Raw genomic sequence first — 139,132 nt, 5'->3', positions numbered from 1 at the left:
GAGGAGAGGCCAAGTCAGGAGATGGGGAGGGGGTCTGGACCTACATCAGGCCTTCTGTGCTATCCCCACCAGCCCCACAGTGAGAGGGACACAGAGAGAGAGGCAGAGAATCAGAACAGAAATGGAGGGAAAGAGACAGACAGAGATGAAAAAAGGACAAGGAGACAGTCAAGACAAAGAAAGAGATAAAGATAAGGAGGACTTCCCTGGTGGCGCAGTGGTTAAGAATCCGCCTGCCAATGCAGGAGACATGGGTTCGAGCCCTAGTCTGGGAAGATCCCACATACCGAGGAGCAACTAAGCCCGTGAGCCACAACTACTAAGCCTGCGTTCTAGAGCCTGTGAGCCACAATTACTAAGCCTGTGAGCCACAACTACTAAGCCCGCGTGCCACAACGACTGAAGCCCGCGCACCTAGAGCCTGTGCTCTGCAATGAGAAGCCACCACAATGAGAAGCCCGCGCACCGCAACGAAGAGTAGACCCCGCTCGCTGCAACTAGAGAAAGTCCGCGTGCAGCAACAAAGACCCAACGCAGCCAAAAAAAAATAAATTATTAAAAAAAAAAAGATAAGGCGAGAGAGACAGAGCAGGACAGAGAAGAGACATTGGGATAGAGATGGAAATGTGGAAAGAGAAAGAATGAGAGAGACAGATATAAAGGGAGAGACAAAGAGGAAAAGGCAGGGGTTGGGGAGAGACAGAAAAGAGTGGAGAGAGAAGTGGAGGGAGAAAAGGCACCTTGCTTGGGGAGCAGGATAAGAAGCTCCCTCCATCACTCCTGGTCCCAGAGGTCCCCTGACTCTGGACCAGGGCTCACCTGTCTGCAATTGGTCAGGGCAGAGCTGAGACCCCCCCCATGGACCTGCCGGGCACTGAACAAACCTCTCCTCCCAGGCTCAGGCCTCCAGTGCTCTCCAAGCCTAAGCCCTCACAGGTCTCCACTCTCATCTCCCAGCCTTTCTGTGGGCCCTGAGTTCATTACTCACCCGCCTCAGCCCAGCCCAGTCCCTTTGTATGTACATGTGTGTGTAGTGAGGGACTGTCTCATAGCCTTTGCATATACTGTTCCTTCCTCTCCTGTCTCACTCCTCTTATTCTCCTGGTCTCAGCTCCAAAGTGCCCTCCTCCAGGAAGTCCTCCCTGAACCCCCCCAGCCAGGGCCCAATGTCCCCTCTGGGTTCTTCCAGTTCCTGGGTTCCCTCCTCCCAGCCCTGCCCACTGTAGGTCATTACTGTCTGGGGACAGATCTGTCTCCCCCACTGGATTGTGAGTCTCATGGGCACAGGGCTGGGCTGTCATGGTCACTGCTGTGTCCCCATCACCACCCAGCACAGGGCTGGGCACACAGTTGCTCAGGGAATGTGTATGGAATGAATGAATGAATAGATGCCAAACCAAGGAGTTTGGACCTCATCCAATGGGCACTAGGGAGCCACAAAAGGGTTTTAATCCAAGGAGAGTCAAGATCTGATCTGTGCTTTAGAAACTCCAGGCAGCCTCTCAACCCTGGGCGTTTGCACATGCTGTTCCCTCTGCTTTTCTAAGCTGAGTGAACCTGCACAAGTGAACTCTTCTCTCCGAGCCTCAGTTTTCTTATCTGTAAAATGAAAATAATAATAGCTTCTCTCTTTTGGGGTTATTGTAAAGACTGAGAAGATACTCTAGACTTAAGACCTGGGAGAGTAAAAGAATGCACCCTGCTACCTTGCCCCCAACCTTCTGCCCAGTGGTCTCCTATTCATCCTTCAATGCCCTACCCAGAAGCCACTTCTTCTACAAAGTCTTCCCTGATATCTCAGAGATAGCTGATGATAGCTGTGCTTTATTGTTTGAACTGTTGGACTAGATTGCCATTGGTTTCTGATGTCCACTTCCTCATGAGCCCAGAATCTTCTCAAGAGCTGGACCCTACCTGAGGCATGTCAATATATGTTTGGAAATGTATGTAATATGTGGATGGGTGGATGAATGGGTGGGTAGGTAGGTGGGTGAATGCATGGGTAAGTTGACAAGTGGGTGGACATGTGGGTGGGTGGATCAATGTGGAGGTGGGTGAATGAGTGGGTAGATGTATCTTCTGATGGATGAAGGGTGGTGGATACACACATGGATGGATCCATGGGTAGGCAGGTAGGTAGGTAGGTAGGTGGATGAATGCATGAATAAGTGGGTGGATGTGTGGGTGGGTGGATCAGTTTAGAGGTGGGCGGATGAGTGGCTAGGTGGGTGGATGGATGAATGAATGAGTGGGTGAATGTATGTTTGGATGGATGGTGGGTTGGTGGATGACTGATGGATGGATAAATGTATGTATGGGTGAATTGATGGATGGATGGATGAATTGGAGAACCCTCAGTTCAGGGACGCAGGTTGACCCTGCTCTGTGTGGGCTCACTGTTGGGAGTCTGGAGGTCTTACGAAGGGTTGAGAATAGCACAATCTCCAACCCAGTGCCCCTAGACCTAGGACACTCACATTTCTTCTGACTCCAGCCTCTATAAATAATGCCACTCTCCATCTAAGTTCAAACTCATCCCCATTGATCCTGGAAGACAAAAGAGGAGTGTTAGTGGTCTTCACCAGACACCCCCATATGCCCCACTTCCCCTTCCTTCCCCAGGGGACTCCTCTATCAGGACAAACTGAGTCATCCTTTAAGAGGGTGTTGGTCCTTTAAGGAAAAGTGGAGCTTTCCAATGGGTGGTTGAAGCCTGGAAGAAGCAAACTATGGGAGGAAAGGTGGGGACCAGGAAATCTGCATTTGCATCTTCGACTCTCCTCTCAAGCAAATGAAGCAAGGTATTTTTCAAGAACTTAATCCCAGAAGGTGGGGCACATTGTTTGGAGGAGGGGCCTGGAGTGCTGGGGGTGTGGCTTAGTTAGGGGGCGGGGCTTACCTGGGGGCCTGACAGTCACTTGCGGCTGAGTCTCCGTGTAGCCCGCCATGGGCTGGCCCTCTGGGCTGAAGGCTGCACCCTGCCCTGCTAGGGGAGTTGACGGGTGCAGGCTGAGCCCCAGGATGCCTGGTTCAGGCTTTGATATTCCCCCAGGAACTATAGGCCCTCTCTTCCCACCTTCTCCCTGTACCTGTGCGGTTGGATTGATCGATCATTGGTTGCACGATGCGTCTCCGGGCGTTAATGAACCTGGGAGGGGGTCATGGAAACGGAGGAGGGTGCAAAGAGGGAGCAGAAGAGAGGCAGAAATGGATACACAGGAACAGAGAGAGAGCAGGCAAGAGAGGACGGGTACAGGGGCGGCAAAGCAGAGGCAGGAAGAACAGAGGCTCCGAGGGGCTTTGGGGCCTCCTTCAGCACCGCGGACAGCGCCCGGCCTCCCACCCCGGGCTGGCGCACGGACCGCCCCGGCCTCCCGCGTCTCTCACCAGTTGTTGACTTGCAGGATGGTGAGCCCCGTGTCCTGCGACAGCTGCTTCTTCTGCTCTTCTGAGGGGTACGGGTGCTGTGGCCACCAGCAAGAGTCACCCTGCTTGCCTGGCTGCCCTCTGATCCCCAAGGCCTGGCCTGCCCAGCTCCCAGGGAGTTGGTGAGCCCAGGCTGAGGCAAGGCCGGGAGAGACGGCGGCGTGTCTGAGCTTCTCCGTGCTCCCCGGGGCCCAATGGAGGGAGGCAGAGCCAAGCTTCGGGCAATTACACCGGTGGGTGTCCCCCCACCTCTTCCAGCAATTAGAGGCTAGTTGGCCAGTTCTCATCAGGGAGGTGGAGCTGGGGGAGGGGGGTACTGGGGGAACTCCACCGCCCTGGAGAAACGAGGCAAAGCCCAGCACCAGCCCTCGCTGAGTCTGTTAGGTCCTTGTGCATGTCTCTCCCCATCCCAATCTCTGTCTTTCTCTGTGTCTATCTGTCTGTCTGTCTCTCCCCCAGTGTGACTCAGTCTCCCCCTGTGTCTCTCTTGCTCTGACTCAATGCTCTCCATAACTCCCCATCTCTATCTTTGTTTCGGCCTCTCCTTGTCTGTCCTCCTGTCTCCTTGAGGCAGAGTGGTTTGGTGATTAAGGCCAAACTGCCTGCATTTGAACCCACTTCTGGCTGTGAGACCTCTGGGCCTCAGTCTCCTCATCTGCGAAATGGAGCTAATAACATCCCTGTCCTCACGGGGTATGTTTGGCTGGATGGTGGATGACTGATGGGTGGGTGACTGGATGGGAGGGTCGGGGGTGGGGGAGAGGACTGAATGAGTCAAGAGCCCTTAGTGGCACCTGGCACACAGGTAGTGCTCATGGACGTGTGCGCTTGTCAATCCCCATCTGCTTGAGATTCTCCCTCAATATTTCCCTGCTGCCTCAGTCTCCCACCTCTGGGTCTCTCTCCGGGCCTCAGTTTCTGTGAAGCCATCCTTCCCCATCTCTCTCTCTGCCCACCCCGCACCAGGGCCCCAGGGCTCTCACCGAGAGGTGCTGGAACAACCAGGCTCTCATGATGTTGGTGGCCACCTTGGGGAAGATGCCTCTCTTCTTGTTCTGCCGCGGCTCCTGGTCCAGCTCCTCGTCCTCTCCCCCAGAACTGGGAGAGGCCACGTTTGTGTCTAGCCCATCTCCTGAGCAGGGAGAGGCACGCTGTGCTGTGGACGGGAAAGGTGGGGGGACCAGAGGGACCCAGAACCCTCCCCCAAGGCACCACTCCACACCCCAGTCATCCTTGCCCCTCTGGAAGTCCTACCTGCTGTCTAACTTCAATCCTCAGACTGACTCCCACCTTTCCCCTCCACCTCTCAAGCTTCTCACCTTGGTCACTGGAGTTGTCACCACTCTGGGAGGCCAGGCCCCCGCTGGATGGACCCGGGGTCCCCAAATGTACAGACCCGCTGTCTTCATGGTCTCTAATCCACGTAGTATTCTGGAAAATAGGAGTTGGAAGTCAGTGCCAAGGCTTGGGGTATAATATACTACGGCGACTAAGACCACGGGCTCTGGAGCTAGGAGTCCTGAGTGTGAAGACTGTGTCTGCCTCTTTCCTGGCTCTGTGTGACCTTGGGCAAGTCACTTCACCTCTCTGTGCCTCAGTTTCCTCAACTGGAAAAATGGAGGACAATAGCCATCCCCACCGCCCTCACAGAGTGTGGTAAGGCTTCAGTGAGTTAACTTACGTAAAGGCACACAGCAATCACTCAGGAAAGATGAGCTTGTACAGATCTCTGGCACCTTATCAGAAATCCCTGGAAGCCAGCGCTCTTTCAAAATTCAAAACTTTTCACATCTTTAGGCAGTAAATCAGTGCACACGCCATGTATTCCCTAACACCTCCACAGGGTCCGGGGCATAACCTCGTCATCAAACTCATTAACATTTCTGCAGCAGAATGGATGAATATTTAACTAAGTGGAATAAATAAAGGCTATAAATAGCCTCTCATTAGTTCAGGTCAGATTTTGCTGCCCAATGAGTTTGCACTAAACTTACAGGGAAAAAAACACCAACTTCTAGTTTTCAGAGATTTGGGGGTCTCCAAACTGCAGATCAGGGAGTCGGGGGTTGTATTTTCTTTATCCAAACTCCTACACACGTTGAGGAACTTGACAATGTGTTGAATTCACCCCCCCACCCCAGTTCTGTGTCCCAGGAGGCCCACCCACCTGTATAGATGCATCATTTCTTTGTCATTTGGTTTAAGGTTCTTCAGTTGTTGGGAGGCAGATTGGGTGGAAGTGGGGATGGCAACAGCCGCCTGCTGTTGCTGAGCCCTGGGGTACACCCCTGCCCCTGTTGAATGTCCTAGACCCTGCCCTCTGCTTTGTAATTAGTCCCCCACCCCTGCAAATGACCCAGTGTGGATGCATCAATTGTGTCCTGCCAGGGCTCAGCCTGGGACCCGGCACCTTAGAGAAGTTTTCTCCGGGCTCAGAATATCTGTGTGGAATTTAGAGTTTGAGGGCATTGGGGATGGGTTGTGTGCAAACGACAGAATCATTAGGTCTGAAGGCTTTTGAGCATCGTTGGAATTGTCACCCCGCCCTTCTGGCACTGGATCCGATCGGATAAGCGTCCATGTCAGTGTACCTGAAGCTGTCCTGAGACTGTCATGCAGCATGTAAGTGTGAATGTGCCTACGTCCGTGCCCGACAAGGCAAGGTTGTCCCTGGAGAGGAGGTGTCACATGGGCAGAGCTAAGACACGCAGCCGTATTTGAGCATGATTATGTCACTCTCTCAACTGGCCAGGTGGCTGTATCTGACGAATGCAAGGCTACATTTATTTTTCTAAGCTTGTGGCTGTAGTTCTAGGGGTTGGTGTCCTATTTGGGAGACAGTGTGTGGTTATCCTGAGTCCTGCATGAGTGGGCAGGCAGCTCCGTGATTCTCTGGTGGGGGGTGATGGCCATAGGCATGTGTTGGCAGCTGTGTGAAGATATAGAATATGGCTCTGCCTCCAAGGGGGTTGTAACTGATCAGCACACGCACATGGTGTGCCACTGAGCAGGTGCATAATATGGGTCGTGGGGCAGAGGGTCCTTGAGGCTCACCTGTGACTGCTGTGTGCGCATGCTCGCGTCTGCGTAGTTGTGGTACGGCCACGTGTCTGTATTTGGGTGTGGGTGTCATGCTGTATAACTGCTGTGTTGATAGTGTGACCGCCTTGTGGGTATGGGCCTCACTGGGATCCACACGGCTGTTATGTGATTGTTGCCTGGGTGCCTAAGTCTATGAAACTATAGTCTGATTGTGTCTGAGACTGAATGAATCTGGGGCCACGTGGCCACTGAGTGGCAAGGTGTGTGCCCACACCTACAGTAGTCCAATTGTTAAGAGGTTAGGGTAGGACTTCCCTGGTGGCGCAGTGGTTAAGAATCTGCCTGCCAATGCAGGGGACACGGGTTCGAGCCCTGGGCTGGGAAGATCCCACCTACCATGGAGCAACTAAGCCCGTGTGCCACAACTACTGAGCCTGAGTTCTAGAGCCCGTGAGCCACAACTACTGAGCCCGTGTGCCACAACTACTGAAGCCCACGCACCTAGATCCTGTGCTCCGCAACAAGAGAAGCCACTGCAATGAGAAGCCCGTGCACTGCAAGGAAGAGTAGCCCCCACTCGCCACAACTAGAGAAAGCCTGCGTGCGGCAACGAAGACCCAATGTAGCCAAAAATAAAGAAATAAATTTATAAAAAAGAAAAAGAGGTTAGGGTAGCGTGTGTGTGTGTGTGTGTGTGTGTGTGTGTGTGTGTGTGCAGGCACTGTGGTTGCTCTGGGTCTAAGTGTGGGTGTAGCTGAGTTTATGTCACAGGATCTGGGGCCATTTGGCTCCATCTCCAGCTGGGTGGCTGTTATGTTGTTGAGGTGTGTGTACTGCACACACACACACACACACACACACGCTAGAACGGCAGTGTCTAAATCAGGCTGTGTGATCTATGACGCTATTATGCCGCTGGGCTGTGAGTGCTTAAGTATGTGGCGTATGATGTCACCTGACTGTGAGTGTAATGGGTTTTGTGGCTGTTTGTGAACCTATGTGGGTGTAGCCAAGTCTATGTGTGGTATCTGCAGCTGTTGGGGTGTATATGTGTGCTGTCATCCAGCTGTATTGCAGTCTGTGTAGCTGTTGCATAGTTGGTGCATGTCCCGTGGTCAGGCCATGTCTGACGGTGGCTGTCTGACGTTGTGTGGTGTGTTGTGTGCGCCCTGATGCTGGAACCCAGCTCTCTGGGCATGCCTTTGGTTTCAGGGCAATGCCTGTTGCCCCATCCTGGGGCCCACCTGATCTGGGAGGCTCGGGCAGGAGGCCGGGTAGTCGTCGAGATCCTCCCTGCAGCCGCCGTCCCGATCCTCGATGACCAGGTCGATGGGCATCTTTCCCTTGAGGCAGGTGATGTAGCGGTGACAGAAGTTGTCGCACAGGTCGTGGACCTGAGGGGGCACCGGGGTACTGGGGGGGCCACCCGGGGGCCAGGGCTGGGGTGTATAGGGATGGGGGTGGCCTTCTGCTGCAACTCTGGTGGGGAGAGAGCCTGAAGGAGGGGTTGAGGGGGCAAGAAGGCAAGGGATGGGGGGCAAGTGAGGGCATGAGGGGAAGTGACAAGCACTCACCTTCTCCAGCTCCAGCAGGTGGAAGCGGAGCACTTGAATGGCCTGTATCATCTGAAAACAGAGACACAAGAGGGGAGGGAGAGAGGGAGCGAGGGAGCGAGACAGAGAAGAAGGAAGAGGAGGAGGTGTAAAAAGAGAAGAAGGAGGAGGAGGAGGAGAAGAAGAGGAAGAAGAAGAAGGAGAAGGAGAAGGAGAAGGAGAAGGAGAAGAAAGAAGAGGAGGAAGAGGAGGAAGAGGAGGAAGAGGAGGAAGAGGAAGAAGAGGAAGAAGAAGAAGAGGAAGAGGAAGAGGAAGAGGAAGAGGAAGAGGAAGAGGAAGAGGAAGAGGAAGAAGAAGAAGAAGAAGAAGAAGAAGAAGAAGAAGAAGAAGAAGAAGAAGAAGAAGAAGAAGAAGAAGAAGAAGAAGAAGAAGAAGAAGAAGAAGAAGGGAGGAGGAGGAAGAAGAAGAGAGAGAAACAAAAAGTGCATTGGATGACAAAGAGAAAAAGAGTGCAAAGAGAGACAAAGACAAAATGACAGGGGCAGAGAGAAATAGAGAACAGAGATGGAGACCCAGAATTAAGGAACAAGGGAGTGTGAGATTGAGATCAGAGACAAAGAAAGAGAAGCAAGAGGTGCAAGAGACAGAAGAGGACCCATCACAAGAGGAGTGAGCTAAGGTATGCTCTAATAATAACACCACATCCTTTGCCGGCTTGCCCTTGGATCCGTTTCCCACCCTTCACCTGAAAACTACATTTCCCAGAGTCCTTTGCCAAAAGGGTTCAGCCAATAGGAAGCTCTGGTGGGAGCTGGACCGCAAAAGGAAGGGACAAGCCGTGGTATTTCTCCCTCTCTCTCCCTCTCTCTCCCTCTCCTCCTTCTCTTCCCTTTCCCTCTCTTCTCTCTCCTCTCCTCTCTCCTTTACAGCTAATTGCTTTTATTCATTTTGGTGTGAGCCCTGTTCTGACTGATAGAACAGCGAACACTTAATGAGTCCCCATTCAGTGCCAGGCATTGTGCTACATGCTTGACTCTCTTTAACTCATTATACACTCACAACAGCCCTACAAGATAGAAATTATTACTAGCTACACTTCACAGATGAGGAAAACGGGGCCCAGGGAGATGGAACTACTTGCCCTGGTTCTTAGAACTAGTAAGTGTAGAGCTGGGATTCGAACTCAGGCCATTGGGTCCCTGTTCTCAAACTCTAGGCTACACTGCATTGCAAATGGGCAACAGTTATCACTATTTGAGGACGTGGGCCAGGCAGTCTCCTCTTTGCTCCCACAACCAATCCCAGGGCTATGTAGGGTGGAACAGGAGACCCCCTTGGAGGAGGAGGAGTTGGGGAGGGCCCAGGTCTCACCAGATTGTCCAGCTCCGGGTTGGAGGAGAAGAGAGGCCTCTCGGAGCGGACCTGAGAGAAAGAGAGAGGCCAGGGAGGGCACATCCTGTCTCCTGCCCACCCCACTTCACTGGTTCTGCTGGCACACAGTGGATGGTGGGTGCCCACCTGCTTGGCAAAGGCTGCAATGTCCTCGTTGAAGGAATCGGAGGAGCAAACGTCACTGCCTGGGGGTGTGCCCAGCCCAGTCCCAGCCCCATCACGGGGAGAACACGTGGCCAGTTCACATTTCTCAAAGACCAGGGCCAGCAGCGGGAAGAGTGGGTGTCTGGGGGAAGCAGGAGAGGTGAGAGTTCATGAGGGGAGGGCAGGGGGGCTGGGAAGTATGGCGCAACCAGGAGGTGGAGAGGAGACCCAGAGGGAAGAGGTGGAGAGACAGAAACAGAGTGAGACAGAGTCAGAGAAGAGAAACATATCCAGAGAGACAAAGAAACAGGGCGGGGGCGCATCCCGAGACCCCATGGAGCCCTCAGCCTTGTCCCCACTCACCCGTAGATCTCATCCTTCTCCCTCCTCAGGCCATCACTATCCAAGCCCAGGGGCGGGGGCTGGGGAGGCCGGTGGGGGCCGTAGGGCCCGGGGGCTCTCGGTGCCGAGGGCACTGCCTCCAAGAAGCCAGCCAGGGCTGCAGTGCTGTCCACGATGCCGGGGTAGTGGGGCAGCTCATCGTACTGGGTGGGGGGAGGTGAGAGGGGAAGAGCCCCAGGGAGGTGTCAGCACCAACAAGAAACCTCCCTACCCTCGCACCCAGGAAATGCCCCCTCCTTGCCCCAGTCACCTGCCCTACTGTCCCCAAGTGTCCCAGCCGTGCTCCCTTAGGCCCCCAATGTCCCATGGAGCTGTCTGGGTGGGACTGAAGGCCCTGTCCTCAAGCCTTCCCTTGGACCCGTGGACTGTGAAAAATGTCCCGTCAGAGATTCCCAGCGTGTGGGCAGGAGGGTCCAGGGGAGAGAGACTGACCCAGGTCTTGGATCTGAGGGTCAGGGTTGGGGGGTCAGGGATTGGCTGGCCGGTAACTGCCAGCTTCTCACAGAGAGTTGGGGGGAGAGAGATTCAGAGAGAGGGAGAGAGATGTGAGAGAAGAGAGAGACTGGGAGGGAGATGCAAGAGAAAGACAGAGGGAAGGAGAGATTAGAGGGAGAGAGAGAGAGGGAGGGAGAGAAATGGTGGGAGAGACAAAAAAGGTGGAGAAAGAAACAAGAGATAAAGAGAGATGTAGAGTCAGAGGGAAGAGCAGAAAGGGAGAGGGACACACACAGAGAGAAGATACAGGAGAAACAGGCAAAGGGAGACAGGGGGCAGAGAGAGAGAGACAGAGACAGAGACAGAGAGACAGAGAAGGGGAGAGAGAGGAGGGGAGAGAGAGGAGCCGGGAGAGAAATTGATTCTCGCTCGTGGGCACTGCCCATCAAAGCAGTGCATTGTTTGTACACAAATGTACACATACAGTCTCCCCCGCTCAATTTCATTTCACAGATGAATATGCACGTCTGAGTGCATCTTAACTTGTCACACTCCACTCCCCATGTGAACCCACCACACACGCACACACATACACACACACACAGCCAAAAGCCAGGCGCAGGAATGAATGAGTGAGTGAATGAATCAATGCATGAGACATTTAGCACAGTGCCTGGCGCACATTCAATAAACACTTGTTGAACCAAAGTATAACCCGGCTCAACCACACAAACGCACTTGTGCCAATAGCCCCAAAGAGAAATCACGCGTGAGATTTCTGTGTCCTGTCATCACAGAAGCACACGCACCGGGGAAGCCAGGGGACCTTTAAGTCACCCACGTCCAATCCTTTCCTCAGAGATGAAGAAACTGAGGTTCAAAGAGGCAAAGGGACTGGGGAGGGGGGAGCACCAGTGTTCCTGCCATGCGGGTGTGTGCGCGGAGGGCTCTGAGTGTGTGTGTGTGTGTCTTTCCTTTTCTCCTAACTTCTCCTGAGCACTGAAGTTGAATCCATCTGCCCCCCACTGTTCATCGCACATCTTAGGATGTCCTCGAATCCTGTGGTATTCCTGCCCCCCTCCACCCCCAAAGGTGCCTACTCACCTCTTTGCCTGTCTCTCCATCCCCAGGACAGCGAAAGAGAATCCCTTGGCCCTGCCTGGTGAGACCCACCTCTCCCAGCACTGTCCCCACGCCTAACCCTCTGGAGGACTTGGAACAAAAGTAGACCAGGGAGAAGGATGGGGGAGGGATGAAAAAGAAGAGGGGTGGGGGTAGGATAAAGGGCCTGAGGTGGAGGGGAGACCAGGGGCAGAGAGGGGAGACTGAGGGGCAGGCAGAGGGGAGACCCGGGGTTAGGAAGAGGGGAGGCAGAGAAAGAGATGGTGGAGAGAGCGGGATGGGCTGATGGGGGCCAGAGCTCCCCAGGGAGGAGATAGAAGGATGGGGGATGCGACCACCGGCCGGGGCACAGGATCGTCCGCCCTCAGACCTACCCTCCGGGCCATGGGCTGATGCCGGCGGCAGCTCCCGGGTCCCTCCAGGGCCTGGCCGGCGGGGAGGGCGCAGCCAGGGGCAGCGGCCCCAGATGGCCCGCGGTGCCGACGCCAGGGGGTGGGGCAGGAGGCTGGGTGCCCGGCCCCCCCACCCCCACCGCCGTCAGCGGCAGGCGCCGGGCCGAGCGGAGGCTCCGAGCATGGACCCCCAGCCTCCTGCCCCCGCGGGGGTCACAGCTAGGGGCTCCTGCCAGCGAGGGCAGGGGCGAGAAGGCGGGGGAGGGCCGCCCGAGGCCCCCTCCCCGGGGCCCCCTGTCCCTCCCCCGGGTCCTGGGAGGATGGAACCAGCCTGCGATCCACAGACCGAGAGGCGGGGGAGAGGGGGGCGCGAGGGGGCCCGGCCCGGGGGGCGGGCGGCGGGCGGCGGCTCCCCGCGCGGTGCGGGGCCCCGGCGTTGGCGGGCCGGAGGGATGCTGGCGGCTCCGTCTCTCCCTCTCTCCCCTTCTCCCCCTCTCCCGGTCTCTCCCTCTCTCTGTGGTCACATCCGGAAGTTCCACAGCGGAGATGCTTAACCCACTGTCCGCCGGCGGCTCGGCCGCTGGCGGGGCGGGGCGGGGCGGGAGCGTCCGGAGCCCCCTCCCCTCCCCTCGCCCTCCCCCCTCCCGGGGGCTGCGGCCGCTCTCGGGGGCGGGTTTTTGTATCGGAGTCTCGCAGCGTCTGGTCTGCCTCGATCCCCACCCCGCCTGCCTTCCTCTCTCCACGTCGCGCGCTCTCCTCCCACCGCGCTCGGGTCTTCTCCGCCTCTCCCCCTCCCGGCCGCCCCAGGTCCCTGTCTCTCTCTCTCTCCCCCCTTTCCTCCTCCTTTCCACCCGTCTCCGTCTCTCTCTCTCTCCATCTCCCTGCTTCCCACTTTTCTCTAGGTCTTCAAGTCTCTCTCTCTCCATTTCTTTCTCTCTTTTTTTCTCTGTCTCTGTGTCTGTGTCTCTCTCCCGTCTCTGCTCTCCACATCTCTGCCTCTCCTGGCCGCCCAGGCTCCCACTCAGGCCCTCTGATCAGTCCCTCTCCCCCTCCCCCTTTCCCTGTTCTCTCTCTCTCTGACTGGGAGACAGCTCAGAGGAGAACCAGAGGCTGGAAGTAACCAAACCCTATGTTGTACTTTCTCTTCTTGCTCCAGCCCCCCCTAACTTCCCACCTCGGGAGACAAGGACACTTGTGCGCTTGCCTGAAGCCATCTGTGTGTGTGTGTGTGTGTCCCCAGCTGTGTCTGTGTGTGTCTGGTTGTTGGATCATGCCTGGTGTGGGTGTGTTGTTTCTGTTTCTGAATATAGTGGGTGTGTAAGTGGTGTGTGTGCGCGCGCATGCGTGCACATGCCTGGAACTATCACTCTGCCCCTCTGCCAGTTTTTCACTGATCTGATTCCTGGAGGAGCCTGGGACCCAGGCAGCCTTTGAAACTGGTGTTCTAATGAAAGAAAGATTTCTGCAACAAAAGTTTATTGAGCGCCTACTGTGTGTTGGGTGACATTCTGGAGATGTAGCAGGGAACAAAAGACAACCGTTCCTGGTCTCCTGGTGCTCACATGCTACTGGGGATGGTGTGGGGGAGAGAGATTAGTCCGGTAAATAAATGTGTAAGTATAAAATCATGCCTGGAGGTGGTAAGTGCTCTGAGACAAAGCAGAATAAGGACAGGGGGGTGACAAAAGCTGGACAGAGCAAGTTCTCAGAGGAGGTGACATCTGAGCAGAGACCTGAAGAAGGGGAAGGAGGGAGCCATACGGATGTCTGGGGAAGATCATTCCAGGCAGAGGAATGGCAGGTGCAAAGGTTCTGGGGCAGGAATGTTTTGGAGGCCAGCGAGGGCAGGAGAGGGCATGGGGTTGGGGGGAGGGAGGTTGAGACCCCTGGGATTCATTCTCTCACTGGCTTTTCTACAGTAGTGTCTTTATCTTCTGGTGGCCTCAGATTCCCGAGGGGATGTATAAGTGGGTATCAGGAGGCCTGTGAACTCCCTCAGGTTGCCTGGCAAATTATGGTCTTGGTGCTTATGTGTTTTTTTTAGGGTGATGGCCCATAGTTTTCATCCTATGATCAAAAAGGATACTTGACCCCCCCAAAAGTTACAAACCGTCACCCCAGAGTAAGAGCTCCAGAGAGAAATGAAACAGAGATCCAGAGAGAAAGGGACAGAAATTGGAGGAGGGAACAAAGACCCAGAGAAAGGAGGGCAGAGATGGGAGGGGGAGACAGAGTCCCAGAGAGGGAGAAGGGGGCTGAGAGGGCAGGCTGCAAGCCCTACGCCCACCCCTGCTGGGCTCTCTAAGGATATTTTTATGACCCTCATAAACAGCTCCACCTCTGCCACATCCTGCTGCTCTTACCTCCTCCCAGCTTGTGGAAATTAAACCAAACCACCCGGGCCAGGGAAGGGGGTGAGAGAGCTGGAGCTACAGCATGAAGGATTGAGGTTAGGACAGCAGCAGCACTTCCCAGAGGGAGAAGGCAAGTTGGAGGGCTCTGGCTGAGGGCGAGGATGATGGCCCTGGTCCCCCTCAGGCCCGGGGAAGGCCGTTCCTCGTCCACCCAGGATTCAGCCTCACCTCCAGCCCACCCCCCCATCTCCGTCTCTCCCTGGATCTCTTTCTCGCCGACCCTCACTCTCTCTGTCTCACCCAGGATCTCCATTCCTGTCTTTCTCTGTGTCCCTGACTCTTGTCCTCTGACCCCCCCCTCGGCACACCACCAACCTTCCTTCCTGGCTATCCCTGGGTCTCCTCCAGGAATCGGGGGTCCAGACCCACCTCAGACCAATTCTTCCTTCTCTAAGCCTCAATCTCCCCATCAGCTGGATGAGCCTTGGGCTTGAGGAGTGAGGAGTGATGGCGAAATGGTTAAACTGGTAGGTGCCAGGACTCTGGGCACCTTGTCTGAGTCCGGGGTCCTCAAGCCAGTGAGTGCTCCCGCTGAAACTTTCCCACGCACTGTCCCTCGGGTGACGCTGGCCCTTTAAGGCAGGCGGAGGGTCAGGGGAGAGCCTTTAATCACTGCCACACACACCCCGCCCCCCAGATAGGGGTTTTGGAGCAGAAAATTTATTTAAATCACTTTTTAATTAAAGACGCAAAGCTTTTCTGGGTGCACCCCCTCCCCTCCCCCTACTGCTCTCAGCCGAGGCTTAGGGTGCGGGAGCCAGGGGTCTGGGCCCCCAGCCTCGCTTTGGGTCTTGGGGGGTGTGTTGAGGTCCCGTCGTCGCCCAAGCTGATTCTGCAAACAAGGAGGGTGGCCTGATCTGATGGGGGGGGCGGGGGGCGGTAAGTGGATGGAGGGAAGGAGCCAGCTGTGTCTTAAGTGGGTGGTGGTCTTGGTGAAGCCAATGGGGGCAGGGCGGCTGGGGAAAGGCAGAAACAGAGTGGCGCAAAGAGGGAAAGAAGGAAAGGGGGCAGACTGAGGCCCAGAGTGAGCCGGACAGAGGAGGGGGTTGGGGGGAGAGGGAGGAGGGAGAGGGAGGGAGAGCCGGAGACAGAGAAGACAGGAGACAGAGACCAGAGTTATTCCTTGCATCGCTCAGCCCCCAAACAGGGAGGAGGGGCTTGGACTCTTGGGCATAAATCTTTTTAATTAAAGAGAAGAGCAAGGGGAGAGTAGGAGTGTCTGGGAGAGAACCTGCTGGGGAAGGCAAGAGCCTGGAGGGAAGAGGAAGCAGGAGGCTGGTTTTCTCACTCCTGCTGCCCCCATTCTGTCTGTCTGACACACACTCAGACACACCCTGGCCCATCTCTTTCAGACCTCAGGCCTCCTCTGCAGAGCTGTCTCCCTTAATTGGTCCTTGGTTAGACATTTGTACCCTTCGTCTCAGGCAGGGGAGGGTGCAGATGGGTCCAGGCCCAGCCCCTTTGTTGGCAGGTGCCCCGTACTTGCTGGTCCCACCTTGGTTGCATCTGTGAGGTGATGTTTGGGCCCCTATGTGCAGGAATCTGGAAGCATCCCGACTGCCCGTGTGCATTTCTCTCTGGGTGCGTGTATCTGGGTGCGTCTCTTGGTGTGTGTGTGTGTGTGTGTGTCTGTGTGTGTCTGTGTGTGTCTCTGTGTGTGTGTCTCTGTGTGTGTGTCTGTGAGTGTGTGTCTGTGCGTGTGTGTGTGTCTGTGCGTGTCTGTGTGTGTCTCTGTGTGTGTGTCTGTGAGTGTGTGTCTGTGCGTGTGTCTGTGTGCGTGTCTGTGTGCGTGTCTGTGTGTGTCTCTGTGTGTGTCTGTGTGTGTGTGTGCATCTCAGCGGGGGCACAGACTCGCACATGAACACCAGACCCAGGATGGGGTCTCGCCCCCTCGCCCCACCCTGCCCCCATTTTATAGATGGGAAAGCCCCAAGCCTAGCCCACCCCGTTGAGATCTGCATGAATAGATCTGGGGGACCTCACAGGTCTCCCCAACACCAGTTTCTCCCAGCGCGCCACCAACCTCTCAGTGGCTGGGCGGGAACTTCTTGCTCTCTTCGGTCCCCCCACTGGAGCACGGGCCACTGGGGCTGTGCCCACCAGGCAGCGGCGACCCCCAGGGAACCCCAGTGGTCCCCAGGGTCTGTGCTCCGAGGCTGTGGGAGCCGAGGGAGTGAGGCAGGACCAGCTCAGGGACCCCCATCTTCTCTCGTGGGCCTGCGAGCTCTCCGCCTCAGTTTCCTCTCTTTCTCATCAGCTGTGTTTGCCTCGCCCTCCTCCCCCACTCCTAGTCTCTCTCCAAGGGTCTGTATCTCGGGGGTGGGGAAAAGGGGATCCTATATGAGGGGGGCCTCTGTGTCTCTGTTTCGGTTTTGGGTGTCTGTCTTTCCAGCTGTTTGCCTCATGTGTCTCTCCCTCTATTTTTTTCTCTCTATCTCTGTGTCTCTCTTTCTCTGGGCTATCTCTCTGTGTCTCTGTCTCCATCTCTCTCTCTCTCTCTCACTCTCACTCCCGGTCTCTCCCCTTCACTTTCTCTCAGGCCTCCTTCCCTCCCCCACCCCCAGTCCGTCTCTGGGGACCTGTGTCTCTGGGCCTTTGTCTCTCCACCTCTCTGCACCCCCATCCCTGTCCCCGGATTTCTGCCTTCCTCCACCCCGCTGCCCAGGCCTTTCATAGATGCATCGCACCGAATCCCCAGTTCCTCCCCCTGTGCCTGGCCCGGCTCCAGGAGAAGGAAACATTTATCTTGGTGGGCCCCCTCTCCTCCGCTCCGGGGCCTGCCCCTCCGCCTGCCGCCCAGGCCCATCCATCACCAGAGCTGGTGACTCCGGAGGCTCATTTGTCACCCGCTGCCTGCCGCCCCACCAAGCAATCATACCATTAGCCATGGCCGGCCAGAGGCCACCGGGAGGACCGGGCCCGACGCGGGCGGGGGAGGGGCACAGGGCCGCCGCTCCCCCACCCACTTCCCGTCTCTCCGGCCTCTCTCTCCCTTTTCTCCGCATCTGCCTCCCTGTCTCCTTTCTGGGTCTCCCCTCTTCACTCTTCCTGCCCACCCCCTCCCCCCCCACCCCCGTTCCTCTTTTACTGTGTCCCTCCCTGTCTTGGGGGGGTGTGTGTGTGTGTCTGTCCATCCGTCTGTCTCATGTGTCTCTCCCTCCATCTTTTTCTCTCTGTCTCCATCTCTCTCTCTCTCATTCTCACTCTCACTCTCAATCTCTCCTTTCCTTTCTCTGTCTCTCCCCGCTCCCCCTCCCCATCTCTCTCTAGCTCTGGGGACCTCTTTCTCTCCTGTCTGTCTCTGTTGCCCTCCCCCCACCCGATGTTTTGTTCTGGCCCCCCTCCCTCCCCCGCTCCCTCCCTCCTGCCTCTTGTCTGTTCCTCTTCCCCTCTGTCCTTCGGTCCCTCCTCTCCTGACCCCAGCTGCCCCTTTTCAATCCATCATCCTAGACATTTCCTTCCCTCCACCCCAGGGAGAGAAAATTGCAGGGAGAGGGCAGGGGGAGGAAGAAGCAAGAGGGCGAGCGCCCTGGGAGGCACTGAGGACTGGGTCCCTGGAGGCCTGGGAGGCCCATCCCTTCTGCCCCCCACCGCCAGCCCTGAGTGCCTGGAAGTCCTCCCTAGAGTCTGACTTCAGTCCTCAGGGAGACAGCAGGATGCAGAGGAGGTGCCAGGAGCAAGCCCTCCCTGTTCCCTGGAGGGACCAGAAGCTCTGTGCTCCCAGGTGCGAGGGGCGGAGAAGGGGGCTGGGGGATGTGGGGCAAGGGGAGGGGGAGACCTGGGCACAGGTGTGCCTCCCCTCATTCCTTGGTGCCCACAGATTTCCCCACGGGAACAGGGATGCGCCGTTCACACCCCTCTGACCCAATAGCAGTCCCCACGCTGCCACCTGTGACGCCCCCCACTGAATGAAGCTGCCTTCCCCCTCAGCAGTTGGGAGTTAGTAAATAAACACCCCAATTTCTTCACCCCGGGTTGGGCCCCCAAAGAGGGTTCTACAGAGTCCCCAGCGGACCTCACTGTCCACGGGGGGTGACCTGTTTGTCAACACGCCCCTTAATGGTTTCCTTCCCTGTCTCCCCTCCAGTGTTTCCTGGAATCGCCTTCCAAACAAGCCACTTGCCTTGGGCTGACTTCTCTGCAGCCCAGCCTGAGACAGCGGCCAGCCAGGCACATGGTGGATGGGCAGAAAGGGGGGCAAGGCGAGAAGAGACCCCCCCCGTGATGGTTAATTGTATATGTCCACTTGGCTAGGCTATGGTACCCAGTTGTTTGGTCAGACACCAGCCTAGATGTTGCTGTGAAGGTATCTTGCAGGTGAGATTCACACTGAAACCAGCTGACTTGGAGTAAAGCAGGTTACCCTCCATAATGTGCGTGGGCCTCACCCAATCAGTTGAAGGTCTTAAAAGGAAAAGACTGAGGTTCTTTGAGAAAGAGGGAATTCTGCTTCCAGATTATCTTCAGATTTGAGCTGCAACCTCAGTGCTTCCCTGGGTTCCCAGTTTTGGACTTGCCAGACCCCACAATCACATAAGCCAATTCTTTAAAATAAATCCTTTACTATCTGTCTATCTACCTATCTATCTATACATCCTATTGGTTTCATTTCTCTGGGGAACCCTTACTAATATACTTCCAAAATCTAAATTGCTATGAGCATGTGAGGCATGACAAAGAAATAAAAAGAACATGAGGGTTCAAGATGTAGCATCCTTCGGGACTTCCCTGGTGGCGCAGTGGTTAAGAATCCATCTGCCAATACAGGGGGCACGGGTTCGAGCCCTGGTCTGGGAAGATCCCACATGCCGCGGAGCAACTAAGCCCGTGCGCCACAACTACTGAGCCTGCGCTCTAGAGCCCGTGAGCCACAACTACTGAGCCCACGTGCCACAACTACTGAAGCCCACACACCTAGAGCCTGTGCTCCGCAACAAGAAAAGCCACCGCAATAAGAAGCCCGTGCACCACAACGAAGAGTAGCCCCCACTCGCCACAAATAAAGCCCGCATGCAGCAACGAAGACCCAACACAGCCAAAAAAAAAAAAAAAAAAAAAGTAGCATCCTTCAACAGATGAATGGATAAGCAAAATGTGGTATTTTCCTCCAGTGGAATATTATTCCTCCATAAAAAGGAATGAAGTTCTGCTCCATGCTACCGCATGGATGGACCTTGAAAACATTACTCATGCTGAGTGAAAGAAGCCAGTCAAAAAATACCACACATTGTAGGATGCCATTTATGTGAAATGTCCAGAATAGGCAAAACCATAGAGACAGGAAGTAGATTAGTAGCTGCCTGGGGGTGGGGTGGGGTGGGGGGCGAATGGGGCATAACTCCTAATTGCTATGGGGTTTCCTTTGGGGGAGATGAAAAAGGTCTGGAACTAGATAGTGATGATGGTTGCACCACATCGTGGTGGTACTAAACACCACTGAATTGTGCCCTTGAAAATGGTTAAAATGGTACATTTTATGTTATGTGTATTTTACCACAATTAAAAAAAAGAGTTCAAGATGTAGAGATCCATAGAAACTCAGAGACAAGAGGCAGTGGTGAATTAGCTCTAGAGATGGTGTGTTAATTTCCTGCTGCTGTTGTAACAAATTAGTGCAGTCTCAGTGACTTAAAACAACACAAATTTATTCTCTCACAGTTCTGGAAGCTGAAAGTCCAAAATCAGTCCCAGTTGGCCAAAATCCAGGTGTCAGCAGGGCTGCAATCCCTCCAGAGGCTCTAGGGGAGAATCAGTTCCTTGCCTCGTCCAGCTTCTGGGGGCTGTGGCATTCCTTGGCTTGTAGCCACATTGCTGCAATCTTCAAGGCCAGCATCTTCAAATCTCTGCCCCGTCTTCACACGGCCTCCTCCTCTGTGTGTAGTATAATCTCCTCTTTGCCTCCCTCTCCTAAGGATCCATGTGATCCAGGATCATCTCCTCATCTCAAGATCCTTAATGTGATCACGCCTGCAAAATCCTGTTCTGTCATAGAAGGGAACACATTCACAGTTTCTGGGAATTAGGATGTGGATATCTTTTGGGGGCTATTATTCAGCCTACCATGAATGGCCACCAACAATTCCTCCCCTCCTTCTAGGGTGCCCTCTCCACCCACCAAGGGGTGGTGTCTATTACCCTGCCTCTTGAATCTTGTGACTTGCTTTGACCCACCGAATATGGCAGACGTGGCCTTACAGCTTCCACGGTGGCTCTCTTGGAACCCAGTCACCATGCTGCAAAGAAGTTGGTCTAGACAACTAGGAGAGGAAGGGGGGCTCCAGGGAGAAGTGAGGTGGCCCAGCCCACAGACAGCACCCACTGCCAGCCATGAATGAGGGCACCTCGCGCATTCGAGCCCCAGCCAAGCTCCAAGATGAATGCAGCCACACGATGACGTCAGCCAACACCACCACCAACACACAGAATCGTTAAAATCATTTTTTTAAGCCACCAAGTTTCAGGGTGGTTTGTTACTCAGAAATAGATAACTGATACACACACAGAGACACAGACACAGGGGCGGTGGGCAGGGGACACTGACATTTGGAAACAGAGAGATAAGGTGGGGGGGGCAGAAGATACAGATCGAGGAAGCAAAGCAGAGAAACAGGTGAAAGGGTCAAAAAGCAACAGAGACCTCTGGAAAGAGACGGGTCGGTGGGGGGGGGCTGTGGGGAGACAGCAGTGCACAGACAAGATACAAAAAAAGAGAGAAACAGAAATTGTCAAGAAAGACACGGGCTAAAATAAAAGAAAAAAGAAAGACACGGGTTCCTGTCAACAGCCCCAGCTAAGCTTTCAGCTGACAGCCAGCGTCAACTGTCAGCCATGTGAGTGAGTTATCTTAGGAGTTTGAGTTGCCTCCAGATAACTGCAGGCTCATCTGACAGCTGATTGCAATCGTGAGAGACCCCAAGTCAGCCCGCAGAGCCTAAGTCAACTGGAGCCAACCACATAACCATGAGAGACAATATCTTGTCATTTTAAGCCACTAAGTTTTGGACGGTTGTTATGTAGCAACAGATACCCAGAACAGGATGCATGGAGTGTCACAGAAAAGGCGAGTGAGGAAATTGGGGGAGTAGGGGGAGGTTTTAAGCTGAAGATTTAGTTGGAGGAAATAGATTAAGAACTTGGGAAACTGTTAGAAAGATGAAGCAGAGGAAATGTGCATTTGAGAATTTGGGGAAGGTTAGAGGGTCAGGACTGGATACAGATGAGGACCTGGGTTCGCAGAACAGACGACGCAGAGGATCTAGGGTCCTTTGGCATTCATTTCAGTGCTGATTTCATCCAGTACCCACAATCTGATTGGTTTTTGGAGCATCAGCTCTGTGAGTTCCCTCAAACCTTTCTGCAGAAGAGACTGTTCATTGCCCCTCAACCTCCAATTTCCCACTTTTCCTTAAACATTCTCTATGAGTTTTAGCATAATGACTCAGAATTAAAACTACTTTCTCCCCAGCTCCTCTTGCAGCTCAGTGTGGCCAGATGATTCGGGTCTGGACACTGAGATGTCGCAGGAATCGTTAAGTGGAACTCCTGGGTCAAAGCCTTGCAGGGGACGGTGGATCCGGGACCTCTCCTTCCCTCTCCGTCCTTCTGGTTGGAAGATGAATACATGGAGGTGCACCATCCCAGACTAAACAGGTGAGGGTCATATTCTAGCTATGTCAGAGCAACAAGGTAGAAACAGGTTCTGTATTGCCCCCCTGAAATAGAGGTGCCATACCAGACGTGAACTGTTACATAAGAAAGAAAGAAACTCTTATCGTATTTAAACCACTATTATTTTGGATCCTTGTTATTCACATCTAAACCCGTATCTAACTGCTATTAATAAAAATCTGATTAGGAAGCTCTTACGAGGACTTACATACAGCCATCCTCTTCAGGTTCTGGAAATCACCCCCTTCTATTGCCCAGCAGGCTAGGGGTAGTAATAGCTCCCACCTCTGCTAGCCCCAGGGTGCCCCACCATCCCTTGTCTGTTTCCCTGCACTCTGCACAGCCTCGTTAATATCCCCTTTCACACTTGCCTAAGTCACCCAGTTCAGGGCCATCAGTGTCCTGCTGTGCCTTGCTACAGAGTTCTTGCCGTCACAAGTCCCACTGTGACCACCACCTCTGGCACCCTGTTTGGCGTATGTCCCGCCACTACCGTGTAAGCCTCGGGAGAACAGGGCCCAGAGACATTGTGGTCACTGCAGTGTCCCCAGCACAGCGCCAGACACAGGGCAGGCACCCAATGGAAAAGTGAATTAAAGAAACCCAGGGTCTGGAGGGAGGGGAAGGAATACTCCCCCTTGTCTAGTTCTTGCCCCCTGGGTTTGGTGACTTAGCATCTGGGACTCAGGTGGCAAAGCAGTTCATGGGGAATCTGCATTTCTCTGTCCTTCTGAGGCTGTCGGTTCCAGGACGGCAATGGTGGGGCGTGTGTGTGTGTGTGTAAGTGAGCAAGTAAGGGGGAAACACCTGGAAAATATAACTATTCCCATCTGTTAAGTTCTTACTATGTGCCAGGTGTTATTCTAAAAATATATATGTATATATTTAATACAACAATCCTGTGAAACAGGTACTATTAGTTCCTATTATTATTATTATCCCCATTTTCCAGATGAGGGAACCGAAGCACCCAGAAAGTAAATCATTATGTTATGTTGCATCCCATGACAAATAATTCAAATCACTCCCAAGCTGCCCCTTGGATCGCCTTGCATCCCGGTGAGGATCATGGCATTTGGGGTGGGATGAAGGGGCATTTGTAATGTTCCTCGTCTCGTCCACATCCCAAGCTCTGGAGACGCCCCTCTTTGAAGCTGAGCCCTCACTCCTCTCCCCAGACTCACACCTTTCCCTAGTCACGTCTGGTGAAATAGAGGCGTCCTGGTCCCGTTCTGCACCCTGGATGTCATCCTCTCCCGTCTCTGTCCTTCCTCGCTGTGAGACTTGGGGCGAGTTGCTTCGCCTCTCTGAGCCTCAGTTTCCTCACTGGCGGAGGGGCACTGCGGGGACTGGCAGGGGACCGGACGAGGCTGTGCCCTGGGAAGCCCAGCGCAGTGCCGGCATCGTCGGTGCTCCCTAACTGCCCGCTGCTGTTGGCACTGTTCTCAAGAGCTTCAGCCCCCTTGCATTCAGTGCCCTCCCGCTCCACACGTCTCCCCACCTCGAGGAAAAGCCCTCTCAGGCCCGTAGCTTCCTCCCTTTCTCTCAAGATTCTCCAAAGCGTGGTCTATATGCTCTGACTCAGTTTCCCCAACTTCCACCCCCTCCTCACTCTGTATCTGCCTGACTTCTGCCCCCACACCCTCCCCCTAACTGCTCACATCAAAACCTAAACCCAAGGGTAGCCTCTAAGTTCTCATCTTCCTCCACCTCTCCATGGCCTTGGGTCCTGTTGACCACACCTTCATTCTGCAAACTTCTCTCGGCTTCAGGTGCCCCAGTCTCCTGGCTTCCCACCTACTTCTCTGGCTTCTTCTCCATCCACAGGTCTCCCACCTTCCATGTGCCCCTTAGATACTGGGGCTCCTCAAGGCACTGCTTTCTTCTCCCACTATCCACGCCCTGGGCAGCCCACCCCCTCCTGCGGCTCGGTGACACCTCATTGCCCACAAATCCCAAATCTCTCTCAAGTGCGGCCTCCTCTACTGAGCTCCAGGTGTCCCCTGGCTCCCTCCCCACCCTGACATCTCCTCTGGATGTCCCACAGGCATCTCACGTTCGGCATGTACTCACCTGAATCCAGCATATCCTTCAAACCTGTTCTTTCTACTTACCCCCCACTTGGCTCCCCAAGCCCAGGGGGGACCTCACTCTCTGGGCTGGAAACTGTCCACATTGCCCACCCCCTCCCAGGTCCACTCCCCACTCCCCACGTGCCCACACTCCATTCTTGCTTGCAGGATTCAACCACTTGCAAGACTATGAAAAAGTCATTAACTCACAAGGCTGCACACCTTTACATAGGCTGTGCCCTTTAACCGGACACACACACACACACCCCTCCTCTGAGACAGTTAGTCACCTGCTTTCTTTAGGAAACCCGCATCAACCCCGGCTCTCCTGCTCAGGCGACTCAGGGTCCTTCTCTTCTGCGTTCCCAGGATACCCTATGACGCGGAATAGTTTGTGGCTGAGGGAGTGGGGGCGTGGCTAGGGAAGCTACTGGGTAATGAGTGGGGGCGTGGCTAGTGCAGCTCCTGGGTAATGAGTGGGGGCGTGGCTAGGGGGAGCTTAGGGCTGATCTTCAGAGTGGCTGGTGCCTGCCGGTGTGTCCTGGCAGAGGATGAGGGGAGCATGGAAAAACCCAGATTATTTGGTGTATTTCACAGTTGCCCAAATCTCCATCAAAGACTTCATTAGCCCTCCCCTCGTGAATCCCAACTTCCCACGGGGAGGCTGTTTTTCCAGGCAGAATTTCAAAGTTTTATGGCAACTTTTACAGAAATCACAAAGAAAAGAGACAGCGACTGGTGCTGATGAGCTAGGAGTAGAGAAGGCAAGTGGGCAACAGGTCTGGGACGCTGGGGCTGATGCACAGCAGGACGATAGGACGCTAAAAACCTGTGGGAAGAAGAGTGCTACGGGGGTTGCGGGGTCATCCTCAGGGTCCCAAGAAGTGGGCAGCACTCCTCGCACCCCAAGTGTGTCCTTTGGGCAGGAAACATCAACAGTAAGAAAATGCACATGGCCTACCAACAGATAGGTGGCCTCCAAAGTTAAAAATGCCCACCCAGACCCCCTGGCCCCAGTCCCACCCTCCCACCCACCCCTGCTCCCCATCAGGCAGAGATGTGGCAGCATTTGCTGGCTTGTAGCATTGGTCCTCTGGGACCCTCGGTCTCCTCTTCGAGGGTCCTGCCCGGATTGGCTGGCACTGAGGGCAAAATGAGCCTTCTAGATAGTCAGGGGAGATCGGCTGTACTCCCTTGGATTCCTGGCCTCCTCCCCAAAGCCAATTCTCACGGCTGAGGGAGTCTGCTGCCCTCTCAGTAGAAAAGTCTGTCACCCTTTCCCCCCAAGTCATGCACCCTCCCGCGTCCCCCCGCCCCCAAACACACTATGTACACACATAGCCCCCCTCCCACCTCCAAGGCGTGGCTGGGCTCTCAGAGGTAGTGGAGGCAAGTGAGGGCGCTGCAAGGTGAGAAGTTACAGGTCCAAAATGTGCCTCCTCCAGCTCTGGAAGCCCAAACTTTCCCCTCCCTTCTCCAAGCCTCGAGAATTAGTGTCCTCCCAAGGGCCTGAGTGGAGAAATCAGGGAAGGTGTGCCCCCCTGTGCGCGTACCCATCTGTTCCTCCCCCATCCCCCGAGGCCCACAGAGCTCCCTGAGGGTTGGGGGAAAGGGCTGAGATCTGTGACCTCCTGGGATGGACCAGCCTCCTTCAAGGGCCCCCCAGGCAGGGCTGAGTTCTGAGGCCCTGGGGCACAGGTCCGTGGAAGTGGTGAGGGGGTCCTCTAGAGGAAGGGGGACTTATGGCATGGAGGAAGCCTGGGTGCCTAGGGAGACAGATGGGAGACTCTGTAGAGGATTCCGGATGAGGGAGGGTTCTCTGGGGAGGGGCCTCGAGGTGGAAATTGCTCCAGTAACAAAGCCGGTAACGAACACGGACGGACGGGCTGGACTTGCAGGTAACCGACGGGGCTGTTCGCAGGAGGACCTGGGGAGGCTCCCGAGGGGAAGGGAGGAGGCTGGAAGTGGGGACCGAGGACAGGGGGAGATGGCTTCCCAGGAGGAAGGGAGGCCGAGGCCCAGGAGAGGAGGCTGGAGGACAAATCTCTGGAGGACAAAGGAGAGCCAGTCCAGCGCGGAGGCGGTGGTCTCGAGGGGCAGGCCGAGTCCCTGGGGAGGACCCTAGAAGCCCCGGATGTGGCAGTAAGCCTCCAGGCTGGCGAAGAGGATGTAGAGGAACCAGAGGCCCAGGAAGAGCGCGGTGGTGGCGAGCTTGGGGCCGCGCGGGCCGCCCAGCTCGCCGCCGATGTGCGGCCGGCGCCGGTACAGCAGCACGGCGATCCCCACGAAGGCGAAGACGGTGAAGAGCGTGACGGAGAAAGCCAGCGTGCCGGTGCGCACCTCGAAGGGGCGGCCCTGCACCGCCCAGTACACGGCGGCCACCGACCAGGCCACGCCCAGGCCCAGGAACACGTTCACGGCGTTGGAGCCCGTCACGTTGCCGATGGATGCGTCGGCGCACTGGTCCTGCAGCGCCGCCACCTTGCTGGCGAACGTGTCTGCAGGGGCAGAGACGCCGCGGGTCAGGGGGGCTCCGCGGGCCCCCCCACGAGCATCCGCCTGGCTTCGTCAGTCACCTGCTCCCCAGAGACCCACCAGCACCCCGCTGGCCCAAGGATCCAGACTCCTCACCCCAGTGTCGCGCGGGCCTCGCCTCCCACTCCTGGAGTTCTGTGCCCTTGACCCCACCCAGGGGGCAAAGTCGATCGCCATCTCTGTGCCTGCTCGCTACAGGCCCCGCTGCCTGCTTTCTATGGAACGTGTCTGCAACCAATGGGATCTACTACCTACTCCCTGGAACTCACCGCCTCTCTCAATGGGACCTGCTGCCTGCTTTCAATGGGACCCACTACATGGTTTCTATCAAGTCCTCACCTTATTTCTATGAGACCCCCCCCCCCCCCATCACCTGTCTCTTCAATGCCCTGGCACCTTCTTTCTATGGAATCCATCGTCTGGTATCTACCATTTCCCACCACCTTAGTTCTACGGAACATCCCATTTGTTGCTTTGGGGGAGGATTCAGTTGACATACTGAATCTTTGGGCCCCCCTGCCTAGTTTCTATTATTCCCCACCATTGCCTATGTCCTATGGGGTCTGCTGCTTGCTCTCTACGAGACTTGCTGCCCGCTTTCTGTGGGACTCAATCTACTTTCTGTGGGACACACACACTACCTGATTTTTGTGGAATCCACTCTATTCTATGGGGCTTGCTGCCTACTTTCTCTGGGACTTGCTGCCTGCTTTCGCTGGGAATCACTAGCTGTTTCCCATGAACCCACTGCCTGTGTTTCTACAGGCCCAATTATCCCATTGCCACCTGGCTGGACAAGATAAATGTTAGGCCCCAGCCACATGGCACCCCTTGCCCATCAATTCCCCACTTGGCTTCTGTCAAGCTTCGCTTCTCTAGCCTCCACCCATTCCTGAACATCTCGCTAAGACTGCAAGTCTCTGGTGTGGAGGGCAGGCTTCACAGACCCATTCACCAATGGTTGCTTTCTACAGGACCCATCACCTGCTGTCTGGGCCTACAGCGCCACCACCTGGCTGGTGAACACATTGATGTGGAAAAGAAAGGTATCTGCCTCCTCGCGTGGTCTCCTCCCTCCTACAGGAATTTCAGTCTCCTCCACCTGGTTTCTAAGGGACTCTCCCTCAGATTTTAGGGGAAGAGGGGATCACGTACACTGTAGTCTCTGAGGCCTCACTATCTTATTTCTATGGCACCTTCTCCAACATGTGGTTTCTACTCTGACTCTCATCTTAGTTAAAGCTTTGAGATTCATTGGCCTGGTTCCTATCATGCCCAGCAACAAAGGTCTATGGAATCTTTCATCTGGTTGCTCGGCAGGGGGAGGAAACGGAAAATGAACATCTTGTTTCTGTGGAACTCACTGCACGGTTTCTATGAAGTTCCCACCTTATTTCTATGGGACCCTCCTTCCAACACCTGTCTCTTCAATGTCCTGCCACTTTCTTTCCCTGGCATCCATCGTCTGGTTTCTACCATTTCCCCCCACCTTAGTTCTATGGGACATTCCACCTGCTTGCTTTTGGGGAGGATTCAATTCACATATTGAATCCATGGGTTCCCTCCGCCTAGTTTCTATTATACCCACCTGCCTATTTCCAAGGGACCCACCATATGGGTTCTGTAGGATTCCACCACCTTATTTCTGCAGGGCCTTTCTCTTAGGGTCCACCTGCCTGGCTTCTCTGAGACACTCCCCCAACAAGTGGTCTCCTGAGGGGTTACCGGGGATGGAGGTGCCCAGGGCCACGAAGACGACAGCGTTGACAGAGTCCTTGAGGCCAACGGTGCAGCCGAAGTGGGAGGCGAGGTCCCCAATGAGGGCGGTGAGCAGCCCGATGACCAGGATGCAGACACCGAAGCAGGCCCAGCCGTGGCAGTACTCGGTGGGGGGCACGCAGGCGAACAGAACCTTCCAGAACACCGTCAGGAAGTGCATGACGTAGTCAAAGCACGACGGCAGTCGCTCCTCCCGGGACCCGTCCTCCTCCTCCTCCTCGTCCCCTGTGGGCACACGACCCAGCTGGGGCACACGCCCATGCCTCCTTCCTCGCTTACAGAGCCCCCCTTTCGTTCAACTTCTAGGCAGCAAGTCCCCAACGAATTGCTTTCCCAGAATCCCTTGCAGCTAAGAGAATGTATGGGCCCAGGTAAAAATATTCATTTTCTCAGAATCATTTGAAGCTAGAGGAGGCCATGTGCCCAGATAAAAAATATGCAGTTTCCCAGGATCCCTTCTGCTAGGGGTGGCCATGTCCCTAGCTAAAGATATGCCTTTCCCAGAAGCCTTTACAGCTACTGACAGCCAGGTGTGCAGCTAGAAATATTCACTTCCTCTGATTCATTGCAGCTGACAGTAGCCACATGCTCAGCTAAAGGTGCTCACTTTCCCAGAGTCTCCTGAGGCTAGAGAGAACCATGTGCCCAGCTAACATTAGTCACTTTCCCAGAATCCCTTGAGGCTAGCAACAGCACTGTCCTCAGATAAAAATATTCACTTTCCCAGAATTCCATGCAGCCAACAGCAGTCAGGTCCTCAGCTAAATACTTGGTTTCCCAGAATACCTTGCAGCAGTGGTCGGGTGATCCAGTCTGGCCATGAGACATAAACAGAGGGTTTCTGGAAAGCTCTAGCTTTCCTGATAGGGGTCCTGTTGTTACAGATGTGTTTTCTGAGATTTGTAAAGGATGCATCATCCTTAGAGCTGTTTGTGTCACCTATTGTGACCGAATTTGGCCCACTTTTGACCTGCAGTGACTTGTGTAATGGGAAAGTGCAAATGAAATGTCTTCCTACCTCACCTGAAACTGATAAGCAGAAAGCAATGAATGAGAAGCAATGAACACACTTGAGTGTGCCACGAATTACATCTGGAAGGATGCTGATAAGAAACAATGTAACCCCTGGCCAGTTGCTCACAGCAAGTCAGGAAATAAAAGCCAGACCAGCCACCAAATCATGAAGCCACTTTCCATGGTCCCACCCAATGGTTCCTTGGAATGTCAGGGAGCATAGGACAGCTGGTGGCAGTGGAGGCAGCGAGAGACTGATGGATTTGGGGATTCAGGTCATATATCCCTTTCCCACTTTTCTAGCTCACTTAGCCACTTGGCTTGTTAAAGAAATAAATGGTTGAATTTGTAAATGCTTAACTAAGTGGTTTGTGAGGTTTCTCGGTTCTGCATGTTGCATCACAAAGAAAATGTTTTTGCTGCGACCCCAAGTAAAATGCAATTGGAAACTAGAACTGGAAACTCAAACGCAACAGGCACTCTGCCCCTTCCTGCTTCCCTGCTTCCTTTCTTCCTGCCTGGAGTATGGACTTGACACCTGGAGGTACAGCAGCCATCTTGCAACCATGAGGACAACAGCTGAGAATGGGAAAGAGAAATAAAGATGGGGCCTGGGCCTTTAATGACATTACTGAGCTGCTGCTAACTCTTGATTGCCTCCTACAGATTTTTTTTGTTCCGTGAGAAAAAATAAAGTCTAGTGTGCTTAAGCCACTTTTCTGTTGTTTGCCACTGAACGCATCCCTAACTGACCATACTGAGACATGGCGGAGGTCAGAGCAGGGAGGACAAACTCTTGGGAGGGAGGCGGCTGCTATCACTCCGTCTCTTGGGGCTTCTCCCTGCCCTGCTCCAAATCCTGCCTTGGCTCCCCATTGCCCTCAGATCCAGGCCCACACTCCTGAGCTTGGCATTCCAGTACCCACAGGCTCTGGCCTCTGCTTACTTCTCCAGCCTCTCCCATCTAGAGGGAGCCTCACGGGTATGCCTGTGGTTCTGGAGCCGACTCTTTGGTGTCAAACCCTGTGTGATCTTGAATCAGTGCCCTAACCTGTCTGAGCCTCTGAATGTCTATTTGAGAAATGGGAATAATAATCAGACCTGCCTCGAGAGGGCTGGGATGACTACATGAGTCAGGCCATATAATATGCTCTCTGTGGGGCCGGGCACATCTCCACTGTGCCTGTCATTGTTGCAGCCATTGTTGAAGGCCCATGCCGGTGCCTGGGGGGCGATTCAAAGATGCCTGAAACCAAGTCCAGCCTGCAAAGAACTTTCCATCGGGAGGTAAAGGAAATACAAAATCACCTCTAAGTGCAAGATGGGACATGATTCATCCGCTAAGGAAGCGAGAACCACCCTTCTTCAGCACCTCAAAAAGCTTTGTGCTCACGTGAGGAACCAAAAGGAACAAAGTACAAAATGATCAAGCCCCAACCCAGATACTCGGGATACATTCATTAAATGAGTTCATACAGGAAATGGACTTCAAAGCTGCCTTACACTCAATCTGTCTTCATCGTCGTCATCGTTGTGATTATTATTACTGTTATTATTACCATAATGGTTTTATTCTTCCTCTACTACTTCCTCTGATCTAATCACTTGCTTTCTATAGGCCCATGGCCTCCATGACCACCATCTCACACCCACAGTTTCAGTTTCATGCAACCCTTCTTACCTTCACTAAGCCCCTAGAGGGAACTCTCTGGCTCCCCAATGTTCTTGAAGCTCAAATTCCTCACCACATCCTCTCAGACCCTGCATGACCCATCTCCTGCCAGTTTTGACAGCCTCAACTCACACCCCATCCCACCCTCTCACTCTTCCTTCCACAGGTTCTCTCCACTTCCAGGAGTTCCCCTCATTCAAAAAACACTCCATGGGGAAAGAAAAGAAAAAAGCTCCATGGCTCCCCACTGCACCTAAAATGACACCCAAGCCCTCTCCTGTGGCCTCTAAGGCCTTTGGGGTCTGGACCCTGCTCACCTCTCATGCCTCATCCCCTGCCTTTTCTTCAGGCCCAAAACCAATCACCCTCCCTAAATGTGCCATAATCTTGCACATTTCCAGACTCTGGATTTCCCTCTGCCTGGCTCCCTCCTCCTGGCTAACTCTTATTCCTATTTGAAGACTCAGATCAGAAGGCTCCTCCTCCAGGAAGCCCTCCCTGACCTTCAAGTTGGGTCAGACACCCGATGTGGTTCCCCCATAGCTCCCTGGGGACCCCGTCCCAGTCCTGCCCAATCTGGGTCGTCACTCTCTTGTGACAGGTTGTTTCTCCCACTGGACAGTGAGCTCTGTCAGGACAGGTCCCGAGCTGTCATGATCATTTCTTTGTCCCCAGCAATGGCCCTGTATAGGACCGGGTCCAGAGGATCCTTCAGAAGTAGATGTTGAAAGAATGTGGCTTCAGCGGGAGATGCCACTCCATTTCTATTAGGCCTACAATCTGGTGTCTCTAGGCCCGCTACCGGCTACTTTTCCATCCCTGGTGCCTGGTTTCTTTTGATCCCACCGACAAGTTTCTTTCCAACCACAATTCCTCGTGTGTTTTCAGTTCCCACCAGCTTGGCCTCCCTGAAGGAAACCTGATGTTATTCAAGGGACAGAAGTCCTGAGTTCCACCCTGGTCCTTTCTGGATTCCCTGAGGGACTTCAGGCCAGTCCCTCTTATGTCTCTTGGCCTCAGTTTCCCCAATTCCTATCACAGATGGCCAGTGTTGGTCTCCAAGATTGTGTCTGTGAATCCATGTCATCATATATCTGGCCACAGGGGGGCAGTGTGAGCCTGTCTGAGGCCTAAGGGGGCGAGAACCCGCTCAGGTGGGAGAGCTGGGTGCCCTGGAGACTGTCTCCATAGCAACAGAGGAACTCAGGCTGTGTGGAGAGGCCATGCCATTTAACCTGTTTCCACCTTCCAATTACCTGACACCAGGAGAAAGCCCGGGCTGGGATCCCACCGCTTCACAGCTCTCCACCTCTGCCCCTGTCTCCACCAACTTTCTGTGTCTCTGGGTCTACCTGCCTCTCTCTCTCTCTCTGGCCCTCTGCGTCTTCATTTTCTACACCTTTCATGCTTTCTCCGCATCTCTGTCCTTCTCTGGGATTCTGTGTGCCTCTCTGTGTGTCTATCTCTCCTATTTGTATACTTTCCCTATCTTTTCCTTTGTCTTTCTGTATCTGTTTCTTAGTCTTTTTCTTTGAGTATCCTTGTGTCTTTCCTGTCTTCTTTCTCTTCTCTATCGCTCTCTGTCCTTCTCTCCATGTCCCTCTTTCCCTCTCCCTTTCATTTCTCTTCCTCTGTCTCTCCATCCCTCTCTTCTTTCTCTCTTCCTCTCTCCTCCCTTCCCACTTACCTGCGCTCACCGTAATTGCCTCTAAAAACTGCTCTCTCCACGAATGGGTCCCAATCACCAAAGCCAAGTTCGTTTTCTTGATGAGTTTATCCACCGTGTTCTGGGGATGAGAGGGTGGGGAGAGACCATGGCCCATGATCACCCCAGGGCAGCTCCATGAGGGGTACTGGGGATGCGGGCTCACACCCCATGCTCAGGGGTCCTCAACCTTCCATATCCCAGTTCTAGCAAGAAGGGACAAGGGAAGCGTGTGCTGTCCATGGTGCTAACGGAGGGACACAGACGGTGGCCTCGGACCTTGGTTGCCCTTCCCTTGTGACCCTCATGGTCGATCCCCTCCTGGACTCTCCCCAAGGAAATGACCCAGGCAAGACTCCAGGAAGGTGAGGTCCCAGAAAATCACCTTAAAATCATAGGACTCCTCAATGATGACCTCCAGTCGACAGTTTTCCCCAAGAACCGGCTTGCCCATTTCTGCTATCCTCCGAGCCTCTTCCTCCTCAGCTGTCAGTTTCCTGTCCCCGTCCCCTGCAGCATGAGGGATGGGAGTTAGACTCCAAGGAGACTTACCTACCTGGGCCTGCGATGCCTTTACTACCTGTTCCCACTGATAAAGAAATCCCTGTCTGCTCTTCTCTGGGACGCCTCCTTGGTGATGCTTCCCCCCCCGCCCCTGCCTCCCATCTGACCACCACCTTCCCCAACCTGAGACCCAGCTCCCATGGGCTGGTCCACGAAGTTCAGTTGGTGGGCTCTGAGGTTCATGTGGTGGGGGCTGTGTGACCTTGGACAATACCTTAGTCTCTCTGTGCCTCAGAGTTCATATCTGTAAAATGGGCACAATAACAGTACCTACCTCATAGGGTGGTTTCCTATTAACTCCTAGTTAAAGGAGTTAATTCATGTGAAGTGCTTAGAAGAGTGCCTGGCACACAATAACTAAAAAGGTTACTTTATTATTATCACCACTATCGTCATTACCATCACCACCCTGTGGAAGAGGCCTGGTCTTCATATCCAAGCTCTGAAAACATCCTAGAGTGTGTTTGAGGTGGTGAGGAGAGAGGGGGATTCCTGATTTTGGTACAAATCTTGGACCCAGAACCATCTACAGTTGGCTCTGGGCTCATTGACCTCCCCAAAGTATGTTGATCCTTTGCTCCAAGCCCAGCACCAACCCAATCCTAACTCTCGTAAGAAAGCCACCCGCCAACCAGGAACAGTCTCAGAAAACTATGCCTGAGTGAGAAATGACTTTTATTGTGTTAAGCTACTGGGATTTAGGGGCCTATTTGTTCTAGTAGCTTGTATTACTTACCTTGACTAATATAATCTTCAGTCTATCCTTAATCTTAACCCCAAACCCCAATTCTGATCTCAGCTCCAAAACTACTCTGTCACTATCTCCAAGCCCCTGACCCTAGTCCCAACTCTCACCCCCATCTCTGACCTTGGCTCCAACTCTACCCTCAAATTCCTCAAACTCACCTCAAATTCCAACCTTAGCTTTGACCTCAATCTGACCCCAGTTCTAATCAGATTCCACCACAAACCCAGAAGCCAATCTCCATCTTAATTCTAGCTTTGACCCAGTTCCTAATACTGATCCCAAATCCCAACCTCAACCCAGCCCTAATCAACCTCAAACCTGATTCCCTCTGACCCCACCACAAACCCAAATTGGATTCTACGACTTACTCCCCCCCACCATCTTAACTACAACCAAAACATGATCTTGGCCTTTAAACTTCTGTCACCCCAAATTCACACTGGTTCCACCAAATTTATCACACCTGCAACCTGCCTCAAACCTGACCTTGAGGGGAACTTGAGGCACTGACCCACCCCCAAGACCCTCCCTCCGGTGCCCCCCCCCCAAGGTCTGGAAGTAAGTCCACTCACCTTGATTGAGTAGCAGAGCTGGGGAGAGACAGAGACAGGGAGAAGGTGAGATCTTCCCTGGGAAGCTCAGATCCACAAGCTTGAAGGACTGCCCACAACTGAGCCTCCAAGGGTCCCCCCACCCTGGACCCCTTACCTCTCCCACAGCCCACCCATCACCCCTTACCTGAAATCCCTCGCTTAAGCCACTGTGGCTGGCCCAGCTCAATGAAGAAATTATCCTTTTTCTCATATTCCTCATCATCAACTATCTTCACCTGAAGAGTTTTCCTGAGCAGAGAGGGAGAGCATGCAGCCTAAGACTCCCTCCCCCTGAATCACCAATAACTCGCCCATTAGCCACCCAGTTTCTTGAGCACTCACTCCATCTCAGGCTCTGGTACCTCATTCAATGTTCACAACAACCCTTGGGGGGAAGGCTCTCTTATTATCCCCATTTGACAGAAACAAGCTCAGAAGCATCTGACGAAGCTGAGTTTGTATGAAGCATCAAGCTGAGGGATCCCGATAAAACCTAGGTTAGACTGGGTGCTTCCTTCCTCTGCTCAGAACATTCACCTGGCTCCCATCTCACCCAGAAGAAGAGCCAAAGACCCAAGAATGGCCCACAAGAACCCCTGTCATCTAGGCCCTTGTTCCCTTTCTGGCCTCCCAGCCCTCTCGCCCTCGCTCACTCCATCCAGCAACGCTGGCCTCCTCGCTGTTCCTTGAACCTACCAGGCCTGCTTGTGCCTCAGGGCCTTTGCACCGGCTGTTCCCTCCACCTAGAACACGGTTTCCCCATGCTCACTCCCTCAGCTCCTCCAGTTCTCTGTTCAAACTTTACTTTCTTTCTCAATGAGACCCACTCCCACTGCATTCTTTAATATTGAAATCCATCCCTACCCCTACCCCAGCACGCTTGGCCCCCTTCCCCTGCTCTATGTCTTCCTTGTTCCAGATCATCTTCTAACACACCGTCTAATGTGTTTATTTTGTTTATTGTTTGCCATTTGCCTCTTCACATTAAAATGTAAGTTCCACCAGGGCAGTGATCTTTGTTCATTTATGTTCTTTGCTGTATCCCCAACGCCTAGAACAGTGCCTGGCATATAGTGTGCCCTCCATAAGCAGTTGTTCACTCAAAGTTTTCAGTCCGGGAGACCCTTGGCTTCCTGTTTCCTGTCCTGACCACATTCGCAGGTGTAACAGAGGGCTAATTGATTTTCTCTGCATCCCCGCTGCCATGGTAACCAGGAGGGTGGGCGGGGAGAAACAGCCAAAAGTTATCCATCCCCTTCAGGCATACAACCGACCCCCCCTCTATTACGAAGACCCACAACCCCCCAAAGCCCACAGCTCTGCCACTAGCAGCTCTTTCAGCTGTAGGAACCACAAGGCCTGGCCCCAGAACCCAGAAACACAAACACCCAGCCCACGCAGTCACCCAGCAGAGGAAGCACAGCCAATCACACTGCCCACACCCACACACCATCATACCCCACAGCCATCCCCTATGCAGTGGCAAAATCACACGGACCAGATGCCAACTAGCATGACACCCTCTCCGCAGCCTGGGCGACATCACCAACGTGTAAGACCCCTGCTGTGGTTCCATGTAGATTCTCCTTCCTTACACCTCACTCTTTATGCCTCTTGGTGTCTGTTTATTCCCTTCAACATCTCTCTCTACATCACAGTCTCTCAATCTTCCTTTGTCTCTCTGCCCATCTATCAGCCTCTCTGTGTCTCTCTCTCCATCTCTCTGACCTTCTCTGTCTCAGTCTCTCCCCAGCTCTCTGCCTTTCTTTCTGTGTCCTCCTCTCCCCATCTCCGTCTGTCAGTGTTGGAGAGACTGAATGCAACAGAATGGAATAGCCAAAGTCAACACAATCTAAGCAAAGGGGTCTCAATCAACAGACCTATCTCAACACACGAACGCACAGGACACAGTGACACCCATGCGAAGACAGACGCACACAAGATGGTCACGTGGAGACATACGCCTACTTCCGCCTTCACCCACTCCCAGTCTCAAGATATTTAAAATTTTCTGTGGGTGGAAAAAATGGGTGCCCCCCACCTCAGGAGTGGGCTGGGAGCTGTCCGCGGTGCTGAAACACCGCAGCAAGGAGGGGGTCTCCTGACACACGCAGACGGCTACTGACACGTTGACACACTGACAGGGTGATACACACACACCTCCGACGCTCACTCTCTCTCAGACACGCCGTGATCCACTGACACACAGTGACTGACACGCAGTGACACACGCGCCAACTGGCGCCCAGACAAGTGTGCCCTCACGGGACCCAAAAGGAGGAGAAACCCAACTAGCAAGGGACAGCAAGAGGGACTCGAGCTAGACAAGGGCAGGACTTCCTGAGATCAAAGGAAGCAGCCTTAGGAGTATGGGATTAACAGATACACACCATTATATATAACATAGATAAACAACAAGGATTTACTGTATAGCACAAGGAACTATATTCAATATCCTGTAATAATCTGTAATGAAAAAGAATCTGAGAAAGAATATATATACATATATATACATATACATATACCTGAATCACTGAGCTGTACACCTGAAACTAACACAATATCATGAATCAACTATAGTTCAAATAAAAACTGATTAATTAATTATTTTTTAAAAAGGAAACAGCCTTCCTCCCCAGCCTGACATTTTGTCATCCTCACGCCTGCCCTCCTTGTTTCCTGGGAACTCCACTCTGATTTCAGACCCAGTCTCTTTCTTATCCTGTCTCCCATCCTCTCTTGCTGACCCAAACTCTTTTCTCTCTGTAGCATCAAGAGGGCCTTTCCTTCCCTGAGTCCCATTGAGCTGCTCTCAGTGAGAAGAACGTCTCTCTTGATCTCCCCTGCATCTCTCTTCCTTTCAGTTTTCCTCCATCTCAGTCTCCCAATCCCGTTTCCCCTCTCTTGATGGGCCTCTCTCTGTCACTCAGTTTCTGGCTTCCTCGGTATCCATCTCTCAGTTTGTGTCTTTCTGTCTCTCTCGTGCTCTCTCTCTCTTCTCTGTTTCTCTCTCTGACTCTCCCTTACTCTGGCTCCGTCTCTCTTTCGCTAGGTCTCTTCTGTCTCTGGGTGCCTCTCTGTCTGTCTCTCTCTCTTGCATATCTCCCCGCCGCCCCATCTCTGGGTGTCTCTCTTCCATCTCTGTGTTGATCCTGCCTGGGGCCAACCCTCCAGACCAGCTGCTTCGAAGCATCTCTAATTAGCGCCTGCCCGTCAGAGGAAGGATGTGTCTCCCTAAACGCTAATTAGCCTCCTGTTCTCCGTCTCCTGAAGCCACAGCTGGAAGCTTGGGCGGGGTTGGGGGACAGAGGGTGTCCCAGCCTGGGGAAGCCATGTGCGGGAGGAGAGGGCCTGTGGGTTTGTAGCGGCGGGAAGTTGGTTGGAAGCGACAGACTACAAGAAGGACTGGAACAAGTAGAAAGATAACGCCCTCCATCCCCTCGGCCTCTTGGGTGGGAGACATGGGGCCTGGAACGGTGCCCTCAGCCCCCAACCTAAGTTCTCAACCCAAGTCAGACAGAGAGAGAGATGGAAAGGTATGGAGAGTTCGTGACTGAAATATAACCCGAGTCAGAGAGCTAGCTAGATACTGGGGACAGAGATCTAGAGATTAACAGAAACCCAGAGGGGGAATGCCAGGAGCGAGAGACGCAGAGACGCAAACGGAGAGATGGAGAGATAGAGCAGTGAGAAGCTGAGCGGGAGGCCAAGCCACAGAAGCTGGGAGGGGGAGAGGGAAGGGGAGCGCGGTAGGGCCTCTGCTAGGTGGGGGGAGCGTGGGCGGCAGGAGGAGAGAGACAGACTGGCGTGCGGGGGCGGAAGGGAGCGGGCAAAGGAGGGGAGGAACCTTCTGCATCCCAGGCAGGCGGGGGGGGGGGGGGGGGGGGGGGGGGGGGAAGGGGGAGGGGGATGTGAGGCTGCAGGCACACATGGGGGGGACTCGGGCATCTGTGTAAGGGGTGGCCGGGTGTCTCGGCGTGAGAACAGCCCTGACTCTGTGTCTTTGACTTTGTGTGTCCGTATGTGCCGGTGTGCGTGTTGGTTGTGTCTGTGTGTCTACATACGTATTCCTGTGTATCCAGCTCACCTCCCGAGATTCCACCCCACCCTCCCAAATCCCAGCCCTCCAGCTTCCCGTGTCTCTTCCTAGGCCCCCATATTCCTACTCGGCCTCTTCCCAAAGCCTCTCCCACATTCCTCTTAGGTCTCCTGCTATTTCCCCAGGTTCTTCCGCCTACCCAATAGCTTCACCCCTTCCCCCATCCACCTCCTCAGTCTCTGCCCCATCTCCTTAGACCCCGCCCTCTTTCGCTGTCCTTGTCCTTTTCCCTGAGTCCCTACCCAGACCCCACTCGCCCTCCATTTCCACAGACACCTTCCCACCTCGAAAGGAACCTCAGGCCACACTCCTCCATTCTACCAATTAAGCCTTCCACATTCCTCTCCCCAGGCCCCACCCTATTTCCTCTCCTCTCTCCTCACTTGGCCTTTCTTCCTGGTGTCCCACTCCCCTCTCCCCAAACCAGCCCAGTTCTCCCAAGCCCCGCCCACATCCCGTCCCAACATCTTGGCCACGCCCCGTCACTCCAGTCTCCTCCCTCCTCTCCTCTGTCTCACCTCTTCCCTGGGCCCTGCCCCACTTCCCCTGACCTCTCCGTTTCAGGAGCAAGGCTCCATCAAGGCCCCACCCCTTTCCCAGACCACGCCTCTCCGAGGTCCACCCGCTTCTCGACCTCGCCCATCCAGGCCCCGCCCCGCCCGGGCACCGTCCCGTCCTGGTCCCGCCCCTCTCGCCGGCCGCGCTCGGTCTGCCCCGGCCCGCGGGCTGCCCGACCGGCGCGCTCACATGGTCTCGTCGTCGCCGAACTCGAGCTCGCCGCACGCGTCCTCGTAGTGCACGCCGCCGCCGCGCGCCGTCCCGTCCACTGTGCGGTAGGGGAGGCGCACGGTGCCGCGCGCGCCCGAGCTGCGCACGACGCGCACGTCCACGGTGCCCATGCACTCGCTCACGTGCAGCAGGCGGTCCTGGAAGGAGAAGATGCCCGCGTGGTCGTCGTCCAGGATGGTGACGGTGGCCAGCAGCGGCGCCACCAGCCGCCCCTTGGGGCGCCCGCCGCCGTCGGGCTCGAACATGCCCTGCGCGTCGCCCACGCGTAGGTTCAGCAGCCGCACGAAGAAGTGCTCGTCCTCCTCGAAGATGTCGTCGTCGATGATGCCGATACGCAGCTCCTTCTGTGTCTCGCCCGGCTTGAACACCAGCGTGCCCTCGCTGCGGTGGAGGAGAGGGGAAAGAAAGGGGTGAAGGTCGCTCAAAGGCTGTGGGGGAGGTGGGAGGAGTCAGGGTGGGCCTCCTAGAGGAGGGGGCCGCACCGCGGAAGAACTTACAAATATAATGGTGGACAGGCATTAAACAAGTAATACTGAGGGTGAATGAGGGTGGGCTTCTCCGGGGCAGGAGATGCAGAGGGAGAACAAGACAGAGTTGGTCCCTCCCAACATCATCATCTGATGATGAAGGTCCGATCAGGGCAGGCTTCATGGGAGAAGATTTAGTGGGCAGGAGAGCTCCAGGCAGAGGGAACAGCACATGCAAAGTCCCAGGGTGTAGAGGGAGCCTGGAGTGGTCCACAGCCATGCTTCTCCAACCTCCATGTGCACACGAATTCCCTGGGGCATCTTGTTAAAATGCAGATTCTGGTTCAGTAGCGCCTGGGTTTCAAGACTCTGCAGTTTTAGTTAGCGCCCAAGGGATGTGAATGGTTCTGGTACATGGACCACACTTTCAGTAGCAGGGACATAGGGCCCAGAATTGACCTTGCCATGCTTCTCATAAAAACCATTCTGTGCTCCCAGATATCCCCAAGAGAAAGTCCACACTCCTTAACTTGGCATCATTCAGTCATTCAACATACACTCCCAGAGTAACTGCTGGGCAATGCTGGGAACACGGGAACAGCCCCATGGCAGAGCCATATCACAGTGACAATTACACATCTAGGGATTTAATTACAGTTCATTCATCCAACAAACATGTATTGTGCATCTGCTGTGTGCCAGGCACTGTTCTTAGTGTTGGGGAAACAGCAGCAAACCAGATCAGAGAAAAATCCTTGCCCTGGTGGAGCTTCTGTTCCAGTGCAGGAGACGAATAATAAAACATATAATGTCAGGTGGTGATGATGGTCTGGAGAAAACAGAGGAAGGAGGGTAGAGAGTGAGGAGAAGGAGCTGTGTTAGAGTGGCCACAGAAAGCTTTTCTGAGGAGGTGACATCTGAGCAGAGGCCTGAGGGGAGGGAGCCACGTGGAGGATATCTGGGGAAGAGTATTCCTGTAAAGGGAACAGCCAGTGCAAATGTCCTGAGGCAGGAGTGGGCCTGGAGTGTTTGAGGAACACCAGGGAGGCTGCATCTGAGGGAGCATGGGAACAGGGGCAGATGTCATGGGGTCTTGGTGGGCCACGGTGAGGACTTTGGCCTTTACTCCAAGTGAGATGGGAACCATGGGAGGCCTCCGAGCAGAGGAGGGACGTGAACTGGCTTAGGTTTAAAAGAGCGTCAGTTGTGTAACTTTCTAAAGCACATGCAAGATGTTCTATTATGGGGTGGGGGAGGGAATGAGGCAGGGCCTGAGTCAGGGTGAAAGTTTGAGGGAACAGGGAATGAGTGGGCTCCTCCTGGCAGGGCTGCAGACATCAAAATGACTCTGGGATGTTAACAGATGTCAAAAATCTATAATATCCCCCCTATCCCTCTGTGGGAGGGGCAGAGGGACCCCAAGATTCTGGCAGAGGTAGAACTGGATGACAAGATCTGGATGGAGGGAACAAGGGCTCCCTGTTGGGGCAGCCGTCAGCCTAGGGGCGCTATCCATGGTGGCTAAGGCACCCAGCTGGGTGGGCCGACCTGTGCCAGCTGTGTGATCTCCAGGCAGTTAGGATTCTGCAGCCCTCTGAGCCTCGGTTTCCTCATCTGTAAAATGGAGGCAATAACCCTGTCTACCTCATGGTAGTGTTATAAGGATTGAGTTAATACAGGGGAAACACTCAACAAAAGTTAGCTCGTGATATTTGCACTAGCTAACTAGTGAATCCTAAAGTAATGGCATGTTAGAAGTGGAAACTTAAGGGATAGTAGAATGTTGGGCTTTTAGCACCATCTTTACGAAATGGTTAACCTGGACATCACCAGTAATGGGACACGTGGGCGTCATGTGCCTCCCGGCACCATGCACCAAGGAGGGCACCATGCACCGAGGAGGGCACAGCGTCACCTCCATGGAGTCCTGCCAAAGTGCATCACCTGAATCTAATCATGAGGAAATATTAGATGAACCCAAATTGAGGCTTGTTGTAGTAAGTGGTCTAACGTCTTCAAAAGTGTCGGGGTCATGAAAGTCATGAAAAGGCTGAGGGATCGATCCAGACTGAAGAAGGTGAAAGAGACATGACGACCAAATGCACCATGTGGTTCCAGATTGGATGGGAAGAGAGGGGGTGAAGACACAGCCATGAAGGGTGAGATAGGGACAACCGGGGAAATGCAAACATAGACTGTAGATTGGATCATAATATTGATTCAGTATCAAATGTCCTAAGTGTGATCATCGTATTGTGATGATGGAGGAGAATATCATTATTCGTAGCAGATGCACACTTATGTTTATGGGTGAATGGCCCTGCTGTCTGCAACTCACTCTAATAAAGTGCCACGGTTATTAATATTATTATATATTTTTCTAAAACAAACTTATGGTTACCAAAGGGGAAAGGTGGGGGGGAAGGATAAATTAGGAGTTTGGGATTAATATACACTACTATATATGAAATAGGTAATCAACAAGGACCTACTGTATAGCACAGGGAACTCAATATTCTGTCATCACCTATATAGGAAAAGAATCTGAAAAAGAATGGATATATGTATATGTATAACTGAATCACTCTGCTGTACACCCAAAACTAACACAACATTGTAAATCAACTATACTCCAATATAAAATAAAAATTAAAAAAGAGTAGCATCTCAAAAAGCATATTATTATATATTAAAGAGAGAGAGTGAATGCACACAGGACAAAATAGGAACAATTGGTGAATCTGGGTGGAGGTTACGTGAGGGCTCGCCAGACTATATTTGCAGCCCTTCTGTAGGTGTGAAATTTTTCAAAATAAAAAGTTGGGGAGAATCCACCTGCCAATGCAGGGGACACGGGTTCAAGCCCTGGTCCACGAAGATTCCACATGCCGCGAAGCAACTAAGCCCGTGCTCCACAACAAGAGAAGCCACCGCAATGAGAAGCCTGCACACTGCAACGAAGAGTAGCCCCGCTCGCCGCAACTAGAGAAAGCCGCGCACAGCAGTGAAGACCCAATGCAGCCAATAAATAAATAAATGAAGAAAAAAGAAAGTTGGGGAGAAAAAGAACATGGGGATTTTAGAAACCAGATATCAGAATCATAGAAGGCTAGGTTCACAGGACTCATATTCCCATACTGGGTGCACAAAATCTGAGAAAATGAAAATCTTAGAACCATCAGATCAGAGACTGGTTGGGGTACAGATTAGAATATCAAAATGTGGGAAACCTGGAATCTTAGAATTTTAGACCCTTAGCATGTTAGGATTATAGGGGCTTAAATCTCAGAGTCTTGGAAGAGCTGTGCAGTTTGGGGGCCTCAGAGATCATTATTAATTTGGAGAAACTAAGACCCCAGAGGACCACCATAGCCTAGTGATACCTGTGGGCAAATTAGAAAACGGCTCCCCTTCTTCAAGACACTATTTCCACGAATCTGGAAATTGTCATAATAGACATAGAAATCTACAATGTCCACTATATGAATAGCGCTTTCTTAGATGTGCTGCTCTTGTGCAGTGCACAACCTCAACAACTGTACGTGACAGCCCTGTCTACCCAGACTGAGGCAGGAACTTACACAGGGAACAGGGGGCAGGGCTAAGCTTGGGCTGGAGCCCAGGTGTCCTCCCTCCCAGTCCTGGACCTAAGCTGCCTTGATAAGTGATTCCAGGCCTGTGAATATCAACTGCGTTGGGAGAACAGGGATGGATAGGAAGGTGTCAACTCCTCCTGGCTCTTTGGTTCCACCACTGAACAGCATTTACTCCTTCACTTCAAACATCTCCTTCATGACGTCATTGGCAGGTGAGAAGGCAGCCTCTGATCCCAGCAGGTGACACGTGTACTCGCTTCCTTCTGCAAAGGCTTGGGGCTTTGATGGGGGCAATGCAGACCCAGAGGTGTGGGTAGGAGGGGAGTGGTGGATAGACTGAGTCACAGCAAGCCCCCAAACAGTGAATACCTTTTCTTCAGTCGAAGGAGGCTGGAGATGTAGGATGGGCAGAGAGGATGGAGGGAGGAGGTCATGGGTGGCCAAAGGGATCCCATGCTACAGGATGATGGAACAAAGATCCGTGAACAGCTGTGCTCCACTCAGGGAAGGCTGCGGAGGGGCAGGGTGGGAGAGGTGGATGAGGATGGGCAGACTAAAGGATCCTGGACTGACTGGACTACAAATGTCCAAAGCAGTGGAAAGATGTGTAGATATGATGGGGCAGAGGGGAGCCTGGGCTACCAAAGGTCTTTGCTGAGGCACAGTGGTGGAAGTAAAAATCTGTGAAACAGGGACCTTAGTCTCAGAAAGAGAAGAGTTCGCGGATGAGGGGCTGGCTGCTGCATGATGGCAGAACCAAAGATCTGTGAACAGTTCAGCTTCCACTCAGCAGGTGGAACCCATGAAAAGCTCAGCCATCAACACTCTCTCCCGTATTCTGCTTTATTTTTCTTCACTGTTCTTACCACTCCCTGATATTTTAATGTATTGAATGTATACTTTCTAATGGCCTGTCTTTCCCATGAGAATGTCAGCTGCATTGGGGCAGGGACTTTTACGTCTTTCGTTTACTGCTGGTCTCCATTGCCCAGATTCGTTTCTGGCACATAGAAGACACACAATAAATGCTATTATTATAGGAAACCATGGGAGACTTGCACATCAGTTAACATAACAAAACATACTGTAAACCTATAATTCTTGAAAGAGTGTGGTATGGACAGAACTACAAATACATAAAGAATTTTGTGGTCCCATGAGGACACAGAAGTTATCTATCTTCTTTACTGTTCTCTGTTGAGCCCCTTAAAAAAGTGTCTGTCAGATGGATAAACAACAAGGTCTTACTATATTCAATATCCTGTGATAAGCCATAATGGAAAAGAATATGAAAAAGAATGTATATATATATAACTGAGTCACTTTGCTGTACAGCAGAAATTAACACAACATTGCAAATCAGCTATATTTCAATAAAAATTTTTAAAAAAGCATCTGGCACCTAGTAGGCGTGCAGTAGGAGTTGCTGAACAAGATCACAGTTCTGCTCAAAGAGGGGTGAGGAGAGATACTGGGGCAGTGAGACACAGGAGGGTGCAAAGAGTGGGTAGCTTTATGGTGGAACCAAAGACCCAGAGACAATTTGGACACTGTCTGTCCTTTTATCCCACTTCATTTCCCCCCATCACCTGATGTTTTTATATGTTTCATAGTTTATAACCTTATTGCAACTTGAGGGTAGGGACCTTAGCTGTCTTGTTCACTGGGGTATACACGTGGCATATAGTAGGTGCTCAATAAACATTTTTACTTTACTAATGGTGTGTGGGAGGGTGCTTGTTCTACCGGGTATGATACATATAATGGAGCTATAATAATGAACACAGTGGAGTGTCAAGCACAAGAATGCACAGGTAGAGCATGGTCATGGGAGGAGCAACCCGTGGTAGGTGGACAGCCACTGCTGTCTGTCTTGTCCAGCAGCGTTTGCCAAATGCCTAGAACAGTGCCTGGTACAAAGTAGACTCTCAAGAGTGAATGAATGAATGAATGAATGAATACTGCAGGTCTGCCCATAGCAAAGTAAGGATGGGCGCCAGAGGTAGCCAGGAGACTGAGGAGCCTGGAGGCCGCTGGATGGCGGAACCTATGACCTTCGAACAGCCGGCCCTCCCTGCCCACCCACCCCAGGCGGGCCGGGGAGCACTGCCCGGGACCCACCTGTACTCATAGTCGGAGCCGGCCTTGGCGGAGCCGTCCTCCGTGCGGTAGTCCACGTAGAAGGTGCTGTTGCCCTCGCCGCCTTGGCAGGTGACGGACAGCAGCACGGAGCCGCAGTTCTCCAGGCAGTGGTAGAGGCTGGGCTCAAAGAAGATGCGGCTGGCGCCGTCGTCCTCGTCCTCGCCGGGGCCCTCGGCCAGGGTGGCCCTGCGCGAAGCGTCCACCGCGTGTCGCCGCAGCACGTTGCCCGCGCCCGTCATTAGCCGCGTGGCCTGGATGCGGTAGAAGGCGCGGCTCTTCTGCTGGTGCAGCAGCGCGTAGTAGTTGGCGATGCCCACCAGCTGCTCCAGGTCCTTGTCCGGGTGCTTCTGCTTGAGGTCCTTGAGGATCTGGATGACCTCGCGGCGGCTGGCGTCCAGCTCGCGGGCCTCGGCGGGCCCCGGGCCCAGGCCGCCCACCTCGCCCGGCGCCTCGGCGCCCAAGAACGTGCCGTCCAGCTCGATGCTCTTGGGGGGGTCGCCCTCGGCGCCGATGATGATGCCGCTGCGCGGGTCGGTGCGGTAGCGCTTGTACACGTACTTGTAGAAGAGCAGCCGCTTGTCGGCCATCCAGGCGAACACCACGCACACCGGGAAGAAGACGAGGGTCAGCAGCGCCTCCCACACCTGCGGGCGGCCCCGCGGGTCAGGACCGCCGCGCCGGGAGGGGGCGCGCTCGCAGCCGGTCCGCCGCCTCCCGGCGCCTCTCTTCCCAGAGCCCGGTCCCGGCCGCCACCCGGCGCTCCCCGCGCCCCTCTCCTGCATCTGTCCCCATCTGGCCTTCTGGCTCTGCCTCTCTCCTGTCTCTCTTCATCTCTGCCTCTCCCCCTTCCTCTTCGTGTCTCTGTCTCTCCCCTTTTCCCTTATCTCCCTCCATCTCTGTCTCTGTCTCTCTGGCTCTTGTCTCTGCTCCTCCCTGCCTCGCCCCATATCTCGCTCTCTCTGTTTCTCTAGGTCGTTGTCTCTTTCTGCCTCTGTCTCATCCTCTATGTCAGTTGGTTTTTTATCTTTCTCCCTCTGTGTCTTCCTTTCTTGTTGCCGCTGTCTCCTTGTCTCTCTTTCATATCTTTTGTAGATACCTACCTCTCTCCCGCATGAAATTCTTCAGTTTCCCACCCCACCCTTCTTCTCTCTTTATGTCCCCCCCCCTTCCCCCGCCCTTCCTGTCTCTCTCCTGGTCTCATCCATCCATCCATCCATCCATCCATCCATCCATCCATCCATCCAACCAACCACGTTTTGTCACACTGAGAACCACAGTTAGCTGCCCCAGTGCCGGGAACCCAGACATCCTATCCCCAGACATCCTAAGCCACCACCAAGCCAGAGACACGTCCCCACCGTGTGGTCCCAGCCCCTGTCCAGGGGCAGAGCTGGTGTCTCTTCTTGCCTCTCTCTCCCTCTGTCTTTTCTCTCCCTGCTCCATTTCCCCTCTGCCCCTCCTCACCCGGGATGCCTCCACTTCTCCAAAGCCTACCCATCACCCAGGGTCTGTCCTCTGCTCACCTCCCCAAACTGTCGTGTTCCCTCCCCCCCCGCCCCCCACCAGTGAGTACAGCCCTTGCCAGATTCTCCTTCCTTAGGATTTGTTTGGCCCTTAGGGACCAAAAAGACTCTAAAAGAAGCCCAAGTTTGGCTCGTTGTCTGACAGCCTCATAAAGCGAGTTCCCATATTTACATGCTACCGCCCCAGAGAGACAAGGCAATGCTGAGTTTAGATCCTGGTTCTAGAAGAGGAATGCCTGGCCCAGCCTCTTGTCTGTAAAATGGGGACATCCCCAAGATTGAATGAGCTTATGTACCCCTAGCACTTAGCCTTGTTGGTTATTGACACATGGAAAATACACAAAACATGAAATTACCATTACCATTATTATTATTACTAGCGCTATTATCTTGGGCTCATTGAGGTCTGGGACTCAAGTCTGCCTGTGGTCTGGCACAGGCCCAGGCATGTACAGGAAACATCCACCAACACGTGACAGCTCGCCTTGAAATATTCACGTAAAGACTCATATGCTACCTTTCTCATTAAAGATAAGGAAGAAAAGATGAAAGAGTATTTACAAATCAGATGGCCCCAGAGGTGTATTTAAAATGAGCCTGGTAAGGAACGATCTTTAAGCTCCGACTGCCACAGGCCCTTGTCGCTGTGTTTACTGATGGTTCAGAGGAAAGGCAGGACTTGGAAATAGTACCACACAAAGCCACCAAGCAGGTTTGTGAAAAGAAACTGAATTTTCCACGCAAGCTGTAAAATGAACTCTTGCCTTGTGCTCATTGAACTGGCCACTGTATATGCTGTGGGCGATTCTCTCTTAATCAGAAGAGAGATCTCAAACACCTGAGATCGGCTTTCTTCCCTGCAGGTAAACAAAAGGTGATTCTGATAGATTCACATCTGCTTTCTAGCGCATCCCCTACAAATGGGCTCACGGGCTTGCCCACCCTGAGAGGGGAGCGAGACACACCTTCAGGTCTCAGCGGACAGAACGCCCCCAAGAGGGGGTGTCACAGATCTAGGGATATTTATGGGTTGCCACCATAACTGGGGAGGGGGATACGGTCCCAGCCTGGTGACATCCAGCGACTCATGGGACAGTCCCACACAATGCAGAATTGTACCACGTCCTGCCTGACTTCAGAACCTCCCACTGGACGTTCACGTCAGCGAAAACCCTGCTTATGATAATTGGAGTCTACCCTCCATTCTGTTTTATATCCGTATGAAGTATTTTCCTGTATGGTTTAATGTACGCTGAATATGCCTGATTTCAATCTCATGGCTACCCGCTCCTCTGCTGGTCTCCGTGCATGGGAATGGTTTCTGATTTTTTTTTCTCTTAAACACCAACTTGTTCATTATATGTAAGGAGATGCCACCATCTGGCTCTTCGTCATGCCTTTGAAGGTAGTCATGCCCAAGCATTTACATGTAGAAATGCAGATGGTTCTATTAGATATTACTTTCCTTTATATCATGGTCTGGGCATTATACTGACTTCTGGGAAGCCAACAGTGTAGGGAAGTTTGTTAACGGGAAGAGGAGCTCAGGAGCCTGTCCCAGGCTCGCTGTTCTAAGCCCTTCCACATGTAGCAATTCAACTGATCCTCATGCAGCCCTCTGAAGCTGGTACTAGGATGACTGCCTGATTACAAGTGGGGAAACTGAGGCACAGAGCAGGTAAGGAAACTGCCCAAGGTCATACAGCTAGGAAACAACAGAGATGGGATTTGAACCCAGGCCTCGGGTTCCAGAGTCCAGGCACCAAACTCCGAGGCTAGAAAACCTCTCTCCTATTAGCTAAGAATTTCACACCAGCAGAATAAAGGGGATATAACAAAATTTGTTATAAAGAGGGAGGATTGGCTATGAAGGGTCCAGAACCAATGGTCTACTTCAACCCCTTCTATCGTTCAGATGTGTAAACGGAGGTCCAGAGGGTACAGGCTTTGCCTGACGTCACACAGCATTTCTGGAGAAAACCCAGAGCCAGACCCATCTCTCACTACTCCAGTTCGTTGCCTCTAGGAGGGAATGGCATCATCTGTAGCTCATGCCCGTTCTTTCGATTATGTCATGAAAACATCCCAAAAGTCTGGTCTCCATTTACTCCTGAAGAGATCCTCCATAGCCACTTCTCTACCCAGAGCTGTGGCATTTTACACTCTCTACCCTATGTCTGAGCCAGCTCCTTCTCAGGGGAAATCTCTCCCTCTCCCTATCCCATCCCTATCCCACCTCCCACCCCTGGTGTCTAAAATTCCTTTCACAGTTTCGGTGTAAATCCTTGTCAGGGACCACTTTGAAAACCCAAGTCAGAAGAGCATCCTTTTTTAATAGTGCCTGAGAACCGTGTGAAGCATCGTTCTGTACTTTTTGCCATGGCAGCCAGGAAACTCAGCATTACAGTAGTGAGTCAATCACAGTAACTGTCTCTCTCCCTTTCTCATCCCTGTTTTCTGGTGCTACCATCTCCCCATTTCCTCACTGTGGTTTCTAATCCCTCAGATCTGCCTTGATATCATCTGCAAAGAATTTTTGTAGCTCTAACTTTAGATCCTTCCTGGAAAGAAACTATAACTGGCAAAACATGACAGATATGCATGAGTATATTATACGTACGTGTGAAGGGATCCTGGGTAGGCTCAAATAAATTATGCACGTGTGTGAGCGAATTAAGCCAGGCCCATGAATACATTATGCAAATGTAGGTGGTGGTCATGGGGGCTGTGGGAAATAAATTGGGCAAATGTTTTAAAGGAAGACTAAGCAGTATGCCCGTTAAGACACTGGATAAATGAGAGGCAAATGATTATGTGAATGTGGGTGTAAATTATGCAGCTGTGGGTCTAAATTTTGTCTCACTATTGGAATAAATTATGCAAAGTGGTCTTTGCAGTGGGCTGGGCTTATACCTAGGTTGGATTGGATGTGAGTATGAATTACAGTGAAGTGGCATAAATTATCCTAACATCAGAAATCAATTATTAATAATGAATGAATTATGCAAACCACGACTGCATATCTGGCAAATACAGAGCTAGATTACACAGATGTGGGCATGGATCTATGCAAAATCCATGGGTAAACTATGCAAATTGCACCAAGTTACACCAAGTTACCCAAGTTAGCACTGTCAGAAAACACAAGGCTGGATTATGCAACTGTAACGCAAATTATGCAAATGGGGGATGTCTTATTGCCAAAGTGGAAATAAATTATGCAAAAGGCAGGGAGTATAAGAAAACATGTGTGACCATACCTGGCAAATACCTGGCTAGACTGTCGTATGCATTACACAGATCACTAGGACTCTGTTAGCACATATGGCCCCCTTGTGAGAGTTCTGGATGGGCATATTGCAAAATGGCACCCCACACTGGGCAGATGAGCCCTTTCCAGGACCTGCAGTGCCATCCAGACCTGGCTTGGGAGCACCCACTGGACTGCAGTCCCAACTTGCCCTCTCCGGCCCAATGCCTCTGTGCAGTGCGTGACCTGCACAACCGTACCTGGCGGCCCTCTCAGATGTGAGCATGCATTTCTGCAAATACAGGCATTGACTCTCCAAGCCCGGGGAGCCACCCCTCTGGATTTTGCTGACATACATGCACCAAGGAGATGTCTGTGGGTCCTTGCTCACCTGGACCACACCCGGGGAAAAGACGGCAAGGATGAGATAAAGCCAGACGTAGGCGAAGATACTCCAAGAAGCGGTGACAAAGAAGACTCTCAGGTGCTTGATCTTGCGGCTCTCACCAGCTGGGATGACGTAGATGCACACGGCAATGACCACAAACATGTTGAAGGCAGCGCTGCCCACGATGGTGCCCGGGCCCAGCTCGCCCGCCTGGAAGTTGTGGCCGCAGACCTCAATAACAGACAGCAGGATCTCAGGGGCCGAGGAGCCCAGGGCCATGAGTGTGAGGTTGGACACAGTCTCATTCCAGATGCGGACGGTGCCCACGCTGGTCTCGCCGTTGGACTTAGTGATGGTGATCTCTTTCTCCTTGGACGTGATGACCTCGATGGATGCCATGAAGCGGTCGGCAATGATGGATACACCCAGGAACATGTAGACCATGGCCACAAAGTAGACCACGGCCCGCGCGGCTTTGTCGCCCAGCGACGGGTCATCGGGCTCCCAAACGGGCAGCAGGACCCCTGGCTGGCAGCGGTTGGAGCCCTGGCAGCCCCCCATGCTGCTGGCATCGCTGTCGTTGGCTGGGGGAGGTGGCAGGGAGGGGGTCGGGGTGGCCGCCCCTGAGCATGGGGGAGTTCCCAGGAGGAGTGCAAACCCCACCAAGGCCAGGGGAGCCATGGAGGGGGTCAGGGTCCTGTGGGGGAGGAGGAAGTCTGGGTGAGGGGAGCAAACCCCTCCCTGTTGCTCAGGAGTCGAGGTTCATTGGGGTCGGAGAATGGGGGAGAAGCTGAGGACTAACAGAGGAAGGAGAGAGACTGGGGGAGCCAAAGAGAGACAGTGATTCAAAGAGGGTCACAAAGAGACACAGAGAGCACCAGGCAGAGACCAAGAGAGAAAGACACAGAAAGATAAAGACATCATGCACTGCTGATGGGAGTCAAACCACTGCAGGAAACTATAGCTGAACATCAGGTATCCTAGGACTCAGCAATTCCACTCCCAGGTATGTACCCAAGAGAAATAAGTCAAGTGTTCGTCAGAAGACACATACACACATGTTCGCAGCAGCTTCATTTATAATGGCTCCCCTCTTGAAACAACCCAGATGCCTATCAGCAAGAACATGGAGAAGTACATGGCGGAATAGTCATGCAGTGGAATATTATACAGCACTGAAAAGGGAGCGGGCAACTGATATACCCAACAATGCAGATGAATCTCACAGACATGCCATGGAAGAGTGAAGTCAGGCGCAAAAGAACACAGACTGAATAAGTTAGTGGGAGAGGCAAGGGGCTGGGGAGCCCTCAACTCATTTTGTGATTCCTATGGTTTCCAACTAGGTGCTTGGAGGGCTCCTGCTTGGGATTTGGGCTGTGGCAGGTGCTGGGGTGTTTGTCTGTCTGTCTCAGGTAGGGCTGGGGAGGGGCTGCTGGAGGGTCTCTCTCTCACATCCTTCCCCGCAATGCTGGCAGGTGTCTCTCTCCAGCATCCCCGGGTCTCTGGCAGGTGCAGGATTCCTTAGAAGCTGTGACATGAGGTCCTAGGTTGGGCTTTCTGACCCCACACCCACATTTGTGGGTGTGGGGTGAATACTTCTCTTCCTGCCTCTGGTCCTGGGTTCGAGTGGCTATTTCTGTGTCTAGGTCTCCTTTAAAAATGCCAATCAGTTCACATCCTCCCCTCTGATCAGAACCCTCCATGGCTCTGGTCTCACTCAGAACACCAAAGCCCCTCCCCGTTTCATAAGGTCTCGCACAATCTGGCCCCCTCATTCCCTCTCTGGCCTCATCTCTCTCTCTCTCTCCCCCTCCCTCACTTGGCCCCAGCTACACCACCTCCTTGCTGTTCCTCAGGCAAGTTCTTGCTTCAGGGCCTTTGCACCTGCTGTTCCCCCTTCCTGGGACACTCTTCCCCACATATCCGCACCCTCTTCTCCTTCAGCTCTCCACTCAGATGTCACCTTCTGTGGCCACTCTGTTTGAAATGACACCATCTCACTTTGGAGAGTCCCCAGCCATTTCACAGAGGAGAAGACCAAGGCTCAGAGAGGCTAAATAACTTGCCCAACGTCCCCCAGCACCCATTCTGCAGCTCCCAGTTTCTCTCTCCAAGAGTGGTCCTGACTTCCAGCTCCCCTGCCCCACCCTTGTGTTGCCATGGTAACCCCGTAGCCTATAAAATGGGACTGAGAGAGGAAGGTAGGGGTCCTCAGGGCCTCCACCCTCCCGGACCCCTCTCCTGGCCACCAGCCTCAGTTCTCCCAGTAACGTCCATTTCTGTCTGAAAAGTTCTTCTCACAGTCTAACCCACAGCCTGCCCCCAACGTACACCCATGTCCTCATGGATTGGGAGCTGGCTCCTTTGGGGGAGGGAGGCAAAATATTGGCAGAACTTCCCTGAAGAGTGTGTGTGTGTGTGTGTAGGGGGGCAGGGGGCGGGGTGATTCTTAAAGGGCCACCGTACAATTAGCCCCCTCGGCAAGGCCCCTAATGGTACATCTAATTAGCAGCCCCCTAATTAGCAACGACTTAGGCATAATTACAAACCCACCAGGATCCAAGGCAAAGACTCACGCTCTCTTCTCCCTCCCTCCCCTCCCTGCAGCTTTCAGGAGAAACCAGGTCCACCTGGGAGTCAAGAATTCATCTATAGCATCTCACTCCCTCTCTCAGGGAAGGGCCATGGCCTGGGAAGTCCGCCCTCAAGTCCAACCACCTGTCCCTCCCGCCTCAGTCCTCAAGGGAGACCCGGATCAGCCAATAGGAGGCCCGCCCTCCTTGCCCTGGCACTGGGCAAAGCAGCCTGGTTCAACGCCTTTTCCTGCAAAACCTGGTTTCCTCTCCCTGGGGCCTTAGGAAAGAAGGGGTCAGGGAGAGAAAGCACTAGATAAATATCTGTTAAATGAACCACCAAGAGGTCTGAGCCCTGTCACTGGGGACAGCTGGGTTCCCCCTTCTTGAGGCTCCTGCCTCTGCTTCTCTCGCTCCATGAGCAGCCCTGAAACATAATCTGGGTTTAGAATCCAGGGGCAAAAGCATCAGGTGGAGGCCAGGGTGGGACTCCGGAGGGCAGATGGCGGGCACCGTCTCCTGGGGCCATCTGTCCCCTCCCTTGTGGGCCGGTGGCCAGCTGGGTCAGTGGCGAGTGCCCCAGTTCTGCCTCACCCACCTCTCGGGGCCTCGGAGACCTCATCTGTAGGGTGGGACTGCAAGCTTCAGTGGGGTGGGGCGGTCAGTCCGGCAGGCCAGGTAGGACCCCCTCCTTCAAGTCCCTCATATTGGTTAAGGGGGGTGATGGTTCCTGACCGCGCTCAGGGTGGGCGCAGGGGGTGCCCGCTGCCTGCTCTCGGTGGGGACACGGGCTTCTAAACATGCACGCTTACTGCTCCAGGGTAAGCCAGGCTCTCCCGCCTGCACACAATGTCCCAGCCTGGGGATCACACACAGACACACACAGTCTCAGTGTTCAGGCTATGGTATGCCGATCGGTAAACTGAGGTCCGGAGGGGCAAAGAGCTTGGCCAAGTCATGCAACTTCAAGTCAGGGGCAGAGAAGAGATGGAACTCAAGGTGTGGGACTCCTAAGCTGGTGCTTGTTTTAACCCACCTGGAATCCCACGTGGGCACTCGAGGACCTCACCCCATCACAGCCTGGGCTACAGGCTCAGCCCCACACCTCTCATCTCGCCCGCCTTCTCTGGGGCCCCCTTCCCAACAGAAAAGAAGAGGATGTATCGGCCAGGGACCTCTAGACTCAGAAGGGCCCTCTCAGAGCCCCCCAAGGGGCAGTGGAGAAGCTTTTGAGCTCCAGCCCCACTGGGAGACAGGTCTGGGGCTGGCACACCATGAGACGATGGAGGCGAGACTGCAGGAGGGACTGGCCTGGCCCAGTACCTAAAGCTGTGCCTGGAGCAGGAAAGGTGCTCAGTAATTGTCAAAAGAATGAATGAGTCAAGAAATGGACAAACGGCAAAAGAGGTATGGAAGTTAGACTGCAGCAGGGACCGGTCCAGTCAATTTTGAAGAGGAATGGGAGGTTAGATTGCAGACAGGACTGGTTCAGTCTCCTCTACAAAGGCTACAGGTTACACTGCAAGAAGGACTGGCCTCAGGATGCCAGAAATAAGGCAGGGGAAAGCAGAGGAGCTCTGTCCTCAGGGGAGGGACGGGCGGATGCCAGCCGGGAGGATGGGGGGAGCTCGGCTGAGGAAGGGAGAGGAGTCTGGGGGACTCCGTGCCTCCTGGGGGAGCCCACTCTGCGGCGGCGGCAGGGGGCGGGGCGGGTCTTCTTCCCCCAGGTCTCCCCTTGCCAGGGGCGGAGACAAAGGTGTGTAGGAGGCAGTTAACCAGGGAGAGGAAGCGGAGAGGAAAGAGAGAGAGAGAAACAGAGACCAGGTCCTAGAGACGGAGATGGAGATGAGAAGCAGGGAAGAGAAAGATACACGCGGAGATGGACAGAGACAGACACGGGAAAGCTGAGACAGTAGAGACAGAGACAGAGGGACACACACAGAGATGGCGAAAGAGGAAAGCAGAGAGGAACCAAGGACTTAGAGACAGAAAGCCGGAACAGACTCAGGCACAGAGAGAGACAGAGACAAGAGTGAGACTGAGGGAGACAGGGAAAGGGACTCGGAGAGGCGGCCAGACTCCGCAGGACAGAGACCCCTGAGAGATGTGGAGACACAGAGAGACGAGACCCAGACACAGGAAGGCGGGGGCGGAGGTGGAGGTGGAGAACGCGAGTGCGGGTGCTGCCCCAGACAGGGTGGGGTGTTCTCACCCCCTCAGTGCCCAGGAGGCGCCCCCTCCCCAGCCCGCCCTGCTCCCTGAAGCGCAGGAGGGGTTGAGGATGTTGACCGCTGGTGGCGCCCCTACTGCACCTTAGGGCCCTGGTACCCGCGCCCGGGATATGCAGCCCCCCATCCCCTATAACGGAGCTCAGGGAGAAGCGGCTCCTGGCTCCTCAAATGCCCCCCTCCACCCACCTGGGGTAACACCATCCTTCCCCCAAGCCGCCCCTAACTGGGGGTCTCCTACCTGCAGCTACAGCCTAGAGCAGGTTCCCTCAGCACTGGATTGGCAGTGGTGGGCGACTCCGCCCGGCAGAGGGAGAGAGAGAGGGAGAGAGAGGGATGAGCTGGAGACTGAGAGGGAGAGCTAGGGAGGAGGGGAGGGAGAGGGGATAGAGGGAGGAGAGGAGGAGGGGGGAGGGCTTCGGGGGAGGGGGAGTCGGCTAGAGAGGGAGGAGGGGGGCCGGGGGAGAGAGCAGGGAGGGAGGAGGAGGAGGCGGGGAGAGGGGAGGCCGGCGCGGGGAGCCGGGGCGGGGCCTGGAGAGAGGAGGGGCGGGGGGTGGGGTGGGGGGAGATGAAGCAGCCCAAGCCTCCCACCCACCCTCTGGGTTCAGCACCACAGGCAAGGGACAGCACACACGCGCGCGCGCGGACACACACACACACACACACACACACACACACTTGCTGATCCATACATACAAGGGCCAAAGAGGCAAAACAGCTACAAATAGTCACAGGCTCCCAGAACTGGGGGGAGGGCAAGAATGTTTTTAGCCAGAGTCAGATCCAAATTCACATGCTGTGCCTGCTGACAAAGCCAGCCAGAAACAACCACAAAGGCACCCATTAATAATAATAGCAACAGTTGCCATTCACAAGGGGCTTCCAGCCCTTACCACGTGCCAAGCATTGTTATAACATTTTTAATAAGTGCTTGACACATGTTGACACAGCTGACCCTCCTAAAAGCCCTGTGAGGTAAATGCTACTAGCCCCATTTTACAGATGGGGAAACTGAGGCACAGAGTGGTGAAGTGTGGCTTCAGGTTCTCCCTTAACTGCTACACTACACACTGTCCCAGACTGAGGGGCTGGCAAGAAGTTAGGCAGCCAGCTGCAAAGGACCGGGCAGGCGCTGGGAACACAAACTCACGAGTCCTGAAATGGTGAACACACACACACGTGCACACATCTCACAGACCCAGAACATCACTACTTAAATGCCCCAAATCCCACCCTAGGGTCCCACTCCCACCCAGGACAGGAGGCGACGGAGCACTCAGCCTCTGCAGACGGGCAGCAGGAGGGAGACCCTGATGTTGCCAATGGCCCATGCCCATCGCCAGTCCTGGCTGGACACCCCCGGGCCCACTGCCAGGAGAGGAGGGAGACGACCCAGCTCCAGCTGCCTGCGATTTCCCACACTTGGGTTCTGGGAGGTGAGGTGAAGACAGGGGTGGCCAAGAATTGGTGGGCTCCAGCCTCCTGAAGACCCCCTGTGGGGCACTGGTAGCTTAGTCTTCACTGTCGGTGCAGATGGTCAGACTGACGGGTGGACTTCCATGGCAGGAGGTAGACAGATGGCTAGAACGACCATGGTGCTGGCCCCCCCCCCCCCCAGGAAGCAGGGGTCCCACCCAAACCCTGCAGCAGCAAGGAAGGAACTCCCTCCCACAACCAGCCTGGACCTCGCTCAGGAATTGCTCCCCCACCCTCCCGACCCGATTCTATTCCTGGCAAGATTTCTTCTGTTGTCCCCGCCCTCCACTGGTCCCTGTGATGTAGGCCTCAATTCCTTCTCCTGGTGCCACGGAAGTGGCCACAGGAGGGGCAATCGCTACAGCCACGGGGCAGGGAAGTTAGCCTTGTCTCCCACTTCCTGGTTCCCCAATCCCCTGGGCTTTTCAACTAGGCCTACCCTTAGCCCCTTCCAGGACAGTGTAGCCTGGGGCTCACCTCAGGACTCCCCAGTTGAGACCTAAATCGATCACTTCTGCTGGGTGTTAACCTTGGCTCTTGGCGCAAGGTCTGACCATAGTAATTTTTGCTAGGGTCCAACTTCAGCATTATTCACAGGGGGTCTGGCCTGAGACCCCCTGCTACAATTTGACCATGGCTTCCCCACGACAGTCCTTTCCACCCACATCTTCTCCTCTGAGGCTCAATTTCCTTATCTTCCAATTGAGCCCTGACCTCAGATCCAGAGCTTTCTACTACTGGGGTCTAACCTCAGTTCACTTGCGGAGGTCTAATAACCCTACAGACCTTTCCCTTATATTCTACAGTCTTTCCTATGGAGGTTTAACTTCCTGTAGGGCCTAACTTCCTTTCTTTCCTCTGAAATCTACGCTACGATCCCACTTCAGTCCGGCTGCTGGGTCTGACCTTGGATCCCCAATCCCCAAAGTCCCCCCCTCCCTCCATTCTTCTGGGTGAGTCCGGCTCCCGACAGAGCCTGGCAACAGTTGGTCCTCATCAAGCGTACGCCGAACAAAAGAATGGAGACAAGTGCAAGTTTGGTTCCTCTAGACACAGAAATAATCACCACTGACCGAGTCTCAAGGGGATAGAGGCGGGGTGGGGTGGGGTCATCCAATTTTCAAATGGGGACACAGAGGCACAGAGAGGGGAGTGGGGGTCACAGGGCACGCTGGGGCGGGGCCAGAGCAGGACCCACTGCTCCACCACCCTGGGGTGTCTGGGGAGACCAGTGCCTCCTTCAGGATGCTTCCCCCGCCATGAAGAGCCGGAGGCGGGCACCCCAAGGAACTGTGGCAGGCCTGGGGTGGGCAGCGGGTGGGTGCTCAGGAGGCCGGGGTCTCAGCAGGCCCGGCGCCCACCTTGTCCCCCAGCCTCTGTGGCTGACGTCTCCTCTGCTCTGCTTGGTGCCGAAGCCGGGTCAGAACCAGCTCCGAGGCCTGGATCAGGCTATGCTGTGGGGAACGAGAGAGGAGGGCAGGGCTGAGACAGAGCTGGAAGGTGCAGGTTACACGCCGCCCCCCCCAACCCCCAAATGCTGAGAGCGCAGCCACGGTGGGAGGTCCGCGTGTGGGGTTCGAATGGGTCTCTGTGATGGGGTGAAGGTCAGACCCAGGGGGACGGCCTTCAGTGAACTTCCGGTGGAAGGGACAAAGCCCAGCCCCAGATGTGTGGGTCTGAGGTTAGAACTCAGTGGAGGGGACGGGGATGGATCAAAACATAACGGAGATAACACAACATTGTAAAACAACTATACCCCAACAAACAAACAAAAAAACATAAAGGAGAGCTCGCGTTATATGGGGGTGAGGCTTGACCACCCGAGAGAGGCTGAGGTTAGTCCACAGCAGGGGGAACAAAGGTGAGACCCTGGCAGAAAAGGTTAGGCCCACAGGACAGAGAAGGAGCAAACCAAAGTGGAAAAGAGAGGACTATGTCACCACACAAGGGACGGAGCCAGACCCTGGCTGGAGGGTCCGAAGTTAGCCCCTGAGAGAAGGGACGGAGGGGAGATCACAGTGGAATGGCTTGAAAGAGATCACAATGCGGGATGCTGGGAGGCTGCGACCACAGCAGAAGGGAAGCCCCTTCTCCCCCAGGTGGACCACAGCCCTGTCCACTGTGGTCTAACCTCAGACCTCTCCTCATTCCGTTTTACTCGAGGGTCCAACCTTTGTCCCATGTACTGTGGTTCAGCCTCAGACTTTTCCACTGGGGTCCAACCTCTATCTCTCTGAGGTCTAACCTGGACCATTCCGCTGATGACTAGACTGAAGGAAAAGGCCCCAGCAAAGCCTGCAGCGGAGACAGTAAGGCTAGACTCCAGTAGAAAGAACCCAGGTGAGACCACATGGGAAAGGAGCCTGGAGTCAGACCAGAGCGAAGGGGTGGGAAAACACCAGATCAGGAAACAGAGGTTCATCACAGCTGAAGGGCTGGGGCCGGGCCGTAGTGAAAAGGTCAGAGGTCAGACATATTAGTTGGAGGTTAAACAGCAACGGAAGGTTCCAGGCTGGACCCTGGGCCATTGGAATGGTTGGATATTAAACCGTAAGGGCAGTTAAGCTGCTGTCGGAGGGTGAGAGGTCAAAGTACAGGAGAAGGCTGGACATTAGACCACAGGTCACGGGCGTGACCACAGTAGAAAGTTCAGTGGTTAGACCAAAGTGGAAGGGTTTGAGATTAGACTACGGCAGAAAGCTGGAGATTGGCTGGAGAAGGAGGCTGAAGGTTAGACCACAGGCAGAATGAAGCCGGTCACACAGGTAGAAGAAAGGGTGGCTGCAGTAGGAGGGCCAAGGTTAGGGCGCAGTGGAAGAGTGCAGGTCAGGTCCCGGGGGCAGATCCAGGCTGGGCCACAGGGAAGGGACACGGTCAAAGCAGGTGGAACAAAGTACAGGCGTTCGGGAGGCGGAGGGAGGCCAGGGGGCCGGGGCTGACAGATGCTGTGGCTGGGCCCCCTTCCCCCCTGGCTGTGAGTGCCCCCAGCACCTCCCTTCTCCTTGACCAACAGGAACCGCCTGCCTCCCCCAAGAGGGGACCTGCAGCCAATGACCCCCTTGCCCGAAGCGGGGCCCAGGCTCCAGTTTCCAGAGGGATCGGGCCAAGGCCTGCCTGCCCCTCTCCCGTGAGATCGTGCCCTCAATAAGGCGGGTGTTAAGGCGCCGTCTCAGGGGCCCCTGGCTACCTGCAGGATGTGCACGCCCTTCAGGGAGACCACAGCGAGCTCGCGCAGCCCGTCCCCAGTCAGGTCCACGTGCGCCATGGCCAGCAGGGGGCTCGAGAAGCTCCGCTGCCACAGCAAGCGGAAGCCACGCTGGGCCCCGGGGAGCCCGCGCTCTGGGCTGCAGTACTTGTAACAGAGCAGCTCCTGCAGGGGCAGGGGATTGGGGTCACACGGGGAGAGGCAGAGGACACAGGCCACGGCAGCCCCACCCCTCCGGCCCCACCTGTCCGTAGGTGGCCACCAGGACCTCCGGCCGCCCATCCAAATCGATGTCGGTGACCAGGCCACAGAGGACGCTGTCAAACTGGTCGCTGCCAGGCAGGAGAAGCTGGTCCTCGAGGCCCCGGCTCAGCAGGTCCCTGAGGGTCAGACCACGGCGGGGAGACTGAGGTCGACCGCGGTGCCCGACACCCTTAGCACCGGACCCTCACGGGTCAGGTCTGGATGTACTGTTCCTCCTGAAGCCTGGACACCCTCGTCTCCAAGTTAGACATCCTCATATCCACCAAGGGGAGCTCAAACTGTCTCTGATCTGGACGCCCACACTGTCCCTGGAGGTGGGACCGCCTTGCTCCCAAATAGAAACCCACACCTTCCTTCTGGTGACCCCCTTGTCTCCAGTCTGGACACCCACGAGGCCCCCTGAAGCCTGAGAGCTCAGCCCCAGCCCGGACACCTTCACCGCCCACCAGCTGTGCCCAGCTGGCTCGCACTGGCTCACGGGAGCCGACTGGGAAATTTTCAGAAACTTTGTGAGCGGCTTGGCATCACGTTGGTGGCTCAAAATCCACTGAGGTGGGAGTGTTGACAGCACGGAAATGGGCAGATCCCATAAACCAGGGCTTTCTCCCACATGGAGCCTGTGATTAAACACTTACCAACATGCTCTGTCCACCCACCCCAGGGGGACGGGACATCTCGGTTCCCACCCGAGGCCTCAGCACATCCCCTACAAGTTCTAGACTTAAACACTCATGCTCCTCTCCCTGGGACACAGACACCTCTACCTGCCCAGCCCTGAACCACTACACCCAAAGCTTTACTCTCTGCGGAGAATGACAAGGTTAGATGACCGTGCAAAGGCATGGGGTCAGCCCACACCCACGTGCCCCGTGGCCCTCACCGATACACCACCGCTGGTTCCAACATGCCGGCCACCAGCACGCTGTACTCCTCCTGCTGTGGCCTGTCCTCGGTCTCTGCAGAAGGAACGTGAATGGCGGGGGAGGTGTGAGGGGACAGGTTCTAGGCTCCTCCTCCCTCCTCCCCATCCGTCCATTCCTGAGAGGAACACACGTTAGACCCCTGAGATTGGGCTACAGGGGGAGGGTTACAGGTTAGACCACCAGAGAATGATGGAGGTCAGATGCCAGGAGGAGGGAGAGGTGTTGGATGACAGTTTAAAAAGTCCAAGGTTAGACCACCAGGGTAGAAGAGACAAAGGTTAGGTGACAGCACAAAAGTCCGTGGTTAGACCGCAGTGAGAGCATCAGGGGATAAACCACAGGGGAAGGGGCAGAAGACAGACTACAGAGGTCAGGCCAAGAGAAACGCCAGAGAAGGACAGACCGCAGTAAGAGGAACAGATCAACATGTGGGGCGAAAGGAGAGACCCCGAGTGGGGAGACAGCGCTGAGTCCGTGAGAAAAGCCTGGACTTGGATGGCAGCGAGAGACAGAGTGAAGAGGCCACAGACGGGGGGTCAGAGGAAGTCACAGTGTGAGCGGTGAAAGTCAGACCACCAAGGGAAAGGCAGAAGTTCAACTCCAGGGTAAAAGCTACAGTCGGACCACCACAGGGGCAAGTAGCTGGAGCTGAAATTCAGGAGCGTCGTGGGGAGGGAATGGGCACACTGGAGCTCCCGGGCTGGAGTGGGGCACACAGGGGGGAGGGAGGGATGGTGGGGAGCTGGGCATGTGGGGAGAGGGGTACAAATGCGGGTGGAGGAGCCGAGCCCGCAGCCTGGCCTCCCCCTGCCCGGAGCTCACCCTCGGGGGCCGAGAGGCTGAACACGATCACTCGGGAGATGGGGCCGTCCTGCAGGATGGTCCAAGTCTGCAGAACCTCTGTGTGGAGGGCGAGGACTCAGGGCCCAGCCCCGAGCACCTCCGCCCCGCCCCCCGTGTCTGGGCCCCCGCCCCAGCCATCACCTCGACTCTGCTGGTCTACGTGGGCGACACGGACATAACCGCTCTGACAGCCGAGAGCTGAGAGTCGCCGGGACGTGCCGGGCAGGTTGTGCACGTCAAGCCAGAGGACACTGGGGGTGGACGGGTGGACAGAGGGGCCTGAGGGCCGTCACCAGGCCCCAGCCCCCACCTCCACCTCCCTAGAAGCATCCACCCCACCCCACCCCACCTCCGGTAGAGCCCTGGGCCTCCGGTGGGCCTGATTTCTCTAGGGGTCAATTCCCACCACCTGATTTCTCTGAGGCTGCCTGCCCCGGTTCCCACTGGCCTCTGTCAGGGCCTCTCCTACCTACTGGTCAGGTTCGTGAGCTCTGGGAAGAGGTTTTCCACGGGCTGTTCTTCAAACTGATGCAGCCCCTCGTTCTGGGGGAACCAAGACCCGCCATCCGCTTGGAGTCAGCGGCCAGCCTCACACACTGCGCCCCATGCCAGCCCATGGTGGCCCCAGCAGGGCTCTGCCCACCCAGCCTCCCCCCTGCCTCACCTCCTTGTAGAGATGAATGGCAGGGTCATTCCCACTCAGGAGAAACACGGTCTCCAGTTGATCCCCGACCTGGACCCTGAAAGCAGAAAAATCTAGAATGCCAGTGTGGTAGAGTCCGTGTGTTTTAAAATCCTCCTCTTGCAGAAACTCTTGCTTGCGAGAACCCTAACATTCTAGGTTCTAGACACTGGATCCAGAGCTAGGATCTCAGGATGTAGAATTCTAGAAACTAGCCCTCACAGAATCTCAGATTTTAGAACTTTCCAGTCCCAGAATCACAGAAACCTTCTGTTTCTAGAGCCCTCACTTGCTAGAATCTTCACTCTGGATGTGGATTCAGGAATGAACATGGAGGGCTTCCCTGGTGGTGCAGTGGTTGAGAATCTGCCTGCCAATGCAGGGGACACGGGTTTGAGCCCTGGTCTGGGAAGATCCCACATGCCGCGGAGCAACTGGGCCCGTGAGCCACAACTACTGAGCCTGCGCGTCTGGAGCCTCTGCTCCGCAACAAGAGAGGCCGCGATAGTGAGAGGCCCGCGCACTGCGATGAAGAGTGGCCCCCACTCGCCGCAACTGGAGAAAGCCCTCACACAGAAACGAAGACCCAACACAGCCAAAAATAAAAACATAATAAATAAATAATAAATAAAAATTAAAAAAAAAAAAAAAGGAATGAACATGGAGCTCTAGAATGGGCTGCAGAACCTCAGAACACTAGTACCTCTTTACCCTAGAACCCCAGTGTTCTAGAAGTTCTGTTTTCTGTCTCCTTTGAAATGCTAGAACTTCTGGAAATTGCCATCATGGATATTCAGACTTATAGAATTGGTAGAATACCCAGATCGTAGAACCCAGAACATTAGTGCTTTAGAACCTTCAGTTTCTAGAACTCTCATCTGCTAGACCAGAGGTTGGCAAACTATGACCTGCAGGGAAAATCCAAAACCCACGGCCTGTTTTTGTGAATAAAGTTTTATTGGAACACAGCCACACCCATTCATTTACACAGTGTCAATGGCTGCCTTCTTGCTACAGTGGCCAACTTGAGTAGTTGTGATAGAGATTATTTGACCCCAAAGCTGCGCCTTAAAAGAAAAAGTTTGCCAACCCCTCTGCTAGAACACTGGTGTTCTGGAATTCAGAGCTCTAGAATGGAATTCTTATACTTTGGGATTCTAGAACATCAGTATTCTAGACGGTCTGTATTCTATCTCCTTGAAATATTACAATGTTAGGGCTTTAATGTTACAGAATCTCAGAATCATCAAACTGTAGAATTTTCAAATCTTGGAATCCCAGAGCTTATAACTCTAGAAAAATTGGCATTTCTGGGTCTTGGAATGCCCAAATCTAGATCGTTAGAATTTGAGAATTCTACACGTCTGGAGCACAGGTGCTCAATTCACTCTCAAATTTTCTAGTTCGGGGATAACAAAATGGTAGCCCATCAGCCAAGTCTGGTCCATGGCTACCTTAAATGCACGATGCTTTAAAAAACAAACTAGTCTGACTGTCTATAGGCAGGTTTGTGGTCTCCAGTTTGCTACAGCCTCCGCCCTCCCAACACACACACACACACACACACACACACACACACACACACACTCCCTATTGTATCACACCTGTGGCTTACTTACTCTGCGTGGCACAGTTGGAAAGGAGTGAACTGGAGCTCCAGGTTCAGGCAGCTCTCTGCAGGGGGAGCACAGGCAGATGGGAACAGGAGACCTGACAGCCCCCCACCCCCCACCCCCTTCCCCATCCCTCCTTCCCTCCAGGCCACACTTACGGGCAATGGAGTCCAGGTTGTACTCAGAGCCAGGCTCATAGTCACAGTAGATGTTAAGGAAGGGGCTGCCCTTGTCCCCTGAATCCTGGGAGAGGAAACTGGCCTCAGGAGAGAGTAGGGGCAGCAAGAGGGATATGGGTCAGACCCAGTAAGGAGGAGAAAATGGATAGGTGGAGGGCTCTGGGTACCTTGATGAACGTGATCCCCACCACCAGGCCCTGCTTTGGGGGCGACTTGTTGAAGGTGTCGATGGAGACAATCTCTGCGTCCACTGGGAGAGGACAGTTCAAAGTTCACGTTTCAGGCAGACCCGTGACCCCAATATTCCCAATCAACAGTGAGCCCTGACCTCTAGGACTCAGTCATCTCCGACCACCACAAATTATCATGACCTCTGGGACGGTACGAGTCCTCATCACCATCACCATGGTAGGAGGGATCCTGGTTTCTGAGTCTGAGGAATCCTGAACCCTAACTACTTAAGGCCCCTATTAGCCCTGTCCTCTGACCCCAATGCCTCCAGATAACCAGCCTTGACCCCCTTCAATCACCATCACCCTGATCCCATTCTCCCATCTGGTGACCTGGCTCAGAGCCTCAGAAGCCTTCTCAGCACTACGTTCCAAGCCCCCAGCCCCATGGCGCCACGCACCGGGAATGTAATTGAACTGCAGCTCCTTGGCCACGGGCCGGATTTTCTGTCGGAGGTCTTGGTAGCGGAAGCCTAGCACCTTGCCTTTAAGGGTGGCGGCCAGCAGCTCCCCGCGCCCGCCCGCGCCGCCCGCCAGCCCGTACACATTGCTCTGAGAGGAGAAGCGTGTGAAGCTGTCCTCGCGCAGCGGGCAAGGCCCCGCGGCCACGGCCGCCTCCCCCATCACGCCCCTCAAACACCGGTCCCCGTAGCCCCCACGGCTGCCCGCTCTTCGCCATGGACCGCCGGGCGCCGGCCGGTCGCGCAGACTGATTACGTAGAGAAGCTGCCGACGCTGCCCTTTACCAAGATGGCTGCCAGCCGGGCCGCTTGGGCTTCCCACCAGACTTTGCCTCAATGCGTCTGCGCGCTCCTGCCTGGTCCTTTTCAGGGCCGTGGGGACTGCCGCCAGCAGATTAAGACCTGAAGGTGGGAGGTGGTGGCCCCTGCTGTGGGCTGTGCGGAAGGCGGAATAAGAAGAACCTTAATGCTCAATATAGCCCTTACCTGCCAGGAACTGTTCTAAGCGCTTTACATCTATCAATTTTTAGTTAAAACTCACAGGCAGGCTTGAGGTAGGTACGATATGTTTTACCGATGAAGAAACTGAGGCACAGACAGGTAAAGTAATTTGTCTAAGATCACACAGCTAGAAGCAGCAGTCAGTATTGGAACCCAAACACAATAGCTCCATAGTTTGTTTGAATCACATCACCTTTAAAATGGTGAAATGCATTCTTCTTACCCCAAGGAAAAAGTTCTAGCTATCTGTCCTGGCCAATTACCACCACCTTCTTTACTGAAAGCCTACTTTATCAGTCATGTTGGCTGATTATCTCATTGAATCTTCACAAATACCCTGCTCGTTACCCCGCGTTCATTTATTCAGCATTTATTGACCACTGTACGAATTTATCTCCATAAACTGTTGCAACAACTCTGGAAAGAGGTTTATTATCCGTTTCTGGAGAATGAAATTGAGGCTCGGGGAGAATAAGTCCCTTGACTGATATGATAGTAAGTGGTGGAGACAGGATGAGGTCTTCTGGGATTCCTGTATATACTTTTTTGTCTCCAGAAGGGCATCAAGGGTTTGGGGACTCTATGTATACCTGTATGTTATTTCCAGAAAACATGAGTTGGCCAGCTGTCCTGGCCACCTTGAGTAATCTTCTGTCACCCCCTTCCATACAGAAAGAAAACACACACACGCACGCACACACACTGCAAGATCTGTGAAGGCAGTGACTGGATCTCCCTTGGTCACAGTCAAATCCCTGATGCCTGGCCCACAAGGCCTGACATGGAACGAGCATTTAGTAAACATGTTAAGAACCCAAAACTATGTACCAGGCCCTTTGCCAAGCACCTGGGACACTTGCATAAGAGACCTGAGAGGAGAGTTCTCAAAGGCAGACTGGATCTGGAGGGTGGTGAAAAGAAAGGAGGAGTCTGTGTCCACTCCAGATCTGGTTATGCTACTTAGTGCTGTAATCCCAGGGTTTGAACCAGGGCGTGGCACACAGTAGGTGCTGAGTAGATAATTGCTGAGTAAATGGGGGTGGGGTCTGGTTCTGCCGCTTCTGAACAATGTTTTCTTCAGGCTTCTTCTACCTCCCTTGGTAACCGCGAAACCACATTCCCTTCATGTTTGAGTGAATGAATAAACAAATGGGTTGGAAAGGAAAGAACTGTCCTGTTCAGTGGTTTCCAACCCTAACTACACGTTTGGATCACCTATGGAAAAAAACCCTCCAAAACCAAAAGGGTGGGGAACCTCAATCAAATCACAATTTATCAGAGTGCAACCCAAGCTTGAGCACTTCTAATATGATTTTAAAGCACAGCCAGGGTTGAGAATCACTATTTAGGTCATGGGTGGCACAAACAGATTCTCACACTACTTACTCTTCAGCCTGTGCCATGGCAGACACTGGTAATCAATCTGAGATCTCAAGAGTCTTAACTGAGCTCTAGGCAGCCGTTACCAATCGATTAGAGCTGTGGGAGAAGCTGAAGGGGACAGAGGGGCAGGGCAGGGTGTCATATAGAGGCCACTCTCTTGACACACGCTGAGCCTGAACCTTTCCTGAACTCCTTCCAGGCTCTAGGCTGGAGCAGCTCTCCGAGGAGCCTGCCCTGGTTTCCTGGGCAGCCCCTGCTCTGCAGCCCCTGTTCACTTCCTGACATCACGCCACATACTGTGGCACTGAGTCTGCAACTGGGCACTGACCCTCCTCCAGCTGTTCCCCTACTCCAAAGTGGGGAGCGCCCGGCCCAGCCCAGTGCCGGTGGAAGCACAGGCACATCAGACTGTCCACCTGACAGGCAGGCCCACGTGCTGGAGTGTGGAGGCGGCGGCTGATTCTTGCCCTCCTTTCCTGGGCAAAGGGCTCCTGCTGTTTCCCCTCCCACTCACCATACCCACTCAGTCCTCCATGCACTCCGCCCGCCAAAGCCGCTCCCTCCCCCACCCTTCGACAGATGGAACAGTGCCACTGGGGCTTTCAGCCCTCCCTGCAGGGAAATATGGACGTGGGGTGTGAGGCTGGAAGACTTGGTGGGCCCCCTCCACCCCTTCTCATCACCGGTGATGCATCCATCCTCCTGCCAGCTCTGGGGGAGGGGCGCTGGCACCCATCATCCCAGCTGAGGAAACCAAGGACCAGAAAGCCCCGAGCTCAAAGATCGCAAGCCCATGGCTCCCAAACCCACCAGCCCTGGGCCTCCCCTTCTCTAGGCTCTGACCCAGCCCATCCTCCTGGTTAAGCCTGCCCTCTTCTTTCCCACAAAGCATGCCCAGAGCCCAAGGCGGGAGGGCCAGGGAGACGGGACACAGGCCCTGAAGGGTGAGGAGGAAGAGACTCGTGCACAAGTGTTGTCTTTTATTTCCTTCCTCAGGCAGCGGCAGCTTCCCACCAACAACACCTCGAAGCGCAGGGTGGAGATGGAGGGGTGGGCATGGGGATGGCCCTCGGAGCTCCAGGGCCTGGGACTACCCTGAGAGGTGAGGGTTGCAGGAGGCTGGGAGGCTCCCGTGCTGGGTGGGGAAGGAGCCCACCCCCAGCGGTGACAGCAAATCACGGTGGCTACGTGGGCTCAGAGCTCGGCTGGGGGACAAAGGTGGAGAGACAGACACCAACCTCACGACTCAGCTGGTTGGGAGATGGGGGGCCAGAGGCCGACCCTGACCCCCGGCAGCACCCACAGCAAATACGTCTGCATCAAAGATTCTGCGTGTCGGGGCGGGGAGAAGGGTACCTCCGGGGGCTTAAATAAAGGGGCAGGGGGCAAAGGATGCGGCGAGAACAGAGGGTGACCGTCTGGCCAGCAGGCCTGGCCTCAGGGGCCCCCGAAGCAGTGCTGAGCCTGCACTGTGGCTTGCGAGACTCCTTGGTGGGGAGGAGGGAAGGTCTCGCAGCCAACGTCTCGGGCCCCACCTCTCTCTGGGCTCCTCGCCATCCTCTCGATCCTCACTGGAGGGCCAGGCTGGGGGAGAGCGGACGGGGCAGGGAGACGGGCGCCAGGGGGCCGGGCGGGCCTAGCGCAGGTCCTCCTCGTCGCCCTGGATCGTCTTCTTGATGCGCAGCAGCATGGTGGTGAGCCACTGGTCCAGCCGGGAGATGGCGTCGTACTCCTTCACCTGTGTGCGCCGGGGGACCGGTGTCAGGAGGGGCGGCCCACCCCGCGCCTGGCCTCGGCTCCCGCCCTGCCACCAATCCTAGCCCACGGTCTCTGTTCCCAAGATCCTCCAGGTGTGTCCCTGTCAGCCTCAGTCCCCGAGGAGGAGCAAGGGGAGGCGTGGGCCCCGACCCAAGCCGGAGCGGCTCCCTTCTGTGTCTCTACTGGCCTGGGCGTGCGGCTTCCCTTGGGGGGAAGAAAGATTTTACAGCTGAAAAAAAAAAAAAGTCCAGTTTTCTTGTTTTACGGATGGGAAATTGAGGCCTGGAGACATAAGAAGCGGCGGGATGGACTGTCTGGGGCGGGATGGACCTGACGAGTTTGGTCTCTGTCATCATTCAGAGGCCTACGATGATGGGTGATGGCCTTGGTGATGGGTACCCAGGGAGAGACATGCTTGACAGATACAGTCTGGAGGACCTAATGTGGACCTGAGCTGGATGGAACTGAGTTCCAGAAAGCTCAGAACAGGGTAAGGAAAGGGAGAAACATCTCCGTGGGGCGGTTCTATCAGAGAAGCTGCTGGAAAGGGGGACCCTCCCAAAGCTGCCTCTCCGGCTCCCTTTGCTCCTCCTCCCTCCTGCTTTCGGGGAGGGGAGGGGGAATGATGCGACTCATTCCCTCCCTCCCTGCACATCCAGGATCACCCGAAGTGCCTGACGTGAGACATCCTTAACTGCTCCCCCAGGGGGACTATGAGTGGTGCAAAGACCTTGGCCTTCAGGAGCAGACAGATACGGGCTCCAATCCCAGCTCCGGCCCCGAGAGGCCTCAGTGCCATCATCTCTACAACGGGGAGAACACTCCCCGCACCTCTTGGGGCTACCTGTGAGGATTCTGGAGCGACGGGAGAAAGGAATTCATAGCCAGGGGCCGGGGCTGGAGATAAAAAAGGGTGAAATTCATGGGAGCACATCTGACAAGGGCGGCCACGCCTGCCAGCCACTCACCGCCTCGGTGTAGCTGTCCACGTTCTGTTCCTCGTGGGCTTCTAACAATTTCTGCAAGAAAATGGCAGGCGGGGCTCAGGGGCCCAGGCTGGCCTGAGGCCTGACCTGGATGAGATTCACACACACACTATCTGGGTGAGTGAAAGTCGGGGGGACTCCCATGCTGACAGGAAGGAAGGGGCTGTGTTCCAACCCTGCCCTCCGCATCGGAAAGTCGCTCACACAGAACATCACGCGTGCACGCGTGCCTGTGTGCGTGTGAGATCCCACAGCCTCCCAGCTCTGCCCCCAGCTCCATCGCTGACTGAATCTTACTTGTCTCATCCACAAACTGGAGACCCAAACAGCAGACGAAGGGGAAACAAAAGACCCTTGAAAAGTACTGTACAAATCTCGGTGATCGTGCTAACCGGAGCCAAGCCTCCAGACTCCCATCCACACGCCCTGCTCCAAGCGCAGACGCAGGAAAGGGGTGGCCTGAGCCCCCGGCACTCACTTTCATCAGCTTGCACTCCCGGGAGTCGGAGAATGCAGGGAATAGCTCCTCATACTTCTGGACAGCGAGCTGAGTGTCGGCGAGGGCGGAGGGGAGGAAGAAGGACACAAGTTAGTAAAGAAGGGCCCTCGGAGCAGCTGGCCCGGCAGCCGAGGGGATCGGGGGCCGCTCTGGCCCCGAGTCAGCTGTCTGCGCCTCCACCCCCCCACCCCAGCCTCCAGTGACGCCAGGCTCTGTGCTTGGCGGCAGCTTCACGGAGCTGAGCTCAGTGCAAGCCTGGCCGCAGAGACAGATGCAGGGGACGGGGGCGGCGGGGGCCTGGGGGAGGGAGGAGGGTTCCCCAGGCCGGTGCTCAGTGCCTCTCCTGCACCCGGTCCACCCAGGGTAGGGGCAATGGCAACAACTGCCTGGTACTGCCTCATAACAGCACATCCTATGTGTCAGGCCTGACGCCAGGCACTTCTCACGTTTAACCCTCACGAGGACCCGGGGAGGGTCAAACGATGGTGACCCTATTTTGAAAGTAGGAAACAGACCCAGAGATGGTAGTGACCCGCTCAGGGCACAGGTACGTGTTGGGGATCTGAACTGGCCTGACCCCAAAGCCCAAGCTCTCACCTGCCCTGCCGGACGCTGGCAAAGGGAGCAAGGGTGGGGCTCAGACACACCATGTGGCTGAGGATGGGTCAGCTGGAGACCCCAAGAAATCCCAGACGCCAGCAGAACTCAGCTCCTCTCCCTGGCCATTCCCCAACCCCTCACCCAGCCCTGACCCCTCTCTTGCTAAGAAGCCCTGAGAACAAGCGGAACTGGCATTTAGGCTCCGGTTCAAATCATGACACTGGGAGTCAGAAAGATCTGGAATCCTGGGGCTGCAGTTTACTAGCCACGTGCTTTGAACAAGGGACGCTGGTTTCAGCCTCAGTGTCTTTATCTGTAAAATGGGGCGACCATGGTATCAACCTCATGGGGTGCAGTAAGGACTCAAAAAGTGCTCCCACAAAAGAAAAAGCCTAGCACTGAGCAAGTCGGGAGTTGGAAACTCAAAGGCTACAGGGACTGAGCGAGTGAAACCAGGGATAGAAACAAGCATTTCCTGCCCAAAGGCTGAATGCCAGGGGCCAGACGTGAGTGAGGGGCTTACCCTCCGAAGGGGTTAAGAGGCGACTCGGCCTAGTGACAGACACTGTGCTCCAAGGGCAGTCACCCTGTGGGGGGTGGGGTAAGCTCTGGGTGGGCCCCTGGGCCTGGGCTCACCTTGGCGTTGAGCATGTCGATGCAGAAGTGGCAGAGAGCCGCCTTGAAGAAGTAGTCCTTGGCGCTGTACTTGAGCAGCGGGCTGTCCATGGCGTTGGTCCCCACCTGCAGGCACGAGCAGGCGGGCAGCCAGAGGACCAGGGTCACTGCCAGGCACTTGGGGGCCAGCAGGGAACGGGGTTTGTTCCCCAGTGGGGCCCTGTTAACCCAGGCCCCCGAGGGCAGGGAGAAGAGAGACCAGCCCCGGGGAAGTCAGCAACCAGTCTGTGAGTGGCCGAGGACCAGGGCATGATGGGGAGTGGGGGTGTGGCCACAGGACTGAGGCCAGGTGTCCGTGGGCTTCCCGAGGCGCCCGCGATGGTGGAGGGAGAGGCGGCCCTGCTGTCAGGCCCGAAAGGAGGCTGGCACATTGGTGGGCAGAGGGGTGGCAGGCTGCGGGAACATGAGAGGCGGCGCCCACCCCGCTCTCCTCCGAGCCCAGCTGCCTGCCTTTCTCCTGGCCAGGCTGAGCCCACCAGGGCGGCCGGGCCCCCCCAGCCCTCCCCGCCCAGCAGACACCACCTCCCGGACCCCTTCTAGCAGGCTCCTCCGCTGCCTCTGGCTACCCCAGGCCTTGCAGTTCTTTCCACTCTCTCCCTGACTCTGCTTCTTCAGAGCTGGCCTCACTCTGGGGCCGCCTGGGAAGGGCCTGTCTAGGAAGACAGCGGTGACAGGCGGTGACACCGCATGGGGTCGTGGGCGGAGAGTGTTCAGCCAGGCTGAGTACAGGGTGAGGGCGTGGGGATGACCGAGGGAAGTGCAGAGAATGGGGGGGGGAGGGCGGGGCACTGGCAGGCAGGATGGGGCGCCGTGCCGCCCCCGAGAGCAGGGCTCGGAGCCCCGCCCGCCCCCACCTGCTCGTAGATGTCAATGGCCTTCTGATACTGCTCCAGCTGCGCTGCGTAACCAGCCACCTTCAGCAGACACTTGTTGGCAGAGCTGAATGGGGCAGAGAGAGGGGAGGGAGGTCGGTGGCAGCCGGGTCCGGGGCCCTCGCCGAGGGGCTGGGGCGGGCAGGAGGGGTACCTGTTGGACTCCTCGCCTTTGTAGTAGTCTGCAGACTGCTCGTAGTGGGCGATGGCCTGGGGAGACACGGGCGGTGGGGGGAGGGCGAGGGGCCAATGCAGCCTTCATCGCCTTCGGGCGCGATACGGCCCGGGACTCACCGGAGCCCTTTACCCAGGCTCTGCCGGTGCCCCGTGCTCCTGTCCTGGTCTCAGAGGACTGGCCGAGGCAGCCCTCCCCGGCCACTGGCCGGGCCCCACCTGCCACTGACCTTCTCGATGTCCACCAGCTCCGTCTCGTAGATCTCAGCGATGGAGATGTGGTGCTTGGCCGCGATGGTGAACCGGCCCTGGGTGAGACGTGGGAAGGAGCCCTCAGTGACAAGGGGCGTCCTGAGTGCCCCGCCCCAGCTCAACCACACCCCTCCGCGTCCCCGAAGCTGGATCTCAGCCCTCAGCCGCCCCTGGGAGGGGAGGTGCGCAGAAGAAGGTCCCAAGAGACAGAGGGGCACAGGGCTTAAAAGGGAGGCTCCAGCATGAGCGGCCTGGGTGACGGCGGGCACGGCCCTCCACATCCAGTCTCCATGCGGGCACAGGCAGATGGAGCAACGCCGAGGTACCGTTTGCACAGGGACTTGCCAGAAGCTCTGGCCCGAGGAGGCGTGTGACAGATGGTCCAGAGAGGCGGAGGACCAGCCCAGAGTCACCTGGTAGAGGCGCCCCGCTGCCTAAGAAACAGGCTCCCTCCCGGCCTCCCTGTCCCGTGCGGCCACACAGCCCTCCTCACAGGTCAACCCCTGCTCTCCAGCTTCCCCTGCAGGCGCCCAGGGCTTTCCCCAAGGATGCCTTCCAGCTCCCAGAGGGGCTGAGCACCTCCTACCTGCCTCCACCCAGTGGGGGTCCAGATGCCTGGCCCGCCACTCACACCCGGAGCCTGGTCCATGGCTGCCTCCTTGCTGAGGGCAGCAGGAAGGGGCAAGGCCCTGGGCTCAGCCAGGGCTAGTTTTGGGTCTCAGCGACTCCTGTCGGTAGGCGTGGGGCCCTGAGCGAGTCACGTCTCTTGTCTGGGACCCTCCTTCCTGTCAAACGGGATGACAACAGTGCCCACCTCACGGGGCTGCTGCAGGGGAGACTAAACCACCCAGCTCGGAGCGTCTGCTTCAATGCACGGCGGCTGCTGCCACTGCTACGACACCACTACAGCACGGCCCTGCACCCGGCCAGAGGCAGGGCCCAGGTTCCGGCCCAGGTTCCTGCCCGAGGGAGGGGTCTGACAGAGGTAGAGCGCGAAGGGGCAAAAAGTGGAGTCGACAGGCGCCAGGGCCTGGCTTTGGTCCACGGTCCTGGCTCCCTGGCCTCAGCCCAGCAGCCGCCTCCCTGGGCCTCACCTGTCGATGGGGATGCTCCCTGGGGCAGGGCAGGGGCTGAGCTGACTCTGGGCCCCGCCTACCCTCCCCGAATCAAATGGGACGCTGGCGGGGGGGAGGTCTGGGTAAGGGGAACACACCGGACACGCGAGGACCCCAACAGCAGTGACGTCTACGAGTGAGGACAATGACGGCCTGTGGGGGGCCAGAGGCAGGACCTGGGGAGGGGCCGTCAGCCCCTGTGACGTGCTGGGAGCTGCCACCAGGAGCCAGGCTGGTGAGGAGCTGCGTGAGGACCCAGCCAGCCCAGCCCGGCCCCGGTGACACCCCCCACCCTGCCAGTCTCCCGCCTGCTCTCAGGGCTGGAGGAGGAGGAGAGGCGAAGCTGGGGCAATATGGTAGGACTTGCAAGCGGGCGGACAGGACACGCAGTGACCCTTACCATGTCTGTGTATATCTCAATTGCTCTCATCAAGCAGTTAATGGCCTCTGGGGAGAGAAAAAGGAAGGCGGGGAGGAGAAATGAGAAGGCGAAGTCACTTCAGCAGAGGCCGAGGAGAGGAGGAAGGTGCAGGGCTGCACTGAGAGGGGCCAGGGCTACGCTCCTGAGCAGGGAGGGAAGGTGAGGGGACGCCGAGCCGCAGGAAACCTGGTCAGGCTAATTTATTCTGCTGACCGTGACTTGCCGGGCACATGCTTCCGGGGGAGCCCTGCTGATACAGCGGCCCTCTCCCTCGGGCCGCCACGATGCCACCACCTTCCCGGCAACCCCTGGGACAGGGCATAGCCAGCTGGCGGCCAGACTCCCGTGGGTGTTCTGGGCCAGACCTGCCAAGGCCCTGCCCCTGAGGATGCGCTGCCGGCACAGGCGGCCAGGTCCCACCTGGGCTCTGCCACCCTTTCACGGTGGGACCCCGAACCAGCTGCGTCCCCTGGCCTCCGTCTGCGGCAGGAGGCGGCTGGGTGCTGTGATGCTGAGGCCCCAGCGGTTGGGGTCCCCACTCTTCTGCCCACGTCCCAGCCTGCAGCACAGCCCTCTGCACCCTCCTCCGCCTGGCACTGCTGCCTGCTGGCTCCTCAAGCCCCAGGTTTCACCAACAAAACACACACACTGGGATGGCACCTGGAGGAAGAATTGGGCACCTTTGCTGTACTACCTCTTGCAAGTTTTTAAATTCGGAAATTTGGGAAAGGCATTTTTTTTTTTGACAAGTTATTTGGAGGAGAGAGAGAAGCATGAGTGGGTGGCATTTTCTAGCAGATAGAGATGAGCTCTCGGGTGGATTTTTTTTTAACACCATTTTAATGCATCTCAGGAGGAAAGGGTGTTGGGGGAGATGGACGGAGACGGACAGAGAGCCTGGACAGACCACAGCAGGTGGGCTCTGAGCTGGGGCAAGGTTGAAAATTCACCCCGCAGTCCGGCATTTGTAAGCCCCCTGGTCTGCCGCCGGGGTCTCCAAAGTCAGCAGGGCGCACTGGGCTGAGATGCTGCAACGAAGCCGCAGGCCCGGTGTCTGCTCTCCAGGGGCTAACGGTCTCGTCACGCAGGGAGACGTGTGACAGAGGCTCTTCGGCCCAGGCCTGTGGCTGGCCCTTCAGGGAGTCCACACGCCACCCCCACCACCAAACCTACAGGCCAAAAGGGGGTGTCTGTGAGCGCTGCTCTGGGGGAGGGAGGACTGGTAGGTCGGGTCCAATTCTGAAAGGCCCCTCGGGACCCCTAAAAGATTCAGAGAGCGTACCCCACTGGGTCAAGGTTCTGAGGCTGATGGGGGAAGCCTGAGGCAGTAGGGAAGAGGGAAAGAAAGCAAAAAGGGGCAGAGAAGGAGAAAAGGGACAGAACACCACAAACAAATACAGCCTGAAGCAGTGTTACTTTAACGCACACACACACGTTTTGTGACAGCGCATTTCTGGAAGTAACTGGTGAGCTGGCAGCCCAGTGAACGGAGGATAAGGAGCCGGGGCAGGGCTGCAGTGCGTGAGCCGTGCACACCCCACTCTGCTCCGTTCTCCACCCCAGGGGGGTGGATGCGGCCAGCAGGTCCCCCCTGCAAGCGACTCACAGGCGCCCTCTCCTGGAACGATGGGGCGCACAAGCAGGCACCTACAGGCAGAGTGGCAAAGGTTGCCCGGGTGAGGCTAGCAGCCCTGGAGGGGGAGAGGCCGGAAGCTCCCCGGCAGGACGGGCTCCCCTGCAGCGGCCGCCCCGGCCTGCCGGCGCTGGCCTGGAGTGTCGTCAGCAAGACGGCCCTTGCGGTGGCAGTAGGGGAAGAAGGCTCACCCACAGGCAGCAGCATGGATTCGCAAGGTGGAGTCCCCTCGCTCCAGGACAGCTGTCCCTGAAAGCGGCAGGCTGCCAGCTGCCACCCCAGCCAGAGCACTAGCGGATTAGCTGCTGACACACTGGCTACAACCAGCTTATCTCCGGTCACCAGGACCCCAGGGGCGCACAGCCCACGCACCCTGGCACACCTGCCCCTGACCAGCCACCTGCAGAAACCGGGAGCCAGAAAGGGGCTCTGAGAATGATCCAGCCCCAGAAGGTGGGCGGCGAGGGCTGAGGCCCAGAGAGGGGAAGGCGCTGGCTTAGGGAGACAGGTCTCCTCAGTACAAGGAGGAAAATCGCAGAACCCCACGAAGAAGTGGAATGGGTAGAAGGAAGACGCCACGTGTCTGGTACACAGCAGGTACCCAGTGAGGCTGGCAGTGAGGTTGGCGGAGCACACGGGGGAGGGCAAGTGGGGGTCTGGCCACTGCCCTGCCCTGGGTGCACGTGTGCGCACACACGCACCCCTGGGCCCGGCTAGCAGGCGGGCAGGGTAAGAGGCCTCCCTGGCCTGAGTCTACCCATAGCGGCCGGCGGCGGCTGGGAACCAATGACAGCCGTGGTCACCACCTCCCCCCTCTGCCCTCAGCCACCAAGGGGGCGGCAGGCCACCCTCGGCCCACACTCAGGGCAGACTCGCAGAGGGAGAGTGGTGACAGGTGCCCAATCGCTTCCTTCCGCCCTGGCAGTCCCAGGCACAGGCTCAGCGGCCTGTCGGCGGTGGGGAGGGGGCGTTTCCAGGACTCCTGTACGAAGTGCTGGCACAGGTGAGGCCTGTGAGGCAGGCGAGCGGAGCAGCGAGGCCCCGGGAGCTGGCCACCTGCTCGGGGAAACCGGGCAGTGGTCCACATGGGCCCTCCGGCTCTGCTTCACAAGGCAAGCGGCCAGGGGTGGAGGCAGGGGGTGCCCAGGCCGGGCTGCCATCTGATGGGAGCCGAGGGCTGCCCCTTACTGGACGTTTATCACACGCCAGGGGCCGTGCTGGGCACGTCTGTGCTTTATCTCACGTGTGGTCTCTGCTCTACCAGACCAGGAAATGGAGACCCAAAAGATTAGGTGTCTTCCCGAGGTCACAGGGGAGCAGGCTGCCCCGGGCCTCAGAGACCACAGTGAGCCCCGCCCTCCTTGACTGGGGTGGGCAGTCGAGATGCGGTGCTGCCGGGACGCTGCCGCTCCAACACCGCTCCCGGCTCAGCACCAAGAGCCTGGAGCTCCAGCCAAGGCACCGCTCCTGGCTCTGCCCACACTAGGCTCTCCCCTGAGCCACAGTGCCTCCTGCTCCCTGACAGCCACCGCCAGTACCAAATCCACACCTTCCCACCCTCAGCATCCAGGGCAGAGAAGCAGGCTCGCTGATCTGATCCCTAGAGAAACCAAGTTGGCCTCTGAGCCCCAAGATGGGCACGTCGCCACACCTAACCACTGCTGCCTTCCCACCGACGCCTCAGCCGCCCTCCACGCTTCCGGAGGCCAGGCACCGGGCCACACCCCCGACCCGGGCCCCAGCACCCCACACACACCCTGCAGACCATCGCTGCTTGCTGAAAAGGCTCAGGTCAAAAGCTGGGGAAGGACGCGACATCACGGTGCCAGGTGGGGCCTGTCCCCCGGAAGCGCGGGGGCTTGTGTGAAGCGCAAGTGGCGCTGTGCACGTGCCATGCAGCCTGGCCTCAGCTCCCGCCCCAGACTTCAGTCCTTCCAGGCACTCTGGAGCAGCAGCTGAGCGTCACAGATGCTAGGGCAGCATCTGCAGGTCAACCAGTTCCCCAGAGAGAAGGCAGGCTGGGGGCGGGGGCCCTCTGCGGGGGACGCACAGACTTCCCTGGGCGATCTGAGCTGAAAACAAACCCAAGGTCACCCTGGGTCATCATCACATCACCACGTGGCCTGCTGTGGCCCAGCGCTGCCAGCCAGATGCACTTAGCGTTGTGCAGAGCGACGACGGCCCACCCAGTCACAAGGCCTCCCCTGGGTTCTTGCTGAGCCTGAGCTCACACGTGTGAGACACCCGGCTGCACAGGAACCACCCGTCACGTCTGGGAACAGAGAACAGCTACTTGGTCCACACAGACGTCAAATCCTCCACTGGGAACTAGATGTCCCGATGGTGATAACGAATCCGCCACCAATTCCCCAGCGCTGGTGTGTGAACCAGTGCTCACAGATCCTTGGAGATACCCCCGGGCACTGGTGCCAAATGCCCTCTCTTGGGAAGGATAGGCCTTTATTCCAAGGTGATGCATCTCCTTTTTTTTAAAAAAAAAATTAATATTCACATATTTCCCATTCTCTTATGAGTGAATAGTGATAGTAGATGGTCATTTAAAAAAATGAGCTTGTTAAAATTAAAAGTTGGCAACCGATGTCTGGCACCATGATTAAAAAATAAAATTCCAGCTCCATGAAATCCAAAATTCTGGTACCCACTGGGTTGTGCTTCTACTTCAGGATGAGCCCAGGGGGACAGAAACAGTTTCCTCACAGTGAGTCAGTCCCAAACTGGGCTTCTGTCCCCAGCACGCTCTCATTTTAAGGAACTTGTTCTCTGCAGCTACGTCTCTGGGATCTGTTCTCTCTGACCCCATCCCCCCGCCCCCAGGGGGTAGGGAAGCCAGGTTAGGATAATTTCCGCTCCTTTTTCGGCAGCAACTCCTACCTGGCTGGTCTCTGCACCCCCTCCCACCCCCTCTCGCATGTTAATTCTGACAACAGAACAGATTTTCCTCTCTCCTTGGCATGCGGTGGGTCTGAAATGTAACTCCCACTCCCAAATGCTCCCAGGCTCCAGGAGGGGAGGGGCGCGATCAGCTGCAGGCACAGAGCAGAAGGGGAGGCGGAGGCTTGGAGCAGGAGGCCAACGCCGGAAGGGAGCCAATTCTGAAGTTAGAGCGCCAGCGCCTCCAGGCCAACCTATTGCCTACTATCCTGGGTCGGAAACCTGAGGCCTTCTCTGGGTCGGGGCTCAGCTGGCGCTCTGGGCTGCCAGCTCCAGCGGCCCACAGAGGCCCTCACCTTGGGGGTCGGCTTTCTTGAACGCGTTGCCAGCGTCCACGAAGCAGGTGGCCGCGTCGTGCTTGCTCTGGAGCTGCAGGTGCAGCTGGGCTGCTTGGCAGAAGGCGTTTCCGGCGGCTAGAACAGAAGAGGGGGATCCCGTCTTAGGGGCGGCTCTGCGCTTTAGGTCGCTCAGACAGGGCCCGGGGAGGTGGTCGAGCTCTCCAGGTGCAGAAAGAGTCCCCGAGAGAGGAAGAGCCTGGCCGGGGTGAGCCGAGGTGCAGGCCTAGACCTCGGGCCTCCTGACCCCGGAGCTGCTGCCCCCACCCCAGGCCCAGGCAGCGTGCCGGCTGAACCGTGGGATGGGGCTGCTCGGGGGTGCTGGGCAAGAGAGTGGCGATGAGGATGCAGCTACCCCAGACCCCCCACTGCCTCTCCCCTTCCAAGCCTGACTTCTCCCCGCACGGCCCCCAGCCCTTCCAAACTCCCCGGCTCCCCTGCCTCTGTCCACATGCCGGTCCCTCGTCCGGAGTCACTGCATGTTGATGGCAAGGAGGCCTCACAAGGTCCACTCCCCCAGGGGCTTCACGGCCAGAAAGGGAAACAGGACAGAGATGCCACGAACCTAAGAGCATGGGAACCAATGCCCATGGGTGGAGGGAGGCGGAGACCACACCTGAAGCCCAGGCTGTCCCGTACTCAGCTGCGAACTGCCACCTTCCAGGCGCCCCAAGCCATCCTTTTCGCACGTCTCCGGCTCCTAATCTGACTTGTGGGAGACAGCGGGACCCCTCCTCCTCCAGGGGTAGGGGCTGTGCTAAGTGGGAGCGCCAATGGCCAACGCCAGCTCAGTCCTGAGGCCCCTGCCCTTCGTCCTCCTCCAGCTGAGTCCGAATCACAGAATTCCTGAGCTGGAAGAGGACAATCGGGCCTGGCCCCCATCCTGTCCCTTTAGAGCAGGAGGCTAGACAAAGCCACCCAGGTCTGCACTATGTATGATTTCTTTCTTGTTTTTAAGGGCTCCAAACTTGAGTGCAGAATTTCCAGAAAAGTAGCATCATCGGGGGAAAACTTAAAAAAAAAAAAAGGCCTACGACTTTTGTTTGAATATTTGGGGGAAGGAGGGAGGTGACAAATTTTAGGAGAAAAGCACCATCTATGCGACTGAAAAAGAAATACTCTTTCTCTAATGGTATTGTTACCTTAGGAGCATATAAAAATACACATAGGATCTGGCTCTAGGCACAATACATGCTGTGAAAGCTTAGGAAAAAGCTCTTCTAATTTTCAGGACACCAAAAATATTCTCAGAAAACGGTAGTCCATTTTGCCCTGTGCCTCCACACCCTGCCTTCACAGCCCCATCCCAGGTTTCGTTTCCTTTGTAGTTGGAAAGTTCCTCCCTGGGTTTCAACACTGTCTTTGCTTGATCTTCTTGATCCAATCTTGCTGATGTTTGAAGCCATGTTATGAAGTCAGCCCCCAAAGGGCTCGAGGCTGGCTTTTTGAACCTCTCTTCCAGGCCTGCAGGTAGCACCCAGACAGATCTTCGGCCCCTTGGACCTCCAGGAGCTCCTCCCTGGACTTTCCTGGCGGTCCAGTGGTTAAGACTCTGCGCTTCCACTGCAGGGGGCACAGGTTCAATCCCTGGTCTGGGAACTGAGATCCCGCATACCGCACGGGTGCGGCCAAAAGATTAAAAAAAGAGCCCCTCCCTGCCCACCCACCTCTCCTTGGCGGACGCCGCCCAAGCTCCAGCCGGGCCAGGGTCTGACCATACCCCTCCTGGCCAAGTCAGAAGGGCCACTCCGTTCACCAACACAGCTTGCTGAGAGTCTCAGCAGGCACGTGACCTGGGATGCCCTCTTCCGGGAAGAGGCCCTTCCAGTATTCTATGATACTGTCTGTGTGTGTGTCTTGCCCCAGCCGGAGTGACAGCGCACAGATGGCTGGGGGCCTTGTAAGTGCTCCTGCAGTCCGCCAGTCTGTTGACTGCGGTCCTCTGAGGGCTCCCCCTCCCACTCTAGAGGGAGGGGTGCTGCTAATAGGAGTGGGAAATGGAGCTCGCAGCTGCTACTGTGCTGCGCTGACTGCCCTGCGTGGGGACGGCTGATCTCCATGAACCCACATGGCAGCCCCGCAGGGTCAGGACCGTTCCTTTCCCCGTTGCCGCCGTGCTGAGGAGGAAACAGTTTTGGAGAGGCCAGGTAACCTCCCTGGGGTCACGTGGCCAGCCTGAGCTGTGACACAGATCCAAGTCACTCTGGCTCCAAAGGTCAGGAAGCCACATGGGGCAGGTTAAGCCCTCCAGCTCCAGAGTCAGAGTTCTGGTTTCTGAATTCTGCTTCAGTCACTCACTAGTCGTGGCGTGTTGGGCAAAGGGCTGGGCCAAGCCTCAGTTTCCAAATCTGTGAAATGGGGATATCACTGGTACTGAGCCTCACGGTGTGGCGGTGATGATTCAGTTAAATAACGCAAGCTTGGTGCTCAGGAGAGTGCTCAGTAAGTGGAGCCGCGTTAATGTCATTATTGGAACCACCTGAATGATCCCCAGCCCAGAATTCAGACTCTGATGGAAGTACTAGGGAACTGCTTCCAGGGAAACCTGAGATTCTTTCTTTCTTTCTTTTTTTTTTTTTTTTTAGTAGAAGTATAGCTGATTTACAATATCGTGTTAGTTTCAGGTGTACAACACAGTGATTCAATTTTACACATATATATTCTTTTTTCCGATTCTTTTCCATTATAGGTTATTACAAGAAATTGAATACAGTTCCCTGTGCTATATAGTAGGTCCTTGCTGGAAACCTGAAATTCTGAATTTAAGGAGAAACCCCTCAAAGAGCTCATCAATCTACATGGGTCTATCTGAATTCAATAATCTATTTATCCTTATGCTCTACGTTCTCATTCCAAGGCCCTGTGACCCAAGTTGTAAAACGACCCAGCGGGCTCGGAATGACCAGATGTTAGGCCAGTGGGTTTGTAAAGCTGGAGATGGCATTGGTGGGGGAGCTGCAAGGCCGACGCCTCAGCCAGGCCTCTGGGACCAGAAGCTGAGGGAAAAACGGAGAAAGAGCCATGGAGGCGCTCTAGCAGGGATCACATACCACTCCAGTTTTTGGCCATCTTGAACATGTTTGCTGCTCTGGCGTAGATTTCACATGCTTCCTCTATTTTGGATGAGCCTCTGGGAAAAAGGAAAGGAAAAACAGGTAAGAAAAAGATCTAATCTGGTATCAAAGAGAAAGCAAGCCAGGACTTCCCTGGGGGTCTGGCGGTTAATTAAGACTGAGCTTCCAATACAGGGGGCACTGGCTCGACCCTTGGTCAGGGAACTAAGATCCCACATGCTGCACAGTGAGGCCCCCCCCAAAAAAGGGAAAAGCAAGCCTGCTGCCCCAGCGACCGTGGAGATATGCCCTCACATCTCCGCTGGATGGTGGCCCCAGCCCCAGCACGTCCCCATGAAGCCAGCTTCCCAAGTCCAGCTACAGCTCAGGCCTCTGCTCGAGCCCAAGGGAGACAGAGTCGGTGGCCCCCAGCCCCTCACGCGAAGGATGGCTAGGCCCTCGCTGGGCAGGTCTGGGTTGGACCCTCATTGCAGGGGGGGTGGGTCCTTCCCGACCACCCCCAGGAGCCCTGCCTCTGACAGTCTCCTCCACTTCCTGCTCAGATGCTCGGTGCTGACCACTGGATCCCAGGATCTCTGCAAATCCCTTTTCCCCACGAGACCGCAAAGCATTCTGGGGGAAGAGTCCATCCTTGGACACCTTGTCCTTTCCTCGAGGCCCTAATCCTGTCCCTTGCACACTGCAGCTGTCCAATGAAGACGTCTCAACCCTAAAAGCGTGTTGCTGCCAATTCACGACCAGGCAGATATATACTAATACAGACGTATGAAGAAATACTGTTCTAAAATATGTACACCGAAAGTTCCCATTTGTGTTAAAACAAAACAGAAAAAGAGGGTGAGAACAGAAACATACATGTAAACATAGAAGGTTTCTGGAAAAATACACACAAAAAAAATAGTTACAGTATTTTTCTCTAAGGTGGGGTCTGTAGAACTGGGTGCCAGGTGTGGGAGACAGACTCATATCCCTCGTTAGTACTGTCTGGATTTTAAAATCGTCTGCATATTTTACCTATTCGAGAAAAAAAATATATATGTATTTTAAATATTAGCATTTACATTGGGTTCTGTGATGCAGCAATGAATTACATTCTTAGCAATTTATCCTAAGAAACTAAGCAGAGGGACTTCCCTGGTGGCGCAGTGGTTAAGAATCCGCCTGCCAATGCAGGAGACACGGGTTCGAGCCCTGGCCTGGGAAGATCCCACATGCCGCGGAGCAACTAAGCCCGTGCGCCACAACTACTGAGCCTGCACGCCTAGAGCCTGTGCTCTGCAACAAAGAGAAGCCACTGCAATGAGAAGCCCGCGCGCAGCAACGAAGACCCAACGCAGCCAAAAATAAAAAAATATAAACTACAAAAAAAAATTTAAAAAAAAGAAACTAAGCAGCGAAGCTACAAGGATGCTCAGCACAAGATTATTTAAAATGGCAAAATAATGGGAATTCCCTGGCGGTCCAGTGGTTAGGACTCGGTGCTTTCACTGACGGGGCCCAGGTTCAACCCAGGTTGGGGAACTAAGATCCCGCAAGCTGTGAGGCTGCCCACCGGCCCCCCACCCCCCCAAAAAATAAAGCCACACAAATAAATCATCTTCACTGTCCCAGCCCTCAGCCCTGTGTCATCCGGCCCTGGACCCTCGCCGACACCAGCCACAGAGGGCGACGGCCTCCGACCTAATTCTGGACACAGTATGGGGAGCGCCCCTGCCCTCTGCACTGCTGGTGCGGTAGGGCCAGCTTGCCCAAGCTTTGGATGCACATCAGATGTTTGCTATGATAATCAAACCACAGCCCCGGAGCCACCCTCCCTGGAGAGCTCACTCAGCAGGTCTGGGTGGGGCCTGCAATCAAGATTTGTAACAATGGCCTCGGATGATTCAGATGATCAGGCGAGTCTGGGAGGGAAAAAGCTGACCTAGACTGACCTCTTGGGAAGCAGCCACCAGTGACTTGTCCCATGTCAGGTAACGTCGGAAGGCAATACCCCCAGGGCGGGCTGGCAGGGTGGCTGGGACTGGAATCCTGGCTTCCTGAATCCAAATCGCACCAGGTAAGCTTCTTCTTCAGATGAGAAGTCTCCCCTCTGCCTTCTGGGGCTGTGCTGACACTCTGCACCCCACCCTCTGCTGTCCCCAGGAAGCAGCCCTGAGGGATGTGGTGACGCACACCTCCCACGCTCACCCTGCTGGGTTCCCCCATCTTCCCACCACAGCTTCACAAGACGCCTTGGGCCTGGGGCTCCTGTTTGGAGCGACTTCCTCAGAACCCACTCCCGGCCCTGGAGAGGTGAGGAACTTTCACAAGCTTTGGGCAGAAGAGATTTCAGAAGGGTCCCTGGGGGCCAGGCTACAAAACCCCCTGGGGGATCTTCTCTGGAAGGTTCTCTGAAAGGAGCCAGGTGCATTCACAGGCCGCAAACAACGAATCTGCCCACCCCATGGATCCCCTAGTGCATCCTTCCCTTCCTTGTGAGTGCAATTAAATCCTCTCCAGACCCAGACATTCTCTGAAAAAGCTCAGGCTCCCGGAGCAGCAGAAATGGCCCGTCCCACCACGGAGAGGCCCAAAGCCGGGTGGTAACAATGAGCAGAGTCAGCCTCAGCTGGCTTGTCGCAGCTCAGCAGGACGGGGCGGGCTCAGAACACAAGGCCTGTCAGCTGCTGGGCTGAAATTCTATGATCCCAGACTAAGCTGGGCCAACCCCGTGCTGGCTCACTGATTCTAACTGCGGGTGGAAAAGCCAGAGGGATTAACATCTGCTCAGGCCTCCAGGCCTGCCTCCTCCTTCCCCTCAAAGCTTGGGTCCGGGCCACTCCCATGACCAGATGATGACAGGAGAATCTCTGGAGCTCCAGCCTCTTGCCTTAGAGATGGAAGTGGAGTCATCAAAGGGTAAAGTAATATGACTCGGGTCCCTGGCAGATCCTGAAGGAGAAGCCATTCACATAGCTATTTATTCAACTGGGGAGCAACTATCTGAGCATTTATTATGTGCCAGGCACTGCAGATAACAGCAGCAAACAAAGGAGAAAGACCTGACCCTCAGTAAACAGGACATCAGCAAGACAACTGCAGAGGGATTGGGGGAGGAGGGGCTTCTTTGAATGGGCAGGTCAGGGAAAGCTGTTGTGACTATGTGAGATTTAAGCTTAGTCCCCAAAGATGACTAAGGAGCCATCCATGTGAAGAGGGAAGCACATTCCAGGCAGCAGTCACAGCATGTGCAAAGGCCCTGAGACAGAAACAAACTTGGCCAGTTCAAGGAAGAGAAGGGGAGCAGGATGGCTATGGTCCAGGGAGTGGCAGGCACTGAGGCTGGAGAGGTGGACGGGGGACCGCATGCTGGAAGCCAGGACAAGGGTTTAGGCCCTATAATAAGGAGCGTCCTGGCAAGGAAAGAATGGGCAGAAGGAAGAAGAGCCCAGCTCCTCTGCTTTTCCAAGCTGTCTCCCCGTGTGATAAATCTGCATGGTTTACTACAGGACTTCTCTCCTTGGTCAGGTCACTTCATGTCACTTATCTAAGAGTGGCCTCCCCAACAAACTTGCTGAGGGAAAGAAACCAGGCCTCCCTTGGACCCCTGCACAAGGGCCAGAGGGGCTAGCTGGCCCTGCATCTTCTGAAGAGCCCAGGTGGCAGCGCCTGGGACAGCTGACTGTCCCTCCCCCCACTGATCCCCCCAAGCTGCCTCTGCTCTGCCCTTCCCATCACACGGCTCCGAGCCACACCGGGAATAGAGGGAACTGGTTTGGGCCGGGCTGGTGCAGGGCTGTCTATAATTACCCGACGCAGCTTTGCTCTCCCCCCCACCCCGCCCCGCAAGGCAGAGGAAGCAGGCTCACGTCTCCCAGGCACAGCCACCATCCTCCAGCGGCTGCCATACGGAGGGAAGGGTGCGGTGCCAGGCACGCACAGATAGCCCGGTGGGACCCGGGCCAGGGGGTCAGCAGGGCAGAGTCTCAGCCTCCCTCCTTCCTTTCTCCATCCCCTGGGCACTTCCCGGCTCCCAGAAACAAGCCACCCACCCAACCTGCAGTCTCCTGAGGGTCTCAGAAGGCAAGGCAGGTGGAGTAACTCCCATGTTAGGTCCCCGACACTCCCTAAACCCCTGTCCTTCTGCGGTGCCAAAGACACCTGCCCTCAGCCCCCTCCTCGGCCTGAAGGTCCCCGCCCTGATTCTCCGTCCGCGCCCTGGGTGGGGAAGAACGGACCCAAGGGCCGGTCCAGGCCCCCACCTCCTCTCCTTTGCTGTGCATCCTCATGACTCGTTATAGCGGCCTGCCAGGTGCCACCTGAAGCAGCACAGAGATCCCCACAGTCACCCTCTAGGTATGACCCTGGCTGACAGAGGAGGAAGCTGGGCTCACAGTGGTGAGGGGCTGGCCCAAGCCGACGCTGCCAGGAAGCGGCCGGGCCGGGAAACCTGCCCTGCCTCTTGCTCACCCTGTGGTCCAGGAAGCTTCCTTCCCTGTGTCCGAGAGTCTTCTGGAAAAGGAGGGGGCGCACAAGGTCCCTGCCTGCTCCGGCCTCTCCTGTCGATGAAACAGCCAGCGCTGCTCAGGTTTCCCTCACCTGAGGAGAAAATGCTGCTCTCAGCTGGGGGCAGCCTGAGCAGCCTGGAGGCCCGGAGGGAGTCATTAAGCCAGCCCCCCGCTGAGCCCTAGCCCGCCTCACGGAGTGGCAGGCTGAAGGTGCATCAGAAAACACAGAGGCCCCCGGCGCCGGGAGCAGCGGCCCCCCAGCCTCGCCCCTCTGCTGACAGAGCCACAGCCGCGGGGTCTCTGGGCATCTCTCGGCCTCTCCTCCTGCATCGCCCACCAGCGCTAAGCCCCTCGCTGCCCCTCTGGCTCTGCGGTGCGTCAAGCTCCCGTAGGGCCCCAGGAACGACGGAAGAATCCAGTGTTACACACTAACTGCCCAGCTCTGAAATGCCTGGACGGGCAATGGGGAGAGAGAGAACGCACTTGGGGGCTGGAGTCAGCCTCGGGCACTTTGCTAGCTGTGCGGCCTTGGGCTAGTCATCCCTGAGCCTTGGTTTCTTTATCTGTAACACAGAGACAACGAGCCTGACCTGGGAGGCGTCTCGTGATGGTCAGAAGCCGCAGTACCTGGCACACGGCACAGAGCGTGGCCCGGAGCAGGCGCTCCAACAGCTGCTATTATACGACGGAGGAGAAATACACCCCAAGGGCCGCCGGCCACCCGGCAACGGGAATTCTAGAGTCGTTCGGGGTGGGTGGAAAAATCGAGGACCACAGTCAGGCAGGCCTGGATTCCAGTGCTGGCTCGTGGCGCCCCAGCCTCTGCTTCCTCAGCTGTAAGTGGGGATAAGACGCCGCAGCCGGCAGGTCTGCTGGAGGCACGAGGAACACCCCGTCCCCACAGGCAGCAGCCAGGAGAGCGCCTGCCACAGAGCAGGTGCTGAGCCAACGAGAGCATCACTCACTCGCTTCAGGCTGGCGAGAGAGCGGGTTCTGGAAGTGTTCTCCTTTCGCATCTCAGCGTGGGCTTCATCGCCTGACCTCCAGATTAGCTAAGTGGCGCCCCTCCCCTGGCTTCCACAGAGCGGAGGGCCTCCCACCTACCCCAGCCCCTGCACACCACACTGATGGGGCTGGTTCCGGGGCCATCGCCCTCCTGCCCGTGAGCTCAAGGGCAGCGGCCACCCCTGCCACACGGCCCAGCAGGCCTTCCCGTGGTTCTTACACGGATGCCCTCTGCAACCCAACAGGATTCCTTCATCACAGCCAGAGCACCCAATGGTTCCTATTCTTAAAAGATGTTTTGGAAAGACCCTTGCCTCTCAGTAGCCCCACTCCAAACAGGAGTGTCAAAACCTCTGTGTGAGCAGACAGCAGGGTCCCATCCATCAAGAGAGGCAGAACCCTCGGACTGCGGGGAAATGACGACCGGCTTCCTTGGAAGCCTTGTGTCCCCTCAGGAAAGCCTCGACTCTGAGCCCGGGCAAGAGAAGCTGAGTTTTAAGTTGTGGATCTTGGCAGCTGGCAGGGGACAGTGAGTGACCTCGGTGCCCAGCTCACCGGCATCCCGGGGTCCTGCGTGCTCTGCAGGTGGAGGGTGGTCTGGAAGCCGGCACTCCTCAGCCAAGGGCCTGGGGGGGTCCTGGATGGGGGACACCTACCCGGAGGACCTTGGCCGCAATCTCTGCCTCAGGAAAGCCAGCCTCCAGGGCTCCCAGGGGTTGCTGGTGCCCAAGAGCGGTTCAAGCAGGAACTGTGTCAACATTTGATCTGCAGGCTGCTGTTTGTGCACAGAAAGCACCCTGTTATCTCTAGTTCTCCAGCGCCTCGGGCTCAACTTCCAATCACAATACCTAATACTAATACTGTTGATAACAATAAGCACTTAATAAGCACTCACCAGGGTCAGGCACTGTGCTCGCAGCGCTTCACATGCATAACCTCATTCTCTCCTTAGGACAATCCTACCAAGTAGGTATTACTATGAGCTTCAGTTCACAGAAGAAGAAACTTGCTAAACACACTGGTATCTGAGTGGAAAGAAGTTTTTATTTTGGATTTGGGGAAGGGGTCACAGGGAGATGTTCAGGACGAGGAAAAGCACGGGGAACAGAACCACTGTTTGGAACCTGCGCCATCCCGAAGGGGCACAGCAAGAAGTCTGGATCCATTGGGAGACAGGGAGCAGGAAGGAAGAAAGAGCGCATCTTGCATCTCCCCTCTCCTTTTCCACAACTGCATCGTCTTTGGGAAATCGCCACCTTTCTGCTTCCAGAGCAGAAGTCTGGGCTGCTCTCCCATCTCCTGAGCCCTGGCTGGGGAGCCGAGGAGGGGAGGGAAGGTACAGAAGCAGCTTGGATCTGCGAGCCGGCTGGTACAGCCTCCCTCCCAGGCTGCTGGTGCACCAAAGCCCCCTAGTGTCTGGCAGCCCAGAAACAACGAAGAGCAAAGAAGGCCTTAACATCCAAGGTGACGGGGCTGCCCCCGATCCCAGGCGGGAGCAACCCTACTTGGCCCTTCTGACATGAGCAGAGACCTCTCAATTTGGGCTGCTGTCATCGCTGAGGTTCCTGAAAGGGGAAGGAGGAGCAAGAGGGACAAGCTGAGCCCCGACACTCCCTCCTCCAGTCCTCAGAAGCCACAGAGGGTTGTGAAATGCTGAACCCCGGGAACCCCGGCTCCAGAGGGAAGGTGTAAGGAGTGGTTCCCGCCCATGAGGCAAGTCCTCTCGGGCTGGCCCCCCCGGCAGACAGGCTCTGGTCAGGCGGGTCTCGGTCTCCGTCTGCATCCCTGTCCTGGGCGCTAGCCTTGCACCATGGCAACCGCTCTTGGAGCTGAAGGGTCTGGGATGAATACACCTGCTCTTTCTTTCAGATGTTTGGAGAAAACTGCCACGTGGGTGGGGAAGATGGGAGAATCAGAGGAAGGAAGCTCCCTAAGACGCCTAATTAGTTTGCCAACATCCTCCCTAAACGGAGTGCCCAGAAACGGGCCCGAGCATCAAGGAGAAACTTCGTGTGGCAGCAAGAGGGCTTTGGGATCAGACAGGCCTGTGTGTGAACGCGATCTCCCACTCACCAGAGGACTGGGCAAATATATCAACATCTCTAAGCCCCCATGTGTCCACCTCCACGGGGATGTCGTGAGGACTACATGTGAGGACGCAGGTAAAGCGCCTGGCCCAGGCCGGACTCAGAGTCACAGTGAGCACTTAATCAACGTTATCAGCTAGTATTGCTGTCACCGTCTTCACTCTCCCCAACACCAGCTGCTGCGGTCCTTTCTAAAAGGCAAATGGGAACCCTCCAGCAGTGGCCCTACTATGGATTGAATGCTTGGGTCCCCCACCAAAATTCATGCGTTGAAACCTTAACCTCCAAGGTGATGGTATGAGGGCCTTTGTGAGGTGATTAGGTCATGAAGGTGGAGCCCTCATGATTGGAACTAGTGCCCTTACAAAAGAGACCCCAGAGAACTAGTTCACCCCTTCCACCGCCCCTTCCACAACGTGAGAACACAGTGAAACCATAGCTGTCTATGAGGAAGCAGGTCCTCATCAGACACCAAATCTGTCAGCACCATAATCTTGAACTTCTCAGCCTCCAGAACCGTGAGAAATAAATTTCTGTTGGTTATCAGCCACTGAGCCTATGGTATTTTGTTACAGCAGCCCGAACAGGCTAAGACAGGCCCCCGTTAAAATCCTCAGTACTCTCCAACACCTCCTCAAATCCAAGCCCTTTCTCAGAAGACCCTCCAGGACTGGGCCTGGTTCTTGTTCAGTCTCACCCCCTTCTGCCCATTCTACCTTTATGGGCTAACACGGAACCCCCTGCATTAAACCTTCATCTGGGCCTTGCTCAAACTGTCTCCTCTGCCTGAAGCAGTGCTCCCCCGCCAGAGGGTACCCCTGGAACTCCTGTTCATCCTCCCAGATGGAGCTCTCTCCTCTGGGGAGCCACCCCTGTTCCCTTTAGATCTCAGTTCCCCATCATTTCGGGCAGAACCTCCCCTCACACTAGACCTCTGTTCACACAATTCCCTCTGCCTAGAACACCTTCCCCAGCCCCCACTCCCTTAGCATGACCTAGGGTTCCTTGGGGCCCAGCTCACACCTCACCAGAACCTTCCTTCAGTTCATTCAGCTTCCTCTCAGGTCAGGCACCTCCCACAAACAACAGAATCTAGCCCTTAGTCACATTTGACAATTTTGCTTTAATAGTATTTTAGCAAGCGTTCATCTTGCCTTCCCAACCAGGTGAAAGGTGTTTCAGGGTCTCACTCAGCTGCTCCCTCCAAGCACGGCCCAACAGTACACTAACCCCCAGTCCAAAGGGACCAGACACCAAAAGCCACCCAGGAAAACCATTACCGAAAACTGAGCTCTTAGCCCCACCCCAGAACACTGCACTTGAATTTCTCCCCTTGTGAAGGAAGCAGAAACACACATACCCTCTCCCCACTCTTAGCCTCTAAAATAAAACATTTCTCACCTAATCAATACAGGCCACCAGCCCCGGATGTTTCTCCACACCAGGCAATTCTCAGCCAGGTTACTCAAGTTCTTTCACTAAACATAATCCACCCTCAAATAACAACGAGCGGCTCCCATCTCCTTTCCTGGGAAGAACCCTCCCCTACTTCATTTCTTACCAACCTCTTAACACCATCTCTCCCAATCCCTGGTCCTCCCCCCAAGCCCCTTCTCCAGACTTCTGGACGACTCTCCCAGCCTCACAGCCCTCCCCAACCTCTGCCTGTCTCTGCTGCCAGGCTCCATGCGGCCCCCTCCTCACGGTTCCTCCTAACTCACTACAAACTCACCCGGCCCACTGCAGCTCTCCTCCCAGGCCCATGAGCAACACAACCCTCCTCAGTCCTCCGCGGCCTTCTTTTCCCTCCACCCGGGGCCTCAAGCCCCCTCCCCTCACCCTATTAAGTCCCCATGGCCCGGAGTTCCTTTCCTAACCTCTTTCAGCTCCTCTCTCATCACACTGTTTCTCCCTGCTCTGACCCCCCATCCCCACTTCTCCCATCAGACCCCTACCTTGATCCCCACCAGCCCTGTACAGGCTCCACATCTGTTTCCTTCCTGGAAGTAACACTGATGGTAGCTAGCACTCTCAGAGTGATAACCACATCCCAGGCTCAATTCTAAGCACTTTACTTACATTCTTATTCAATACTAGCAACAAACACCTGAGATAGGTTTCACTAAGCCCCCCTGTAACAGAGAAATTAAACAGCTTACCCAAGGTCATGAAATGGCAGAGACCACTTCAAACCAGGGCTTTTGACACTCCTAAGCCACTAAATTCCTCAAAGGACAGCCATCCAAACAACTTTTACGAGCCAACGTGAACTTTATGTGAAACGTCTGCCACACTGCAGGTGTTGGTTCTGTCTCCCAGACCCCTTCAGCGGTATCCTGGGCACGCCACTCTCATACTACTCACAATGCCCACCCAATCCTTACTCAAGGATCACACAGCAGGTCTTCGGCCCCTTTTGGTTTTCTCATCTCCCTCATCCCTCCCTTTTATCCCTCCAGTTCCTAAATCAAGCCTCACTCCACCTTAGTCTCCAGTCTCCCAGTCCAGGCTTCTTCAGAGGCCGTAACTCCATCACCCCAGGGATTCCTCTGCTCAGATCTCACTCTGGTGTCAGATCCCCTTACACTACTCACCCGTGACCAAGGCCATACTCATCCCAGACGCCTCACACATCTCAGACTTGGGCTCATCACTCCCAGGATCACCTTAGCCCTAAGCCCTGAGCCTGCGTTCACACAAATCCACCGCCCCAGGCCTTGGAAAGGTGAAGCCCTCGGCCAGGGGTCCTCAGTCCCAGGGACCCAAGACGCCCGTCTGGGATCCTTCAAATAGGTTCTCCTAGAGCTCCAAAAGGCTTCTTGACCTGGTTGCCCTCCCAGGCTCCCTCAGTCCCCGCAGGCCAGGTCCCCTTCAAGGCCTGAGCCCATATTCCCTCGACCCAGGCTCTCCTCCAGCCCCTTGGCCCATCTTCAGCCTGGGTCCCCTTCCTGCCTCCAGATGGTGTCGCCTCGGCCTGGGTGTCCTCAGCCCAGGGCCCTTCTACCATCTCGGACAGACTCTCCTCAAACTATTCTGCCAATGCCACAACCCGGGCACCCTGGCCCTTGGCCGGTGTCACCTCTGCTGCCTTAGACCATGTCACATGATCCTGCAACCTCCCCACCCACCCCCCGTCCTCTAGGCTCGAGCCCTTCGTCTCTATCGCCGCCCCAGTCTACGAGTCCTCTGTCCTCCCAGTCTAGGTCTCGGCCGGACCCCTCGGCGCGGTTCTTACCCAAAAAGGCCCGAGAAGAAGGACTGTGAGTTCTTCACTTTGCGCTCCGCCTCGGCCAGCAGCGCCATCGCCTCCGCTTCCTTCCCGGAGTTGTCCATGGCGGCCGCAAAGGTACTCATCAAACCGCCCGGGCCCTCGGAGGACTCAGCTGCGGCCGGGCCGCGGTACACAGCTCAGGAAAGCTTAGTGGTCTGCGTTGACGTCGCACCGGCGCGCGCCTCCTGCGGCCCAGAACCACGTGATTCGCACTGGCCAACCAGCGGCGTCGTAGCGCGGCGAGCGCCCCGTCGGCCACGCCCTCACCAGCCGCCGCACGCCGCCCCGTGACTCACAGCCTCCAATTGGCGACCCGATGCTTTAACGCATGCGTATGCATCCGCGTACGGCACCCTACTCTCTTCCTGGTGCTAACGGGACAGACCACGTGACCCCGCATAAGCCAGTCGTAGTCCTCACCGCCAAGGACCCGCCTTGAGGTGCTACCTTTCTGGATCCTCCTCCACCAATCAACATCAGCCCTTGGTCCCGTCTCACTTCCCGGCGGAATTTGGACCATAGTCAGCTGACCATTGTTCCTCACGTGACAGCTCCATGCCGGAAGACACGGCCAATCCACGCCTGGGTTTGACAGTTCCCTTGCGCAAGAGTTTAGTCCCCGCCTTCGCTCTTTACCTCCTGACGTTCTCCTTCACTTGGAAAGGCGTAAGTGGTAAGACTGAAAGTGGTATCCCTTTTCCTGCGCCCTCTGTCGACCTATGCTGAAATTGGCTTGGGAAGGCCAGTGAAGTAGGCGAACATCATTTTATCGTGCTTTGCTTTCTTGCCTTTCGCAGAAATTACGGTTTTTACAAATTGAAGGTTTGTGGCAACCTTGTGTTGAGCAAGTCTGTCCAAGCTGCGCCATTTCCCAAACAGAGTTGGCTCACTTAATGTCTCACTGTCACGTTTTGGTAATTCTTGCAATACTTTAAAGTTTTTTATTACTATATTTGTTAGGGTGACCTGTGATCGGTGATCTTTGATGTTACTGTTACGACTGGCTAAAGGCTCAGATGATGGTTAGCATTTTTTAGCAGTTTTTTAAAATAATTTCATTTTTTATTTCTTTCTTTGACCCATGAGTTATTTAGAAGAGTGCTATTTAGTTTCCAAATACTTGGAGACTTTTTTCTCTTCTTTTATTTATTTATTTATTTGTGGCTGCACTGGGTCTTCATTGCTGCGCGGGCTTTCTCTAGTTGTGGCGAGTGGGGGCTACTCTTTGTTGCGGTGCGTGGGCTTCTCGTTGCAGTGGCTTCTCTTATTGCGGAGCATGGGCTGTAGGCTCGCGGGCTTCAGTAGTTGTGGCACGAGGGCTCAGTACTTGTGGCTTGCGGGCTCTAGAGCGCAGGCTCAGTAGTTGTGGCGCGTGAGCTTAGTTGCTCCGTGGCATGTGGGAGCTTCCTGGACTAGGGCTCGAACCTGTGTCCCCTGCATTGGCAGGCGGATTCTTAATCACTGTGCCACCAGGGAAGTCCGCAATAAAGTATTTTTAAATTAAGATATGTACTTTTTTTTTTTTTACACATAATGCTACTCCACACTGAATAGACTATAGTATAGTGTAAACATAACTTATGTGCACTGGGAAAGAAACAAACAAAACTCCTATGACTGGCCTTATTGTGGTGGTCTGGAACCAGACCTGCAGTACCTCTGAGGTATGCTGATACTTGAGCGACGGGAGTCAAAACTGAGAGCAGAGGTTCTCTAACTCTGGTTTCATTAAGAAGTAGCTGGTGAGACTGTGTTAAAAATTCAGGTTCAAACACACCTAGTGCCCAGATCTTAGTTTTTAATACTGTTCTCCAGTAAAAGGAACCAGGGCTCCTTGGATAAATGGCTGGTTCTAGGACTGGGCAGGAAATTATACAGGATGCGCTTAGAGCATCTTGTAGTTCCAGAACAGAAGTCTCTTAGCCTCCATCTCGTCTCTCTCTCTCTCTCTCATACACACACACACACACACAGACACACAGACACACAAATGGGGTATGTCAAAGAGACACAAGAGCCAACTGAATGAGCTCCCAATAGTCAAAGCTGGAACAATTTGAGCAACAAAGTAGCACTGGATAATAACCCAGCCTATAAAACCTCCATGAGCCCATGCTGATATAAATGAATGACTGAACAAATAAATAAATGGCAGAAAATAGACAAATATTCCGTGCATAATTCCAAATAATTTATGTGGCTATTCTACCCTCAAGAAGTTGAAGCGTGACTCTTCACACCTTACGCGTGAACTGTGCACAGTGACTTCCTTCCACAGATGACAGTATTGGGGGCGGGGACTAAGTTTACAGTGTAGAAACATGACAAACATTGTCAGCCAGGTGGTGGAAGTTAACATCAACAGTGACAAGTCACACTGATACTGTGTACCCTTAATAACATGTGATGACAGTGGCACTTCACTTCTGTGGTCTTCCTCCCCCTCTGATCATGAGAAACATAAGACAAACCCCAGTTGAGGCACATTCTCCAAAATACCTGACCACGACTTCTCATAACTGTCATCAAAAACAAGGAAAGTGTGAGAAACTGTCACAGCCATGAGGAGCCTAAGGAGATGTGACAACTAAATGTAATGTGGTGTCCTGGGAGGATCCTGGCACAGAAGAGGGACATGAGGTAAAAACTAATGAAATCTGAATGAAGGATGGACTTTAGTTAATAATAATATAGCAATATTGGTTCATTAATTGTAACAAATGTACCATACTAATGTAAGATAATAATAGGGGAAACTGAGTGGGGGGTATATGGAAATTCTCTATACCATCTTCCCAATTTTTATGCATATCTAAAAACTATTCTTCTAAGAAAGCTTCTTTAAAAAATTTAAGTTCCAGGGCCCTACCTCCAATGATTCAGATTAGGAAAGTCTGTGGTGGGGTACAAGAATATGCATTTTTTACAGGACCCCTAGATGATTACGATGCAGATAATTTGGGGTTGAGAAAACACTGTTTTCTGGGGGTGGAGTTTGGCTGGGGGGAGGTAATTCACAAGAAACCTTTGCCCAACTCTCTTCTTACATTCAGAGATTCTTCTGGACCACCCACTTGTGGTTGCCACTGTATTCTGACCGCAGATAAGATGGGGGTGAGTTTGGATAACCACAAACAGTTTGGGTTCCCTGCCCCTCTAAGCAGCACTATTGTAAAAGTTTCCATTTGTTTAAAGCTGTTAAGTTTCAGCTTAATTTGTTACGCAGCAATAGGTAACTAATATACCACCCGACCATGAAGCCAGAGACTTTCATTTCCAGTGTCATCGGGCTTCACTTGTTCTGGAGGGTGGGACCCACACGGTGACAGCAACAGCATGAGTGCTTGTCAAGTGGCTCAACAGCATGAGTGCTCAGGTCATACGGGGCACCTGCCAATATCCGATTTACATTTTCTCATCAACAGATATATGGGGGTAGGTGTTTTCCATCCCAGTTACAGAATGAGAAAACTGAGACTCAAACAGGGAAAATGACTTGCCCAAGGTGGCAAAGAAGGAAGAAGAGCCAGGCTGTAAATTCTGGTTCATCTGACGCCAGAGCCCTTTCCCCAGCCACAGTGCCCACGCCGCTTCCAACTCAACTTCCTCCTCTGCTCCTCCTCCCTCCCCGTCTTTTCCGATTTACTGAGCTGAAACCTGGCCCTTCTGTGAAGCCTCCTGACACCACCGTTTACCCTGCTCCCCTAGCCAGTCCCTCCGAAGGCAGCACATAGTTATAGACGCAATCACGCCTTTAAGCTATCAACCCTCTGATGTGTCCCTCTTCCTCATCTCAGTTAATAGCATCTGCTCAGTTGCTCAAACCCCAATCTGCCATGCCAACCTCGATCCGTCCTTTTCCTTACCAGCTCTCTCTGTGACGTGTGACCCCTCAGCAAGTCTGAGTCTACTTCTAACGTGATCCCTAAGCCTTGCGCTTCTGGCCTCTTCACTGCTTCTCCAGCCCAGGCCACCATCTCCCCTGAGGGCCTTCCAGCTACTCTCCAGGCCTCCCGTCTCACCGCCCACGGCCTCCACACAGCAGCTAGAGCTTTGAACAGCCTCCCCTGGGTCCCGTGGCAGAGTCAGCGCTTCGCCACGCCCACGCCGTGGCCTGGAAGCGGGTCTCGGCCTCAGCGGCCTCCTCGGTGTGGCTTCCCACCCCCGCGCCACCCACCTACTGGCCTGCCACTCCCTGTCACTCCCTCGGACTTGGCCCCCTGCTGTACTTTCCTCACGTCGCTTTGCTGTGGACACAAGGTCTGACTCCCCAGTGGCCATTTCTGCTTCCTCTTCTTTTCCTGGCAAATGGGATTCCAGTGTCGATCGGGTGACAACAAATCTGAGGGAACACACTGGTTCTCCCCAGTCCTGGAGACAAATCTTGAGGGTCCGGGATAACGGTGGCCACTTCCCTTGCCACTGCCAGGGATCAGTTTAGAAAGAGCACGGGCTACAGCTCTGGCCGAGGAGACGTGAGGAGCGTTCTGTTGGGCGCTGCTACAAGCTTTCCTCTCTTAAAAAGGGGAACAGGGAAGGGAGGGAGCTGCTCTCTGCCCTGCACCCTCCGAAGGTTTGGGTGCTCGAGTAGAAGAGGGGATTCTTGCTGCTGCTGCAGCCGACCTGCTGACGCTGGCCACCGCTGGCAGGCCTTGACTTCACCGTGGAGCCACTGGCACCACCGCATGTCCTGAGAGCTTAAACCTACGCTGACTCCTCTGTTATTACGGCCAAAAGCATACACACTGTCGATATCTAAACTCGCCTTTTTGCTGTTTATCACTGCTACCTTCCCGCTCCTAAAATGTAAGCTCTGTGAGGGGAGGGGCCTTGCCCCTCCACATCACTATGGCCCCATCACGTGTCCGGCACAACTACAGTAGGTGCTTGATAAATGCGGGCTGCATGAACGTGTGAGGCTCCTCCAGGGCAGGGACTCAGTTTACTCGTCACTGTGGCTTTTGGGAGGGGCAGGGGCTCAGAAGCCTTCGCTGGATCAACAGGCAGGGAAGCCAGAAGACAGCTGCTTAAGAACCCAATTTAATAAGATTTACAAGTCGACACGTACAAAAAAAACCTAACAACGTACAAGTCATGGCAAGACTAGGGACAGAATCTGAAGGCAGAGAGACCCCCGGTAAGGGGCTCCAACACGGTGGAGATCTGAAGGTATTTTCCACTGATTCTCTACATCTTGGCCTTATCTAACGAATGTAACCAAGCCCGAAACTGAGGCTAAGATTGAAGAGCTACCCAGATGTAACCTTTCCCTCCCCAAGCCTCTCTGCTCTGGAAGGAGCGGAACTGAAAGAAGGCAAGAGACTATTAACCTAAAAAGAACAGAGCCTCTGGCACAGCTGGCAGGGCCTTCGCAGTGATCAGATGACTGTGCGTCCCCTGCCTGCTCGTGGCCTAATGCCTTTCGTGTCTGCAAGCTGGGCTGCCCGGTGGGGACACTGACGGGGCCAGGGAGGCAGAGGGGTACCTTGGAGTGGCTAAAGGAGACGTGACAGGGCTGGAGGTGCCCGTCCCAACTTGCTGCCCGCCCAGAATCACCACTGCAGAGGGCCGATGTCAGCCCCTAGCTCCTCCTCCTCCTCCTCCTCCTCCTCCTTCAGCTGGAAGGGCTTCACGGGCCACCTTGCCCTGACGATGGGCTCCACGTGGTCCTGAAGCCGGTGCCGCTTCATGTGGGCATTTCGACTCTTGATCTTGTCAAACACCCTGAGGAGGCACCAGAGGACACAGGGGTCAGAACAGGGGGAGGCGGGTAGCCCTGAGGCAGGGACCCCAGGGGGCTGAGGGCAGGCGGTGTGGGAGCATCCAGGGAAAGGGCGGTACCTCTCACACTCCCTGCAGGGAAAGAAGCCCTGGCCCTCCCTGCTCCCCGGCAGCTCAGGGGTCCGCTTCAAGCTGGCGTTTGGGCTGGAGTTGAGGATGGACTCCCTCCTGTAACTCTTAGTCTTTATCTTTAATTCGGGGGTTGGACGGTGGCTGGGTCTCTCCCGAGGGCTACAAGTGATCTGCAGAGGGGGCAGAGATGATGAAAGGGTGCTGACCACCCCGCCGCCCTTCTAAGGGAGAAGCAGGGGTCCAGAGCACAAACGTCGCGGGGTGCACCCCCCACCCCCGCCCAGCCTGGATGGGCACCAGGCATCCAGATGCGCGCTGAACTCCAGAAGCCCTACCCCGAGACCCTCTGCCTTCGCTTCTGTCCTGTCTGCTTCATCCGGCTCTCTCCTGACCCTCTTTTCCAGCACTGGGGCTCGGCCGCAGTCAAACTTGATCATTTTTTTCCAGATGTAGTAATACTCAACACACTGGGCTACAGTTTTTGTCTGGATCTAGTGGAGGAAGACAGAAGCCGGCTAAGGACAGTGCCTCAGGAGCAGCAGTGAGTATGGCCTTGACGCCCTAAATCCCCTCCCCATGGGGCCAGCCGCCACTTTTTGAAAGCCCTCCTGAAACGTCTCTCCCTACGGCTTGGTATGCTCCTCTGCTACAGGGGACAGAGAATCCCAAAGTCCTCCTGGGGATGAAGGGGTTCAGAGAGAAGCCACCAGAGTCAACCCACCTAAGCTCTACACGCTCTGAGCAACAAGGCTGGCCCAGGAACGCTTCTCTCCAGGAAAACGCACACAAAGGTACACACAAGGACGCTCACTGTGACATCCTGTGGAGCCACATGTCTACCGACTGGGACTAATTAAAGCAGAGTGTCCTTACGTGGCGGATACCTCATGGCCTTATGCGACAGCTGGGCAGAGCCCTCCAAAAAACTGAAGAGGAAGGAACACTTCCCAACTCATTCTGTAAGTTCAACATTTCTCTGATACCAAAGCCAGACAAAGATATGACAAAGAAAGAAAGTTACAGACCAATGTCTCTCATGAACATAGATGAAAAATTTTAAACAAAACTTTTAACGAATAGAATCCAACAATATATATATATATTTATAAAGGACAATATACCATGACTAAGTGGAGCCCATCCCAGAAACGTGAGATGGGTTGAACAATCTAAAATCAATGTAGTTCATCATATTAAACTTAAAAAAGAAATCATATGAGCAGCTTGATAGGTGCAGAAAAAGCATTTGATACAATCCAATGTCCATTGCTGATGTAAACTCTCAGCAAAATAGGAATAGAAGGAACTTCTCTTCAACCTGATAAATGATACCTACAAAATCCCTACAGCTAACGGTGGAGTGGTTTCCCCTCAAATATCATGAACAAGACAAGGATTTCCACTCTCACCACTTCTACTCAATACTGTACTGGTGGTTCTAGAGTGCAACAAGGCAAGAAAAAAGTAAAGGCATCCAGGTTGGAAAGGAAGAAATAAAACTGTCTTTACTTGCAGATGATATGACTGTCTATGTAGAAAATCCAGTGGAATCCACAAAAAAGTTACCAAAACTAATAAGTTAGTTTGGCAACATTTCAGAACACAAAATCAATATAAAAATCAATTTTATTTCTATACATACTAGCAACAAACCATTGGAAACTGAAATAAAAAAAGAACTCTTTATAACATCATAAAAAACAGAAGTACTTAGGAATAAATCTGACAAAAAGTATGCAACAACTGTACACTAAAAACTTCAAAACATTGCTGAAAAGTTAAAGATTTAAATAGAGAGATATACCCTGTTCACGAGTCAGAAGACTCAATATTGTTAAGAAAACAACTCTCCCCAGTTGACCTATGGAGTCAAAAACAGTACCAATCAAATTCCTAGCAGGAATTTTTATTTTGAAGTTGACAAGTTATTTCTAAAATTCATAGGGAAATAAAAAGGATCTAGAATAGAAAAAATAACTTTGAAAAAGAATAACAAAGTTGAAGGACTAACATTTTCTGATTTCAAGACTTAGAATAAAGCTACAGTAATAAAGACAATATGGGAATAGCTTAATAAAAGACAAACAGATCAATGGAACAGAATACAGAGTCCAGAAGTAGATGCATATATATATATGGCCAACTGATATTTAACAAAGGTACAAAAGCAACTGAGTGGAGAAAATATGGTCTTTCCAACAAAAGGTATTGGAACAATAAATACCCATATGCAGAAAATGAACTCACCTCGCACCCCATACAAAGATAAACTTAAAATGGGTCATAAATCTAGAAATAAAACCTAAAACTATAAAGCCTCCAGACGAAAACACAGGGGAAAATCTTTGTGACTTTGGGTTAGGCAAAGATTTCTTAGATACAACACGAAAAGCACAGTCTATAAAAGAGAAACTAATAAGTTATGCTTAATCAAAATTAAAAACTTTTCTTCAAAAGACACTGTTAGGAGACTGACAAATTGCATATTGGGAGAAAATATTTCCAAAGCATATATCTGGATAAAGGACTGGTGTTCAGCACAAAATAAGAACTCCTACAACTCAATAAAAACACAGACACCCCAATAAAAAGGCAGAAGATATGAACAGACAGCCCACCAAAGAAGGTGCACATATAGCAAAAAAAGACAAAGATGCTCAGCATCATTAGTCATTAGGAAAATGGAGTCAGATGCTACTGTACACTCATTAGAATGGCTAAAATTAAAGAGACTGAGCATACCAAGTGTTGACGAGGGTGTGGAACAACTGGACCTTTCATAACCTGCTGGTGGGAATGGGAAATGGTATAGCCACTTTGGAAAACAGTTCGGCAGTTTCTTAAAAAGTTAAACATACATCTGCTATAAGTTACCCTCATTCCCCTCCTAGGTATTTATAATCCCACCCCCATCCCCGCAAAAAAAAAAAGAACCCAGTACATGTCCATACAAAGACTTGTATGTGAATGTTCAGAGCAACTTTATCTGTAGTCATCAGTAACTGGAAACCGCCAACAGGTGGATGATTAAATGAACGGTGGTCCGTCCACACAATGGTACACTCCTCAGCAATAAAGGGATGAACTATTGGTACACACGACAACATGGATGAATCTCAAAATCATTATGTTGAGTGTAAGAAGCCAGACAAAGCAGATCACATGCTGTACGATTATTCCATTTATATAAACCTCTAGAAAATGCAAACTAATTTATAGTGACAGAAAGTAGACAAGAGTTGACTAGGGACCTGGGTGGCAGGAAGGAAGGGTTGCAAAGGGGCAGGAGGGAACTTTTGGAGGTGACATATTTTCATTATCTTGATCATGGTGATGGTCTTACAAGTGTATAAATATGTCAAAAACATTAAATCTTACACTTTGATTATGTGCAATTTTGTGTACATCAAGTTGAAAAAAAGAGCAAAATAATCAGCAGGATATTAAATATATGATCTCATCCTTTTTTGAGAAAGTGCATATAGGTGTGTAAAATCCGTATGGGCAGTAAATGCCTGTCAGGTTATCAATCAGAAGTAGGATTGTGGGGAGGGGCCTGGAGGGCTTTATTTTGAACGTGGGATTCATTTCTGTACTGTTTGGGGTTGTTCAAAGCAATGGCTTTTTAGTTGTCAACTGTTCACAGCATGAGCAGAGTATCGCCCCTGACAGGCCCTGCAGTTCTAGCGCCTCGGCCGTGTGAGGGAGCCTTGTCTACACCAGCCTGCCACGTTCGCCTTACCGTCTTGTGTATCAAGTAGAAGTCCTTCTTGTGGGCACAGAACGCCTTCTTAAAGAGCCTCTTCTCCATGGGGTTCCAGATGTCCGAACCTATTGGAGAAACAGCCAAGAGGAGGAAGGATGTTTCTCCTTCTGGGACCACAGCCACGGCTGAAGTGCAGACTCTCCTCCTTTTTCAGGCCACCGAGCGCCAATTATATGCCAAGATTTCTGCTAAGCCCCTTACTTGCTTTGTCTCACACAATCCTCACCAAAACCTTAGCAGGTAGGGGCTATTACCATCCCCACTTGACAGATGCGGCAACTTGAGGCTTCCGCTGGTTAAGAGACTTGCCAAGGGCAGGTGGGGGCCCCAGGTTGCCTGACTCCAGGGCTGGAGTGCTCAGCTGCGGAACCTGAGCCCCCCCGAACCTGGCACCCCCTTTCTGGCCAGGCAGAGCCCATGAGGGAACCAGTGGAAAGGGGAAGGTTGGATCCAACTAGAGAACAGCACCCACTGAGTCCCCCAGAGAGGACGGGTCCTTCTGGCAGGGCAGGTGCAGGCCCCAAGAGAACTCCGAGAGGCACATGCAGAGCTTGCCACGGAAACTGACTGGCTCACAGGGGCCTCAGCCAGGCCCAAACCAGGCGGGCAGCCACGCTCCAGTTACCTGTGTAGCGATAGTTGGCGAGAGGGTGAGTCCATGGCTTCTGGGGTCCTCTCAGTAAGAGGGTCTCCAGGGCAACCTGGAACGAGAGGAGTGGCGGGCAACTCTCTGAGGGAGGGAAGGTGAGGCAGAGGCCTGCCTTCATTCTTTCATTCATTCAAAAAATATGTGCAGCCCTCCCTAAAGCCACCCCTACCCCAGGGCGACTCAAAGTGTGGTCGGTCTGTGGACTGGCCACCAGCTGTGAACCACTTGGGACACATTGCCTACAGCACGAAGCGTACTGTTGAGTGCAGCTGACGTTACCTTTTTCATAGCAAGATTCACTTGATGAAGGAAACAGTGTGTGGACTTATTCTGGCACAAGCTCCCTATTTCTTCAAGGAGCAGCATTTGGAGTGGCACTGCCCCTGCCCTACCCCATTTTATGGTCCTCATAGCACTGATCATTATCTATCACTTTTAAAAAATGTATGTCATGTGTTCACTCTCCTAAAAGGTAAGCCCTGCAAAGAGAGGGCATTTGTCTTGCTCAACAGCGTGACCCCAGTCGGGACTAGCTATGTAATTTGCAGGACCCAGCGCAAAATGGAAACACGGGCCCTGTGTTCAAAAACTATTAAGAGTTTCAGGATGGTGGCAGCAGAGCACTAAGCCAAGAATGGGCCCGTGAGCTGGCCCCAGCCTGACACCGTGGCATCACCAGGTATCAGGAGGACCCAGTAAATACGTGCTGATCGCTCTGCTGAGCACCTGCCACGCGCCCGCCACTGCCTCTCAGCGTGAGAAGAAGCACCACGTAGCCCTGACTCCTGGGTCTCTAACTCGGGTGACGTGACTTCCTCTGCCACTACACAGAGTTGGACTTTATTTTCTAAATTTCAGGATTGTGAGGAGGGTCCTTGGAGGAGGCAGAGGCATTTCTGTTGCATCAGAGGTTTTCACACACCATTTTTAATCAAAAAGTTAAAGCTCAGTAAATAAACCAGATTAATGCAGGCCCTGAGTTGGTTCTGCTAGGCACCCCCTCCCCAGTGCCGCGGAGATGAGGTAATGCTGGAGGAACCCTGGTGCTCTGCTGTCACCCCAGATAAATAACTGATTGAGCCCGTATGTGTGCATTTCCCCTATGTTCACAAGGACACCACCAGTCCCAAAGCGACCAGGGAGAAGGGTGGGTGGCCAGCCTTCGGTTCTCGTGAGCTGCAAAGCCCCAAGTAGAAGGCACGTGGCATGCGCCTAGAGCCCCTGGCCTTAGAGAGCAGGGAGCTTCCCACAGCTCCTCTGAGCCCACCCTCGCCTGCACCTCACCTGGATGTTGCCCTGGGCTTCATGCAGGCAGTGCAGAGCGAGCTCCAGGTTGGTGCCCCCGCCCGGCATCGCGCTGGAGCAGGCCACGTTGCAGAGCTTGGTCACTGTTTCCAGCAGGCAGCCCGGCAGCGGGAAGGAGAGGAGACACAGAGGGTCAGCAAGGGCCAGAGAGGAAACCTCCCCAACAGCACAGATGGGGCGGGGGGCTCCTGTCACCATCTCCCTCACCTCTCTGTTAAAAGCAGGCTGAGGGAAGGGAGGGACAAGGAGGACGGCAGAAACCCTGCTCCTGGCACCTGCTCTGGGTGGCCTGGCCAGCTACTGGGTGAGAGGAGAGGTGGGGCAAGGGACTGCAGCACAGCAAAGCAATACTGTGCTGAAGGCCAGCTCTGCCCACCCCACCCCCGCCCGGGGATCACTGCTTCTTGGTCAAGGTGAGAACTGGGAGGAGAAACTCCTTGGAGATGGAGGAGGGCCCTTGGGAACCTGGCCCCGAAGTCTCAGCCACCTCTATCCTGCGTTTCCGGGTTGGTCATCACATCTCCCCATGGCTTCCAGACCAGAGAAGCTACATGCTCGTCAGTTCCAGCCAGTGACCTGTCCTGGAGCTCTGGGATCTCAGCCTGAAACCGGCTTCCTATGTTGATGTGTCTGAAATGAGGCCACACACACGGACATACAAGACATATGTGTGTGGCCAAGATGGGAAATAAAAGAGAGATGTGCGGTGAGCCCTGCTCTCAGGCCACAGCCCTGCTCTGTGGAACCCTTTGGCCATCTCTCAGACACAGGGAGTGCTCATCACCCCAACAGACACGCACAGGTATTCCAGGGACCTCTTGAGGGATACTCCCTTCCTTCCTCCGATTTGCTTTATCGCCAGATTTCTGGCCTCAGGCATTTGGGGTCTAGGACAGGGGAGGTATGTGCTGATACCTGGCATGCTTCTACATCCAAGGTAACATCCATCTAGCCACAGTTCGTGGCTACACAAGAGTATCTCACCAATTCTACCTAGAACCCCAGAGTGCTGGGCATTCTGTCCCCAGAGATCCAACTATGTTATGTCTGGACAGAAGGAATATTGGGGAAACACCTGGAAAAATCCACCACTTCTCTCCTAGAGAGGCTCTGGATCTAGACCTGATTTTCCCGTGATGAAGGCTCCCTTGGGAAAAACCGACACTGGAATGCAAGGAGGGTAAAAGCATCCCCACTTTGGAAGGACCCTCAGGTTCTAAGTCTGTTCCAACTCACGGTTCAGTGCTGATCTTGGTGTCGTCCTTCACCACACAGATGCCAAAAGAGCCATCCATGTGATCTGGAAAACACACAAAGAAGAGCCTCAAGAAGACTAGCTAGAACTGACCCACGAGGCCCTTTCTGCCTGCCTTTCCAGAGCAGCTAAAAGCAGGCTCTTTAAGATTGCATGGTATACACACACTACTATATATAAAATAGATAATCAACAAGGACCTACTGTATAGCACAGGGAACTATACTCAATGCTCTGTAATAACCTATATGGGAAAGGAATCTAAAAAAGAATAGATATGTGACTATGTATAACAAAATCACTTTGCTGTACACCTGAAACTAACACAACATTAAAAATCAACTACACTCCAATATAAAATTAAAAATTAGAAAAAAAAAAGATTGCATGGTATGGAGTTTCCTCAAAAATTAAAAGTAGAACTACCATATCATTGCAGCAAACCCACTTCTGGGTATTCATCCAAAAGAACTGCAGTCAAGACCTCAAAAAGATATCTGAACTCCCATGTTCACTCCAGTACTATTCACAATAGCCAAGATGTGGAAACAACCTAAATGTCCATTGACAGATGAGCACATAAAGGAAATGTGATATAAACATACAATGGAATACCATTTAGCCTTAAAAAAAGGAAATTCTGCAATATGCAACAACATGGATGAACACTGAGGACATTATGCTAAGTGAAATAAGCCAGTCACAGAAAGAGAAATACTGCATGACTCCACTTATATAAAGTATCTAAAGTAGTTGAATTCATATTGATATAATCAAAGAGTGGAATAGGGGTTATCAGGGGTTGGGGGAGTGGGAAATGGGAGGTTACTAATCAATGGGCATAAAGTTTCAGTTAAGCAAGCTCTAGAAATCTGCTGTATAACATTGTACCTATAGTCAACAACACTGTATTGCACACTTAAATATTTGTTAAAAGGGTAGATCACAGATTAACTGTTCACATCACAATAAAATAAAATAAAAAGATTGCATAGAAGGGGGATAAGACTTCTGAAAAAGTAGAGTAAGGAACTCAGCAAAACAACCAATTTACTGATAAAAAATCATTAAAAAAAAAAAAAAGAACAGTAAGCTAAAGTCTCTGCAAGTTGTCCTAAAGGCATACAGCATTTTAAGAAATACTCATTCAAGAAAATCTACTAAATCTTGGTAAGAACAGTGAGAGTCTGTGGCACTGGAGCCATGGCCCACTCCCTTACCCACCTAGCCCCCAGCTCTTTGTAACGGAAGCTCTACCCAGGTAGGTGCAGCCAAGGAGATGGGGGCTTCTTCTTCCCCCGGCTCCCATGCTTAAAGAATTAAAGTAAGATAAAATAAAAATTTCTCATCAAAGAGAAAATGCCATTAAGAGATGGAAATTATTTTTTAAAAAGAACCAAATGTGGACTTCCCTGGTGGTCCAGTGGTTAAGACTCCACTCTTCCACTGCAGGGGGCTCGGGTTCAATCCCTAGTCGAGGAACTAAGATCCTGTATGCTGTGTGATGCAGCCAAAAAAAAAGAAAAAAGAACCAAATGGAAATAATTCTGGGGTTAAAAAAGTACAATAAGCAAAATAAGGCTCAACAGTAGATCTGAGCTGGCAGAAGAAACGATCAGCAAACCTGAAGACAGAACAATGGAGACTATGAAATCTGAAGAACAGACAGAAAAAAATGTAGGAGAGTGAAGAGTGCCTCAGAGAAATGTGAGATGTCATTAAATGCAACATTATACATGTAGTGGGAGTACCAGAAAGAGGGGAGCAGGGGACAGAGTATTTAAAGTATTAATGGCTGAAAATTTCCCAAATTTGATGAAAAACAATATGTATATCCAACAAACTCTATAAACTCCAAGAAAGATTAAACACAAAGAGCTCTACATCCAGACATAACATAGGCAAAATGTTGAAAGCAAAAATAAAGATAAGATCTTGAAAGCAAAAAGGGAAAAACAATTTGTTACATACAAGGGCACTACAGTAAGATTAACAGCTAACTTCTTAACAGAAACGATGTAGGTCAGAAGGCAATGGGATAATATATTCAAATTACTGAAAGTAAAAAAGTGTCAACCAAGTATCTTATATTCAGCAAATTATCTTTCGAAAATGGAGGTAAAATAAAGAAACTCCCAGATAAGTAAAAACTGAGAAAATCTGTTGCTGGCAGACCTGTCTTACAAGAAATATTAAAGGTGAAATATTATTCAGCCACAAAAAGGAACAAAGTACTGATACATACTGCAATGTGGATGAAACCTAAAAACATCATGCTAACTAAAAGAAGGCACTCATAAAGGACCACATACTGTATGATTCCACTCATATGAAATATACAGAATAGTCAAATCGACAGAGACAAAGTAGATTAGTCGTTACCCATGGCTGGGGGTGGGGAGGATGGAAAGGAGGGACTGCTAATAAGTAGAGGGCTTCTTTTGGGGATGATGAAAATTTCTGAAAACTGATGGTAGTGATGGTTGCACAGCTCTGTGAATATACTAAAAACCATTGAATTATATACTTTAAAGGGATGAATTGTATGGTATGTGAATTACATATCCCTAATAAAAATAAATACTAAAGAAAGTTCTTCAGATTGAAAGCAAATGACATCAGATGGTAACTTGAATCCAAACCAAAAAAAAAAAAAGCGAAGCACTAGTAAATATGGGTAACTATAAAAATCAGTATGATTACATATTTCTTTTCTTAAGTGCCTTAAAAAACAACTGCATAAAACAATATGTATTGTGGGCCTATAACATATAGAAATATATTTGAAGAGATCAGAAATGGTAAATAAGAAGGTTAATATAACAATCTCTATAAATCACGCTTGCTTTCCTTTATTCTCTGTTTTTTTACACGAAATACAATTATATAAAGCAATAAACATGACCAGTAAGGTATTACTGGGTCTCTCACATATAATAGCAAAAGAGTTAGAAGGAGGGCTTCCCTGGTGGCGCAGCGGTTGAGAGTCTGCCTGCCAATGCAGGGGACGTGGGTTCGAGCCCTGGTCTGGGAAGATCCCACATGCCACGGAGCAGCTGGGCCCGTGAGCCACAATTACTGAGCCTGCGCGTCTGGAGCCTGTGCTCCACAGCAAGAGAGGCCGCGACAGTGAGAGGCCCGCGCACCGCGATGAAGAGAGGCCCCCGCTTGCCACAACTAGAGAAAGCCCTCGCACGGAAACAAAGACCCAACACAGCAAAAATAAATAAATAAATAAATAAATTAAAAAAAAAAAAAAAGAGTTAGAAGGAATAGAGCTAGGTAGGAGCAGTATTTCTATATTTCATTGTTAATGAGTTATTACACATCCGAACAGATTCTGATAAGACATATATTTTAAGTCCTAGAGCAACCACTAGGAAATGACTAAGAAAAAGTGAAAAATTAAAAGAATTAAAATGTTACACTAGAAAATACTTAATACAAAAGAAAGGAGGAACAGAGGGAGAAAAAGACATGTAACATATAGAAAATAAAAAGCAAAATGGCAGATGTAAATCCAACCATATCAATATAACATTAAACAAGAATGGATTAAACAAACCAATCAAAAGGCAGAGTTTGTAAGACTGGATAAAAAAACACATGATCCAACTAATGCTGTCTATAGGTAACATGCTTTATTTTCAAAGACACAAATAGGCTGAAAGTAAAAGAAGAGAAAAATATATACCAAGCAAACAACAACCATAAAAGAGATGGAATGGCTATACTAATGTCAGGCACATTAGACTTTAAAACAAAAAATATTACTAGAGATAATGATAAAATTATTGTAATAATGACAAATGATATCACAATCACATCATAATGATAAAAGGTCAAGCCATGAGGAAGATATGACAATTACAAACATATACACACCTAAAAACAGAGCCCCAAAATACACGAAGCAACAAACGACAGAACTGAAGGATGAAATGAACCATTAAAAAATAATAGTTGGAGATTTCAATACTTTCAACAGTAGATAGGGCAACTAGGCAGAAGATCAACAAGGAAATTGAAACTAACTAGACAAAACAGACAAAATAGAGCATTCCACCAAACATCAGTAGAATACATTCTTCTCAAATTCACATGGAACATTCTTCAAGACAGACCGTATTCTAGCCCATATAACATGCCTCAATAAATTTTAAATGTTAAAATAAATTTAAGGGAATTCCCTGGTGGTCCAGTCGTTAGGACTCCACGCTTCCACTGCAGGGGGCATGGGTTCGATCCCTGGTCAGGGAACTAAGATCCTGCAAACTGCACAGCACGGCCAAAAAAATAAAAATAAATAAATTAAATTTAAAAAGAAACAAAGTATGTTCTCTGACCACAAGAGAATTAGATTACAAATCAATAAAAGGCGGCAATTTGGAATATTCACAAATATGTGAAAATTAAGCAACACACTCCTTAATAATCAGTGTATTAAACAAGAAGTGGAATGATAAATTAGAAAATACTTTAGCTGAATGAATATAAAAACACAACATACTAAAACTTACAAAATGTAGCTAAAGCAATGCTCAAAAGGAAATCTATAGCTGTAAAATGTCTGTATTAAAAAAGACGAAAAATCTCAAATCATTTATGGTCAACTGATTTTCCACAAAGGTACCAAGACAATTCAATGAGAAAAGAACAGTATTTTCAAGTGCTGGAAGAACTGATACGTACATGCAAAAGAATGAATTTGGACTCCTACCTCATACAATATATAAAAGTTAACTAAAGATTGATCGAAGACCTAAAAATAAGTTGGACTTCATCAAAATTAAAAACTTGTGTACTGCAAACCATACCATAAATAAAATGAAAAGACAACCCACAAAATGTGAGAGAATTTGCAAATCATATATCTGATAGGGGGCTTGCGTCCAGAATATATAAGGAACTGATACAACTCAATAATAAAAAGATAAGAATTCAATTTAAAAAATGGGCAAAGGATCTGAATAGACATTTCTCCCGAGAAGATATACAAACGGATAATAAGCACATGGAAAGATGCTCAACATCATTAGCCATCAGGGAAATGTAAATCAAAACCACAATGAGCTACCACTTTACACCCACTAGGATGGTTATAATAAAAAAGACAGATAAGAAGTGTTAGCAAGGATGTGGAGAAGCTGGAACTTTCATACAATGCTGGTGGAAATTTAAAATGACTCGGCCATTTTGGAAAACAGTCAGGCAGCTCCTTAAACGGTTAAACATAGTTACCCTTTGACCCAGCAATTCCACTCTGAGGTATATACCCAAGAGAAATGAGGACTTATGTCCAACAAAAACTTATACATAAATGTTCTTAACAGCACATTTGCAGTAACAGCACATTTTCGTCCCTTGTAATAGCCAAGGGACGAAAACAACCCAAATGCTCGTCAGCTGATGAACGGATAAATAAAACGTCGTCTATCCAGAGAATGGAATATCACTCATCCATAAGAAGAGATGAAGCACTGATGCCAACTACAACGTGGATGAACCTTGGAAACATTGTTCTAAGTGAACAAACTAGACACAGAATGTCACATATTGTATGATTCCAATTATATGAAATGTCCAGAATAGGGAGACCCAGAGAAAAAGTAGGTTGGTAGACTGGTGGTTGCCCAGGGCTGAGGAGTTGGGGGCTACAGGGCCTGTGTGTAACCGCTCGTGGAAATAATCTTCTGAGGTGATGAAAATTCTCTAGAATTAGATTGTGTGATGGGTGTACAATCCTAAGGATACACTAAAAAAACACTGTACACTTTAAATATGGCATGTGAATTTTATCTCAATAAAGCTGTTTAAAAAATTACTCGAGGGCTTCCCTGGTGGCACAGTGGTTGAGAATCTGCCTGCCAATGCAGGGGACACGGGTTTGAGCCCTGGTCTGGGAAGATCCCACATGCCGCGGAGCAACTAGGTCCGTGAGCCACAACTACTGAGCCTGCGCGTCTGGAGCCTGGGCTCCGCAACAGGGGAGGCCGCGATAGTGAGAGGTCCGTGCACCGCGATGAGGAGTGGCCCCCACTTGCCGCAACTAGAGAAAGCCCTTGCACAGAAACGAAGACTCAACACAGCCAAAAAAAAAAAAAAAAATTACTCGAAAGGGCAGGCAGAAGGGTGGTTAGGCTAAATGGCATCTATTTTCTTTCTGGCTACAAAATTATAAGCACCTAGAAGGCTGCTGGTCCCAGATGGTCCTGGGATAGTTCTGAACAGCAACGGGACCCCCAGACCAGACCCAGGCGTAGGCCAGAGAGAATGGCTGGACCAGATTCTACAGGGGGCGGGGTCTGGCCCCCCGCAGGCCCGTCGTGGGGTGATCAACCTCACTCACCAAGCATGGCGCTGACGAGCCTGTCGGGACGGGCCTGAGCAGACGTGGGACAGAGGGTGTTGAAATACAGCCCAGAGCCCTCCCGGATGGGGCTGAGCATCGGGGGCGGCGTGTAGGGAGGGCACCAGGACAGTCCCTTCAGGAGGCGGTCCACCAGGAGCACGGGCGAGCGCAGCCAGCTCTGGCGGCATCCCCCCGGGCCCGGCTCCCTGGACGTGGAGGGTGGAGGAGGGATGAGCGGTGCCTTGGGCCGGGGCAGCTTCTTCCGCTTCCTGTGTTGGCTGCTCTCCTTGCTGTCTCTCTCTTCCCCATCCTTCCCCTGTCCCTGGAGAAGAAGAGACTTCAGAACCACGGGGGTCACCTGAGGCCACCGGCCCCACAGCTCAGTCCTCAAGATGGCATGAGAGTGGGAAAGGGTACTGACCAGCCAGATGCACACCCAGCATGGCCGTGCCCAGAGCCCTCCACGCGGGAAGCCGAGCAGGGCCACCACGCCTGAGCCAGACTCCAGACCCTAAGCCGGGCGACATTTGACGCTGGAGCCTTCTCAGGCACCCACACCCCGCAAGGAGAGGCCCTCACTCAGACCATTTTGGAAACTCATGTCCGTTGTTAAAATGACTGGCACTTAAAGTGTGGGGGCCAGATGGATGCAACAGCATGACAAAAGGAAAAACTGTTCCCCTCAAAATGACAGCAGCTCCTGTGAGACAAACAGTGGGCTCCATGCACCCCGTCCCCGAGTCCGGCACGAACTTCTCCAGGTGGGGTCTTCCAGCACAGGCTGAAGAGACGATGGCTTGGACTTGCTACACTCTCCCTTACCTCCATGCAATCTCCCCTCCTCTCTGCCCGTCTCACTCCTCCTCCTCCTCCAGATCTCAGCTCCGACACCCCCTCCTCAGGCAGGGTCTCTGGTGCCCCCTCGGGGCTCCCACGGCTCCCTCTCCCAGCCCGGCCCATTCTGGGTCGTCAGTGTCTGGGGATGGGTCTATCTACTCCGCTGGGCTGGGAGCCCCAGGGGACAGGGGCAGGCCTGCTGTGGTCGCTGCAGTGTCCCCAGCCCTGCCCAGCACAGGGCCAGAAACAAAGGAAGTTCACTGGAGGTTGAACAGATGAATGAACACGCAAACCAAGCTCTTCTGGAGTCAGGATTTGGGGGCTTTTCTCACAGCTCCCACTGGCAGGCGGAAAGCAGCTGGAAGGAAGTGCACCTACTTCCTTCAGCACCCACCTTGCTCCTCGGGGGATGGTTCGCTGGAGCCACAGGCACCGACACAGGGACCACCAAAGGGGCTGCGGTCATGTTGTCCAAGGGCTTCCTGGCTCCCGGGGGACTCTGCCTGTCCCCCTCCGGCCTCAGCACCTGTCTTGGTGGCTTGCAAAACTCCATGCCAAACACCTACACACAGAGAAGAGCCAGCCCTTTAAGAGACACAGTAGGTAGGGAGCAAGGGGCCCCTCCAGAGCAGCACAGCCCTGACTCCTGGCCCCCAGCCAGGCTCCCCGCAGGAGGACGGCTCCATCCTGAGACGAATGGCAGCTTCGCGCCCCTTCACCTGCGGCTCCTGCTTCCCTCGAGGTGACGGCCACTGGTCGCTGTGAAAACACATGTGGCTGCTCAGCCCTTTCTCTGTATAAAACATCTGGCTGCAATTCTTGCAGACGTAAGTGCTCCTTGGCTCTGCCCAGTCTGTGGGACCACCACTGTGCTGGTGACTGTGGGGAAGAAAGGGAGAATGGGACTCCGTCCCCAAACACTGGTCCCCTGACAGCTCTGGACGAACCCTAGGAAATGGAGACGATGCCCCCGGTTCTCCGTGGCCTGGTGCGCGCCCCTTCACGAGTGAAGCATCCAGAGCTCGCTCACCCAGGGCCAGCACATCAAAGCCACCAGAGGATTCCCGAGGGGCTTCTGAACTTACCAGCCGCCTGCCATGTTCTTCTCCTTCATCGGGTGGGGGAGCCGGTAGATACTTCCACCCTGAAGATGAAAATACATCTCAGCCAACATATCAGAAATGAGATGCAAGAGTGAAAACTATAAGACTTGGAAGAAAACACAGGTGTAATTCTTGGTGACCCTGGAGTAGGCAGTGGTTTCTTGGATGACTCCAAAACCAAACAAAAGACAGAACGTATTGGACTTCATCAGAACTTACAACTTCTGTGCTTCAAAGGACATCATCAAGAAGTGAAAAGACAGAATAAGAGAAAAGAGTTGCAAATCATGTATCTGATAAGGGACTACGTATCTTTACGTATCTATAATACATAATGAACTCTCACGGCTCAATAATAAAAACACAACCCAATTTAAAAATGGGCAAAGACTCTGAAAAGACACTTATCCAAAGAGGATATACAAATGGCCAATAAACACATTAAAAGATGCTCAAGAGTATTAGCCATCGGGGAAATGCAAATTAAACCATAATAAGATTATCATTTCCCACCAAGGTGGCCGTAATGAAAAGAAACCACTGGACGATAACAAGTGTTGGCGAGGATGCAGAGCAACTGGAGGCCTCATGCACTCTGGGTAGGAATATAAAGCAGCACAGCTTTTTGGAAAAGTCTGGCACTTCCTCAAATAGAATTACCCTATAGCCCAGCAATTCCCCTCCTAGGTATTTCCCAAGAGAAATGAAAACATATGTCTAAACAATAATCTGTACACAAATGTTCATAGCAGCGTTATCACAATGGCCAAGAAGTGAAAACAACCCAAATATCTATCAACTGATGAATGGATAAATAAAATATGGTGTATCCATACAATGGACAGATTACTCAGCAATAAAAAGGAATGAAGTTCTGATCCATGCTACGACACAGATGAACTTTGAGAGCATCATGTTAAGTGAAAGAAGCAAAAGACACAAAAGGCCATGTAGTGTATGATTCCAATCACATGAAGTGTCCAGAAAAGGCAAATCCATGGAGACAGAAGGTAGATTCATGGTTGCCAGGGGCTAGGAGGGATGGAGAGATTGTGGGTGACAACCAAGGGTGTGGGGTTCCTTTCTGTGGTGATGAAAGTGTTTTGGCAAAGAATGGTGATGGGTGCATGACCTTGTAAACATACTAAAAACCACTGGATGGTACACTTCAAAACGGTGAATTAGATGGTACGTGAATATTAAAGCTGTTAAAAAAAAAAAGAGGAGGAGGCAGCTGTGGTGTGACAGGAAGGACGCTGGCCCTCGGAGCATCACGAAGACACGGGGCCGAGCTCTCTGCGCCCAGGACCTCGTGGGCACGACGTGGGAGGACCCAAGCTGCTCCACAAGGGCGCACCGGCACCAGGCTGCAGCAGGGGCCAAGTCCGACTTGTGGACCTGTGATTCACAACCAGAAAAGACAGCATTTCACGTACGAATATCCAAGGCAAAGGAGCTCTGCCTTTACATTCTCTGAAGAAGTGAAGGAGGCAAATCCAAAAGGAAGCGAAAGGCAGAAAGAAAGCAAATAGAAAAAGTTTAGTGAAGAAACATGACACAAAGTGTCTCTGACAACTCTAAAGCCCTGTTCTGTTTTGTGTGTGTGTGTTGCGAGGCAGACGGTGTTGGGAGGAACCGTCACTTCTCTGGACCTTCATTCCCCCCTCTGTAAACAAACTGCATCTGAGGATTTGCTGAGGTTAAATACGGTGCCTGGACAAGTTAGAAACACGGAAACAGGTAAGGACGAGACTCTGCCTCCCGCATGGTCAGGTCCCGTGAGAGGGCCCTGGTACCTGGATCCTGTTGAATATTGTCAGCTTGGACTTGGAGTCCCAGGGGGGATCCGCTGGAGGCCCGGCCGACGACGAGAAGGAGGCCATGGCTACCTGGCTTGGAGAAGCCGCACAGCGCGTATCCATTTTCACCTTCTCCTTCCGGAAGCCTGAAAAGCGCTGGGCCCTGGAGTTGCCAGAGAAGGGCCTGTAGCCTCCGCCCCGGGAGCAGGCCGGGCCCTTTTCACCTTTTGTAGCCCCAGAAGCTGTGCCATTCTCAGCCTGGGCCTGCTTCCCTGGGAGGTGGGCTCTGGATGGCTCCTCCCCTCCTAACTGGGTCTGACGCAGGCCCCCGGGGGAGAAGATGTCCCCCAGGTCCAAGGTGCCTTTCGAGGATCTCAACTGCTTGGGCAGAGAGGAGATGTCTGGGTTCCTGGGAGGGTCCAGGGACGACGCTGTGAGGGCAGGTGGAGTGGCAGCCACTTTTGCTCTTCCCTTTGTGTCCTGGCTCACGCTGCCGGGGGAGGCCTCTGTGGGGAAAGCGGGTGTGGATTTTCTCCTGCGGGCTAGGGATCCCTCTGGCTCAGGGTTCACAGGGCCAGCATGGAGAGAGTCAACAGTGGGCGCCATAGGCGGGGGCTGCTGCGGCCACAGCCCCTGCAGTGACTTCAGGGCAACTTGCTTGCTGTCGGGCGTGGGAAGCTGGGAGGAGGCGGCGGCCACCTGGGTGTGGGAGAAGATCCGCTGGGACTTGGTGATCATCTGGAACACCTGCATCTGCTCGTGGCTCACCAGAGACTCCTGAGACTTCAGGAACAGCTGCCGCAAGAGCGGCGTGGCATCCGACGGGAGGCCGCTGGACTTCGGGCCGTCCTGGGGGCCAGGCTCACCAGGGTTCTGCCACGAGAAGGAGTCGCAGTCAAACTTGCTCTTCTTGGAAGCCCAGGAGTCATCTTCCCCGCTGGTACTGGCATAGCTGGGGTCACCCGAGGCCTCCCCCGGTGCCTTCAGGAGCGTGGGAGGGAAGGGCGGCGTGTCTTCCAGACCGGTGCCCCGGCTGGGTGAGGGCTCCCCCGCAGGGGAGTCGCTGCTGAGCCCGGGGCCAGGCTCGGAGCCCTCCTGCGACGGCACTGCAGAGGGCTTGTGGACGACAAACATACTGTTTCCTTTGCTCTTAGGGCAGCCCGACAGGTTCCGGAGCCACTGGAAACTGTGGCTTGATGGCTGGGAACTGGCGGGGACAGTCTGGCCACGGAACAGAGGCAGGCAGGGGGGCAGGGGAGCGCCCTCGGGCCAGCCCTCCAGGGATGACGGGGGCTGGAGCAGCAGCGGCTCCGGCTCGGCTGGGTCGGGGCTGGTGTCCTCCGCTGCCCGCGAGTGGACGGCTGTGGACACGTCAGTGGCAGGCTCCTTCTGTGGGGGCCGGGGCTCCTCGGGAACCTCAGTGCCCAGGGCTCCTGGGGCCGCCGGGGTGCTGGCTGGGCCGCAGAAGGAGGACCCCGATGCGGGCAGGCAGGAGCAGGCCGTGTTCCTCCCTTCGCGGCTGTCTGAAGGCCCTCCCGGGGCTGGCCCGGGAGAAGGGACCTTCTGGTGCACAATGCTGCTCATGATACAGCGCAGGAGGTCTCGGCTGGGCAAGAGGGAGCTGGGGGACGGGGCCTCCGGGGGCGCCAGGGGCCACAGGCTCGCAGGTGCGGGCTGGCTGGCCACCTCGTGCGCGTGGGGTGAGCTCCCGCAGGCCTCCTCCTCCGGGGGGGCCTCCTTGAGGATGCACAGGCCGTGCTGGACCTCGTAGTGCCGGCGCAGGGAGCGGTAGTCGCAGTAGCTCTTGCTGCAGCCCTGCTCGATGCACACAAACGGCTTGGTCTTCTGGTGGGTGAGCATGTGCCCGGTCCTGGAATCACATGAGGAGGAGGTTAGCGGGTGTCTCGGCATGGGTCACGCACTGCAGGACCTCAGGCGTGTCCCCAGGGGGCAGCAGCATCGCAACTCAGAAACTGTGCTCAGACCCTATGACGAAAGACCCCTGCTACGGTCAAAGCCGTCTGGAAGGGGGAGCTCTTTCCCTCACCCTTAAGCAAACCCCTAATCTGAGATTTAAAAAAATCAGTGGGAGCCAAGTCAGAGTTCCCCAAAGTGGGTTCCTAAGGAACACCAGTCTCCGGAGTTGCTCCCTGAGGACTTGGGCTCAGCTGGCAAATAAGTTTTGAAAAAACAGTTTACTTCTTGGAGGTTCATAGTAGCAAACTGAAAAGCCACAGAATAGATAAAGAAATATCTGTTTAACTTTCCATGTCTCTCAAACTTGTTTGCCCACAAAACCATTTTTTTAAATAGCCCCTTTTAGCATCCCCGAGAACCAGAGAACCAGAGTTCTGAGAATGCACTTGAGGAAATGCTAACTTGGGGATGATCCTTCCTTGAACAAAGGAGTCTTCACCTTCCCATAGGATTCCTCTAGACAGCTACCTGGGAGCCCCACAGCAAAAAAAAAAAAAAAAAAAAAAAAAAGCCAGATTTGCCTATAATTTCTGCAAATATAAAAGAATGCAAGTATGTATTATATTTACATCATTCTTATATCTACATTAATATATTACAAATATAAACAAATGGGTAAATCACACTCTGGGTTCCCAACAATCCTACTCCAGATGGTTCTAATCAATGTGGCCCAATAAATAATAAAACCCTTTTCCAAATGTGGACCCTTGGCCTCCATCTGAGAGAAGCAGCAGAGAGGGGATCCGGAGACCCACTTTCCAGCCCTAGCTGTTACCAGCTTGTGACAGGAGTAAATCATTTCCCATCCTTCACGGGGAGAGGGGAGAGGATAAAATGAAAGCGGGATTCATCGAAGCCCTCAGTAAAGGCTGGGCGAGCTGTAAAAATGCAAGGGATCGTCCTCGCCCACTTACAAGTCTCTCGGTTTGAAAGTCTGTCTCTCCTCCCTCAGCAGCAAGAAAAGCTTATCATTTCTAAGACATGAAGAACAAACGGAATTCTGCTCCTAACTCTTATAGTGAGCTTGCTTTTTTTTTGTTTTTGTTTTTTTGTTTTTTTTGCTTTTTAAAGTCAAGTTAAAAAAAAATGAATTAAAGAAAGGGGGAATTAAAAAAGGAAAAAAAAAAAGAGTGAACACTCCATTGCCATGTTCTAGAAACAGGCATTGCAGAACCCCTCACGCCCTGGTGTTATCCCAACACATATTCATCATGAAGTGCATATCTGTTTTGCCCAGACACCTACCAGGGACTCTGAAAATTTCTCTGCAGAGTTAGCCCAACTCCCTCCATGACAAAATTGCCTCCGGAGTGTGTTTTTAAAGCACAAGGGTCCTGTCTGCAAATCGCAGCGGCGCTCTCCTCACCGGAGTGAATTTGGAGGCTGGGGAGGGCGGCCTGTCCTGGGCAGTGTAAGCCCTGCCCCCCAAAACACTGGCCATGGGAGGAGCACAGGTCGCACACACCTGGGACACCCGGCGGTGGGGGGCGGTGCAGGTGGATGGGAGGGGATGCAAAAGAACCAGGAACACGCCCAGCCCCCAGCAGCCCCCTGAACAGACGTCCTGACCAGACTCCTACATACAGGTGGTCCTGGCGCTTAAAGGCCTTGCTGCAGGTTTTGCACACGTGTCTCCTCTCCTGGCTGTGCGTCAGGTAGTGCTTGCTGAGAGAACTGGCGCTGCTGAACACCTTCCCACACAGGCTGCAGTCCAGGAGTGGGTTCTGAGGGGAGTTGTGCTGCCGCTTCCCTTTCCTTGTGCTCCTGGACGTGGCCCTGCCTCCTTCGTCAGCCTCTTTGTGCACCTTGAGCACGCCTAGCCCCAGGTCTAGACAGAGGGAGAAAGCACAGGTTATGACATCCGGGGACATCGGAGCCCGGGCGGAAGCACTCTACCACCCTCGGACCACAGCGGACTCAGGGAGTTGGCCAAGAACCCTTACCCCAACTTCAGCAGCTTCACTCGCAGAGAAGGCCAGGTTTAGCACCAGGTGAAGGGGAGAAGGGACCCTGGTCAGGCCACCCCTCCAGGGCAGCACCCAATCTTGAGGCCTCACTTGGGGGGTAAGGGAGGGGACAGCAACAGTCTGAGCGCTTCCAGGACAGAGTGACACGACGGGCGGGGCTTCATGACCGTAACATCAACAGCACACTTGCAAGTGCAAGCCAGAAATGCACAATGCAAAATCTTAAAAAGTTTAAGTCCTTTCTCCCAGCCAATTCCACTCTGGGTTTTTTAATTAAGGAAATTAACGTAGATCTGTACAAATTAACGGAGATCTTGCAGTTAACTGCAAGCGAGTTAACTGCAGCATTGTTTTTCCTGGTGAAATGTGAGAAACCACCTAATAACTGACACGAGGGCAGGTGGGTGACTGCATTCTGGTCTCAATGGTCTATGGCGCAGGCATTTAAGATAAAACTGCAGGAAAATATCTGATGACGTGAAAGGATGTTCATGCTGTACCACTAAGTGCTGTGCCACTAACAAGCAGACTGCTGAAAAACAGAATGATCTAGTCTTTAAAAGGGAAAAATAAATTTGAATAGAAAACAAACAGAATGGGATTGATTGGTAGGATCATGGATCAACTTAATTTTCCTCTTCCTGTATATCTGAATTTTCCATGTTTCTGTACTCCTTGGGTAAATGATAAAAGGTATTTCCATGAATCACGTCATCAGAGGAACAGGTGAAGGGGCTGGGAATGTCCATGTGGGAGAGGGAGATGTCTTCAAGTAGCTGAAGGGCCAGGATGTGGAGGAGGGAGCAGATTGCTTCTGTCTTGCTACAAGGGGCAGAGCTAGATTTGATGAATAAAAGGTAAAGGGAGGGACTTCCCTGGTGGCGCAGTGATTAAGAATCCGCCTGCCAATGCAAGGGACACGGGTTTGAGCCCTGGTCCAGGAAGATCCCAACGTGCCGCGGAGCAACTAAGCCCGTGAGCCACAACTACTGAGCCCGCGTGCCGCAACTACTGAAGCCCACGTGCCCAGAGCCCGTGCTCCGCAACAAGAGAAGCCACCGCAATGAGAAGCCCGTGCACCGCAACGAAGAGTAGCCCCCGCTCGCCACAAATAGAGAAAGCCCGCGTGCAGCAACGAAGACCCAACGCAGCCTAAATAAACAGAAGTTTTTCTCTAAAAATAAATAAATAAAATGCTCATTAAAGCAACTGTTAAACTAGAAAACAAAATGTGGTTTCAAAAAAATTGGCAGGGACACTGAAAAACAGGCACACTGAGTCACTGGCCCGGGAAGCCACTTGCTCTTCCCAGAAAGCGTGTACACGAGCTTTACAACTGTGTGTGTTCTCCGACCAGCAAGCCTACAGGGAGGAATATGTGCGAAGAACTCATCCACGAGAAAACTCAATGTCAAAGTTATTCACAGATCCACTGTAACAGTCTATCAGGCAAGAATAGGGTCTGACAATACAATGGGATAACCATTACAGTGACAATCGAATAGTCTACCTTCATATAAGAAAGCAGACACACTAAGTTTTAGAAACGTCAAATGAATTAGACACTTAATACATCTCTGCAAAACCACGTGTATCCTAGTGGCTTCACCTACGTTTTTTAAAAATCCACGTGTGGGAGCCATGGTGGGGATTTTTCTTGTTATTACTTTTATTTTCTAAGTTTTCTATATAAATATGTATTACTTTTCTAATTAAAACATATAAGCATATCCATTTGTATGAATCTGAATTTAAGTTAGAGAAGTGTAAAGAGTTAAAATTTAACGTTCAGTGGATTTTTTTTAATAAGGTAACCAAAAAAAAAAAAATCCTCAAGTTTAAAACAAATTAGGAAAAACTGAACTAGATTAATGTTTTGTAACATTCGCTGGGGGGCACAGACCCATATGAAAATCTGGTGAAAATCAGTTTCTCTGCCCAGCAAAACGCACACGTACTCACCGTAGCAGCATTTCTAGGTAATTTCTGTGGTCCAGGTTGAGAACCTTAATTACTGTAGCCAGGCCTGGCCCAGCACCTGCAATACCAAGGATGTCCTTGGTTTCTAGGATTTCACATTTAGCCATGGTTCCAACACGGGGACAAGGCTAATGGCTTGTCTACATCGTGTGGAGGGCGGGCCTCAGTAGTTATTCATTCTAGCGAGTATGCAGGACATTTCTTGAGCGGCTGATCCCAATTAACATTGACATTTGTTCTGCAGGGCTGTTCCGGATGTGGCCTTCCACGCGTGTGGTGTGATTATAAATATCAAAGAGCTCTTAGTCAACTCGCCTAAGCAACTTACCCAAGAACCCATGAAGTGGGTTAAAAACAAAAATCAAATTTATTCTATGGCGGAAGTCTGAAGGCAAACCAAAAGGTGATTTAACCAAGGTCTCTGACTATTCCATTAGTTCTCCCTTTGCTCCTCTGCTGCGGAAGAGAAAGACTTAGAACTGCATCAATGGGCTGTCGGAAGGTATTCTAACAGTATTGGTAAAAATCACTACCATCTGTCCAGTGCTTCACAGCCTGCAAAATGCTTTTACTTTAATTTCTTCTTCTGCTTCTTACTGCTGTCACTCTGGGGGGGAAGCAGAGTGGGTATTACTGTCCCCCACTTTACAGATGGCGACAATGAGGCTTAGGAAGGTTAGACAACCAAGGAGCAGGTGGACAGGATACTGGGTCATTCTGGACACGCGAAAGGAGCCTCTGAGCTGCGGTGATGGATGGGAAAGTGTCCCATCAACTCAAAGGTCTGCCCACACCACACACAAGATTAGGATGCCCCCAAACATCCAAGTTTCTCAACGTTATTCCCCAGGATCAGTGTTCAGTTTCCTTGACTAGGAAGTTGGGAACAATTTCCAAGTAGGAAGAAAGTGACTGTTCCCTATTCGCCCGTGGAAGAGAAAAATGTTCTTAACCATTCCGGGTACACTCAACCCCTCACCAGCCACAGGAGCGCCGAAACAGCCCGCCAGGCGGGGGACCCGGGTGGACAGCCTCACCTCGTAAGGAAGTCTGGGATTCTGGATCTGCGCGCTCCTCCAGCAGCTTCACGGAGTCACCGTCCTTCCCTGAATACAGGGACGGGGCGTCCAAGTTGTCCTCCAGCATCTCGCTGGGTGCGTCGGGCATCGGGAGGCTGGGGTCCAGGTCCAAGCGGCTCAGGCCGTCGTACAGCAGGTCTCGTGAGCCGGGCCCCAGATCCCGGTTGAGGGTGTCGCTGCACTTGAGCGCCTGGCTCTCGGGAAACGAAGGGAGGTGCATCTCGGATGGAAGGGTGCCCTTGTCCCCCAGGCTGCACTGGTCCATGGCTCTCCACTACCAGGTCTCGGCCAAGAGCTACTCTCTAGACAAGCAAGGCTGTGTAAGGAGTCAGGGAGGAGAGAGCTCTTGGTGGTGTCTAATTCCTGAGAATGAACGAGGAGGAATCACAATTATGAGATGGCAACACGCATGGTGGATAGAGCGTGGACTTGGAATTCAAACAGACCTGTATGGGGGTTTGTTCTTGGCCACTTAACAGCCACATGACCTTGGGCAAGTCACTTAAGCTCCATGAGCCCTAGTTTCCTCATCTGTAAATTAAGCGTAAGAGTACCTCCATCATAAGATTGTTGTAAGGAAAAAGCAACCTAAATGTCCATCAACAGAGGAATGGATAAAGAAGATGTGGTACATATATACAATGGAATATTACTCAGCAATAAAAAAGAACAAAATAATGCCATTTGCAGCAACATGGATGGACCTAGAGATTGTCATACTGAGTGAAGTAAGTCAGACACAGAAAGACAAATATCATATGATATCATTTATATGTAGAATCTAAAAAAAAGGGGGGGTACAAATGAACTTATTTATAAAACGGAAGTAGAGTCATGGATGTAGAAAACAAATTTATGGTTACCAGGGGATGGGGGGGGAGGGATAAATTGTGAGATTGGGATTGACATACACACTACTATATATAAAATAGATAACTAGTAAGAACCTACTGTATAGTACAGGGAACTCTACTCAATACTCTGTAGTGGCCTATATGGGAAAATAATCTCAAAAAAGAGTTGATATATGTATATGTATAACTGATTCACTTTGCTGTACACCTGAAACTAACACAACATTGTAAATCAACTATACTCCAATAAAAATTTTTTAAAAAAAAGAAAAAGAAAGATTGTTGTAAGGAATAAATGAAAGGATGTTGGCAACATGGTGGACTAAACTGACCTCTTTCTCCAACTGTAAACACATAGAGATATGAGAAAAGACCATTTTTAATACAGAGTCAAGCTCAAGAGACAGGTAAGACCCCAAGTGCCAGCAACAATGAGGAAACTCAAAGCCACAGGTGCGAGCACAAGTTGGCCCAAGGGGAAAGTCAGACTCCAATACAGGGCCTGGAACTGTCATCCAATATGGCGGCCACCAGTCACATGTGGTGATGACACACTTGAAATGTGGCCCCGAACTGAGACCTGCTGTGAGTGTCAAATACACTGGATTTGGAAGACTTAGTACCAAAATTAATTCATTTTCATATTGATTACATGTTGAAATGATAATATTTTGGATCTACTGGCTTAAGTGTAATATGTTATTAAAATTAATTTCATCTACCTCTTTATTTTTTAATGTGGCTATTTGCAAATTTTAAATTATATACATGGCTCATATTATATTTCTCTTAAAGAGCACTGCCCTGGAGGCTGGGACCTGAGGTTGTAACAGACACATGGAAAAGGAAACAGGGACTTGAGTTCACAGGAAAGGGAGACCTGGGACCCTGGAAGAACCAAGCCATCCACAGGAAAACTAAATAAATGAAAGAAAAACACTGCACACAAGCCTTGAAAAGCATCATAAGAACTAGTTAAAAATAGGACGAGAGACAACAAAACCTAGCAGAGAAAAGAAGAGGACACAAGGAGCAAGGACATTTTTTAAAAGAAACAAATGAGGGCTTCGCTGGTGGTGCAGTGGTTGAGAGTCTGCCTGACAGTGCGGGGGACATGGGTTCGAGCCCTGGTCTGGGGGGATCCCACATGCCGCGGAGCGGCTGAGCCCGTGAGCCACGATTGCTGAGCCTGTGTTTCTGGAGCCTGTGCTCCGCAACAAGAGAGGCCATGATGGTGAGAGGCCTGCGCAACGCGATGAGGAGTGGCCCCCGCTTGCCACAACTAAAGAAAGCCCTCGCACAGAAATGAAGACCCAACACAGCCATAAAAAAACAAACAAACAAAAAAAAACAAAAAGAAAATTGTATTTAAAAAAAAAAAAAAGAAACAAATGAAACTTCTAGAAATGAAAGACTTTTAAATTAAAAACTCACTGGGAGGATTAAACAGCAGATTAAACAGTGCTGAAGAGACAAATAATGAACGGGCAGAGCAATCTGAAGATAATTCTCCCCCCAGAATTCAGTGCAGAGAGAGAAACAAATGGAAAATACAAATGAAGAAGCAAATGCAAAAGTCCAACATATGCCTAAAAGGGGTCCTGAAAGGGGAGAGGAGAGGATGGAGGAGACATGGTATCTTAGAGAGAATGGTGGAGGGATTTCCAGAACTGCGGAAACACGGGACTCCAGACTTAAAGCTATGATTCTTGAAGGTATATGGTTACTCATGACCAAGCACTGCAAGGCCAGAGCAGGACAAATAAAAATGAAATCACTCCTCGACACACAAGCAGAACTGCAGAACCCTAAGGACCAAGAGAAAACCCTAAAAACTACCAGGAAGACGAGGCAGATCATTTACAACTTCTCAACAGACACGAGGCTAGAAGACAAGGACTACCACCACCTGCAGACTGAGGAAAGGCAGGAGTCAGCGCAAAACTCAACGCACAGGAAAACCAGCATTCAAGAGTCTACACAGACTTTTCCAGACAAGGCATAAGACTGTACCTTGTAGACTTTGGCTCAAAGACTACCACAGGTTTTGAATCATTTAGTAAAAACAAAAAGAAAGACGAAGATTAACTTCATACTTTAAGTATTCACACTAAAAGAATCTAAGTGTAACTGCAAGAGAAAAGGAATAAACTATGTAACATGTAAACCAGTAGAATTTATCCTAAAAAGAAAAAGAGAGAAAAGATGCAAAATATTAAAATCAGAAATTAAATAAGGGACATCACTCATGATCTTACAAAATTAAAAGGATTGTAAAGGAATACTATAAACAACTGCATGCCAACAAATTAGGCAACTCAGAGAACAACGGACAGATTTCTAGAAAGATATAAATTACCAAAACTGACTCAAGAGGAAACAGACTATCTGAGAAGACCTATAAGGGTAAAAAGATTGAATTAATAATTTAAAAACTTCCCACCCATGCCAGCATAGAAACAGTGAAAAAAAATCTACCTTGTCTGAACTGTGGAAAATAGTCAAGGTTTACAGCAACCAAGTAAACACTTATCAAAAGAAAGGTGAATGAACCCCCCCCCCCCCGCTTCCCCACTCTCCAGCTCAGCAGTGATTCTGAAGACAGCACCCACCTTCTCTTGTGGGTTCCCGGTGTGGGAGGGAGCAGACAGGACCTTGTTCTCAAAGAACTGAGGCTGTCTGTCCTGACCTGTCAAATAGCTCCTGAAGGTCTAATGAAAAGGTGTTGCCTTTGTGAGTTGCCTTCTGAGTTGTGTGTAACTCAGAACTTGCTCAGAGCAGAGAGTGGCCATGGGAAAGGCATTTGTCAAAAACATTCAAGGCAGTCAACCAGTCACTGCAGCCTGGGGCAAAGGATATTAATTGAGGCCGACAACAGACAGCACTGAAAGCCAGGGAGGAAAGCTGGAGAGTGAGATGCTTTGGGGAACAAGGGCTCTGAAAGGGTTCCACACTGGCAGTTTCTTACAAAGCTAAACATAAACAGGGCTTTACCATACCATCCAGCCATCGCACTTCTAGGTATCCACCCCAATGAGCTGAAAACTTATGTCCACACAAATGTTTATAGCAGCTTTATTCATAACTGCCAAAAACTGGAAGCAACCAAGATGTCTCTCAACAGAAGAATGGATAAACAAACTGCGGTACATCATACAATGGGATATTATCCAGCAATAAAAAGCAAAGAGCTATTGGACTTCCCTGGTGGCGCAGTGGTTAGGAGTCCGCCTGCCAATGCAGGGGACACGGGTTCGATCCCTGGTCCGGGAAGATCTCACATGTCGCAGAGCAACTAAGCCCGTGCGCCACAACTACCGAGCCCGCATGCCACAACTACTGAAGCCCGCGTGCCTAGAGCCCACGCTCCACAACAAGAGAAGCCACCGCAATGAGAAGCCCGCCCACTGCAACGAAGAGTAACCCCTGCTCGCCGCAACTAGAGAAAGCCTGCGCACAGCAGTGAAGACCCAACGTAAGCTGTAAGCTGCCTGCTGAATGCTGAAGGCCTGTCCCAACACTCACCCAGATCTCAACGGCAGAGACTGTGAGTTGTTTGATGTGGGGTTTGTTTGTTTGTTTTGCTTTGGACACTTAAGGAAATCTCGGTCAAATCTCAGAAGAGAGACTTCACTTACCACGCATAACAAAAAATACAGTCTTTATAAAAATAGCCTAGAGAAGTCACTGAACGAACAAACAATTACAACCCACAGTGGACAACAGCAAAGCCTGGGGTGGAGGTGCGGGGGAGAATCTGATTCCCAGAGTCACCATATTATAATATTCAAAATGTCCAGTTTTTCAACAAAAAATTATGACGTATGCAAAGTATGGAGAGGGCCATCCATTTCATATAAATGGCATCAAACAATATGCAGCCTTTTCTGTCTGGCTGCTTTCACTAAGCATAGCATTTTCGAGTTTGAGCCCCCCCCTTGGGGCACATATCATCACTTTATTCCCTTTTATGGATGAACACTATTCCACTGTGTGGATAGAACACATTTTCTTCATCCATTCATCTGTTGATGAGTATTTGGGTTGTTTCCATTTGGGGCTATCACGCGTAATTCTGTCCATAGCTAGACATTTAATAAACGCTTGACGACTCACTGATAAATCGAGTGGATCCTAGAATAACTGGAGTTTGGGCTAGTTTCCTAGGCCATAGGTTTCGATTGTTTTTAAACCTTTCATGTTGCAATGTAATAGAACAGCTGCAAGCGCAACGTCTGAGTGTCACATTACGTGTCCACCTGTGTGTCTGTGTAAGTAGCCTACCGAGGGCGCTCAAATTAAAGTTCAGTGCACGTCTGAAATCCTGTACCAGAACTCCGGGACCCAAGTGAGTTTCAGAATTCAGAATCTGAGGGATTCAGTAAGGTAAATCAATGCATACGCCACACTGTAAGTAACCCCCAGTGGGTCCAGGGCAGCACCTGGTGACCTAATCATTCTTTCTGCCTCGAAACCCTGACAACTCAGAGTAAACAGAATAAATAAAGACAGTAGAGAGCAGTATGTGAGTTCAGGTGTGGCCACAAAGAGGTCTGAGCCACCTCAGCATGCTCAGAGCTTCTGGGGATTCTAAATTGCAGACATGGGAATGTGGACGACAGAAGTTTATATTTTAAGGCAAAGTGAATTTCTCTGCCAATTCCAAAGTTTCTTCTACAGTGCTGCTATAAAGTGCTCCCAGCACTCCAAGGGGAAAAGAACGCATCTCCTTCACCTCCCAACTATAAAAACAAGCAGATAATGTAAAACATAAAGCATTATTTAAAAGTAACATAAAGCAACATCTCATAAAGTAAAACTGTAAGCATTTTCTCCTTGTCAGGTATCACACCAAGTGCTCTTCGTGCCTTAATTCACTCACCCCTCACAACGACCTCGAGGTTGGTTCTATCATTACTCCCACTTGGCAGAGAAGAAAAGGGACTCTGAGAGGGTAAGTCATTTGTCCACAGTCACACACTTAACAGGTAGTTGAACCAGATCTTAAACCCAGGTATTTTGACTTTAGAGCTTGTGTTCTCACCCGCTGCACAATACTGATTCCCTATAAATTAATCTGTAGACTGCACTGCACCAATTATACTAGAAAACACAAAAGGTGCCGATGGGGGCCGAGGTGGGAGACAGGATTATGTCTCGGGATTTCCCCAATGCCGAATCGCCTTCCTTCCAGCATATTCCTACAGTCCAGAGAACAAACTGGTCCGGTTACAACCTCAGGCAGGCACGCCAAAGTCCAAAGGCTGGGCTTTGATATTTACATCCTTTTCCAGATAGTAAAGCAACCCCTCGCTCAACCAATATTGAACTTGCTCTTGTTCTGTCAACAGACAAATTCAATTCGACAAGTTTTAGCACCTTCTATGCACAGAGCTCCCCGCTAGTCCCTGTAGGGCAGAGTTTCTGGTCCCCTGGAGACATTCCCAAGCATCCAACTACTCTTTCCAAGAATTTTGTAATTTTGTGCTTTCGTTTTGAGAACAATCTAAAACAAGAAAATCTGTATATCTGGATTATTGGATTACCACTTTATAACCCAGTAATACTACCATTTGGTTTCAATGCCCGGGGTATGTTTATAATTGCACTAATGCCACTAACGCTGACTAGGACTGCTTTAATTGCTGCAGGCTAATGAGAAGAGGACAGAGGTGGATTTAGCTCATGATAATGCTTTTGGGCTCAACTAAAGCCAGCGGACATCATGGTACAAGTGGAGGTTTTGCTGCAGTTCAAACTGAAAAAAGGGACGGGAGATCTGAGATACCACAGGGCCTGCTAAACTCAAAAGGGTCCGGTGTGGCAGTCTGCAAAGTATTTGTTTCAAGGAAGCAGTTAAATTCCAGCCAAATAGCATCCCTCTCATTAAATTAATGTTTGTAATTTGAGTTACATTAGTTTGGTTGCTTTGTTTCTATTTAATTTGCAAATTGACTTTGGCTTTATGGTGGCACGAGAGCTGTAAGCTTTAGGAACTTGTGCTTCATTTTATCATCATTTAGGCCTTGTTTAATAGTTTAAAAAACAATTTAAGTCAACACTGGGGATCCAAAGCAATTTTAATTTTTTTCTTTTAAAAAAGGCCTATCATTCCATGACTGGTGGGGTAGGAGGAGAAACAGATTCTCCTGTGAAATGCTACAACCTCTTGGGAAAGTAACCCACCATACGATTCTAGACCGCAGCCATAAATCCACAATTAGGAAAATAATATTTACTGAGGCCTTGTTTGGAGGGAAGGGAGAGAACAATTTCATTATCTACCTGTTCTATAAAAATGTTTTACTCAGCCTGCAGTAAATTTCAATATTTTTCAATTAGTTATCAAGTTGAAAAATCTGTCAGAGTTTTTTTGGACTGAGTATCACCATCCAAAAGAACTTTCTGCACTGCTGGAAATGTTCTAAATCTGCATTGTCCAATGATAGCCACTCAGCACATGCAGCTAATGAGCAGCTAGAATTGCAGCTGGTGCAACTGACAGACTAAGTTCTTTATTTTATTTAATTTTAATTAAGTTAGCTACAAGTGGCTTGTGGCTACCACCTGGGACACTGCATTGAAAATAAGGTTGTCCAACTTCTATTGAAAAACCTGGGGAAAAATATCTGATGCTCTGTCAACACTGAGTCCACAAAGCAACAACTGGCTGGAGCTGAGAAGCCACAGCTGCCTTTAGACACAGCATGCACTCTCCAATTTGCCACACTCCTCACCACTCCCTAACCTCTCACACCTGCCCATCCCACTCATCTATATGCCCTGCCCAGCCCCTCGAGACATCTGAATTTATGACGCTGATTTGTGCCGTTTCCCTTGACCACCTTCTCTTTACTCGGCTTTAGCAAATGAAACGCTTCCAAATCAGACTGAAACGCCCCCTCTACTGCAGAGAATACTTCCAACATAACTAAGTCTGAGATTATTTCTCCCTCCTCTGAACTCTGATAAGCACTTGTCTGACAATCCACATAACACTCATCCTGAATGGCTTCAAAATTTAATTATCTTTCAGGTTCTTCTATTTTCCCCCAGACTGTAAGCTCTAGGATGACTCTGACTCTGCCTTATGTGTCTATACTTCCTATAGCATCTTGCTGGTCACAGAACTCTGATCAAAGAAGGCTCTCAGCATCCCTTTCCTTATGAGTGACAGGATTCCATTGGGCCACCTCTCTTCCTCTTTGAGAAGCCCTAACCTGTTGGTGTGTCAGCTTTGCCACCTCCCCCTCCCCACCAAGAGCCACCTTCTCTTCCTCTCTCTGCATCAGTGTTACCAGGGAGACTGATCATGTCTCAGTAACATCAGGTTGTTGGGAGCTGGGAGGTAGGAGAGACTTGCAGCTTTTACCCCGCCGACGCCAATTCTTTCCTTATTTTCCCACTCCAAACGTTGTAAACTACAGGCTTGTTTTGTTTAACCTACACAGTGTTTTTAAAAATTGGATCGAAAAAAAAATGGGATCAGATTGCCTGAATACCCCAAAAAATAAATAAAAATTGGATCAGTCACCAACATTTTTTTTAATGGGGAGATTACACCTAGAGATATGAATTTCTGGCTTCTCTTGAAAATTATTAGATTTGATATTCCCGGATAGGTAATAATAGGATAGAGTGAGGGAAAACGGCCATCTCTGGATGGGGCAATGGCCTCCAGGTCCCACAGTCCCCACTTACCTTCTGGCCTGGCCCCCATAATAACCACCATCATAATACTAAGAATAGCAGCAAACATTTACCAAAGCTTTATCATGTTCCAAGCATTACTGCAATCACTTATATATCACTTCATTTAATTCCCACAACATCCCTTTGAGGCATAAACTATATTATTAACCCTATTTTATGGATGAGGTGAATCAAGTCCACAGAAGTTAAGTAACTTGTCCCAAATCAAGGTTAGCATTCAACCCTGGGAAGTGTGACTTCAAAGCCCTCACCCTTAACCACACACTGTACTGTGATTCCACGCTTGACGCTGGGATTCCTGCCCTATACTCTGCACTTACATTCTTCAGTGGAACAACCAAGGAAAACTCCTCCTCTAGCCATGTAACCAATATATAATTTTAACCATCAGTTTAACTCATTTCCTCTGATCGCTCATTTAAAAAGCAGGTGTAAAGCTTATGCTGGAAAACAGAACGACATAGAGGAATCAGAAGGCTATGATTGCACTTGCCAGAGCGACTTCTTACACAGAATTAACTAAACGAGGAAAAGAGACATAAAAGTTTCTCACTCCACAAGCTCTTCCTACCAGAAAATGCAGATAATCGTTAAAATCTAGAATAGACATTTTCCTAACGAGGACAATGAGAGGACCCCTGGGGTCCTCGAGAGTCTTTCAGGGAGTCTGTGAGGTCAAAACTATTTTCATAACAATATTTAGATGTTATCTGCCCTTCCTATTCAGTGAAACTTTCCAGGGGCTACAGGACTTATCTCAAAAGGCTGAATGCAGAAGCAGATATAAGACTCCAGATGACTCTAAAAATGTAAAACGGGGACTTCCCTGGTGGCACAGTGGTTAAGAATCCGCCTGCCAATGCAGGGGACACGGGTTCAAGCCCTGGTCTGGGAAGATCCCACATGCCGCAGAGCAACTAAACCCGTGCGCCACAACTACAGAAGCCCATGCGCCTAGAGCCCGTGCTCTGCAACAAGAGAAGCCACCGCAATGAGAAGCCTGTTCACTGCAATGAAGAGTAGCCCCCGCTCGCTGTAACTAGAGAAAGCCCGCGCGCAGCAACAAAGACCCAACGCAGCCCCCCCCCAAAAAAGTAAAACGATGCCACTATTCTCGCTAAATTTTTTATCTTCTGAAATATAGTTTTTTAATAAAAATTTCAATTGTTAATATATAATGGGTTTACTATTGCTATTTTTAAATGAATTAATTTTAAAAAATTTATGTTTAAACTTTTCACACAGCAAATATCAGCAGATACAGTTCACATGCACAAAAATACCGTGAGGTCTTCAATAATTTTTAAGCGTAAAGGGGTCCTAAGATAAAAAAGTCTGAAAACTGCTGCTCTGAAGAGAAAAAGTCCAGCATGTACGCATGGGCCCAAACAGGTGTGTATATGTATCTAACCTAAACCCAAAATTCCAAACTGGTGGCCAGTAACATGTTTTGCAAGGTCCCACACCTTGGTGTGGTCTTTAATAAGGTCTTTAAATACTTATATTTAAATGCTTTAAATGCTTTAAATAATTTAATAATTTAATATTTAATATTTAATAATTTAAAAATCAAATATTTAATTTAAATATTTAAAAATTAAAAATTTTAAATAATTTAAATATATTAAATACTTATATTTAAATAAAGGTCTTTAAATACTTATTAAATTGGTTGTCAACATTTAAAGATCAAAAAGCTTCACATAAAGACAGTGTTCTGGTTTCTTCTGGGAAAAAAAAAAAAAGAAAGTAAAAGTTCTGGCAACACTGCCCTGACATTTCCACTTGGCCATTTCCACTGGCTGGCATCGCTTAGATGGGGAACACAATCTTAGGTTCGCCACAGTCTGGGCCTTTACCTGCCCATCCCCTGTAGGTATCTAAGTTGCTGAGCTAGAGAAAAAAAAAAAGGGTTTCTTTGCAATAAATGATAAAACATACACCAATCTAATAAATGTCTGCATTCCTACAGAGCAGTCAACGTGTACAATAAATAACCCTTTTCCTCATCTGACCTCCCAAAGCAGCAACTTCTAATGGTTTCACCATTGGTACAGAGACCCTTGGATTGATGAGAAACCCTTCTGAGAAAGAAAGGAATCCAGCTGACAAAGTGGATGTCCTCGGACAAGTGCAAAGGGAGGAAACTCACCAGGAGAAGTGCGAGTGAGTGAAAGAATCTCGAGGGAACAGGAGGGCCCAGTATAGGTCCCGCAGGGAAGGGGGTTCAGGTGACAGACCATTAGATATTTCCTCCTGGAATTCTGGATAATAAATTCGGGACACTCATCCAACTTCTTTTGCCCTGAAAGCAGGTGGTGGAAAGGCAGGGGCAGTCAGAACTTGGGTCCCCAAAGAAGCAAGGGCACAGGTGTGAAATTGGGGGAGACTGGCAATTTTTGGAAGAAAGAAGAAAGCAATACTGAACTGGGGAGATCTAGGTAGGAAAAGGGATTTTGTTGTTAAAGGAGTTATTTTTTTCTTTCTTTCCTTATTTTTCCTCCCTTGGGAAGGAACCTGGAGAGCTTTGCTGGGAGAAGCCTAATTGGGGTGGAACTGGTGATGAAAAGGGGTTTTCGATGGAGAGTTGGGGAAGAGGGTTGGAAAAATAAATACTAGACGAGAGAGAAAACGGAAGGACTGAGTTGGTTTGTTATCAGTGGAAAGATTTTCCAAACAGGGGGACTCTTGGTGGGAAGAAAGAATTTTTGCTGGAAAGTGATCCTCAATGGAGGAGAAATCTGGGAAAGAAAAAATAATTTTTTTGCTAGAGGAAGCTCCTAAAAGGAGGGGGAGGGGCGTAATCAAGGAGTCGGGGAGGGCTTTTTGGTTTTGCTGGAAGATCCTAGAAGGAAACAAATCTGGGTCCCCTAAAGGGGGGGGTTTCTTCAGGAGGAAAGGAGATTTTAGCACCAGGGGCCTAGAAAGCGGAGGGCGAATGCAAAGCCGAAATGCAGAAAGTGCGGAGGTCGGGTAGGGCCCGCGGCGCGAGCTGGGGAGCTGCGAGGGGGCAGTTGGGGCCCGGGGAGAGCGGGGTAGGAAAGAAAAGTGGGCCAGGGGCCTCTAAGGAGAGTCTTCTCCAAGGGGGAAGGGGCTGTGGGGATGCAGAAGGTGCGTGCGTGACGCGGTGCGAGGGGCACCCGCCGCGCCTGCTGCGCCCCTCCAAAGGGAGATTGGGCCCCCCCTAAAGAAGAAATATAAACTAATTAGATTTTAAAAGGGGGGAGGGGTTGAAGAATGAGGAAGGGGAGGGAAAGGGCGGGATGGGGAGGAAGGGGAGGGGGGCAGGGGCATCAGCAACCGGGTTTTACCCGACCCCGGGGGCTCGCACGCCGGGCCTCGCGCCTTGCGGGCCTCCCAGCGGCCTCCGCCTCCCTGGCGCCGCCCGCCGGCCGGCCAGGCGCGCACGCGCAGCCGGGCCCGCTCCCGGGGCGCCCCGCTCACCCGCAGCGCGGGCGCGCGGGCGTGGCCACGGGTCGCTCGCACCGCCCAGAGAGTCCTCGCGCGCGCCTCGCGCCGCCCGGGCTCCCGGCGCGTGCCGCCCGGCCGCGCATTCTCTGAGGCTATTCGGCCGCCGCTGAGGGGCGGGGGCCACGCGAGGGGCGTGGCTTGGCGTGGTCAGGTGACCAGTGGCGGGCGGGAAAGGAGGCGGTTGGTCGCCATTTTGGGAGGAGGGCGGTTGAAGGCGGGAGAGTGTGAAGGCGCAGCAGGAAAGGAGCTGCGGGGGTGGGGGGAGGGGCCGGCCCCCCCACGACCCACACACCGAGGCCAAGAGTCGGGCAGCTCCGGCCATTGTTCCTGGAGAGCGTCGTTCGGACGCAGCACGGGGAACTCCGGCTCCGCGCGGGCCACGCTGAGCGGCAGCCTCCCGCAGTGGAGGGGGGTGCTGTGAGAGCAGGGGCCGCCCTCGCGGCGTCGTGGGGCCCAGCGAGGCAGTCCCCCGTGCTCCCGAGGGGCCACCGAGACCTGCCTGGCAGTGGGTTGGGAAGATGTGGGGCTGCAGAAGCACAAAGCGGGACGCGATCTGCTCCGCCTTTCTTTAAGCAAACCCTGAACCATCTGTGGATCGGGCTATGTCCTGAGCTGTGCTGCCGGACAGAAGGAAACCGGGAGGAGCAATGGCCCGGGGTGAGAGGTGGGGGCGTGCTGATCGGCCAAGAAGTCTGAACCGTGGAACGACTTAGACGGGGAATTCATTCCTTAGAAATTGCGCACTGAAAACCTATGGAGACAGCAGATTCGTGGTTGCCTGGGGGCGGGAATGGGTATCGCCTAGTAAACAAACTCGAGGGGATCTGATTGGGGTGATGGAAATATTCTGAAAGTGAGTTGTAGCAATGGCTGCACAACGTGGTGACTTTACTAAAAATCCTTGTATTTTACGCTTAAAATGGGTGACTTTCATGTAAATTATATCCCAATAAAGTTTTGATGTTTTAAAAAATTGATCCCTGGGGTTGGTAGAGCAGAGAGGAGAGGAAAAGGACTGGCATTCCACTTTTGGATTCCTTCATTCAACAAATATTGTTTATTGAGTTTCCATTCTGTTCTGAAATACCACAGTATATGAGTCAAACACCCCTGCTCTGGTTTATGTTCTAGAGAAACACTGTCTGGTAGAAATATAATACAAGCCCCAAGTGCCAGTCACATAATTTTACATTTCCGAGTAGCCAGATTTTTTTAAAGGTTAAAAAAAAAAAGGTGAAAGTAACTTTAATACTACAATTTAACCCTAAATGTTATTTCAACAGGTAACCAATACAAAATTTTTTAATAAGATAATTTACTTTGGGGGAGACTTTAAAATCTGGTGTATATTTTACATTTACAGGACATCTCAGTTCAGACCAGCCACATTTCAAGGGCTCCATAGCCCAGTGTAGCTAACGGCTTTGGTACTGAACAGCGAGCATACCTTTAGTGGGGGACAGGCAAATACATTTAGAATGCAATGTGGTTATCCTTTTTGAAAAATGTAAGGAAAGAAGGTAGAGAGTGTCAGAGGATGCTATTTTATATAGGTCAGTAAAAGCCTCTCTGGCAAAGTTACTCTGAGCAGAGACTGGAAGGCCATGAGGAAGGGAGCTATAAAAATATCTGGGGGAGGAGCAAGTGCAAAGGCCCTGAGGCAGGAAGATGTGGGGTCCATTTGAACAGCAGTGACCAGTGTGGTTAGAATGACATGAGTAAAGGAAAGCGTAAACTAGGGGCAGATTATGTAGGGCCTTGTAGGTTATGCAAAGACAGGGATTAAAAACCTGCCTTCGTTTTAAGAGGGATTCTTGATTTATATAGCAAACACTAAAAAATACTGAGTTTCAGCAGTGTGTTCTCCTGGTGGAAGAAATGAGGACCCTGGCCAATGGGTAGATGAGAGTTTAAAGAACAGGACTTAAGCTCCTGAAGGAAAGTGACATTTTCCTGTCCTTTGACAAACATTGATCACTTTATGGACAGAGACAATATCCTTGCAACACATAACACAAAGAAGTAGCATTCAGAAATTATTTTAGAAGACTACAAGTCAATGCAACAGCCCAATAAACAAACAAATAAAAAATATGAAGAGGCACTTCATACAAGAGGAAACATAGGAAAAGGGGCCTAATTATAGCAAGATTTTAATGCAAATTAAAACCACAGATATTAGGTCACGCCCACCAGTTTTGGCAAATTTTTACATTTTTTCTATCACGCAGAGCAAGGGGAACTCACAGTACTGGTCATGGGTAAACTTGGTACAATCACAGTGGGGTACAAATTGAAGATATTGAATAAAATTAAAGATGTGATGTGTCCCATGCCCCAGCAATCCAGGGATTGACGGTAGAGAAACTTGCTCATATGCACTAGGAGATGTGCACAAGAATAGTCATAAGCAGCAATGTTTGTAATAAACAAATAAAAACAAACAAAAAACCAACTTGGATTGGATGATTCTGGAACAGAAAAAGGACATTAGTGGAAAAACTAGTGAAATCTTAAAGACTGAAATTCAATGCAGGGGACACGGGTTTGAGCCCTGGTCCGGGAGGATCCCACATGCTGCGGAGCAACTAAGCCTGTGCGCCACAACTACTGAGCTTGCGCTCTAGAGCCCGCGAGCCACAACTACTGAGCCCGCGCGCCACAACTACTGAAGCCCACTCACCTAGAGACTGTGCTCCGCAACAAGAGAAGCCACCGCAATGAGAAGCCTGTGCGCCGCAACCAAGAGTAGCCCCCGCTCGCTACAACTAGAGAAAAGTCCACATGCAACAACGAAGACTCAACGCAGCCAAAAAAAAAAAATTAAATTATTGATGAAAGTTAAATTAAAATTCGGTAGTCACATTAAACTTAAATGTTAGTGATTAGATTATACTTTTTTACTAAATTTTGATTAAAATGTAGTAAATAAAAGTAAGCAGTGAATTAAAATTAAATTGTAAATTATTAAATTACATTTTCTGCAGATGATGTTCTACAATTTTAATTCTACAATGAAAGGAATTCATGCAACATATGTGTGAAGGTACCAAACGCAGGGCCTGGTGCATGGGAGATGCTCCAATGGGTGAGTTTCGAGGTAGGACGTGAGCTCAGGCTTAGAAGCTGGGGACGCTAACCTCTTGCCAGAGACCACATGCCGTGGTGGAAGGAGCATGAGCTCTGGAATCAAATATTTATCAGCAGCAGCAGCACCCCTGCCATGTGCCAGGCACTGTTTGAAGCCCTTTACATATATTAACTCACTTGAATCCTTATAAGCACCCTATGAGGTAGATACGATTCTTATCCCCATTTTCCAGATGAGTAAACTGAGGCACAGAGACACTCACCGAATCAAAGAGGAGTCAGGATCCAAAGACCTGGATTTGAATCCAGCCTAACCCACAAGCTATATGGCCTCAGTCGAACCTCAGTTTCTGCCCCACAGATTGAGGACAGCGACGCACTGCGTGGGAGGTC

The 139,132-nt window shown here is 52.6% G+C and overlaps 5 protein-coding genes across 20 annotated transcripts in view; all 5 read right to left on the bottom strand.

Annotated features, from left to right (window-relative positions):
• MEIS3 (Meis homeobox 3) overlaps window positions 1-12,399 on the bottom strand; it is a 12,548-nt gene extending 149 nt beyond the window's left edge. The window contains exons 1-13 of one of the 8 annotated variants that reach the window (XM_082438390.1): window positions 11,891-12,399; window positions 11,499-11,606; window positions 9,921-10,102; window positions 9,540-9,699; window positions 9,393-9,443; window positions 8,043-8,093; window positions 7,713-7,862; window positions 4,746-4,857; window positions 4,410-4,582; window positions 3,388-3,464; window positions 3,090-3,148; window positions 2,900-2,983; window positions 2,478-2,547 (exon numbers count right to left, since the gene is read on the bottom strand). In XM_082438390.1, coding sequence (XP_082294516.1) covers window positions 2,498-2,547; window positions 2,900-2,983; window positions 3,090-3,148; window positions 3,388-3,464; window positions 4,410-4,582; window positions 4,746-4,857; window positions 7,713-7,862; window positions 8,043-8,093; window positions 9,393-9,443; window positions 9,540-9,699; window positions 9,921-10,102; window positions 11,499-11,606; window positions 11,891-11,902 — 1,269 coding nt within the window. In that variant the 5' untranslated portion in view covers window positions 11,903-12,399 and the 3' untranslated portion in view covers window positions 2,478-2,497. Of the gene's footprint in view, window positions 1-2,477; window positions 2,548-2,899; window positions 2,987-3,089; window positions 3,149-3,387; window positions 3,465-4,409; window positions 4,583-4,745; window positions 4,858-7,712; window positions 7,863-8,042; window positions 8,094-9,392; window positions 9,444-9,539; window positions 9,700-9,920; window positions 10,103-10,209; window positions 10,282-11,498; window positions 11,607-11,890 lie in introns of those variants that run through there. The other 7 variants (XM_082438389.1, XM_082438393.1, XM_082438392.1 and 4 more) reach the window with 7 other exon arrangements.
• Window positions 12,400-25,103: 12,704 nt separating this feature from the next.
• Window positions 25,104-56,040, bottom strand: SLC8A2 (solute carrier family 8 member A2). Of its 5 annotated transcripts, none has more exons than XM_082438382.1 (10): window positions 55,972-56,040; window positions 50,930-51,623; window positions 45,745-46,409; window positions 39,519-39,941; window positions 34,818-34,921; window positions 34,652-34,669; window positions 33,153-33,277; window positions 32,750-32,849; window positions 28,323-28,601; window positions 25,104-26,560 (listed from the first exon to the last, which is right to left on the bottom strand). In XM_082438382.1, the coding sequence occupies exons 2-10, from the start codon at window positions 51,605-51,607 to the stop codon at window positions 26,184-26,186; spliced, it is 2,769 nt and encodes a 922-aa protein (XP_082294508.1). In that variant the 5' UTR covers window positions 51,608-51,623; window positions 55,972-56,040; the 3' UTR covers window positions 25,104-26,183. The 5 variants fall into 5 exon arrangements, with proteins under 5 accessions (XP_082294508.1, XP_082294509.1, XP_082294510.1 ...); XM_082438383.1 differs by having other exon boundaries at window positions 50,930-51,510; window positions 55,972-56,015; XM_082438384.1 differs by lacking the exon at window positions 28,323-28,601.
• A 2,198-nt stretch (window positions 56,041-58,238) lies between these two features.
• KPTN (kaptin, actin binding protein) lies at window positions 58,239-65,854 on the bottom strand. The gene is made up of 12 exons (XM_082437738.1): window positions 65,547-65,854; window positions 65,083-65,165; window positions 64,895-64,979; window positions 64,743-64,797; window positions 63,106-63,181; window positions 62,911-62,984; window positions 62,583-62,692; window positions 62,421-62,498; window positions 61,556-61,631; window positions 60,656-60,791; window positions 60,394-60,576; window positions 58,239-58,660 (listed from the first exon to the last, which is right to left on the bottom strand). Exons 1-12 carry the CDS (start codon window positions 65,767-65,769, stop codon window positions 58,532-58,534), a joined length of 1,308 nt encoding a protein of 435 aa, XP_082293864.1. The 5' UTR covers window positions 65,770-65,854; the 3' UTR covers window positions 58,239-58,531.
• Window positions 65,855-68,455: 2,601 nt separating this feature from the next.
• On the bottom strand, window positions 68,456-93,897 carry NAPA (NSF attachment protein alpha). 3 transcript variants are annotated; one of them, XM_082437741.1, is made up of 12 exons: window positions 93,651-93,852; window positions 83,742-83,850; window positions 82,813-82,892; window positions 79,724-79,840; window positions 74,822-74,868; window positions 73,285-73,362; window positions 73,035-73,090; window positions 72,863-72,947; window positions 71,970-72,074; window positions 70,713-70,781; window positions 70,217-70,267; window positions 68,456-69,228 (listed from the first exon to the last, which is right to left on the bottom strand). In XM_082437741.1, the coding sequence occupies exons 3-12, from the start codon at window positions 82,838-82,840 to the stop codon at window positions 69,127-69,129; spliced, it is 738 nt and encodes a 245-aa protein (XP_082293867.1). In that variant the 5' UTR covers window positions 82,841-82,892; window positions 83,742-83,850; window positions 93,651-93,852; the 3' UTR covers window positions 68,456-69,126. The 3 variants fall into 3 exon arrangements, with proteins under 3 accessions (XP_082293867.1, XP_082293865.1, XP_082293866.1); XM_082437739.1 differs by lacking the exon at window positions 83,742-83,850 and having other exon boundaries at window positions 93,651-93,896; XM_082437740.1 differs by lacking the exons at window positions 68,456-69,228; window positions 83,742-83,850 and adding an exon at window positions 69,235-69,477 and having other exon boundaries at window positions 93,651-93,897.
• Window positions 93,898-97,086: 3,189 nt separating this feature from the next.
• Window positions 97,087-135,287, bottom strand: ZNF541 (zinc finger protein 541). 3 transcript variants are annotated; one of them, XM_082437736.1, is made up of 16 exons: window positions 125,864-125,976; window positions 123,570-125,530; window positions 120,170-120,413; window positions 116,603-118,475; window positions 114,789-114,847; window positions 114,423-114,582; window positions 114,098-114,265; window positions 112,864-113,188; window positions 106,496-106,559; window positions 105,747-105,889; window positions 105,239-105,342; window positions 103,931-104,006; window positions 103,282-103,370; window positions 99,875-100,030; window positions 99,528-99,709; window positions 97,087-99,410 (listed from the first exon to the last, which is right to left on the bottom strand). In XM_082437736.1, the coding sequence occupies exons 2-16, from the start codon at window positions 123,874-123,876 to the stop codon at window positions 99,239-99,241; spliced, it is 4,122 nt and encodes a 1,373-aa protein (XP_082293862.1). In that variant the 5' UTR covers window positions 123,877-125,530; window positions 125,864-125,976; the 3' UTR covers window positions 97,087-99,238. The 3 variants fall into 3 exon arrangements, with proteins under 3 accessions (XP_082293862.1, XP_082293861.1, XP_082293863.1); XM_082437735.1 differs by lacking the exon at window positions 125,864-125,976 and adding an exon at window positions 134,331-135,287 and having other exon boundaries at window positions 97,087-99,709; window positions 123,570-123,974; XM_082437737.1 differs by lacking the exons at window positions 123,570-125,530; window positions 125,864-125,976 and having other exon boundaries at window positions 97,087-99,709; window positions 120,051-120,271.
• Window positions 135,288-139,132: the final 3,845 nt, after the last annotated feature.

This window comes from Balaenoptera physalus (assembly GCF_965194825.1).
Source record: "Balaenoptera physalus genome assembly, chromosome: 19".
Lineage (NCBI taxonomy): Eukaryota > Metazoa > Chordata > Mammalia > Artiodactyla > Balaenopteridae > Balaenoptera > Balaenoptera physalus.
Note: the sequence above shows the minus strand (reverse complement) of the source record. Positions and strands in the feature narration are given on the sequence as shown.

Coding starts and splice junctions, on each gene's coding strand:
- ZNF541 (XM_082437735.1), bottom strand. CDS start 123,876: ATGGACCAGTGCAGCCTGGGGGACAAGGGCACCCTTCCATCCGAGATG. Junction 114,583..114,788: donor AAGAACATGGCAGGCGGCTG/GTAAGTTCAGAA, acceptor TCTTCCCCACAG/TCACCAGCACAGTGGTGGTC. Junction 105,343..105,746: donor CCCGGAAACGCAGGATAGAG/GTGGCTGAGACT, acceptor TGCTGGAAACAG/TGACCAAGCTCTGCAACGTG.
- SLC8A2 (XM_082438382.1), bottom strand. CDS start 51,607: ATGGCTCCCCTGGCCTTGGTGGGGTTTGCACTCCTCCTGGGAACTCCC. Junction 28,602..32,749: donor GGCAATTACGGTGAGCGCAG/GTAAGTGGGAAG, acceptor GTGTGCCCACAG/GGGACGAGGAGGAGGAGGAG. Junction 26,561..28,322: donor CCTGGGCACCTCCATCCCCG/GTAACCCCTCAG, acceptor CTGCCCCTGCAG/ACACGTTCGCCAGCAAGGTG.
- KPTN (XM_082437738.1), bottom strand. CDS start 65,769: ATGGGGGAGGCGGCCGTGGCCGCGGGGCCTTGCCCGCTGCGCGAGGAC. Junction 64,798..64,894: donor CAACCTGGACTCCATTGCCC/GTAAGTGTGGCC, acceptor CTCCCCCTGCAG/AGAGCTGCCTGAACCTGGAG. Junction 60,577..60,655: donor TGGTGGCCACCTACGGACAG/GTGGGGCCGGAG, acceptor CTGCCCCTGCAG/GAGCTGCTCTGTTACAAGTA.
- NAPA (XM_082437739.1), bottom strand. CDS start 93,769: ATGAGTACCTTTGCGGCCGCCATGGACAACTCCGGGAAGGAAGCGGAG. Junction 73,363..74,821: donor TTGAGATATACACAGACATG/GTAAGGGTCACT, acceptor CGTCTCACCCAG/GGCCGGTTCACCATCGCGGC. Junction 73,091..73,284: donor AGCTGGTGGACATCGAGAAG/GTCAGTGGCAGG, acceptor GTGTCTCCCCAG/GCCATCGCCCACTACGAGCA.